Genomic DNA, 142824 nt, shown 5'->3' with positions numbered 1-142824 from the left:
CATGTAAATTTTATATAAAAGTAAATATTCATCCCATACTGTATATAATTTAGTTTGATCTTTTGAGGTTGACAGGTAATCATTTCTGAAATGTAAGCAACATTTCAAGCTATTTTATTGCAAAATATTTTTCTTTTTTGCACAGAATTTGTGAAAAGTGTCTGTTTTGTATTCATCAACAGTTCTTTCAATTCATTTATTCAAGTTCATTTATATTTTAAATGCCGAAAATTGTTTCCTGAGCAAGTACAATTTTCAGCCTGTTTGCAAATCTGTCTTCTAGTATTTCTGAAAGCCTATGATCAACAAATGATCTCATAAATAATCATGATGCAAAAAAACATGTATGCGTCAAGCTTGAAATTTCATACTGATCTTTTATCTGACTTCTTTTTTTTATTTCTTAACAATATTTACCGTCACTTTTGACCTATTTTGACCTATCTCTTGAGCAAGGCACCTTACCCCTACTTGCTCCCCGGGCGCTGCAGAGATAGCTGCCCACTGCTCCGGGTGTACGTGTGTTCACCACATGCTGTGAGTGTGTTCACTACTCTCTGGATGGGTTAAATGCAGAGGTCACATTTCGGGTATGGGTCACCATATCTGACTAATAGGTCACTTTCACTTTCACTTTCACTTTGAAGTTGTTTGATCTGACTCTCTGCATTCTCTGCACCGGCCTTATCACTACCCCCATTACTGACTAAACTGACTTTATGCCCATCTTTGATCTCTGACAGCACACAAGGGACATACAAATCCAGATTATTTTTATTTATTTGTTTTACTTTTTTACTTTTTCAGATCTTTGTGGAAGTTTTCATTTGTTGTCTTGGTGGGCTGATATGCGTTTTGACTAGTTTTAGAGAGTTCTTTAGATGTAAAGATGTGTATATAAACAAATGTATTAAAGTCTAAGGGATGTACACTTGACTGTCTAATCATTTTAAAAACTGTAGTCTCTATCAGATTTGGTTGTTTTGACGTCGGGTTGGTTAACTGCTTTTCTACCAATACCTGGTTTCTGGCCATGGCTGTCCTTCTTTCCAGACACAAACAGCTTTGCATTCTCTCACAGCAGCACTGAAATTCGCCCTGTTGTATTGTCTGTCTGCACTCCATTCAAAACAAGAAAAAAAGTTGAAAGAGTTTGTCTTTGTAACCTCTGGGCCCTTGGGAGAGCGACTCATTCTGCTTCGGACGAAACGTTCTCAGTACAGATGTAGGTCTTAGTGACAGACAATTTAACACTGCCTCACAATGCACACACACTAGCCTGATTTTATTACCACGTAAACACAAATTGTCTGTAAACAAGGCAAAGCTCGCATAAAAAAATGATAATCATTCTAATAGTGCCCGCTGGGCAAAGACAATATCAATTATGATGTTTCACTGATTGTTAACGTCTTCGATTATCATTAGAATAACATTTTAAATGGTGAACTGCTTTGAGTTCATAACCATCAATAGGAAAGAATCAGTTTCAATTGTTTGTCCTATAGGCAGCAATTAAATTAAAGATTTAATAGAGACTTGCTTCTTGTATTTGCCTCCTGAGAAAAATCTTACTACCGTCTCCTCTGGAGTTTCTACTTCATCAACTAAGATAAAGTATGCAGTCAAAAGTGAGAAATGAGAAATAAAATGATTGCAAACATTTCTTATCAGATTTCTTAAAAAATATATGATGCAATATACTGTATGTGCATATACAGGGTGTGTATATTAATGTTTTGCGAAAGCACCCATTGCACTTCATCAGCCGGGTTGTGCCCTCTGCGCTTTGTCTGTGAATTGCATGCCAGTATCAAAGCATTTCCAAAGGTTACGTTGTGCTAAACTAATTAGGATCTAGCCTTGGTAAAAGCCTGGAGTCAGTACAACCATTTGTTTGCCAACGACAGTCAAGTGATGAGTGTACAGGCCATGTCTGACGTTATGTAGACGTTGTGTTCAGAGTTGGATTGAGATGTCAACAGTCAGACGATGATAATAACAGACACGTACTGTACGCTGAGATCTGTATACTGACACACAGTTGAACTTCCACACATTCACTCCATTGATCCATTTTCTACACGAGTGGGCAAATCATCAAAGCAAACTTTCGTGCCACAAGGTGGGTGGTGGAGTCATGGCAGTTTTGTGTGTGTGCGTGTGTGTGTGTGTGCGTGCGTGTGCGTGCGTGCGTGCGTGCGTGTGTGCGTGCGTGTGTGTGTGTGTGCCCATAGGAAAGAAATAGCAAAATAGCGATTTCTTGGTTTTTCCTAGACAACATGGAAAGTCTTTGGAGAAACAAATATTCTCGCATGTGTCTCTTTTAGAGTGTTAAAGGCACAGTTTAACCACAAATTTAGTGGCATCTAGTGGTGAGGTTGCGAATTGCAACCAACGGCTCACTCCACCCCTTCTTTTCGAAGAATTACGGTGGCTGACACAGGACAAAGATGTCATCACGTTTCGCTTCTTTGCCAAATGAGATAACATATTTACGAAATGTAGAGCAGTTTGTCCATTTAGGGCTACTGCAGAAACAACATGGCAAATTCCATGCAAGGGTATCCCGTGGTGTATGTAGATAGAAATAGCTCATTCTAAAGTAATAAAAACATTATGCTTCATTATTTAAGGTCTTTATACCCCTCTGAAGACATAGTACAAAAAGTATACAATGGAGCTATAAGTCTCTGAGATTCAAACACTGTGGATGCTTGCATCCGTGTATTTGTTTCCACGGTAACACATTAAGGTACCCTATGTAAAGCATAAATGTGTTCATTAATGATTAATAAGTCGTTGACAAATGCATTATAAAGCAGTTATTACTGCATGAAGCAAAAAGGGAGATTCTAACGAAATACCTGCCAAATAATGAGCCATTTTAACTCACATGTTATAAATGCTTAATAAATGTATTTATTCATTATTTATTTTACTCGAAAGCAGATTCATTATTATCTTGATGTTGTTTGCAAAATAGGCTGTCAGACTGAAGAATGTAGGGTGTTAAGTTGGTTTTTCTTATTATTGTATATTTCATATCTTATGTCACTTTTCAAACTTTAGAGAAAAGTGGATGCCTGTGAAGTATTCAAAACACCTAACTTATAAATGTTAAGAGTTATAAATGTAAGCAAACCATGAAAGTGTGCCTTAATATAGTGGATTCATGTGAACCATTTATTCATGAGTTATGAACGTTAGTAACCTGTGAAAATGCACCTTAATGTAAAGTGATTACCTGTATACCATTTAATAATAAGTTATGAACGTTAGTAACCTGTGAAAATGAAATATACAATAATAATAATAAAAACCAACATAACACCCTACATTCTTCAGGCTGACAGCCTATTTTGCAAACAACATCAAGATAATAATGAATCTGCTTTCGAGTAAAATAAATAATGAACAAATACATTTATTAAGCATTTATAACATGAGAGTTAAAAATGGCTCATTATTTGGCAGGTATTTCGTTAGAATCTCCCTTTTTCTTGCAGTAATAACTGCTTTATAAAGCATTTGTCAACGACTTATTAATCATTAATGAACACATTTATAAATGCTTTATAAAGGGTACCTTCATTTAAAGAAGTACCGTTTCCACTTACGGATGTATGTGCGTGCAAGTAGTGTGTTTGAAAGCAAGCGTGTCCCTTCTCTATGAGGGGCATGTTCTGCCTGCACCCTTTCTCACACTATCCCCAATGGTGCGTGGCTCAGTGAGACTGCGCCTAGTCAAGCAAGCCGCCCATGCTCAGTGGCATTTCCTAAATGTGGCTCAGCTGGAGGTCTACTCTCTCGCCCATCTGAGTGGCACACACACACTCCTAGAGAGAGAGGAAGGGGCGAGAGACAACGACTGAGATGTGCGCGCATGATGGTTGATAGCGTTCTGCCCCTCATTCGCAATCACCGCTACTGCTATGGCTATTAGGCACCGCAGCGACGCATTTGATGCGCATTTCCTGTCACAGTGGTCTAGCTCAATTTCGAATGCGCACGAGTGCGTGCACCGCTTAATTTTCATCAGCCGACTGTGTGATGATCTTTCTTTTAAGTAATGTGGGTGTCTTTTTTAATGGTATTTCTGTCAAAAGTCTGTAAAGGTAATAGATGAAGCTTACGGGGTTTGATGTGGTAAGCGGGAGGGGCAGAGAGAGATAATTGACTTTCTGGAAAGCTTCTGAAATTAGGCTATCTACCGACTTCAATCATTAACGTGAACACATCTCATGTAATGTCTCTCAGGAAGCGCGTGTATGCATTCAAAAGAAAAGTTTTTTTTTTTGCAAAATAACCTTAACTTCCAATGACCGCAGCCATATATTTGTGGCTTTATATATATATATATATTTGGGGGGGGGGTATTTTCGTAGATAGCAAAGATAATAGATTTAATGTTGAATCAATGTTAACCTATATTGGTTATTCTCAACATTGGTTATTGATTCAATATTAAATCAATTATCTTGTTATATATTAATATTTTCTAAATTTAAACTTTGTTCTAAACTGAACTTATTAATACCCCTAATAGCACACATCTTGGAGACATCTAATGGCTGGAATACAGTACAAAATTTTTAAAGTCTGAAATGATTTTTTTTAAACTAGACATCTTGCAGACTTTTTGAAAGTTTCAGATAGAAACACACTAAGTGATCAAATCTGCAGACTGGCACAGACTTTCTGCAACAAGTCCAGACTGAAAATATGAGCAAAATATGAGCAAAAGTCTTGTAGTGTATTTTAGCCTTAAGATATTTATGATTTAGACTGTATGTAAAACTGAATTTTATTTTATTTTATTTATTAGATTAAGAAAGCACTAACCCTGATTGCACATCTATCTGGGAGATGTCTATTTGATATCTGCATTTACATCTGCAAGACATAGTTTGCGCATCTGCAATACGTCTCTGAGATGTCTCCTGTCAGATGTCACATAGACATTTAGAAGATGTCTTTAATATGTTTATTATTTAGAATACTATGTAAATTGTCTTTTCTAGGACGTTTATCAGATGTTTTACATAGCAGATTGTTTTCCAGATCTTTAGCAAACATCTTACAGACGTACCTGTGCTATCTGGGAAGATTATTAAGAAATCAAAAGCTTCTTGATATTTTGCATTGATGGACATGGTTATAGCAGGCCCGTGTGTGAATGCTTTATTCTTGATTTTAATGAATATTTAACGTAAGAGCGTTGCTAACCTCATAACACTATTTCATTATGGTCCTAACAATTTACCTTCAGGAAAAGAGATTAAAAAAGATTTTATTACAGAAATTGATCAATTGATCAGACACATTTATGACCTCAAACTGTATTTCTTATCACATTTTTAAACGTTTGGCTTATTCAGGCATTAATAGCAACAGCAACATCTCGTTATAGCATAGTATTCATATTCACTACTGGAAATAATAGAGCTGTCAAGCTAATTATTAGTCATCATTAAACTGTCCCTCAAAGATTTATTTTCAGCTCATATTCATTTTGTTTCTGACTTTGGAATCACAACTTTGGAAATAAAGACTCGCATGTAAATGCCTAAAGATTAACTTTGATAACCGCACAGGTAAATACTGTTTGGTAAATGAACACCTCTCTGAAACGGCCTTTGTTATCTAAATCGAAAAATTACGTTTTGTCATCTACTTTAAGCGTTAATTTGTCCTCGTTCGAACAATAGAGCCACCAGCGGAAACGCGCAAATTGGCGCGAAATTACAGCACACCTGTAACGGGTGACTCAAAACATTTCATTCCTTTTAAATTGCAGCAATTTAATTTAATTTTATTGTTGTACCAGGAAAAAGAAACTGAAAACGTTTAATCCCCAACACGTATTCTGCACTTTACGTAAAACAGTTTGAGTCATGTCTTTGAATTATCTGGCTCTAATGCATTTTTCATTAACTTGGCTTTTAAAGACCCTGCGTACTGGTGGGTGTTGTGTTGACCATGTCAGATTCAAGGGGAGAAAGAGAGCGAGGAACTAAAAAAAACTTTCTAGTGCCATTTTGTTTTGTGTGCACTGTAATTAACTTGCCAGCAGTCCCACATTAGCGTTGCATTAAGCTCTCAAGAGCTGAGCTCAGACTCTAGGTAAACAACAGGAGCTTGTGTCTGCCGTGACTTCTGTTGCTTTGGAGACCCTATGACCTCCATTAGCGAGATGCCCTCATCCTGGTGCCCACAAAGGCGGGCAGGGTTTAACGTGTCACCCCACCACCAGTGGGTAATGCCCACCATCATGGCCTGGTTAATTATTACTCATTTCTGACAAAGTTTCTTACTCATGTGGTGATTATGTTTAACTGACAGAAAAATGATTTTAGATTTCTAAAGAGGGTCGAATGTTTTAAACTTTCACTTTAAACTGAGAAATACATTCTCTCCAATTTTCATTCACTTTGAAATGCAATTACTAAAAAATTGGAAAAAAATTGAAGGCGTGTCTCCTTAAACTACAGTTTTTTACCTCAGCTCTTGCAAAAATTTGATGGGATTCTCAGTTGTTATATTTAAACATCAACTTAATATCAGGTGTTTCTCCTAAATCTGCTCTGGAGAACAAAAATGAGGAAAAAATAAGAAAATACATTAAGGGTATGGAGGTGTAAGATTAATGTAGATTATACTCGTGGATTTGGGCAAACTGGATGAGAGTTGTTTGAGTTTATATTAAAACTTTTTTGACTTGATTGCAGACTTAACAGACCTGAGCTCAGTTTGTGACATTCCTGAGATCTCTCCTGAACTTTAAGTGACACATATGTGAGGTTTCTCTTTTTTCAGGATAAGTATTTGAGACAGAGGAGACTTAAGTCGACCTCTCCATTTGATTTCCATTGAATCTCATTGATGTCTAATAATTGAGATAATAAAGAGATCTCATCTGTGATTTTTCTTTCGTGTAGATGGTGACCTTAGTTGACTTTCAATCATTTTCTTATTATGTCTTTTTTGCCATTTCATGTGATGAAGACAGGCAACAAGATCCAGATGTGTCGCTAGCTAGACTCGAACCTGCTCTTTAAGGTATTGTGTTGAAACTTGAACGCCAACATCACACCACATCCCCGGCTTATTACAATTTCCCAACATGCTTGTGGTTTGCTGAACATCTCTGCAGCTGTGACATTTCAAACCTTTCAGAATAGCCCTGAAACATTTTGACACCCTCCGTTCATCCATTCCTCTCAATATGCACTCATCCATCCATCGCTTGCGTCCATTACTCTTCCTCCATCGTGCGGCCGCTTCCTCAAATCTTTGGTTCACACCAGGCGTGTCACCCATGATGCGCAGTGGTAGCGGGCCCCCAGCAGCCGGGGCTCTGTTTGTCCTGTCAGGTTGCTGTATAACTTGTGTCAGGAACAATCTGTTACCGATTTGTACTTCTCCGGTGGTGTCCAGCCAAGCGGCAGGTCTGCGGCCTCTTTGACCTCAGGTGATGGGACCCACAGCCCTGTCGCATGATATTTGCACAGACCTGCGCGCCGTGTATCCATTCGCGAAAGCATGTGTCTGGATGTGCGTGTGAGACCTGTAGGCTGTTTGTACAGTAATTAGCTACAGTAGGACGGAGGTGGCAAAAGTAATTCGAACAGACAGGAGTTTTTACACTTGAAAGAGAGATCATACACACAAACACGGATCGGAAGCTCGGAGTTTGATGTTTGTGGGAGAAAATGACAAACTAATTTATACAAAAGAAAAAGATGTTTTTCAAAAGGTAACAACACTGATATATCATAAATAAAAGTTCAGATGTCCAAATGACGTTTAAAGTACACATTATGTTTGATGTCGGGTGACATAAATACTACGTTTGTAAAAATTGCATTGAAAATGCTTTAAAGGTCCAGTGTATGAAATGTTGCGAATTGTAACCAACGGCTCACTGCACCCCTCCCCCATCCCTGTCAAAGCACTACGGTGGCTGACACAGGACTAAGATGTCATCAAGTTTTTCGCTTCTTTGCCGATGGAGATAACGTATTTACGAAACACGCTCTGTAGAGCAGTTTGTCCATTTAGGGCTACTGTAGAAACAACATGGCGAATTGTAATGGAATATAACGTATATACTGTAACTAACGTAACTACTGTAACTAGCTAGAATGAGCTAGAAATAGCTCATTCTAAGGTAATAAAAACATAACACTTCATTATGTACAGTCTTTATAAACCTCTAAAGACATAGTTACAGTATATACGTTATATTCCATTTCTGTCAATAGAGCCTCCAAAAAATACATACTGCACCTTTAAAGAAGCAAAATAAAGGTTTTACTGCATAGTGATGTTTGTGCTAGACTGAACACGGACAAGAGACACATCCTCAGTCTGTCTCAAAGCATCGTGGGAAACATCACCATGCCCTGACAGAAAAGGCAGGCATGTCCACATTGACCCGACCTTGGATGTGTATGCGTGTAGATCTGAGGATTTGCGTGTAGTGGTCACTGTGGGGCATCCACAACAGCTGCGACCGCAGACTCAGGGGTGCGTGTCCTCGAGTGTGATGGCCAGTGAGGGGTTGCAGAAGGTGGATTGCCATAGTGTGGCAAAGTCGTCTGTTTGCTGAGGAGGTATACCAGCCGGGGGTATTGAAGAGGGCACAAATGTGCATGCTACATTTGAAGAGTCAAACAGGGACACCATACTGGACATTGGTGGCACAAAAAAACCCAGCAAATGACAGTTGCATTAGGATGCTATAGTGAACAAGATGAATGTAGATTTATGAAGTATATAGTTAACTCAAAAATGTTTTTTCAAATGATTTTTTTCCTCATTTACTCACTCTAATGCCATTTCATTTCTGTATGACAGATTTTCTTTAGCAGAACACAAAAGAAGATATTTTGAAGAATGCTGGTAACCAAACAACATTCAACCCCATTGACTTTCATTGTACACAAAACCACTGAGACAAAATATCTTCATTTGTGTTTCACAGAAGAAATCATGATAAGTAATGATAAGTGATGACAGAATTTTCATTTGAATGTGAACTGTCTCTTTAAGATGTATTTCTCAATTCCTTCTTCAAGACAATAATTGAAAACGAGTGCAAATTAAGGCTAATAAATGACAAATCAATTATTTTATATAAGCTTACATGTGAGTCTTATGACCACTTTTAACTTCTTAAATAACTTATGAGATCTCTTCCGAAACTTTTTAGGAGACATGCATTCAACATTACAGAACACAATCCGAAAAGCAAATTAATCTCAATGCCTTCTAAGCAAAATAAATGAGAAAATAGATCATCTTCACACAATAGACATGCCTATATAAACACATATTTACATTATGTGTGTGCAGGGAAGCGTCGCCCTCGTGTCTTTGATGTTGCAGGTGAGCCAGACCCAGAATCATCCGCCCCTTTGCATAAGACTAATGACAGCAGCCAGCACATGTAGATGAAGACGATTGGCTCTGATTGAGAGAACGCACTGAAGCCGAGTAGCCGCATGCTAATCATCTCAGCAGGGAGCTCCATCTGATTCAGTCCCATCATCCCGCATGTGTTCAACATCGGCCCATTTAAATGTCAGACCTTGATGGGCCACCCCAACTGCAGACAGGGGCGGGAGAGGAGATGTTTGGGGAAGGGGGGAGCGGTTGTGATCTGATGAGACGAAATTGCCTTTTAATTAGTCGACTCTTTAGACTTTTCATAATTGTTTTGGTCTTAACAACAAATGCGTGGCCTGTAATTTTAGAAAGCGTTTTTCAGGATGAAAAGCGCAGGCACTACGAGAGAGAATTTGAGAAGGAAAAAAGATTGAAAATTGTAGCAATGATTTAGTGTTCGAACATGAGATTAATGTTTATATGATGTGTTTTATATGCATCAAAATAAGAAATGCTAAATAGAAATAGAGGCACCTGGGGACGTATGTCTGAACATTTTAAAAGTTCATATATATCAAGACATCTAACGAAAACAAATCTACATTATACATTTTCATAAAGGTTACAAGACTGACCCAGTTTTGACCCGGCTTGTTTCTGTGACAGGACCTTTGACCTCTGCTTTGCTTGCCTGTCATGTTGGCTGTGTAACGTGTCCATTTTACTTTCACGTCTGAAGCATTGATTCTTTTTTTGATCAAACATTAACATTGCCAGTCTGTATCTGCCTTGCTTGGATCTACTTCATTATTTAACAGAAAAATGTTGTGATGTTTTAAAGAAGGTGTTAGAGAAACGTAATATGTGTTTGTGATAGAAAAGTGAATGCACCCTCTTATTCATAGTCTCTTGACCCCCAAGACACACACAATATGTGCCTGAAGAAACAAGTGACATTTATGTTTAATGTTCTGAATTTCTTCTCGCACGATGGATGGATGGATGGATGGATGATGGATGGAGACTGATAGACTGAAAGAAAGTTGGCAAAGCTCACATTCATGGAGTGCTGTTTCCCCCTAGTGTTCAGAATAATAAATACTACTGGATTTCATATCATATAATGTCTTTCTGCATGCCATTAAGTACACAGTAGAGAGTGGGATCCCTTCCTAAATGCATGTCAAGCACGTTACATTCAGCACTTTACCCTAAAGTCCTCGTGGCAAATTTGTAGTAGACTAAAACCGTGGTTCTGCTATAATACAACTATGGGTACGAAAAACACAGTTAGGGCCTACTACAACAATAACACCCAGGTAGGTCTGAGCGGTATGACGGAATATTCCGTTACCGCGGAATAAAATGTCAACTTGAAGAGATTTTTATATTCCGTACATTCCGCGGAATGTAAATAAGTAGGCGTGGTTAACTCGGCGCTCTGCAAATTTAGCGTTATTCTGAAAAAACAAGTGAATTAATCTACCCATAACAAATGAACGTATCAAATATTCTTTTGACCTTCTTTCAGTCTGTAGTTTTGTGATCCGCTCCCCGGCGCCTCTCTCACCCGCAGTGCTCGTGCAGGGATCTGCGCGAGCATATAAAAAAGCTCATACTCACAACGTAGGCCTATTTCAGAATTCAGATTGCTTTGTGAAGCTGTTAATAGTTTTAATAAAGTTTAACTTCGGGCGAGCCAAGTGAAACTTGTGTTGAAACGCGCGATGATTCTCGCGAGCGCGTGAGCGCTTTGACGAGACGCGCCGCTTTCCCCCGTTTTGGGAGACGCGTGGGAGTCACCAGAGACTCGCAGTGCAAACAAGCGCCAGAATAAACAAACCTAAAGACAGAGAGTCGCAAGTTCGCAACGCACTAAAAATCTAATAGAGAGTGAAGAGCAATAAAGACCTATAGTACAGACCCCATGAACACCAGTTTATAATGTACTCTCATTGTTTGTGCATATATTCATACTTCAATGTTATACATGTTTCCCTACTGTATACATATGATATAGCCAGAAGATAAATATGAATAAATAATAAATCTCATTATCAGAACTTGATCTGATATCTTCAGTACATTTTCAAAACTTGCCTACATTTTACTATGGTGAGCATTTAAATGAATTGTAATAAATAAATAAAGGAAATCAATCAAAGAAAAATGAGGTATAAGATAAAGAATTATAATGGGAGATTGTTACCGTGAAATAAAATGACTCATTCCGTGAAATAGATTTTTGGCCATTCCGCCCACCTCCTTAAATTTCCTAAGGCACATGCTATTAAGGTATTTATAAATACTTAACTGTTCAATTTAGTAATACGTTATGTTACGCAATTGGATGAAAAACAGAATCACCCAGCCATGAAAGCGTTTTCTGCAGTTTATTTGTTAATTTTGGGTATGTTTGTCATGACCTCTAGATGGAGCTATAGTCATAGAAAAACTCCTGAGAAGCGTCAGTCATTAGCACACATAAAGATATGCTTTGATACACTAGCCTACTGCGACAAAACAGCAACTTCGAATGTTTATGATGAGCGAACAGCAGTCACGTAAGCGCACAACCTGTAAGTATCACATTGAATATTAATACAAATTAATTATTTACAGTTTTTAGAATGTTTGCCACCACTAGGCATCCCAGTTGTGTGTGTGCGATCTTAACTATATTTTGGGGACACATTTGTACCCAAAAGTGAGCAAAACCTAACAAATCATTTTTTTGTTAGGGTTAGAGTGGGGTCAGGGTTAAGTTACAGTGTTTATAACTAGCTCTGTATAAAAACAATCATCTATAGAATGTCCTTATTCAATAGATAAGTAAACATACAGGTGATAATTGCTTGAAGGGATAGCATGACATTATACATTAAGAAAAAATGCATCGCCTGTTTCCGGAAAAGCCACTAGATGGAGCCAAAGCCCTCAAGACTGAGTTCATGAGATAACATGTCCGAGCAGTAAATATGCGCTATAGCAGGGGTTCTCAACGTTTTTGACTCCAAGGCCCCCCACTGTATTCAACAATATTTAAAGGCCTCCCTCCGGCTCACAGAACCTCAAAAAAGTCAGCTGGGGACCCCTTGTGGAACCACTGCGCTACTCATTACTCCTGAAATGTATTTACATATTTTGCTACAATGTCTTACTTAACAAGAGTCCAAGACTAAATTTTACAATAAAAAAATAACATATCAAAAGGTAGCTATTGTAAAATAAGCAGAAGCATTTACACATATGTAAATGTTGTATATGTATTTATCAGCACTATACATGCAGTTATGAATTAAACAACAGTGTTTGTTTTTATAGCCTATGTCAATTCTATCCTTTGACCATCCAGATGCAGATACAACCGGTTCGCATGATTTAATATGTGTATGGCTGTGACAAGATGATTTATTGACTTTACGTGCTTAGTTAGCCTATTGTATACTTACTATATTATATACTGTCAGGAATTGCTCTTTAGATTGTATCTAATTACCATATATACATCAGAAAATACTGCATGTTTATAAACTGTAAAGCATGTTGTGATGAATTATGCAACAATAATTGGTTTCTGCCCTTAGAGATGGATAGGATTAGGATTTTTTATCAGGATAAAGATTAGATTAGGATTGTTATTAGGATTAAGAAAGAAAAGAGGATGTGCTGAAACTGATGTCCTGGACTGTTTTTTTTATAAAGCATTTGAAGCACAGATCTCATGCGCTATATTGCTGTAGGGCTCCTGTAGTTCAGCTACCGTTAATAATTCCACACAAGTAGTCCAAAGTATACAGAGATTTCAGTATGATTTATTCATTTTGTTTACTCCCTCATTGATTTATTACACTCAGCTGAATATATGGAATTTGTCAGGTGGAAAACCTAATGTACTCCTCGGTGGGGCTGTTTTTCTCTCTGGCTCTGTGTTGACAGGGCACAATGCTTTGGCCTCATAGCATTAAGTGTCAACGTCAAAATGATTTGTAGACCAGCTCGCGGAAAGAAATGAAAAGACACAAGAAAACAGGCCAGCGTACCTCAGGGTTCACAAGAAATGAATGTATTCCAACGCGGAGCATTAAAATCGTTTTAATACAAGTACATTCAAATAAATTATGCCTTTGACTTTAGTTTAACAGTGGCTACTTTTATCCCTGGATTAAGTACTATTTACATTTGTAATTTATGAACTGCACTGCTTTTAACCCTGGGTTATAAAGCGCTACAATCCGAATGACCAAATGTATAATGTGATTTTTTTTTATGTAGGTTAACAATTAGGTTAAAAATTGCAAATGTCAAAAGCTCATTTCTGACTCATCAATATGACCCCATAAACCTCATCCATTATATATTGAAATGTCTCTCTGTTTCTAGAAATACTTCTAAAGGGAACGCTCTACCTTTTACTGCAGTGGTGCACAATGCCTAGCAACGTCCAATTGTGAACATTGAGCGAAAAGACATCAGGTCATGTGCATATAATGGATGGTCTCAAAGAAAAAGCACTCCAAAGCACAAGAAATTCCTGGAGACTTTCAAGAAGATATGGACGTTTTCCTACAGGGAAGGGTATGTGAAACCAAGCGCTGCATCAGATCTAAAGGGGTCCAATATGGCATTTTTCTGTGTCTTTGGTGTGTTATGGTAAGTTGCCCATGCATGTATTAGACACGTAAAATTGCAAAAATTAAATGGTTGGAACAAAAGATGCATTCTATCTTAAAGCGAATGCTCATCCAGACCTGCCTGAAACGCCTCGTGTAACCACACCCCCACAAATCTACATCAGTTCGGGGTATGATTTGACTAAGACCGCCCAAATGTATACGCAAGTAAGGCGGGCGTACCTGTCAGAACAATTGCTTGCTATGGTAAGAGGCGTTACATTTCCGTCACACGCTTGCAGTAAAATCTGAGCATTTCAGAGAGGCGGGGCAAAGAGGAGATACAAACATGCACGGTATGTGGAAAATACAGCGTTTTTAAACCTTAAATCGTGTATACACATTGCAATACATCTAAAGCAAACGAAAATATTCGTTTGAGCCCTGTCATATGACCCCTTTAAACCCGACCTTGAAAAGCTGACATGACACCATTCTGCATTTCCTTACCGTTTAGAGTTGGTCGACACTGTAGGATGTTGACTGATTGAACATCTTTGCGGGGTCAGAGTGAACAAACGCTCTATGAAGCCTGTGACATCCATTAGACAAGTACGCCAAGGCTGCGATGACAAATTTCCACGATCGATAGCATCTGACAGGATAACATGAGGTTAGGGCCATCTCTGTCAAAGCTATCTATTTATTTCCAGCTCTGACAGATGTAGGGTAATTAATGGGATTCATTAATCAATCAAGGCCGTTGCTGAACTCAGAAGTAACAAAATGCACAAGAATGTCTTATGTTTGCGGTGTTGGAACGGAATCAAGCTTTAAAATGATCAGTCGAGTAGTTTTGTTCAGCTTCTAATTAAAGTGTATTTTAAAGGCTAACACTGAACCCACGACGTTACAGTGCTATACACTACAGTTTGGGCAAATCTGTTAATTCTTTATTACTATTCTTTCACATTCCTGTTTTCATAGATTTTATGCATTAAAAAAAAAGATTTTTGATTTTACCTTAAAATAAAAATTCTGTCGTTATTTATTCACACTCGTGTTATTCGCCTTCAAAACTAGTATACAACTCTTTCTTTTTCAAGACACAAAGGGAGATATTTTGAAAAATCTCTCAGTAGAACAATGGACATATGCAGTGTCTTGCATAGGAACGAAATTCATACTGATTTGGGATGACATGAGGGTGAATATGTTTTTTTGGGTGAACTATAGGCTGCCTTTAAAATCATGATGAAGATGCATTTATTCGAGCGTGTTCATTTGACTGGTAGTGTATTTGGAAAAGACGAATGACATCGGATAAAAATCTTGCATTTTATTTGCATATAAACTTGGCTAAATGTCACGATGGATAAAAAAGTCACAAAACATAAAGAAAGCATGTACAAAGCAGAAATTACATGTTTTTTTTTCTTTTCTTTTTTTGAGCCAACTATGCATATCCACACAGTGCAATATACAACACGCACAGTAACACAATACAAGTAAAAATGGCAGTTACGTGGAAAAAAAAAGCAAAACCATTGGCTTCGAGTGTTATTTTATTTTCAGCTTCGAAACCAATGGAATAATACAGGTATAGCAAACCCAGGATAAGCGTTATTTGGTTCTTAACAGAACTTATCAGATTTACGGAATTTAGAAACTGTTTAAATATTTTCACATATATATTCAGGGATAAGACCAATCAGCCGGTCACATCGAGACAACTTGTCCTCTTTTAATATGATCAAGACTGCAAATTTAGCCTCGAGAACACAAACAGCGATAATGTAAAAAGTCCATTCGCAACAACCTCATATTAAAAGCCACAATAGCTTACATATTTTTTTACATACACTGTACCTCTCTGTTATATGCTGAGAGCACAAATGCATATGCTATGGTGTTTGATGGCATGTAAGACAAAGTTAAAGCGAATTAAAAATAAAGTCTGATTGATCATAAATATCAGACCTTTAGGATTGAAAATGATGTATGAATTTGCCCCGATACATCCAAAACACCACACAAGGTATTGAGTCCATGACCTTAAATAACGTTATAATAAATTTACAAAGCACAATTAATATTAAACCATAAGCATGGTCAGGTACTGCAGACACTTCAAGTACCTTTATAAATGCACTTTTATAATCCTGACCAAAATAAAGCAATTACAGAAGGCAACGGATGCAAACGAATTACAAAGAAGTCACAAGTTCTTCGCCCACCGATAGACATTCGAATGCCATGGGCTTCATTCCGACTGTAAAAAATATTCGATTTCCATGCATTTTTAAATACAAGCAGTACAAAAAGACCATTCATTTTAATGAAGCTGTCATGTAGAAAAAAGGGGGCGGGCTTTTGAGTCTCAGGAGTTTCCTGGGTTGGGCAGATCAAATACGATTGGTGGATTGGTGGGCTGGAAACTGACTGTACATGTGGAGGAGTTGATAAATGTTGTGTAGCCATCTGTCATTATGCCATACCCTGAGAGAGAGAGAGAGAGAGAGAGAGAGAGCGAGAGAGAGAGAGAGAGAATATGGGGTTAAAAACAAGGAAATTCAATTTATTTGCATTACCCATCTTTTGTTTTTACACTAAATCTCACCTTCATGGATTCCTCCATATGCGTGAAGTTTGGGTCGCACCCTCTTCTGTACAGTGTTGAGAAGCTCCACGCATCCGACTCTCTGGAGCTCTTTTGGAACCCAATCTCTGAACCCTGTGCCAAGTCCAACATCGCATCTTTAGTCATCATCGTATTTATGACAACTTTAAAACATAGCAATCCATCCGGAGACACCATCTGCCCCATACAAGCATCTACAGTTACGTTACCATTTCCACGCTTACCCAGAGGAGGCCCGTGTGTCATAAGAATATCTATATCTTCAGGGATCTGGTTCCACTTATCGAGTAGGGACTGGCCACGAGGTAAGTTAAAGCCCCATCCATTAAACCACGGGGTCCTGCGGGAACACAAAAAGCGTTTAGTGCACTTCATAAACGTCAAAATACTCGCAACGCACGCCCGCGCGCTGTTCTCCCAAGCAAAGGTTGACAATATCCAGATCGCTTTCTTCCTTTTTTTAAACAAACAAAAAAAATCCCAAAATGCCTCGGAGTATAGAAGTATCAGATGAGGCCCCGGCTATTCATTTCAGTCTCTGTCAGGGCGTTTGGTGGTTTACAGCGGAGCAGAGGTCATCTGTAGAGGAGGCAGATTGATCAAGCTGTCAACACCAATGAGCAGAAGCATGTTAATAAGAGTTTTATTTCCCTTCTGGGACAGGTCTGCTGACAGGCTACGGTAACCCGGGCCAGACCTTTATTTACCACTCTCAGACCCCGTCTGATAAGGGCCAAGCGTCTGGCCCCGACTAGACAAGGCTGCGCAAGGCCAGGGCTAAATGTAGGCCTTGGTAGAGGAGGCAGGAACTGACCCCTTGCTGATAAGCAGGGCAGGGTGATAGATGGAGACAGTGCAGACAAATGAGAACTGGAGAGCTCTGTGGAGAGCACAGTCTCCGGCGCTGCATCTGCAACCGCTCAACGGTGCTTACAAAACGGCAACAGAGCACATGATTTTAGTTGGCAATGTGAAAATGAACAAGAAGAACAAACAAAGATTTAGAAGAAGCCTTGTTTCTAGCCTTTAGTAACATTTAAATTTTCCCCACAGGAGCGCTAAAAATGTGAATTAAGGTTGCTTGTGCAAAAAGCTGGTGTAAATTAGTTCCATTTTCCACCCTCTCTCTGACCCAGAGAATTCATCTTCGTGCTACTGTACCTTTAAGACCTGATTATGTAAATGACCTGTTATAATTGGCTGGCCACCGCATACTAATGCTCACAATATCCACAGTCATTTATCAGTGTACTTGTAAGTATTTATTAAGAAAGTAGGGCTGCACGATATTGAAGAAAAATGTGATAACGTGATATGCGAAATAAACCGTTTTTAAAGGGATAGTTCACCAAAAAAATTGTCATTTACCCTTGTCATTTCAAACCTGTATGACTTTTTTATGCAGAACACAAACGATATTTCGAAGAATGTTGGTAACTGAACAACGGTGGTACCCATTCACTTCTATTGTATAGAGACAAAACTAAAGCAAGTCAATGGGTACCGCTGTTGTTTGGTTACCAACATTCTTTAAAATAGTGTCCATACAGGTCATAAATGACAAGACGATGAGTAAATGATGACCGCATTTTCATTTTGGGGTGAACCATCACTTTAATAATGTGACATGCAATGCAATAGATATGCAATATTTAAAAATACATTAAAGTTTGTAACATCAATTAAAATGATATAATACTGTAAAACCTATCCATTATACAAAAATATTCATATTTGAATTTATATCTCACCAGTCAACAAAACTTTTGATTATACACAAATCTGAAAGAATTAAAACCAAATCAAACCATTGTAATATGCACATATCATTTCAATATATCTTTTAACCCCATTAAAATGTTAATGTAGTTATTTGCCCTTTAAACTGGCTTACGGGTGAATATCAAAACAAGCACTGGGAAGGAGGTTATAAATACTAAGTAGATAAATAATAGCAGCTAATAGAATTAATGAGTCTTAAGTAGCCCGACACAGGCATGAATACAGTATGAGAACATATGGCCAGTTGTCCACGGGTCATTTTACAATGAGCACTTGACAAAGTCACAGCCTCTAAGAGGAGGTTAGGACCGAAGGGAAATAAGATTTTCACAGCATATTCCCCGAGACCCGAGGACCGAATCTTTTTCTTTGCTGAATTATGTTGAAACAGATGAGAAGAGCACAGAGACCGGAGCCCACTGAGTTGTACTCCCTCAGAATAACAATACAGTCCATAAGAGCCCTGGAGCAGAGCATTGAAAACCAATTACGAAGAGAACGAAAAAGCTTTTAGTGAGAAAAATGGAAAAGCTCTTGGTTTGTCGCTTTAAAATAGCTTCCAATTAAACTCGGAGACCCAATTAAACCCTGGTGCAAAGGAACAGAGTCCTTCAAATAACAAAACGGCAAAGTTCCACAAACATCAAGGTTGAGCTCAGGCGCGACACTGAAGTTTCCACTTCAGCAAAATTCTTTGTGCATCCTCAATGCGAAAAATGCCGCATGACAGCCGGAACATTTTGAATGACTGCATTTTTTTCGCATAATATTTTGGACCAATGATGAAACTGAGAAACAAGGCCACAGAAATACAAATCGAATCAAAAAACATCTCGTCGCGGCTGAATGAGACAGATATGTGTGGAAAGGTACGGCTTTAATTGCTGTAGTTGGCACACGGTGTAAAACTAGCAGTTAAACATTGACATTTATGCACTTTACAGACATTTGAAATTTCTGTTCGTTTATTCTTTGAAAAGCAAACCGCTTATTTTGGTGCTAATCGTGATTAACATGTTTATCACTTAATAAATTCAAACTTTCCTCACAAAGCAAACAAAGCTGCAAGCAAATATTGAAAAGGAAACTGTTGCCATGGCAACGCTCCCTCATTAACCAAACTAAATAGTCATTTATGGAGAAGACACTAAATGTCCATCATCGTGGCCTGACGGGCTGTCTCACAGACTTCCATAGACATTATCTACTATTTGTCAACCCATTAATGCTTCTACATAGATTGAGCCAAGAGTCCGGAGCTGATAGTGGATAAAATACAGCCTGAATAGAGGAAATGGCTTTCGAGGTCTCGGCATAAGTGTGTGTGTGTGTTTGCGAGCCAGGCTTGTCTGCAAGTGATTGATGGAAAGGCAAATAAAGGCGAGTGGCTGCTTTCGAGCATGTGCACTGGGCCGATACTCTTGGGTACAATCTCTCAAGCCCTGTTAGCTTTCCTGCGAGCGCACTTGGTGCGTCTGCTTTAACTCGCATATAAACGTCAGAGTCTGTGTCGGGTTTCCATCCTCGCATCGAGCCAGTCGTCAACGGACTGTCATTACATCCTGACACACATAAAAACAAATGGGGATCATAGATTGAAAAACAAATACAGGGAGGCAGTACAAATGAGCTCCCGAATGGTCTCTCTGCGAGCAGAAAAGCATAACTCTATTTTATCCTAGTCAAGGAAAAGACGATTTCTCCGTAGCTCACAAATGAAGTTGGTGACAAAGACGTGTAAGACTGCGAAGGCAACAAAGTTATATGACCTACATGAGCAGAGCAGAGAATGACGTTTTTCAATGCCAAATGCTGATATCTAAGGAGCAACCTATAGCCAATGGTGAAAGATATGCAATAGATGATATAGCCGCTGTCCTTCCGAAACCTCAGATGGCCAAATTTGCTGTTTTTCAGGAAATGTAAAAACAGTGTTTTTAAATGATTAAATACTGTGTTGATAAGCACTTTTAACACCTTTTATTGGTTTGGATACTTGCAAAACCCAGTGACAGACATAAAGGGTGACTAATAATAATGATTTATGGCAAAAAAATAAAAATCACCAAATATGGAGATACAAGGTTTCAGAAGGACAGCAGCGATATGTAATTTAATATTATAGCTACTTGAGGTGTAACGATACCAAAGTTTAACATGATACAAAAAACTAGGGATGTAATGATTCACTCAGCTCGCGATGCGATTCACGATACTGATCTCACAATACGATTGATATTATAAAATAATTTGAGACAAATTAGAAATGAACAACTGCCCTTTTATTATTTCTCAAATGCTGCACATTTCTTTGAAAAATAAAAATATATTTTGTGTCAAAACTAACATAACAAAACTACTAAAAATTTTAAAACAAATTCCAAATCAAATTTAAAAAAATGAATACAAAATTCCCTTTAAAATAAAGGAGGAGTTTTACTTCTGCATCAGACCGACACCGTAGGCAACTCGCCGATTTTCGTTTATACTTGTGCGCCGTTGTCTGCGTCGATAGGCAATGGTCACTAGGCGTCAGTGTCCACAGGCGTGTTGCTTGTGTAACCAAGCCAAGAGCCGAAGAAGAAGCGCTTTGTTGTGTACGCTGTTTGAGAAGCATTTAGCAGTGATAGCGGCAGTCACTTTTGCAGCTTGTGTTGTTGAGAAAAACACCTAATTTATTTACAGAATTTATTCGGAAATGCATATGAGTAAACGTGACGCTATCAGTTACCTGAAGGGAGGGGGTTCAAGCAGACCAATCACAGCGCTTGCGGTCCTCATCGCATTGACGCGCTGTTACATTTTTAGGAGGTGCGCGTCAGGCTACGGAGTAGGGTACGGCATAGGCACCACGTCTCTGCGTAGGTCCGACGCAAAAGTAAAAATCGCACTTAAGACTTTTACATTTAAGATATATCAGCATTTCCATGTTTTCCAAGTCTGCAGTAAACACATCGGCCCCTGCTGTTCAAAACATGTATTGCGATTCAAGTAACATTTCAACCGGCTTAAATCGCCACATATTACACGATGGATCGTTACATCCCTACAAAAACCTGATGTGCGATATGTATTGTAGAGCTATGACTTTGTACGATATGCCAGCACGTGACCTACGTCAACATTTATGTTTTGCTTTTGCCTTCTCACTTACGGTTTGGCTTTTTATATTTAGTTTCTTTTTTATTTTGCATACAAACAAGGTTCAATTAAACCTTGAATATTTTCAATTCTATAACAAGGTGTACTGTACGTACAACCAAAATGTTATTTAAAACAGTCAATGTTTAGGAAATATCGATGTTTACCACAAATATCGTGATATTATTGTATTGGAAACACAGTACTGTGTATTGTATTGGATCTTGAGCTGAGTGTATCATAACACCCCTACTAACCATATTTTGTGGAGCTTTGCTTGCCTGTGCAAAACTTCATTACAACTATGGAGTTTGCCTGACAATTCTTCCACAATTTCCCATGTCTCTGTGATATTCTGGGTCCTAGATATGCCTGGGGCCTCACACAGGGCCTCCGTACTGTACACTGTCAGTCAAAATACTCTATATCCTCGTGTCCTCTTTGATAGTCTGTTGCCAAAAGATGGCTGGGGCTCCCAGAGGCCTGCGCACATAGCCCCAAGTCAAATAAGCCCAGGCTCATTTCTTTACAATATTCTTATACCTATATACTTTATGCCTAGAGACATTGGGTTCAGATTCAAGTCTCCAATGAGAGTACATTTTTATACCAGTTTTAATGCCAGCTGGATAAAAGTAAAAAAAGAAAAGTACAAGTTACGTATCAAGTTTTGGGTGGAAAAATAACTGTGTGTGCAAAAACATTGATGTTTAATTACATAAATATAATATACAAATAAGAGAACATAACCGAAGAAATGAAAACTAGCTTATACACAGTATACAAGTTGAGAAAAATATGAAAAAGCTTGAAAGAACAAAAAACCCTTCTCAGAAACTGCTCTTTATCGAGACACACGTGTTTATTTGTGTCTGCTTTGGCTGTGTTTGTTATGGCTGCGTAAGCACTTTGTTTTGATGAACTCTAAGCGACCTGGACACAGCACACAGACACACACAGTGGCACACAGGAGCAGACGCCTGTGCCGCCACTGAAACACACCCCACCCCCCAAAACACACAGTCTCTGTGCTTACTTAAGAATCAGTGTGCCAATCTAATGCTCAGCACTGCCAGCCCTTCAGACACCTCACATTCAAAAAGGATTGCTGAAATATTTATCTGCCCCTGAAAGAGACTGGGATCAGAGACAGAGTGCTGTGATTCTGAAATGATAAGGTTGCCGAGGTCGGGAGAGAAGGGGAGAGAGATAGATGTGAGGCATAAAGAGAAAACGGAATAAGGGGGAGAAATGAGAGGACTTTGGGTCTGGTTTTGCCAAGGCACCAATCAGCTCGTGCTGCGAAAAACAAACAATGAGAACTATATCGACCTATCTTCCCAATTAAAGAAAGTGATGGATCTTCATAGTACAGCATGTAGTTTCAGACTCACTAGGATGATTTCAAGGCAGTTACCTTTTTCAGAATGCAGAGTTTCCTTTAACAGGACTCAAGTTTACTACGGCTTCAATAACTGAGTTTTGCTTTAACAGGCCATTACATTTGTCATTCAGCACTAAGGCTTATAAGGTTGCCGTTTTCAACAAAAAATAAAAACTGTGTTGTACCAACAGCTTATCAAAAAACTTCTAAAGTAGCCCCACGCAACCAAGTAGATTTAAAGGAACAATTCACCCAAAAATGAAAATTCTGCCTTCATTTACTCACCCTCGAGTTATTCCAAATCTGTTTCCAAAATAAATGTCTCTGTTCGGATGAACACAGAGAAAGATATTTGGAAGAATGCTTGTAACCAAACGGTTCTTGGCCACCATTGAATACCACTAACAGTAGGAAAAATTGCTTTAGAAATTTCGTTTTGTTTCACACAAAAGAAGATATTTTGAAGAATATAGGGAAGCAAACAGTTCTGGGGCACTGTTATTGTTATATTTTTCCTACTATATTAGTTAATGGTGGACCGTGGCCAAGCATTTGGTTACAAGCATTCTTTCAAATATCTTTCTCTCTGTTCATCAGAAAAAATAAACTACAGATTTGAAACAACTCGAGGGTGAGTAAATGATGACAGCATTTTTATTTTGGGATGAACAGTCCCTTTTAGCCAGTATCAAATGTTCATATCACGGTTATTGCTAGACATTTATTGCTGTATGCGATATTATTGCGCTATTGGTACCCTTAGTAACTAAAGTATCTTTATTTTTATTCTAACTTTTTGAACACCGATAAAACTGATATTTAAAAAAATAATTAAAAAGTATATTGAGCATTTAGATACTAGATCAACATTGAAATAATTTCACAAATAATTAAAATGATTAGCTTCTAATTAATGATATATAGTATTCTACATGTAACAGTGTAACATTAGCATATTTACATTTCTCTGAAATATGTAGTTATTCATACTATTTTGAATTGCCACGGAAACAATATTGCAGAAAATATCATCATAACCCTATTTTTTTAAAACCAGCACAAGTCTAGTTCACACAAAGGACAATAATTGTAAAGTTTTTAAAATCGTTATAAATGTATCAATCTAAATCTATCTTTCTTATCGTTCTAAATTACAGACAAACGATATCATTTTCAGACTCCTTTTTTCCAACTAATGAACAATACAACATTGACAACCAATCAAAATCCATTCAAATTTAAACGGCTCACACACTTAAAATGTGAAACTGCAGCATGCGAGCTTGGAATAAACAACGTTATCGTACATCTGGTGTGAATGCTACAAGTTATCGTTATAGTTATCTTTACAGTCATTTTTGATGTGAATAGACAATGGACTGGACAAAATCTGTTATGTCTGAACACCCCCTTCAAAGCACACTGAAAATAGCCTCATTAAATCCCACCGGGAGACGATAAAAACAAACGAGTCTACTGCTCCACTCTAAAGCTTTTTAAAGAAACACAAAACAAGAAATCTCCACATGGTCAACATCCCAGCCAGCGTATTTCTGCGCACCCATACTTTCTAACTACACCTGACCTCTTTCCAGTTGGTCCACTATACTTTCTCTTTTTGAACTCACAATGTCCCCCTCCCTTCACAAATCTGCCGGGCCTGGTACCAAATCCGCCGCCAGCCATCGGCTAGCCCAGCGGAGGAGATGTCAGCTGTTAATTACCCCTGACAAACGAGGGCACCTTCAAGCTAAGGGTCAGCTTACAATCAGTGACGTGTGCAGGTAGCCTGTCGTCAGATGCAGAAGACGATTGTTGATTCCGCAGAGGTCTCTCTGTTGATAGCCGAGAAGGCCGGACGGAGGAGGTCATTAAATTAACGGACTGTATGGAAGTCACTGTTTCTGGTTTTCTTCCGTGACAAAAGACAGTGGTTCTAAGGTCAATGAAGATTGAAAAATTGTTCCATAGCAAACACACTATCTTTAGAGCCGGGTAGTATCGGACAAAGCGTGTCTATATTTACCCAAACTGCTATACACACTGGCATGTCGGTTGGTTACAGACCCTGTCAACACGTCCTTACAGTCAATTAAATTTTAGACTAGTCAATTACTATTCATTAGCAAGCCTTCTGATGCCAGAGTAACGTTCAAGTTCATCACATTAACACACATTACGCTGAAGATGTTATTAACATGCCTGACAAATCTTACATCATGCTGTGAGCGCAGGTGGATTACAGCGTTTTCTGTTTTAGGAAAAGTGCTGATATTTATATTTTAGTAGTTTTAAGGATAGTCGTTGTTTATATAAATTTCATTATGCTATATCCTCTTTTTAAGGTCCAATGCTTAATTATTTGGCGGATCTATTGACAAAAAATGCAATATAATATACATAACTATGCCTTCAGACGTGTATAAAGACTTTACATAACGAACTGTTATGTTTTTATTATCTTAGAATTAGCTATTTTTATCTACATACACCGAGGGTAAACCGGTAAGCTTTTATAATAATGATTTATAATTTGAGCTGTTTGCTATGACTTCATGGGAAATGTCGGTTTGACGTCAATTGATTTGAAGCCACGTAAAGGAAAAGTAACCTGGAATGTTGTGTATCAGACAGAGATGCCGATACAGGCAAAGTTAAAGATTGCTTTAAAGAATACCAGCAATAGTATTTGCATCAATAGTAACCGAAAAAAAACAAAGATGATATAAAATGATGTTTCCACTTGACAAAAAGGACTTAAGGGATAGTTCACCCAAAAGTGAAACTTCTGTCATCATTTACTCACCCTCTTGTCATTTCAAACCTGTATGACTGTATGAACACAAAAGACGATATTTTGAAGAATGCCAGTAACCGAACAATGGCGGTACCCATTGACTTGCGTTGGTTGCACTTGTGTGAGTGAGTAAATGATGACAGAATTTAAATTTTTGGGTGAACTATCACTTTAAGGGCGTGAGTAATACTCGTATTACTCAAGGCTGCCACTACAATTCACACACGGTCCTTTGGTAGAACATCAGACCAGCCAGTTAGTCAATGACTGCAGCGTAATTGTCCATTATATTTGTCAATAGAAAGCATCACTGAAAGATGCGAGCACAACAACGTCACAGGGTTATCACAGCATGGCGAACATTCATAAATCACAACATTAAGTACATTGTACTCAAATCACAAATGTGTTGCATTTTCTGGATTTCTCATTCACGAGCGTATAATAAATCATACAACGTTGGCACAAGGGATAACGCTGCGATACAGTTTCTATGGCAGCGAAAGAGGTGCACCCCCACTATCTATTGTAGCCTTGCCTTTTAAACACTCACCCAAAATGAGCTAAGGTCACATGACTTTGTGTCTGCCTACCCTAAGAGGATTAAAAAGCCTTTGATTTTCAAAAGCCGAACCGCCATTAAGCACAACTAGCTCGCTCCTTAATCAAACTAATTACAGCTGCAAGCTGGAATATATGCTGCACGTATCTCTTAAGTAGGATTAGTGTTATCGGGATACGTAATGCAAGATGGCCCGACTCCTACTAGATGATCTGGTTAGGCACATGAAGGCATATTGAAGATCTGTCCAGAGAGAAATCAAGCCGTGGGCGACTCACAGTCAAGGTCAAAGTACTCCCTACAACGTAATGGAATACCGATAAATAAACATACGTAACAAAGTGGAGCTTATACCTCGGCCCAGATGGGAGTGCGGTCTGAGTCAGGCATGAGCAAGCTCTTTGTAAGGTAGATGAATAAAACCGTGTAAATGACCTCCTTGATAGCTGAGGCCCGGGTCAGGAAGGTCAGAGCGGCCCACTGCGAGCATGCCCTTGGAGGGGGTCCACCGGGACTGGTCTCACGTTTTGATCCCGGCTCCCAACAAAGCAAAAGGATGCGTCGGAACAAAAAACACTTCCTGCAGGAGAGGCTGGGAAAACCATGACCAAAGAAGACTCCCTCCCCCCGACCCATCACACGTCTGGCTTTCCTACTTATCAAAATTAGCATTCTAATTTTGGCTGGCTGAAAACCTGCCACAGTAGACTCGTGTTTGTTTTTTTATTTTTGCTTTATGTGAGAAATAATCACAATGTAGCTCTTTTCAGAACACATGCCTAAAAATTGCTTCAAATGCACCTGAAGTTATTGTTTAAAATGGAATTTATTACTCACAAAATGTAAACGTACATTTAAGAGATAATTACCTATTTCTGATTTTTTTGTTTGCTTCAACAGGAGAACAACTTGTCAAGCACGTAACCAGGTTATTTATCAACCCCAAATTAAAATAAATATGTTTTACTTAAAATTAAGCCTATTTCTGCTTTTATAAATATATAATATAAATATTGGCCCTCATGTCATTCCAAACCTGTATGACTTTCTTCCGCAAAACATAAAAGGTGATATTTTGAAGAACGCTGGTAACCAAACAGCATTTTTCTCAAAATATCTTATTTTGTGTTCTACAGAAGAAAAAGTCATATACAGGTTTTAAATAACATGAAGATAAATAAATGATGACAATTGTGATTTTTGATCTCTTTAAGTATAAGTATGTTGGGATTACGACATAATTTCAAAAGTGCATCTGTATGCAAACTCATATGTAACCTTCACATGTTTTCATGAGATGTGCTCAAACACATTAAGCCACCATCATCATTTTTCATTGACGACGCATCGCTTTCGTCTCCAGGTGACTAACTGTCGACCGTCGTTTCATATTGCCGCAACGCTCTCCATGCCAAACACTGCTAAGCATCTATCCACACCTGAAATCTAACACAGCCCTGTGGGCGTCCCGCGGGAGAGAGGAAGCCTGGTAGGTGAGGGGTTAACTGAGATAATGGCTTGGCTTATCAGACGGTCAGGACTTCACATAAGGATGCCAATGTGCAATGACGGGTGTGCGTATGTGTGTGCGCGCGAGTCGGACTAATAGAGAAACAATGATGGATGGAATGAGAGAGTGAATGTGTGTGTGTGTGTAACACTATCTGCAGCGAGTGAGAACATGTCTCATGTCCTGCAGAGCAGAAAGTACAACAGTCTCTAACATAACCCGGTCTACAGAGGTCTGTCTGTCCATGGCCAAAGTCAATCAGTCAATCTCACGGTACGGCCCAGCCATGAAAAATGATCATTACCCAATAAATCTTATTTGATTTCAATTAATCAGAGACAAAGAACAATGCGGGTCAATCAGCCATCTGTTACTGAACTAAAAGACCTGACATACGTTACGTGCGGTTTCAATATATACAACACTGATTGCAATTTATGGAGCTTTATCAAAACTTCATCACATGGCTACCGGTTCTACTTTGGCGATATATAAACAAAAGAAATAAAACACCAAACTATGGTATTTGTTTGATGTAGATATTTGGATAAATAAAGCATGACTAAGCCTTAGCTTCAAATGTCTGTTTGAAGTGTTTGTGATCGTCTTCCCAACTGCGTGGGATCATAAAACACAACCAACGCAAACCGGCAATGATTCACACAACTTGGGAATTATATTTGAAAAAAACTTACCAAGGAGTTCCATATATCCGGAAGCCTTTAATGGTGACCTCGGAGTCCTGTAAATACACACAGTTTGTAAGGAGGGACTGAACTTCGTCGAAATCCTCAGGCCTCAGTTTGGACACTGACGGGAAACGGTAGTAATCCTGCTTTATGAGTTCCGACATAAAGTCTTTATCGAACGTAAGTTCATGGTTTCCAGAGATAACAACTTTGTACTCAAAGGGAAGAGTGCCTGTAAGAGAAGACCGACAATGAGAGAAACACAATTTTGGAACCCTAAGTTTCTGTTGTATAGACGTTCAGCGGCAACAACATAAACAAAAGTTATATGGCCCAAACTTAACTTCCGGTAGACCTCCACATAGAATCAAAAACTGTTTTAATGTAATACAATTAATATACAATAAAATAATAATATGAATTAAATATAAAATAAATTGTTATATTATAACCAAACACCGAACCGGAAGTTAACTTCGGGCCAGGCAATAAAAGGCTAAAATGTGATTCTGAAATGAGTTGTTGTTTGAAATCACGTAGGACCAAATCTCTGACCCATTATGACAACATGGCTATTCTATTTATGTTATTCTGTATATTTTGTATGGCATTTAGGTCATCTAAAAATATCACAACATATAAAGAGGGTTTACATAACAAAGGCTTTGACAGTCCAAAGGCGAGCGTATAATTCAGCACAACACAAAGGCTACTATTTGAAGGCAGTGGCAGGACTTTGATTTCACTAGATAAACAATCTTTTTGACCCCGTAGCCCTAAAAGAACCTTCATGATTTTATCAAAGTGAATTGTTGCAGAGACCAACAAGGCGAGAGCGAAGATCAACTATTAAAGGCAACACCTGGGCATTTTTCAATTTCCAATTTGACCTCCTTCACCCCCCCGGTAACACTGCAGGCCTTTCTACTTGCCAGAAACAATGCTGATGAATTGTCCAGCGTGTATCCAGAGCAGCTTTATAGATTCGGTTAAAATCAGTTCTGACATCATACTAACAAAATATACTCCACTGACATAACTGTGATTCACGTAAGTTTAGAGTAATTGCACTGATTTGCAATTGTCATTTGCAATTGTCTAATGGGAAAATTTGCCATTTAAAATCTTTTTACAGATTCTGACAGTTTTAGTCACTTAAACACTTGACAGGAAAGGAAGTGATTGTCAGCAATTGTGACAGGACTGGACAGGACAAACTTACCTAACCAGTCATTAAACTTCTTCACTTCAGACGGGAGGCCAAGCTCAGTGAAGTCACCTGTGTGAAGCAACACATCACCAAAAGGCATCTGGATATTATCTGTCCTCGAGTGAGTGTCAGAGACGCAGACGAATCGTGTGTGACCCACGGGTTTTGGCGCATCGTAGGGAAGTGGCTCTACCCTGTGGAGATAGTGAGAAAGTGTTTGTATTAGAAATGTATTTGTACACATTTCTTTTTTTAACATACTGCCAGCTTCTATAGCTTTGTTCAATGAACCATGTTTATTTATTTAAAAACAATAAAACTAAAGATGTTTTTTCTCCAACTATATTTGGATTATATATGACTTTATTACAAACCTTTTTTAAACGTTTCAAAAACATAAAACAACTTCCTTTGTTCACAATTCATTAAAATGTCTATCACATTTCTGATCATTTTCATCAAATTACACTTTTAAGTTAAGTGTACATTTAATGTATTTTTGTGTACGCTAATTTGGTTTAAAGCATAAATACTCACATACAGATACCATGTTTCTATGTTTTACACACACACGTTCACTTACAGTTCTGTAATCAAACCACATTCAACTGACAAAAACAAGCTCAGAAATATTCTCTAGCATCTACTAGATCCATAAAAAATACATAACCCAATCCTGTTGCCTTACAAGTGAAGTTCCAGTGTAAATTGGAAGTGGACCGGCGAGAGAAACAAAACAAAGCAGTAAATCAATGCTTCTGTAAGCCTCATAACACTTATGCTGATGTTAAAGGCTATTTATGTACCTTGTCTGTCCTCCTCTATCGAGCTTTCTATGTGCAAAATTATATCGCCGTCTACCTACAAATGTTTCCTCTGCATTGTTACCACACTGATAAATAAAGCTCCGGCATACATTTGTTGGAAAAAGTGCTTTGCTGCAGGCAGATAATGGAGTAAAATGGCAAATGGCTGTTTTTCCACACTTAGGCTAAAAGCAATTCAATGGCACATGCATCCCGGTCGATTCTCTTTGCTTAACTTCATGTGCCTTAATTGCACAGTACCAATGAGGCAGCAATGGCTTGGCTAATCAGCGTGGTGCATTTTCCAATATCCACACTGCTCCTCATTACGCCATCATCAGCATCGGTCAATAGTTAGATTTCTATAGAGGTGAGCCCTGACCCGGAGGTCAAAGAGCTATTGTTAAAGAGCTAATCAAGTCAACTAACCTTTGACCTCCCTCTGGTTAATAAGTACAAGAACATGAGGGGCAAGCCACTGTATTTGTCCAAACATCTCTATTATGATTACACAGGATCTCGTGCATAAAAATAACAAAACGACAGCTGCACTGATTTTTATGCATGAATGATCTACATCACTGAGATGTGTCTTAGGTCTTAAACTGCATTTAGATATCGATAAATATTCAAACTAACTCAATCCCACAATGCACTTTAAATGACTCATTCATTGTGCATCTGCTAATCCAAAATCATCCAATGATCATCCAAGATTAGGATGGATTGGACAACAAAGTTGTCAACCAAATCACAAATTTAGACAAATGGGTTAGAATTTGAAAATCTACAGGCACCATTTATGGTTAGAATAAAACCGTATTTGAAGAATTTAAATGAGATTTATGCAGTGCCAAAAAAAAACACTCATTATCTCAGACATGAAAGCATTATTAAACCTTGTTATTCCCGAAAAAATATCATTAAGATGCTAAATCTTCCAAAATCAAGTTAAAAAGGTCAATTTAATTCATTACAACAGAAGCGAAACCGCAGGAGTTCCTGGTCACCTGGTGGGTGAGATGAGACAAAGGCGACCAGATGTCCTTTCTGTCAACATTCTCCTCTTTCCTGAATCAATCAATTAAATCAATGTTTCAGTTACAGCAGGACTGTACACACACACACAGACTCACATGTGAACATGTGGGGGCTGAAAACGGCTTTGGTTGATGTTGTAATGGGTAAAGGCCTGGGTCGGGTTGGAGCTGTACTCATCCACGGAGATGGTGACCTTCCCCTGAGAAGAAATTCTGCGAGCCATGGCACCTCTGGTTGGGACATGAGCGGGTCACAGAGGAACAGAGCTGATCCGGTGAGCTAGCATCTTTCAAGTCAACACGCAAAGCTTTGATCTGAGTCACCACCACCTATGAGGACACCAACGTTGTTTCTATAAAACAAAAAGCAATACAATAAAAAGGGGAAAAGTATTAATACATTTATGCATTTGGCAAATGCTTCTATACAAAGTGACTTACAATTTAATGTATAAATTTGAGTTTCTGTGTTCCCTGGGAATCGAGGCCATTACCTTTGCACAGCTAACTCAATGCTCTACCAATTGAGCTAGAGGAAAAATAGTATTAACTATATTCCAAATACAAGACCAGTTCCATCTTTATATTTTAGCTGACAATTTGCATATTTTTGAAAAACAAAAAATGCCTATTTCCAGTCATGAAAAAATTTAGTTTGTGTATATATCCAACCTCAACTACAGTATTTGTCATTTTTATTTATTGTTTGTTTGTTCCCACAGGCAACACATATTTTCTAGCTTCATGTACATGCCCACTTAAATCAAATATTTTACAGCCATCTGCTTATAATAGCAGGATAAACGTCTAAATGATCATTAAAAAAGTGCATATGTGGTGATTTTTAAATCACATCAAAACGTTTTGTTGCCTAACCTTACCAGTCAAATACATGCACAAAATGGTTTGCTCAGGTCGTACAATTCTTCGTTTATTTCGTTCAGCTGCACTATCTCTACGGTCTCTGGCGAGCTAACCTTTCGCCGTAAACTTGAACTTTGGTCACCTTCCCTAGACGACCTTAGACCGGGCACATTAATAACGCTTGTGGCCAACAGCTCTCGTGTAACACGGTGAGCTGGCAGCCCTTGACTCCTTCATTACCTGTCAACAAAAGCCAAGCTTCGAAACTGGCACGGAAAAGTCTGTATTTTTGTTTAATTCTACCGGTTTTTCAAAATCAGGTCGGATTACTATAAGCATGCTGCTTTTGATAGTAAAACGTAAAAAACTCTCACTCAAAAACCACAAATAACCAAAAGACCTCGTTTTTGCGTGGCGTATTTGCAAGGCAAGAACGATCTAAAGCGCATGAAAGCCATGCGATCAAATATTTCCGCTTTACACATAATTCCTTTATTCAGACGCCGAGCCAGTCTGAAACATGAAAGAAACTTGACCGCGGGAAAATGTTACAATGTATCCACTGCGCCGATGCAAAACAATGTTGCAAAATATCCGCCGCGCTGTTCTAAAAACGCTACAACGCATCGCTGGAAACGTTCTGATCTCTTTCCCTCGAACATGACAAGCAGCCACCTCTAACCCATTACCGCTTTGTGCCTCGCTGTTTTTCCCCTAGCGATCTTCTTCTCGAAAAGCGACTTGTATGTACCTTCTCTTCTGGCCCAAAATCGCTCGGGGGTCGTCCGCTGAACTGTCATAGACGACGGTCATCGGATATTTAGGAAGCCGCGAAAGGTTGAGGTCGTGTCGGGCAGGGCAGAACCTTCGACCCCCAGGGTCTTTCTACACCAGCACTCCCAGTGAAATGCGACAGACGAAGAAGGAGGGAGGTAGGAGGCAGAGCAGCGTCGATGGGGGAAGAGGGGGAGCCCGAGAGATACGAGTGCAATGAGCTCTAGCTGCCACTGGGGTCAGAGAGCACAACGGTAGAGCGCCACTGTCACGTCTGGGGTAAAAAAAAAAAACGGCCGCCATTGGACAGTACCTTAAACCGGAAACGTACGCAGCAGGGCAGACAGCCAATGATTTTGACCGTTTTTAAACCGCAGGTATTTTACAATAAAAACAGAGGTCAGGGAGGAAGGATTTTTGCATTTGGATTGGTTTTGTACTGTTTTGTATTTTGTAAGTGCTTCGAAGGCCGGTTTGGCTTTGTGGTCTATCACACTTGATTCTCATCTGGCTCATGATCTTACAAGGACAACCTGTGTTATTAAAGTAAGAGAAAATGAACTAAAGTTTTATTATAACCAACTCCACATGCCGATTACCTAATATGATTGCATGTTAAATATTAAAGAATGGTCATTTTGTAAATCTACAAGGATATTAGATGTGTGGTTTTTTTAGTCTAATACAGATATTGTACTAGAATTGGACATTTAAAGGTTCATATGAAGAGTTGAAATGAGATAACTCGATTTTCAAAAATCATGTTTTTATTGTGTTAGTTAGCTGTATTTTTTTAGTTATTATGGCTTAAATCAAAACAAACTAACTTCAGTTTGATCGATATTAACTGGAATGCACAATAAAAAACCTGATTTTTGAAAAAAAAAAACGGAGTTCTCTTCATATGTTTATTTATTTTGCTATCATTCCTAATATTCCTAATTCCTGCTATCATTACAATTATTATCTGCATTCAGGACCGACCTGTGAGCCAGCTGAGAACTGCTCTAGTGAGGTTACTTGTGATCACGTACCACTAAATGAATTATCACTAATAAATGTGCCTCATATGCATCAATGCATTAATTAAAGACCTATTCATAAACAATAATTAGCAGCACAGAGGTCATGGGTTCAATAAGGAATACACATACTTATGAAAAAATGTGGATAAAAGGGTCTACCAAAGCGCATAAATGAAAAAAAAACTAAATTACCAAGGTAAGTACAATATATGCAATTACTGAATTAATGCAGTTACACTACTGAGACAACGAGACCGAATGAAACCCTGATTTTTCCTCTTCTTCAGGCACGCACAAACATGCATAGGTACTAAACCCTTATTTTTGTCCTTGCATGTACATGGTTGTCATTGAGGTTTATGTGAGTGAGAGTGAAAGAACAGGCATTCTTTGAAGAACAGAGGCTGAGGGAGGCAGGCAAATGCAAGCTGAAAGGGAATTTTACTTCCATGGCAACCAAGCTGTTCTGGCTTCCGTGCCTTCTGTCATCCAGTTATATTTTGACAGAGGCGAGCATCACCCGTGCTGCTCTTCTGTTTGCACATGTTGTTTACAGCACAGTGCCGTGTCGTATTGGTGTATGTGGGATTGTGGATGTTTGTAGGTGGGTATTTTGGATGGTTCTATAGCGGTCTTTGCTAAACATGTTTATCCTTGGGCATTTTTCTGAATGAAGTATGTGATGAATGTGTTCTTAAAGGATGGATGAGATTAAATCTTATAAGGACAATTCTCCTTCAGGAGATGCATCTGATACAGCACATAATCCGAGTGATGTTTTATTGGACTCTGTGTCATGCTCAAAATAGCTTTAAAGGGTTTATGTAAATAGAAAAGGGAGAATATTTAAATTGGCCTTAAGAATAAAAATGAAGAAATTATTTGATATGAATAATATAATGCGTACATGCGAACAGTCAACATAAAACCAGAACGAATTCCTTCAAGCATTTCTATGAGAACTTTAACTATGTTATACCAAATAAAACAATATTTGTCTTTGAATAAATGATTGTCTTTACTTATAGGCTGACATCACCAAACCTTATATTTGAGCCCCTCCCCTCAAGAAAGTAATCATGTTGCATTTTAAGAAACAGTTCATGCTTGCTCCAAATGTCTCAGATAGTAGGGTAATACACTTAAAAGCAAAAAACTTGTGCTAATGATACAAAGTACTAATCCTTTTTTAAAAGTCGACCACTAACTGACCTCCAAAGTAATAATTAAGGGCACAAATCCATAATCTAGAGAGGATGAATCAATACACACTAATTCCCCATAATGCAATAGGGTTTGGGTCTTCAGCAGTGGTCACTGGGCATTTGCCATCCCCTGTGGAGTCCTGACAATTGCAGCAGCTTGCGAGGAGCCCGCCCTTATAAAAAGAATTGACTCAGTGGAGGCTGGGATAATTAGTAAAGGGGGACGTGGGACCGCACCTCCCTGAACCATCTTTTCAAATAGTGACATTCAGTTCAGTATAATAACATACAGATTTAACCAAGCCAATATTTCCGCCATGCATTGTGAATATTTGTCTCTTGGGTTCAAAATCACAAAATAGAATAATTTCCAACAGACCTGATTATTTCTCCCTAAAGACCTCAAATTTAAACCAAACGTTTGCAGATACTGTTAAAAATGTGTGCTTTTTATGTGGATTCATACAACTAATGCGGCATATAAATATGACTGAATATGACTACTGTGGAGTTTAATATTGATTGTGAAACTCTCAGCTAACCCGGTTTATGTGTCTTTCATGAACATGAATATTTGTCAATATGTCAAAGGTTACACGACACCATGACACTATCATTTCCCGTACCTTTAGAACTCCGGCATGCAGTTGAAGCCCCTTGGAGAAGGAAGGCCGGATGCCCTTTGACCTTTTCAATAATTACAGGAGCTTCTGGAATGAGGTAATGGGACAGTGCTTTTCCAATGAATAAGAACAGAGGGGGGGCGGCGTGCTCTGGCGCAGCTGTCAAACATTGCAAATGACATGTAGTCAATATTAAATGTGCAATTTCAGCATATAAGCCAAAACAACAGTGTACTGTATTATCAAGGGTGCAGGACATGAATACTGAGGGCTTGAATAACTACAGTGATCACAATAAACTAACCTTGGGAAAGGTTAATCAAATACATACACAGATCGGTGAAGAGGTCAATAAGTTTCAATCATAAATCCCACTTGGTTTGCAAAACCGCAGGTTACATATTTTAGAGTTTTTATGAGTAGTGGTGTTTAATGCGCATACTTTGGTATTAAACTGTGGTGCATAATTCAAACTGTGCTATGGAAAGATACCTCAAATCATAGAGAATTTTTGAGGAGAGTGCTGTTATCATTTTCAGTGACTGGACATAGTCTTCCATGTGGACCTTAACAACCAGGCATAACCAAGAAGCACCTTTAACATGTTTTTCAGACAAAAAAAACAGAACGAACTAATTGTTAACACATAGGAACAAGTAAAATGTAATAGTCTGAAACTGCATGTACAGGTTACAAATCTGACACTATACACAGAGGACCATTCACTGAAGATGGAAACAAAAACATAATGGGTCAACATCTTACATTAAGAATGACACACATTAGAGACCTTCTTCGATCCTTCGAGCAATTAGCCAAGCATCTTTTATGTGGATTACAGCTGATGTTCTTCCCCAAAGAGATATTGTTCGCTGAGATGTTAAAACTGAGTTAAAACATATACAGGGCTTGACCTCACAAAATGTGTCTTGACTTATAATGGGCTCAGGCCCTAGCCAACATTCATCACATCTTGGGAAAATTAAAGGTCTTAAGTGAAGTTTTTCACAGATTCTGATCCCCCCTCTTTTTCCACTACATCTGATGGGTTTGATATGGCAACGGAAAGTGCATCTTGCCCGGCAAATGAAGTATTGATTTGTGTCTCCGTGGCCTTGCAATCACCTTGTCCCTGATGCTGTGATACACTGACTTGCTTCTCTGGGCTAAAGAGAGAGCGAGCGAGTGAGTTAGAGACCGCAAGTCATGTGTCTCTGTAAAAAGCTTATTTAGACCTTAACCTTGTTCTCTCCCTTCCTGTCATCTCAGGACCTCGGTCTCGCTCAACCTCTGATTCAATTAATTCTACTGTTCTCAATCATTGATGTTGCCAAAGTGGGTTTATCAAAGACAGAAGGTTACAGGTCTTAAGGTATAGACTTACAGCCTACCATAAAGCATGCTAGGACTCACAGCTGACTTAAAGATGTAAACTATTTGCTAAAATGTATGTGCCACTAGCAACACCGAACATAAATGTAACCCAACTTGGCCATACAGAACAACAACTGATAAACCAATCGTGCGAGTTTAGGACAGGGCTATATTTTTGCCTGATCAATGGCAGATGGAGGGAGTGTTTGAAACGTGTTTGGAAATAATATATTTTGTAATTATTTTTCAAAATTTAACAGGCTCCATACCACCCCCCGTCATCTATTGATTAGATCAAACAAATAACCCCATCCCCAAAATCACGGTTTAAAGGTATAAATGAAATATATACACATTTGGAATAACTCGAAGGTGAGTAAATGATGACAGAATTTTCATTTTTGGGTGAAGTATCCCTTTAAACAATGATGCTCTGTGTGCTGGTTCAGTTGTTTACCTGGCCAGGGTCCCCTGACAGAATGTGATTTAAACCAGCTGTCAATGGACAAAGACGCTTGGGGCTATGCAGCAGGGGCTAAATGGATCATGCTAAAAGTCAAACCATGACAACCACCACAGATACACACATTGAGGCAACATTAAGTGTCAGTGGCGCCGCCATATTGGGAAGGGCAATGCTCCCCTGCCAACACATGACACGCTCAAAACGGTGAGCAACGTTTTGCTACAGTTTCCGGATTGAACGACACGTTTCCTGGAAACGGTGCAGCTCGGTATACGCAACAATTGAAGATATTAGAAGACATGTATTTTGCAGTATTCAACTCGTATTTATACCAATTTCATCAGGCTCCGAATATTCTTCAAAAGAACACAAAGAATGGCCTTCTCATCTGCCATAGTTCAACTCTTGAGTCATCACAACAGGGTGTTCAACCGCACCGCAGTTTCCGTAAAAAAAAAAAACACCGTTTCCGTTTAAAAAACGTTTTGCAACGTTTTGTCAGGGCTGAAAGCAGCCCAGGTGAACAGTTTTTGTAATTCCTTATGACAAAAAAATTGAATAAATAAGTAAATATATAGAGACTGAACCTTTTGTACTCCTTGTAAATATAAACCATTAAAATAAGGTGAAATATAAACGTTATTGTAGATTTATTTAGAAAATGTTCATGTGACAGTCTTTCCCTCTCTAACATGGCGGCGCAGTTGACGTAAGATTCAGCGGTCATTGCGGCATCTATATGTGTGACCACAGAGGCTTTTTTAAAGGAATTGAAATGGCTTACCTAAAAATTACATACATTTTACAATAACTTTTTATATAGTTATATATTTTCATTTAAAAATAACATTTTTAACAATTGTGACCCTGGATCACAAAACCAGTCTTAAGTAGCACGGGAACATTTTTAGTAAAAGCCAAAAATACATTGTGTGGGTCAAAATGATAGATTTTTCTTTTATAACAAAAATCATTAGGATATTAAGCAATTAAGATCATGTTCCATGAAGATATTTTGTAAATTTCCAACCTTAAATATATAAAAACTTTATTTTTGTGAGTGGATGGTCTGCCACAACAGTGCCCCTGATTAACAACTTCAAAGGCAATTTTCTCAATATTTTGATTTTTTTGCGCTCTCAGATTCCAGAGTTTTAAACGGTTGTATCTCAGCCAGATATTGTCCTATTCTAACAACTCATATATCTATAGAAAGTTTATTTATTCAGCTTTCAGATTATGTAAAAATCTCAATTTCGAAAAATTGACCCATAAGACTGGTTTTGTTGTCCAGGGTCACAATTATTATATATTAAGCTGCAATAGGAGTGTTTGAACAAACACTTTAAAGACAGTTCTTGCATTTCTATTCCTCTGTCTATATCTCCCCCATGAAAGACTAGCTTTGTATGTGTGTCAGGAATGTAAATACCTCCCCAGACCGCATGCATTTAGGAACTGAGGACCTTCATGAATTTTAATAGCTCACTTCTAATATGTGTTTCAAGAGCTTGCAAAGCAGCAGAGATTAACGCAATGATATGCATCTCTTCGCATTATAAATTTCCGTGTGGCGCTGACAACTGCTCGTGATATTATGTGCTCGCGGATGAACTTCGTCGTTCCGACACAGTGACGGAGCTCTGTTTGAGGAATTATGGTATTCAATTTCGCATCAGTGACAAACTCTCCTCCTGTGTCATAAAAACAACGATAACGGGACAGATTTTATTGCCGTCTCCCTCTAAGACCGTCGCTCAAAATGGCCTCATGAATTTGGATGAATTGAAACGGTGCGCGGGATGCTGCGTTGCGGCCTGTGAATGAAGAATGTTTTGTGGTGGTCATATACTTGGGTTGTGCTTCAGTCCATGACAAATTATTCATCGCTTTTGTGATTCTGCTCTAGGGTTTTGTGCACGTTTGCTAAAATCATAAAGCGCATTCAAATTGTGTCCTGGCTGTTTGTTTCATCATTCTGCCCTGATGAGTAATTATGTCGTCTAATTTTATTGAAGTTGTTACGTAATCAAATACAAAAATGAAAAATTCTGTCATTAGAATAAATAATATTTTTTAGAATTAAATTTACATTTCGATGAAGTCTTAAAATCCAGAGTTTTGGCAGCATGATGTCATTTCTCTCTATGATTACCTTCCTCCTCACTATTCCATTATTCTGTTAACACCAATCGAGGGGAATAGTGTTGGATGGGCAGTCCATCAGGAACTACATCTGACCTGTCCTGTCTTATATACATGAGTGAGCAGAACAGCGACTACTTCGACTCTTCTGCATACAAATCAGTCTTTCTCTCACTGTGCTGTGAACAAAGTGATGCCAATATATAAATACATTGATTTGTGTTGATGTATGATAACCCCAATACTATAAAGCATTTGTATGTAATGACAAAGATGACAATATTCATTACCGTTGAATTTCGCCATCTCGCCACACTTAGACTAATTATGAGGGTTCAGTTTTGATCTGAGGAATCACGTTCAAGATCACAAATGATAGATTTTCCGAAACCCACAAGTAAACATGACACCTCCTCTCTGTCCTCATGTTGTAATCCATGAATTAAACCTTTAATCAGAGTGACGATGACCCAAATCCCGACATCAGCCCTGAGAGCGGCTGTCACTGACTTAATTAAAAATAAAGTTTACTCAGTTCACACTGACTAATTAATTCAATAATGACAGGAGATTACTGTGTGTAATATTATAAATTCTGTATTATAGAGATTTTTATTCAATGAATAATTTTCACAGCCTACTATTTTCATTGTTTCAATTGATTTAATGTTTTGATTGATATACATTTATTAATTGATTTTTTTGTATTATGATTCTGTCTCAATGTGTATGTATATTAAGTTCAGTTAGTCAATTTTTTTTTTTATTAACATGTCGTGACCAGTGTTGGGTAAGTTACTCTGAAAAAGTAATTAATTACTAGTTACTAATTACATATTCAATAGTGTAATTAGATTACTGTACAAATTACTCTCTTCAAAAAGTATTTAGTTACTTATTACTAATTACTTTCTATGTCCTATATCAACCTTGATTAGTTAAGTGATTGAAGGATAGACATGAAAGGGCTTATTTAATTCATTCAAATAAATAATATTAAACTGCATAAAGAAGTTTTAACTGACCAAAGTATTACAAATGTGAGAATTATACATAAAAGCAGGGATTTTAAAGTTAGACTTTGAATTTTGATGTCAATTCCACCATTGCACACACATGTATTACACAGAGTATTTAGTTTAATTACATCAAAAGTAACTGTAATTAAATTACAGAAAAATAAGAGTAATCCCTTACTTTACTTTTCCAAGGGAAAAGTAATTAAATTACAGTAACTAATTACTTAGTAACTAGTTACACCCAACACTGGTCGTGACTGCTTCAATCCTGCCAAAGCTCATCGTAGTAATTTATAGAAAATAAACAAACATAGCCTAACAGAAGCTATTTGTTTACCTGTTTATTTATTATACATCAGGCTTTCGACAGTGGAATTGAATTAAAAAGGCAAACGGATTTGTGCCGACATAAGTACATCCGATTTTTTTATTTAAGTTTTTACGTCTTGTTTCTTCCAGATTCCAGTTTGTGTATAGCTCTCTGGCACCTCCTGCTGTTAAAATGTGAACAGGATTTACTGTTTTGATGTGCACGTGAAAAGGTGAGAAGCTGAAAATCTAGTACTACTGAATAAACACAAAGGCCTGGTTTCACAGACATGGTTTAGCTTAAGCCAGGACTAAGCCTTAGTTGAATTAAGATATTTATGTCGCTTTTATACAAATGCCTTAGAAGAATACATTACTGTTGTGCATCTTGAGACAAAACAATGGCACTGATATTTTTTAAGAAATTTCTGGACAAGTTATAATGAGTTAAGACAGGTCACACATTCATTTTAGTCTGGGAATACCCTTAAGCCTCGTCTGTGAAACCGGGCCTAAGGGGCGGTTTCCCAGACAGGGTTTAAACCTAGTCTCAGACTAACTTAAATGTGAGAGATGCCTTGATCGAAAACAACATGCACTGACATATCTTAAAATATATCACTGTTTTTTGTAAAGTATGTTTTTTAAAACAACTTAATTATCCTAATTTAACTAAGGCCTAGTCCTGGTTTAAGCTAATCCTTGTCTGGGAAACCGCCCCTATAAACAGTAAACCAATAAAATAAAAATGAAATAAAGTAACGTTTTTATGTGAGCTGAAAATAAAATTGCGGGTGAATGCATGGAATAAATGTGGGCTAATACAATAAATAAGTCTACTGCGCATTAGCACAGTAATGCATCTTTAGTGCGTATAAGAGTGTTGATGATTATAATCATATAATCAGCATTTCATCTCTACATTGTGGAGTGTAATGCATATCAGGTCAGTGGTTAGGACAGGGCTGGCCCCTCTAGGGGGCATACAAATCCACTATGAAAGAAGTTCCCATGGAAACGAAAAACGCTGCGGAAAAACCTCTTTTGCGCTGGTGGAAGATCATTCGGGGTGGAGCTGGGGGCGTGTGTGGGGGAGGGGCGGGGTGTAGGGGCATGACGTCATAAACAATGCCGGTGCTCGGCGTGCAGGACGCTGAAGAGTTGTGCTGTTTTGTTTTCCTAAATCAAATATAATACATCATGCTAAGGTAATTGTTTGTTTATTTGTTTTGTGTATTTGAAGTGTTGATTGATGTACGGTATTGTGAGGGAGTTTATCATTTACAACTGCCCTGACAATTTATTATTAGTACGTAACGCAATTGCTATCATGAATTCACAACGGATGACTTGAATTTAGTGCTAATCTCTCCAGGAGTACTTTTGTAATTAGTGCAATTGAAACATTTTGATTTAAAATCCACAAAGAGCCTCGAAACTTTATTTTGAATCTGAAGCAGTCCATTTTGTTGTTCTGAGATGTTGCACTCAGGGCTGTTAAGATGTACAGACAGTGAACCAGTTTCTGACACTTGTACTTTTTCTTTTTCCCTTTCTCCCCACCACACTTCACACAACTCATGCATGACTCTATGTGGCAGAGGATTTCCAGTATGACAGCTCCATGGCTGATATGAAACGTGACTTGAGTAGCTCACTCACGCATCACTGGAGACCTGAACCTCCCCCAGCAAATTAAATTAACATCACCTAACTTGGGACCATCATCCGAAGATGCCTGCGATTTCTCCAGCCATGGTTCTGATGGAGAAATCCACTGAACAGCTAAACAGCAAAGTAGAGGTTGATTGCAATGTTCACATTTTCCTTGTAGCGTCAATTACCAAAATTAATGTCTGATCTGGAGGATCAAGGGATATCTTGGCCTCAGAAGAATCTCGAGTCAAGAGTACAGATTTGGTCGGGGGACCTAGGTTACTGGTGTGATGGAGGTACGTTCAGAGACAGGCCAACAACTCTGTCCACATCATCACCAACTTCAGCAGCAGAAGAGATCGACTGTCGCCCATGCTCTTGATGACCAGAAAAAAGTAAGATATTCTTTATTTTTATGGTTTAAAAATAGTACTAGATATACTATTGTCACAATATATTGGTATTGTCAATAACCGTGATATTAAGAACCACAATTGTCTATATTGTGTTAATTCACACATATCGTAGTATTGCAACTTATTCAGCACCTATTGAAACGTTTGCTTTAAGAGTAACAATGAGACCCCAAACCTTCTTTTTCTACCTGGAATTGTATTTTAAGTATGATTCGTTGACAAAACACAAAATAAGCTCAATTAAAGATGAAAGATTTTAGTTACCTCGATAACTAAATTCTTTCAGACACGATAAACACAATAGTGAAAATCTGATATTGTGACATCCCTAGTAAGAATGTGTACAAAGTGTAAAAATGTTTTATTTTGTTATATATATTCAAAGATTCCGTTAAAGTCACAATCCTCTAATTCTCCTTTCTCTTACTCTAAATGTTAAGACGAGCAGAATGTGCATTCAATACATTTTTAATACTAAATATACATAATACATTTTTAACGAGCATGCGTTTTATGTCTTTGAATTTTTAAACATACATGTTCTAAGAATAAATTAAAGCAACTGTTAAGGTAGTATGAAATCCACACAGTCTTGTTTTGTATCAAAGTGTGGCGTGTTCCTATCGACACTGATGCCCCAGATGCCCGCATGTGCACAGCTGGGGCACCTGCTCTTAATTCGGTGAAGCCACATTCAGCGTTACCTGTCAAAGACATTAGTTAATTTGCCGTAGTAAGTGAGAGTGATTAGGTCTAATGACTTGTTGGGTGTCAGATGGACCTTGAGGATGTAGGATCCACATCATAAAGAATCGACCTCAAATCATTCCTGACTTATGCTAGGGTAATGTTCTGGAAGCACTTGGCTTATGATTGACTAAAGCGTTCACAGTAAAGTTAATGTGTAATCTTGAAAATCATATAGATATGATTGGGAGATGAGGCGTTTGTGTGGTTTTCTTTAAAAATACATGCACACAGTGGCCCTAAAAAAGTGTTTATTTATTTATTTGAAGAAAAAAGGCAGTTTTGTTATCACATATTAGAGGCACTTGTCTATAGGTAGTGAGATCAACTACACTTTAGGTTTCACCTCTACGAGTCACGTTCTAGAACTAAAGGTGATTCATGACCTTTGGATCAGTTGGTTCAAAGTAATTGTTTGTTTTGGGAAATGACTTGCGTCATTTACTGTGAATGCCATGTCATTGTATTGTGTATATATATATACTGTACACGTATTGCAAATGTTTTTAGTGTGGCTTAATGCACAAAAAGTCTATTGGTGGACGTTCTTGCCTCGTATGTCAGTTTTTCCTTTTACAGTAAAACATTTCTCCGAAACATCTAACATAAGGCTTTCACTTCTTCTGTAGCCAATAAAAAGTGTTTGTTTAGTTCACCTGCAGTCCAGCTGCACATTCATTATGATTATAAGGGTGTCATGGCCTGACAGGTCAACAAAGAACAGGTTGTTCTTCCCAACCCTTGGCGTGCCCCGTTTCTCTGAATTAAGACGAGATGTTGATTTTATTCATGCAGGTTTCTTTCAACAACCCAATCTGCCCATCTGTGCGACTGCATATGTGCGCATGTGGTTGTCCAGCGAAATTTCCATTTTCGAGGTCTACTGAATAAATCCAGATTAAAACATTGTGCCCCCTCCGATCTCCTTCGGCTGAATGCCTCGGTTTCATGGGCCGAGTTCAGGTTCTGTGTTAATTCACTGTTTTCGCTGTCATCGCCATTAACTGGTTCCACTGACACGGAATCTAATCACTTTATAGGGGCCGTGAGGAACGGAGAATTGTCCATAGTCTTCCTTCTCAATAAAGTCGAGCTTGCCATTCGACATTAGGGTCTCTGCGTCCGACTGTCTAGCGCTGTTAAAGTTCCTCTTGCTGAACTTGCAGTGGATGTGTTAGTCAGATGTGTATCAGGGAACTCTTCTGATTTCACTTTGTATTCCAGGAACTCGCCCAACTAGATCCCTTATGCTGCAGGTCAAGATTTTGAAGTTCGAGGTTTTCTTGTGTTGGTTCACCTGCGCTTAGAAAAAGTAAATGTGCACTGTTGTAGATGACCTCATGTTTAATGTTGATTTGTTTCTAGAGTTAATCATTGGCAGTGACAAAACCGTCAAGTTAAATGATTTCCAGTGGCCTTATTGAACCCAAGAACATTGGTTGTTAACGTGCAAAAATGGTGGTTTGCATAATTGGATTAAGGTTTTAAAGGGATAGGTAACCCAAAAATGAAAATTCTTTCAGCATTTACTCACCGTCATGTCATTTCAAACCTGTATGAGTTTCTTTCTTCTGCAGAACACAAGAAAATATGTTTTGAAGAATGTTGATGCCCCAAAAACATTTGGCTCCATTGACTTCCATTGTATGGACACAAAACCACTGAGAAATTTCTCAAAATATCACATTTTGTGTTCCACAGAACAAAGACATTTACAAAGCAACTTTATATGGTCAAGAACTGTTTGGTGACAAGCATTATTCCAAATCGTTCTCTGTGTTCAACAGAACAAAGAAGTATATACAGATTTGAAACAACTTGAGGGCGAGTAAATAAAGACATTCATTTTCATTTTTGGGTGAACTGTCCCTTTAAAAATCTTTGTTCTGTAGTTTCTCTGCTGAGATATAAGACACTTCACATAATTATGACATAAACTGCATGATGTATTTTTCAGTATATCCTTAATAAGTCACTTTTTTTTACAAAACCATCCTTTTTTGCTAGTATCAGTTTGTTTTATTACACATTACTATGACACCTGATTCGATCTGAAATTCTGTAATTGACTTTATGGTCAAAAGGTTGGGAATTTGTCTTTTTGGACGTAATAAGGTGTATATACTGTAGGTTATATATAATACAGTCTAGTCTACGAAGATTTATACGTATTGTCATTTTAAGTCTTTGCTTCCTATGTCTTTAACAGTCCATAGATCAGTATGATATATGTGGGTCAGTAGGTAAGACCTTGAAGCCTTAGAAAGGTCAGCTCTCAGCTAAAGATTAATTATGTGTGACTGCGGATTGACCTTCTAGTGTGACATCATTCCCAATACTTAGTGCTGTTTCTGTTTAACTTGTAAACCAGTCCATAACAGCTGTTTGTGTGACATTCTTAGAGATTTCTTAAAGGGGCAGCGCAATGCAAAATTAAACGTTTGTCATCATTTACTCACCTTCATGTTATCCTCAACCCACATGACTGACTTCCTTCTGTGAAATGCGAACAGTGATGTTTGGCCGAATGTTGTGTTACTGACAGCTTCAGTTCCCATTCACTTTCATAAAAAATGCAAAATGTCAGCATACCTCTGAATATTTCCTGTGTTTCTCTTGGGTCTCTTTTAGTGTACAGTTGTAACCATCTCAAAGCACAGATGACCTCATCATGTGAAAAAAGCTGGTGATGTTAGTGGAAATTATTCATGAGATAACCTCATTAATATTCAGATGACCTTTTTTAGTGTGTCTGATGTTTGAAGCTTGAAAACATTATTTATTCATACTATATGTATTATTGGTCAATGTAAAGGAATCATTGGTGTGTATTTCCTTCTGAATGATGTTGATTTAGGAGTCAGGACCCCGGCAGAGGCCTCATAAAGACACCCCTTGACCTTCCTAATGTATTGGAATCAAATTATGTGGAAGAAGGTTAGACTTCATGATGTGTTTGTGCGTGTTTGGCTATGTGTGCAGTAGATATTTATTTAAAGGTGCAGTGAACTAGGACCACAATTTTAACCCGAGCTTTTGTTATATAAGAGGGAATCGTATTCAAGCGAACCTCCTGTAAGTGTCAGACCTGAAAACGCCATTGTTACTGAAATAACAACTGTTATTGACACGAGGCTCAGCGAACGGCAGGTCCTGGAATGCCCCTATCTTAGGTTGAACACCGCCTCCACAGAAGAATATCAACGCCTACTTCTCGAGCCCCACCCAATGGTTCGCGCATGACAGTACTGAACACAAGCTGCACGGAACCAGATAGAGCGAGTGTAAGCATCATGCCGTTAAAGATCGCAAAATATTGTGCAGTGCCTGGTTGTGGAAGAACACAGTCGCTGCTTAACCTTCCTTCGGATTCCGACAGTAGGAATGCATGGCTGAAGTTCATTTTTAAAGATGTTCCAGCTCACGTGGGGAAAACATGGGGCGTTTGTTCGCTTCATTTCAACGCGGATTCCTTGAACAAGTCTTTGCGGAGAGACTAAAATTAAAAAGCAGTGCTGTGCCGTCAATATTGGATCCGATAGGAATGGCGCAGCAATCTTATGTGAGTAAACATATTTGTACTATGCGTCACTATTGCTTTGTTAGAGATCGCTTGATATGCCCTGATAGTGTTACCTGGGGACCTCTAGTCAATTCTAATAATTGTAATCGGCATCTCTGTGATTTGGCGGGCTCATGTATCATTTTTCAAGGTTTTATCCACCGTTTGCGAATAATGGAGGCTGTTTTGAAGTGTTTTGATATTATTTCTGGTGCTGGGTCATTTTGGCCGGGAGTCTACGGTTTGTTTATTTATCATGAAAACTATAACATTTGAGACCCGCGATCGCGGTGATCTTCTGTCCGGTTCGCGGGTCTTAAATGCTGACATGTACGGTCATATATCACTAAACACCATACAACTATAGGCTATACAAACTATACGCAAAGCCTTGCCATCACATCCGGGAAATAAGTCCGTAAATTTGAGTAAAATCACGTTACGTAACGTTACGTGTCTAACCAAATTCACAGAAGGCTCCAACTAAGTCAACTACGCAAGCTGCTATCCAATCACAGCAGTGGGAGTTTACATCGCCCTTAAAAAACCGAGCGTTTCTCCAGCCGGCCTCAAAACCAGGGTAGAAAATAGCCTATTACTTATTGATTTTAATGTTTCCGAATGTAAAAACCACGCGAACGTCATAAGTAGACACCAGACAATAGTATAAAACAATAAAAACGGCCAGTTCACTGCACCTTTAACATTTCTTGCATTGCACAAAAGTTAAGACTGGTAAAGAGCTGATAAAAGCAGTTAAAATGGCTTTGCCATTACTACGCCATACTTTGGACAAGTCCAAGCTCACCCCGCATCTCCACACACCAGAGACCCAAACCGAGGAGATATGCATCCTTTGCCCTTATAGCTGAGGGTGTGTCATTTTGCTCTTTCAGATTCTTTATTCAGAAGAAGCCACTGGTATTGTCCCACTGTCAAGACTGAGGAGCGCTGATGTTTGCTTTGAGCAGAGACTTGGTCTCCAGGGTCATGCATAAGCATTTATTATAAGATGCTACATTCATCATTGATTTTCCGCACAATGGATGGTCAGATGGTTTTTGTTCATGCTTGAATCCAAACCCAAGCATCAGATGGATTTAATATCATGAGTATCTTTGCATCTTATGATATTTTGGTGTTTGTGGTTTTGTTGTTACAACATAATTTGTTAGAGTTTTAGAGGTTGCTTCTTTCTAAGTTATAATTTAAAATGCATATACTTCAGATACTAATGTTTGAGGTTTTGGAGTTTTGTAAGCCCAAAAGTACCTGCTGTGTCTTTAGATAAAACGCCCTCTGCTTGATTCCTTTGTGATTATTTTCCCGTTGTCATGCTAATTCACAAAATGATTCTTCTCTTTGTAACTGCAGTTTGTGTTAAATTAGGTGAAGAAACAGCTGTGCTGCGTAGTGGGAATCTTAAAGTTATTGTTGTGGTACTTAAGGGTGCCATGGATGAACATCACAGGGCAGTCATTTCAGTACCGTGGTATTACCATATTTTGCCATTAATGTAACGCTGTACCACCCCAGTTCTGTTTTTTGGTGGTTGTAATAACCACAGAGTTTCTTTTTAGGAAGAGATGAATTATAACAGTAATCTTTCATATTTGAACTCTAATCTTTTTTTGATCTGTGACATAGACAGACATATTCTGTCTATGTTGGATTGAGTTTTAACTTGCCATGAAAACATTTTTTGATAAGGAAATTCCAAGTCTTTCTTTAGGAGATCCTTTTTCTTTGACTTGTAAGCTCAGTGACACAGTGTGCTGTATGTGGCTCTGCTGATGTGATGGGAGGTGACTTGTGTTCAGATTCGGGCAGCAGAGGTTCAAGAGCTTTGCCTCTGGATTACCTTTATTCATGAAGGGTTCTTAGCCTGGTTACTTTCTTGCTGTTGGATATATGTGTAAATGTCTAACATTTTTCCATGTTATGCAAACTAAATAAAATCTGAAGTCAGTATTTTTTTGTTGTGCTTATAGTAAAAATATTGGAGCCAAACTTCTAGGATATTTTTCAGAGACTATACTTTACTCTTTTTTTGTTACTTTTCTCACATGTCTGGCAATTGTAAGTATATTTATCTAGAATTATATTTTTTGTATTATTGTTATTCCTGATTTCTAATAACTTAATATATTACAGAATTAATTTTAAGAAATTAAGATGTATTTCAGCAAACCATTTTAATAATGCACTTTAAAAAAATCTGTAAAAAAACAGGGCACAATATACTAAATTAATATGAAGGAATTTTCTGTATTCATTTTTTACATTTGTTTTACCTGTATTTTACATTTCGCATGCATTAAATTACATTTTTGCATTAATGGAAATGTCCGTAAAATAAAGGGAAAATGTACTGGTAATTTTCTGCCAGTACTTTATCCGGAATTTCTTCAGTGTGTATAATAATACCAATGGTCATGCTGTTATGTTTTATAATAATTAATAGCAATGATTTGCAAAAATAAACAAAGGGTTGCCACTTGTCCACTGAATGTATTTTATGCCAATATAAAATTTGGGTAATGAATCAAAAACCCCTCATCATTTTTTCAACCATTTATCTGTCCTCTATTTTGTTGAGAAAATGAGAACAAGCTTTTTAGTAAGTGAGTGAGTGTAACCAGTGGTGTGAAGACCTCATGGCAGTGGTGGGTTTTCAAAGGGCAAACCTCCCCCATCCATGGCTTTGCTTCAATAAATAATTGATGAACCCTTAGAAATGCCTCACAATCAGAATAAGGGGGGCTGGAGAGCACAGGCCTCAAAGACCCCCTGATGGAATGGTATTAAATAGTTTTCAGTATAGTTCACCTACACATTCAATGAGAGTCTCTATTATCACAATTTAATTAATTGTAGATATTAAAACATGAATAAACAGATTATCAATTTGAACCAATATGTTCTCCTGAATGTTGAGTCCAGCAAAAAAAGATGATGCCTAATTCTAAAGTATATTTCCTTGCGAAAGTGTAAAATCTTGGTACCCTGAACTCCGCAAATCATAATCTTGTAGTATAATATGATGTTTGAATGAATATATATTTAATGAATATTACAAGAGCATGTTATGGACGTTATACTTCCCTTTGTTGTTATGTGACTTCTCTGCCAATAGGTGGCAGCACTGCTGCAGATTGCTATTACAGAAAACCTCAGATTGATTTATGAATCTCAATGCATGTAGTGTTCATGTTCAAGATCTTTAATTTGCTTCATCACTGACACAATGTAAATCAAGCTGTACTATTTTCACACACTACATAAATTAAGATTATAATTAAGCATAACGTTTTTACAGTTTTGCTTAAAATTGATTGTTGAGAATTTTTTAGAAATTACCAGCACTTTTAAACTATTTTTTAGAACCTTTTGGAGTTGTAGGCACATTATTACACTAACACACCTCACAAAAGCTTATACATTTACTTCCAAAAGTAACTCCTGACTTCATTTCTCCCAGTGGTTGCATGTAGGCTGGTATATTCTGGTCGATTTTGCCATGAGGTAAGAAGTTCTTGATTGACAACACGCATACATCTACGTTTTTGAGGGTTTTGTGTGTTTCCTGCAATTAGCATAAAGCTGGACTGCTGTGTGTAGTAGTGCATGTACATTTAACCAAATATCAAAGCCATGAGGATTTGGCAACTAAGGAGTCTACAATTGCACAGCCCAAGAAATGACATTAATCGGATGGTTTGTTTTTATTTCTGAGCTTTTTCTGGCTCTGTTGCCAATTGATTTTACATGTGTGCTTTTAAGTGTTCTTCATTTTCCACTTATGCAATCCTTTAATGAGACATCAACTTGCTCGCCGGATTTAGTTTTTAGAGGCGTATTCATTTCAAAGTTTGCATAAATGAAAATGGTCATGATTACTCACCCTTGCGCTCCATGTTATACTAAACCTGTATGACTGTCTTTATACTAGGAACGGAGCTGTCAAGTTCTTTATTACAAGCCAGAATGACTCATGCATTCATCTTCCAAATCTTCTGAAGCCGTACGTGCACGGAAAGAGATTGAAGTTCAATTGTCTCATTTGTAAATTAATGATTTGGTTTTTAATCTGTTTTTTTCTCAGTGAATCGATTGAACAAGTTTACTTGAATTTCTGTCTGTTTCTCCAACAAATTCAGGAGACATAGACACAAAACTATTACTTGACACTTTCAGATTTCACCATTGTGTAAAAACTGGGATTGCCTCCACCATAAATCACTTTGGAAGAAAAGTGTCCAGTAACTGGCCAGCAGCTTTACATCCCATTGCAGCGCACTGATATGATACCTTATCTGTGTGATGTGGAGGAGAGGAGCGTAATCTCAGGTCCCTCGTGTCTAATCTCTTTGGCAGAGGCATTGTTCCATGTATGTGTTCCTGTGTGGTGGGTTTTCGCACGTTTACTTCCTCCAGGGCAGCTGTGTCTCGCGTGCCACTGCAGGCTGTATCTCCTCCTATCTCCTCCTATTTATATCGCTATCAACTGTTCTTTCTTTCCTGTACAAGCAGCCCTGACTTGCCTTTGACCTCCTTACCAAGAAAGAAATGCTATCTAGGATGCACCAGGGTGTCCTACCTTAGACCATAGACTTGTTCTTGTTCTTGTTGCATACAAGTTATATACACTCTTACATTCTTTGGGGATAAAAGCGTCTGCTAAATGACTAAATGTAAATGTAAAAATAAAGGTGCTTAAAAGGTTCTTCACAGCGATGCCATATACAAACCGTTTTTGGTTACACAAAGAACCATTCTGTCAAAGGTTCTTTAAAGAACCATCTCTTTCTTACTTTTTTTATAATCCAAAGAACTTTTTTGACAAAATAAATCTGTAAACACAATATACAGTTGTGGTTGAAGATATGTAGTCTACTTTCTGCTTACTGCATTAAACAAAACTTTGTCCAAATGTATTCAAAAACAGGTACTTGTTCTTTTTTCAAACACCGGTTGGCAGATTACAACTGCCTGATTTTACTAGGTTTTGGTCTTTAAATGGTTTAAGAAGTAGGCTAACATTAACACAAAAAATCGGAATGAAAAAAAAACTAAAAATGACTACTAGTTACTAAAGTTTTAAACCTTTTTCGTTTTACAGATTCAGAACAGCAGATCATTTACTAGAATACTGCATTTTTGTCAATTTTTTGAATGTTTCGAATTGACAGTCTTTGTTTGCTCAGTGCCAACTGCGTTAATTTATTCGATTATTATTAAATCAATAACTTTATTAAATAACTTTAACTTGCTTGGAATTGCGTTTTTAAGTTCCAGTTAGTTTTAAACATCATTGCATCAAACACATTCGACCTCCAGCTAGTTTCAGGTTTACATGTTAACAGCCTGACTAGCATTAGGCTAAGATGCTAATCTTGTGTGAATAGTCAGTAAACCCCTTATGCTAGAAACGGTTTGTGAATGTTTCTTATCACTGAAATCCCCTACTAACCTAACCTTACAGCCTGAGGAGCAGGTATGGTTGTGGTAATAGGATTCAGGAACAGGTGGTGTTTGGTATGGCCTGTACTCTGTGTTTATTTCTGATGCTTCTTTGTTTATGAGCTTTGCTTCTTATTTTTGATGTGTTTCACTGTTCGGATCCTCGTTGTTCCTTCTGTGTAGATGTGAAATGTTATATCAATGCAGAGTGGATGAAAAGGTAATCTGTTGTTTAAATCAACATATTTTGAGGGGCTTGTGCTGAAGCAAAGTATGCATTTGTGAAGGGTTATTTAAGGAAGTGTTTAAGAAAAGGTTTCATCAGTGGTGCTGATGTTTGACTTGAATTGTAGCATATTTGAACGTGATCTTTAGCGAGGTCTTATTGTGCACATGATCAGGATCTTCTGACCCCGTTGGAGACAGCGAGGCATCTAGTCTGTAATGAGATTGTTTGCTGACTGGGCATACAAATTGTAATCTAATCCTTGGCTTGGAAAGTGGAATAAACCACGGTGCCAAGTCACCGTCTGCTGTCTTGCAAAGCTTGTGAAAGGAAGCGTTTGGCGGTGGGCTTCATCCATGACCCATGACTTTACTAGGTCATTAAGTTTTGCCTTCACTTTGCTAATTTAAAGGGGTATCGAGAAAAAGTCTGGATGTTAAAGTCCACAAGTTCAGGAAAATATACAGAATCGGGCCTCTCGACATCAGCTATTCAGCTGATTGTACATCACTATCTTTGTGTCTGCATCCTGAATTTAATTCAACTAATGTTTTATATAAAACTAACAATTCATTTTCTGGACTTTTTCTGGACTTTTTCTGGACCTTTAGGATTGTAAGAGCTCAAAGTGCCTAGTTGTGGATCAGGGTGTGATCGTGTTTAGCTGATAGTTCTGAGGTGATGATCCCTTGTCACCGCCCAGCAGTGCTTTGTTAAAGTGGAGGTTCTGTTTCACATCCTGGCGCACGTTTGTCTGATATGGTCCACCGATGACCTGTACATCCCGGTTCTAGTTTCAAGCTGGTGGCATGAATGGGTATTGTAAGGATTGTGTAGGATTGTAACATTGAAAACGTTGCTCCATCTTTTTCTTTCGGTTGAAAAATTCATCATTATTTCAATCATTAGGTTCTTACTTAGAACATTATAATCAATATGAAATCTGAGTCAACCGTATTTACTTAATACATGTTCTTGATTTTGTTTGGCAACCATTCATTGGTGTTATTTCAGTTTTTTTGTGCTCATCAGTTTCTAGTTAAGATCTACTTCTACCCTAGATTTTCATTTATTTATATATATTCTGTTTGGTTCAATCATGTCATAAGTAATATAGTTGTGAATGCCATTTCATTTTGACCTTAAGGACAGTTATATTGATTTAAAAATCACTTTATCTGAGTGTGCAAGGACAAACTGAATATTTCTCGATGAGCAAGTATATTGTTAACAACCTGAAGTGTATCGAGGTTGATTTACAGGACGTTTAGTCATGCAAAGTCTTTGACCTTCAAACAAGGTTTAACATATTTCCACAGAAACTGCTGTGAAAATACATATAGCTTTCCATTTTCCATTAAGGAGACATGTGTCATATGCTAATACTAAACGTAATGGGTTCAACAGGTTCGTTGTTTGTTTCAGACCGGTGTGATGTTTAGCTGTCATTACTGTTTAAGATAAACCGTGAACTAGAGAGCAACATGTTAGGAATGAGCGGGGCAGATGTCTACAAACGACAAGTGGCCATATGGAACAAGCTTATCTTCTAGAGCCAGGTGTAAAGGCTAATTCTTGGAAAGAATTGTTAATGGAAAGAAAAGCCTGGTTTAGATGACCCCAAGCTGTGTTCGTGGACTTTCTCTGTTCTTTATAATGTTTGATGCTTACATGTAATGTATAGTTGCAAATTCTGAAAAAAAAACATTAGAAATATACGATATAAATGACCTTGCACAGTCATACCAGGTTCATTTATATGGGTAAAATGGGTTATTAAATGGGATGGTACGGTTGGCCACGCACAGCTGGATATCTGCTGCTGTGGCTACGTCGGATTGTAAACCACCATCCAAAATGAGTTTGCCTTCGAGGGGTATTCTTGTGGTTTCAATGATCACATCAAGTTTAACAACATGGATCTGTAAAATTGAATCCATGCTGTGTGTTGTGGTCGCACATGTGTGTTTACCAAAGCCTCAGCTTAGCAACCTGTACCTACCACCCACCGTTACTGCGGTCGTGCGCTAGGTTTTTATTACGATGCCCATTACTTGATTCTCGGTGCTGTTTAGGTGTTTAGTTTTCTTGTTAATGTGGGCTAGAGAAAACATTAATGTAACATGACTTTCTCCTATCACGCTACAGCTTTAATATGCAGAGACAACTACTGCATAAGTTGGTCATGTGTTGGAGAAAAAATTAAACTTAAATCTTAAAGGGATAGTTCACACAAAAATAGAAATTCTGTGATGGCATTTAAAACCTATACGTGACTCTTTTCTGTGGCACAGACATGAAGATATTTTGAGAGAGGTGGTTTTGTGTCCATACAATGGAAGTCAATGGGGACCAATATTGTTTGGTTACCATTTGGTTACCAACATTCTTCAAAATATCTTATTTTGTGTTCTGCAGAAGAAAGAAAGTCTTACAGGTATGAAATGACATTAGGGTGTGTAAATAATGAAAGAATTGTCATTTTTGGGTGAACTATTCCTTTAAACTTTGCTTCCTTTTGCACCTGTTGAGGGGGACTTGAAAGCAGCTTAAGATATGATTCACTTCTCCATTAGACATTACCATCTCCAGTTTTGCAAATTCAACAGTTTTAGTGTTGGAAGACACAAGTCTCTAAAGAACAATGCGTCGGTGCGCTTTGATGGGCTGCAGAGAGGCGGTGGGTTTCATTTCCCCCCACAGGGATTATTGAGTTCATTCTGCAGACGCACAGAAATGCTGTCCTGACAAAACTTCATCATCCCCAGCCTCCGCTCGGGCTGCGTGAATAACCAAACGCTCTCTCTCTGCATGTCTCTGCATATCTCTCTATAAATGCGACCGGGCATGGGACTCCACTGACTTCCGAAAATCAGAGTGAGCTAGCCTTACGGTTTCAGTCATGGTAAAACCGCACACATCATTTTGATTTCTAGTAAAAGTGCTTTCAGGCCATTTTTGTTCTTTCACTGAATTTAATAATGTGGATGTTTAATAGATGTTGCTTGCGGTGGGTAAATTGCTTTGTTGAGATGACAACAACAGCAAACAATTCTTAAAGTCCAGTGTAGGAAATATAGAGGCATCTAGTGGCGAGGTTGCAAATTGCAACCAGCGGCCCACTCCACCCCTCCCTTTCAAAGCACTTCGGTGGCTGACACAGGACTAAGATGTCATCACGTTTGCGCTTCTTTGCCGAAGGAGATAACGTATTTATAAAATGCTCTGTAGAGCAGTTTGTCCATTTAGGGCTACTGTAGAAACAACATGGTGAATTCCATGTAAGAGACCCGCGGTGTATGTAGATAGAAATAGCTCATTCTAAGGTACAGTAATGAATACATAACACTTCATTATGTTAGATCTTTATACACCTCTGAAGACATAGTAATGTATATTAAATTGCATTTCTGTAAATAGATTCCCCAAAAAATGACACATTGGACCTTTAATGGGATAGTGAACCAAAAATAAGAATTCTATCATCTTTTACAGTACCTGCCCTTTGAATCACTTAAAGCTGAATCGCTCCCACTCTTCTGTGTAAGAGTATACATTTGATCTATTCATCATATTATATTAATGAATATACTGGCTGGGTCACCATTCACTTTTAGCGTTTCTTTTCAATATAATGAAAGTGAATGGTGACTGAGGCTAGCAATCTGCTTTTTTTTTGTTCTACAAAATAATTCTAAGGATATGATGATAGAATTCTATTTAAACATTTTAATTTTACCATTTTTTTGTGATGTCCTTCGATATTAGTGGTACTAGTTAGTTATGATATGTTTAATAATGTCAGTGTAGGTTTCCTATAAGCGTAATTTCAAGAATCCGAAAGAAAGGAAGTCTAAGGCAAGACGTTTCTTTTCACAGTTGTTCTCTTCTTTGCTTGCTCTTGTATTGTAATGATAGGGCAGATTGTGCATTGCAGAGCAGGGCATCATTACGGCTGATTAGGCTGTCATCCAGGAGTGTTAGTCTTGAATTTTCCCATAGGACACATCTGCTACCCCGCTAAACGTTTCTAATCCCTCTCAAATCTGGTTCATGCCGTGCTGCCGTTGCATCTGGAGGCCGGTTAGACATCTATGTGTGTAAGTTCTCTTACGCTGACAACAAATTGCATCCCGCCTTCCCTCTTATCAGTGACTTCTGCCTGCCACAGCATGCCGACTTTTTTCTCAACAGCGGCTGTGCTGGGCTATATTGGGCTGTGTGGACTAGGAGCAGGTGGCGGGTGGAGCCCGGATCTCGAGTCACATATTAAGCAGAGGTTCACCAGACGAGAAAAGCCCCGAAGATGCTGATGACGGAGAATATGTGGCTGATCTTCATGGGAAAGTCATGTTATTAATAGGTTTAGCGAGTGTGCGTAGACATCCCTGTGATGCTGTGCCTTCCAGCACCGCATGAACGCGGGTTCGTGGACGCATTTCCCAACACTTTTCTCCAGCTGTTAAGTCAGCGTGTGCGGTTGCTCTGCAACCAGACGTGCCAAGACGCTCGTGTGCACGCTGCAGTTTTGCAAAAGTGGTTGGACTGAAAAGCATGAGAACATGCCTGCTATTCTAGTTGCCTCCAAGATGAAGTCGGGATCGCCCAAACCCGTGCATGGCACGGCTCTGCCAATTCCAGCCAGGGTAGCGGCATACCAGAACGGACCCCTGAAGCCCGTGCATTCCAGCCTTATTCCTCTCAAGTCAACCGTCTATAGGCAGCAAAGTCAAGGCTTAGCAAACGTACAGAAAAAGAACCAGACAACTAAAGGAACATCAGGAGATCCTCAGGTTGGGAGATGGATGCATTGTTTGTTTGTTTGTTGTCTGACTGCATTGATTTTTTTTTGTTGGCTGCTGGTTGATTTTTATTTTATTGAAGGTCCTTTATAAGCATGATATTTAATTACACGTATGTATACAGTACGTAAAGAAACGTTAGCCGCATAATTTAAAAGATAAAAGATTAGACTTGTGCATTTACCACTAAGTGTTTCGAAATTATAGGTTATTAATAATTTGTTCATTGCTTTCTGTTTTATAAAGCATAACCACTTTATGGTTTACCACAAGCTTTAATGCACTGTGTATAATGTGTATTTAAACATCTTGGTAACATCTTTTTTTTGTGCTATTTATGTAGCAACTTTCAACTTTTTTATTTATGACAGTTTAGAGCAGGTGATCTGGTCACAAGGTGCAATTTGCCTTTCTGCAATATTAATTGACTATATTTTATATATATGCTATGAGTATTATTTTTAGATAATAGATTCTATTTCATTTTCCCCTTGCAGTCTAAGTTGCAAAAAATGTTGATTCTCATGTTGTTTGTCCATCGCTCCTCCATATTTCCCGTAATTTCCAAATGTTGCGGCATAACCGCTATGCCACAATACATGTGTCTGTTATACGTCTTTGAAACGGTTTATCTTGGCCGCATTGCCACCATTGTGACTTCTGTTTCTACATCTTCCGGGCCGAAAGCTCTTGTGTTTATACATTTATACGTTAAAAATATTATGATTTTTAAGAATAGCTCCTGCTGCCCTGGTCAGAGTAAATTGTCTGTGAAAAGTAACAACGTTCTGCCTCTGGTGTGCAAGTTTACAGTACATCTATGTGGGTATGTGTGCACTTGTTTATATAGCTTTGTACGTTCAAGAGAGGTTTTGAAGGGAGAGTAGAGCCAAGTTCTTCATGTGGTGAAGTTGAATGAATAGCTCAGCCTGTCGGTCTGTAATTACGGCACACGTACACATACGATCGCATAGACACGGTCGTGGAGGTTTTACTATAGTGCTCTATTAGTAGTGGTGAGCCGCACTGCAGGTGGGCATTTGGCCATATGGACAACACACACACCAATTCTAAGGGCCAGCTGTGGGATTCCTTCAGCAAACACTGGTACTAATATACTACTGTACTTCTGTCTCACTTTGTTCTGGCCGGGGGGATGGAAAATGCCGCACTTTCAATGAGTGTTTTCTTGTAAAGAGCTGGTGTGAGGATAAGGTTGCCATTGTAAAACAATGCGAGGGTTGTTACTCGCGTGTTAAATATCTCCTTTAATCTTTCATTTGGAAAATGTGGAAATGACTGAAAAAGCAAAGGGATGGAAAGTACGTTTTATAACTTCAGAGGCGTTTGATTTCTAATAAACGGAGAATGCTAGTTTGGTGCTAGTTGACCTGCATGAAGGTAAAGCTGGTTTGCCAAAAAAGTCTTGCTCTAAAAGGTATAGTTCACCCAAAAATGAAAATTCTTTCATCGCTTGCACATCCTCATGTCATTGTTTAATTTTTTAATTTGCAGAACAAAAAAAAAGTTATTATATTTTGAAGAACGTTGGTAAACAACACTAACCCCCATTGACTTCCATTGTATGGACACAAAACCTCCGAGACATTTAAAAAAATATCTTTTTATAACCTGTAAATAAAGAATTATTTACAGGTTCACGGCGGCATGAGGGTGAATAGATAACAGAAGTTTTATTTTTGGGTGAACTTATCCCTTTAAGCTAGTTTAAAAGCCTTGTGGTGGACACCAGCATGTTGTGTAGACGTGTGCTGGGTACCAGTGATTATTCTTAAGTTTAAACTTGGAAAAGCAGTGTGGTTTTGCGTAGTATTTGTTCTAGGGTCATTGCAATAACTGTTAATGTATACGCTAAACGGGTCGGTTACAGTATTGTTAACAGAATGTACATCTTTCCATATGTTTATATTATTGGAGGTTATTTTTTCACATGCTGTCCACTGCTGCCTGAAGCTGTTTACATTGAATGGGTAGAACGGTGCTCAGGGCCCCCCACAGAACTCACACAGAGACTCTGTATTAAAACCAGGAGTGAATCCAGATTTAAACTGTGATTTATGAGTTTCACTGAAAGGCTTGTAATGTGGATTTACAAAATATGACCCTTTATTTTGACCTGGAGTTGTTGTAACAATGAAGCCAGTTAAAATGAAGCTGCCTCCTAGTGCTCACTTGGTGTAATTGCATTAAGATGGCATACTTTATTACTCATACATATTTTCAAGTATACTGTGCACACTGCACTGTATCAAAATACTCTCTATGTATGGGTTAACAAGTTGATATAATAATGTTATTAAGTAATACATTTTCAGGAAATGTTTGTGCACCCTCGTCGTGTTCTAGACCATTTTGACATCCTGCTTAGATTAAATTTACGTGATGGACCACAGTGTGGGATTTGTCTTTCATCCATGAGAGATCTGTACCGTGTTAGACGTTAAATGTCTCTTTCTGTTTTTCTTTGGATAAATAGATTTACACAGACTGGGCCAACCACTACCTAGCCAAGTCTGGACACAAGCGACTGATTAAAGACCTTCAACAGGATGTTACCGACGGCGTTTTGTTGGCGGAAATAATTCAGGTTGTAGGTAAGATTAAACGCACAAAAACTCATTTTCCATAGTTGAACCAAATCCCTCATTTTTTCTTGGACAACAAAACCTACAATTTTGCTCCACTGTAAGGGTCATAATGAGAATGTAGAAGGGGAAGAAATGGGCATACAAGTATCAAGTTTGGCCGTCACCTTTATTATTTTGGATGGGTCTCAATCTGTTTAGCTCTGACGTTGACGAAATTTGATTGGTTTATGAGAAGGGGTAATTTGTGGATAGTTTATGAGCCTAAAAAAGCAAGTTGTGAACATTTTTATTAAGAAAAAAAGCCCAAAATCAAAACACTTATTCTGGACGAGATGACACATTCCCGTCATTTCTATTATAAAATGTACGGACGACACTCGGTGGACACGGGACGGCTATACATGATACGTGATTGACGGTAAAACCAACTTCTTTATTGTTATCTCGTTGCAGCTAATGAGAAGATCGGAGCTATCAATGGATTTCCTCAGAGTCAATCACAAATGGTATGTCAAAAAAACAAAGCTAAGTCTCCAGGAACCACATAACGTAACATATCAATCAAAACAAAGAAATATAAGAATATTCAAGCAATCGAAACAAGCTAACTATTATATAGATTAGCATTCATGTAGAATTATATTGCCTTGAAGTGCAGCTTGACTGTTAACATCTTTGACATCTTATGTTTGAGTGTGGAAGAGTTTGCACATCAGCAAAAATAGCATTGGTTCTATATGTCAAACTTTTTCTTTCTGTGACAGATCGAAAATATTGATGCCTGTCTAGGATTTCTGGCTGCTAAAGGATTGAATATAAAAGGCGTTTGTGCTGAAGGTGAGCAGAAACAAATGCATTTGGGTTTATATGTCATTGGGTGACCCTTAAAGGGATAGTTCCTCCAAAAATGAAAATTCTGTCATCATTTACTCAGGCTCATTTAATTTCATACCTGCGTAAATTACTTTGTTCCGATGAACACAAAGAAAGATATTTGGAAGAATGTTAATCATTTTCAGTTCCGGGACATCATTGACTACCATAGTAGGAAGAATTAAATGGTGCCCGAGAACTGAAATCTTCAAAATATCTCATTATGTGTTCAACAGAACAAAAAAATACAATATTTTTTTCCTACTATGGTAGTGGAAGATGTCCCAGAACTGAAAATTGCTAACATTCTTCCAAATATCTTTCTCTGTGTTCACTGGAACAAAGCATTTTTTACAAGTTTGAAACAACCTGAGGGTGAGTAAATGATGACAGATTTTTCATTTTTGGATGAACTATACCTTTAAGGGAAGCTCTCTCACTATAGGCCAGACCTACTGAAATAGTTTCTTTGTCTTTTCTAATTCAGAGATCCGCAGTGGCAATCTCAAAGCCATTTTAGGCCTGTTCTTTAGTTTGTCTCGCTACAAGCAGCAGCAACAGACTTTTAAACAGCCGTCCGGCAATGCTCAGAATCTCCAAAACAACCAGGCCCACCGATGCGCCAGTCCTGCCCTTCCTCCATACACCTCTACTGGACAATCTCCTTACAACTCTACCTGCCCCTCTCCTATCCACCAAAACTTCATTTCACCTCCATGTTTGCAAAAACCTTTGACAGACCTACAGTCCAGGTATTGTATTAATTCATTTAAAAAGCCTTAAAAAAGATGTTTCTAAAACAAATATCATTCATTTGACCTGTTTGTGTAATTTCAACTCCTCAGACATCAATGGCAAAATTTAAAAGCAATTATAATCCAAAATCAGTATTAAGTATATGAACATTTTTTTCATCTGAATTGTTATCAGAGAATTTGGTATTGTTTCTGTTGTGCTTTAGTTGATTTTTTCCTGAATATTTAAAACTTTAGCATTTATTTGCATTACACTTTATGTGAATAAGCTCTTAGTTAGACAGTGCCAACATTTACACTACAAAAAATGATTGTAAACTGATGAAAGTAAGAGACCATTCCAAATTTGAATATATTCAGCATTTCTAGATGTATTGTGGCCATTCCAGTCCAGCATCTGTTGAATTTAAACAAAATCAAACCTCAGGAGTGACATAGGGCATTTTCCAAACGGAAGTGAGCATCCCTATGCCCTACTCCCTTCGAAGGGCTGAGCCCTTGAAGTTAACTCTTTGAAGGGTGTAGGGCATTAGTGTCTCTCATGTATGTGTATGGAACTCCCTTCACAAAGGGAATGACTGGCCAAATGTTAGCTTGACAATGCCGCACGAGCACTCTGAATCCAGCGCTCGTTTGTTGAAAATAAAAACATTTTTAATACTTCTTGTCAAATATTGTGTAATTATGTCTTATTTCACTTTGTATTTTCACTCCACTTGATATTAATAAAGGGAATATATAAACATATAAACACGTAGCTATTTTTAAACATATTAAACATACTTTCCTATAAACTAAATGATCTTTTTACTATATTTTAACTATGTTAAATCATATGTATCACTGACAAAAATAATATAAAACAAATGCAAACTAAATGATTGTACTTGCATTTGTAGGTAACATCAAAATCACGCATCATATTTGCTTCAAAATGCGTTGCGAGAACTCATAATCCAAGATCACACGATCACAAACAGAACTCACTTCCTTGGCATTTGCCCTTCGCTAACGGACATCTGAAAGGGCCCTTCGCGAAGGGATTCAGGTGTTCACTTTCGTTTGGAACGCCCCTACAAATGGGGCATAAATGCTGTTTGGAAAATGCCCATAAAGTCATCCAACAGCCAAGTGAAAGACTGACAGCATGACAATTTTTTAACTTTTCCTAAATACAAATATTACTTTTGTGAATATAAACTTGTTATCTTTGCAGTATTTAAGAGCTTAAAAAAAATACAGCCAATTTTTTTCTGTTGTTTTGACCTGTTTCTTCAGTTATTGTTTTCTGCAAATAAATACAAACAGAAACAATATTTTTATTTGAAATGTGGGCAAAATATTGTCAGTAGTTCACAGAATTAAACAAAAATTATAATTATACCTAAACACATACATACACATAGTCAGTTCAGAAAAACTGAAAATTATTTTGAAATGATCTCTTTATTTTTTCTGCTGCTGTTTATGCTAACAACATCTCTAACATCCTATACAATTTCCAACTTAATATAACTACAGTTGTCTATTCTGTGCTTTAAAACATCTCTTTTCCATCTTCGTTTGTTATTTTCTCTCTTGCATTTCTCTTTATTATGAAGTCATGCATCCAAAGGCTCCAATCAGAAAAAAGCTGTCAAGCTCACAGTTGCTCAGAAAAAGAACTCTAGGTTGGCTTTCCACATTTCTACACCCCCCCCCCAAACATAACACCTCAAAGATTTACCTCTCCTCATCCACTCTAATGTATGGGTGTCATGCAAGATTGCACGTCACCTTTTGTGACGAGACTAGAGCACCATCTACTGGTCATGTTGTGATACCGCAAAGCCTTATGTCCTCAGGGCCAAACAAGCATGTGAATCCCATTCAATAGTCACTGTTCTCTTTCATATGATCACGTATTGACTTCAATATTATAAGGTCACTGTTCATTTATATAATGTGTCTTTGTAGCATGAATAAATTTCATTTCAAGGGACTGGATGAATGAGTTTTGTTATTTCTAACTTTATTTCAGGCTTCCAAGCCCCTCGGTGAGGGCGACTGGGGTGGGCGGAGAGTGTAAACCTCGAACCTGTAACCCCAACAGACGCAGCCAGAGTTTCAACCAGTGCGACCGAACGATACCTTCAATCTCTGTGGGTCCTCACGAAAGAGGTGAGTTATCGTGCAAGACATCATTTTTATCACGCGTCTTGCATTGTATTTTGAGAGAGTGTGTGTTTTAACATATTGCACAGTGACTTGCCCCATATGCTGTGTACAAGCATTGTAAGTGTATTAGTCTATCATTTTGCCTGTTTTTACAAACTAACGGACCTAAATTGCTTTCTGTAACCTACAGCATGTCACAGATGCTGTCAATTGAACTTGTATTGAACCTGAACATTCCTTTAAGTGCCTAAGTATTGAAATAGTGTCTGTGTTTGTTTTACAGTCTGTGTGCAGCTATAGGAACAGCTGTGTGTGGTAGGAATGTTATTAATCTGTTTAGACGGTTTGGAGATACGACTATAAATTTGTTAACAGACAAACTGCATCTGTAGTTTTTCCGCTTTCCCACACACATAACATATGCACATTGTTTTTTTACACTACATTAGTGAGGATATCTTGTCGAACCCCATTGATTTTATAAAGCTTATACAATATACTGTTAAAGATTTAAAGGGATGGTTCACCAAGTTTTTATTTACTCACTTTTGTCTCGTTTTAAATCTTCTTGACTTTCTTTCTTCTGCAAAACACGAAATATATTTGGAGAAATGTTGGTAAACAAACGACCTTGGCCCCCATTGACTTCCATTGTATGGAGTATGAACACAAAACTACGGAGATATTTTTCAAAATATCTTCTCTTTTCTATCACAGATAAGAGTGTCATAGATTTTGAAATGGATGAGGCTTCATAAATTATGACAACATTTCCATTTTTGGGCGAACTTTCCCTTTAAAGAAAATCGTATGGGGGCCTTTTCAGAATGAACTCGAAGGCTATCTAAACCATTCATCTTCACTTAAGTCTATGTCTGAGTTGGATAAGTGCTCATAATTTACACATTTTTATGGTTCTGTAATTGCATACTGTGTTCTGACACATTTTTGGCATGTTTTCATGTAATTATGGCAGGCGTGATTTACACACTATTCCGTTATGTACTGTAGGAGTTCTCGTGTCTTTAGTTTGTTATTTACTGAATCTCAGCTAATGGTTGTTTAAAATTTGGCATTTTGTGCAATATTATTTATTGTTTTAAATCACTACAGAGATATTTGCTTTGTAGACTGCATAGCGCAGTGTGTGTGGCCCTGCTGAAGCTTCACAAAATAAGAATTCACCTTTATTGGAAGCGAGTCACCTCTCAATGGGTCTTAATCATGAAACATGAATAATTTCTGAATCTATTCAGCTGAAGTTGTCACGTTGAATCAAACGGGACATTTTACATGAGATTAGTTTCATGAATCGTGGCTCAAATTCGTTCAGCTCATGTTTCATGATTAGGCCAAAGTGGTGAAATGTGGCAATAAATAATATTTCCCAGTTTTCCCTCAAGGATGCCTATAAACAATATTTCCTGTTTGCGCATACATGTTTGATTTACATAAACGTGCGTATGCATGCAGACGTGTGTGTGTGTGTGTGTGTGTGTGTGTGTGTGTGTGTGTGTGTGTGTGTGTGTGTGCGTGTGTGCGTGTGTGCGTGTGTGCGTGCGTGTGTGCGTGTGTGCGTGTGTGTGTGTGTGAGCACTGCTAGCTCTGGTATGCCGGTGATGAGGCGTTTACTGCACACTGATTCAACACTAATTAGTGCACTCGTGGAACTGCCAGCACAAGAGACAGAGAAAGAGAGAGAGAGATTAAGCCAGAGGAGGGTGAAAGTGCTGAATTTAAAATAAAAACGTTAGTTTGTAAGTATACAGGCTGAGAAGGAAATTGACATTCATTTTACTCTGAACTTTGGGCTGTATATAAAAACCACACAGAATTGCTCCATCTGTAAGGTAAGCAGCGCTAAACTTTTCATGAAGCGGATCGGTCAGTGATGTCATCTGCAGTGCCAGTTAGCACAGGGTCATTTGCATTTGTTTTCCAAATCCGGTCACTTGAAAAAGGAAATGAACTAACTTTTCTCATTTTTACTGGGCAGGGTTGTGCAAAGGTCCGGTTTAAAAATTCTCTCTTTTTAATTGAGGAGTTCAGGCAATGAGCCATAGGATGTTAAATCTCTTTTTTCTGCTCTACAGAAGTACAAAGTATTATACAGGGCTTTCTGAAACGACTTTATGATCACTAAGCACATTGAAAACACATGACTGTTGTTTTGCGATGAATACTGGCTGTAAATGTCATAATCTATTACTAAATAAAGGTCATACTTGTAAGCTTAAAAGGAGAGTTTACCCAAAAATGAAAATTCTGTCATCATTTACTCACCTTCAAGTAGTTCCAAACCTGTATAAATTACTTTGTTCTGTTGAACACAAAAGAAGATATTTTGAAGAATGTGGGAAACCAAACCGATTTGGGGCACCATTGACTACCATATTAGCTTTTTACTTTCTTTTGGTTCTTCCAAATACCTTTCTCTGTGTTGAGCAGAACAAAGAAATGTTTACATGTTTGGAACATCTTGAGGGTGCGTAAATGAAGACAGAATTAGCATTTTTAGGTAAACTATCTCTTAGCATTGGATGTAATTAATACATCACTTTTCATTCTTTATGCGATCTTTCTCAGCACTTTGTCTTATACCCTTCTGTAGTTCTGGATGCCAATGGCATCACACTTGTTCATGTCTGTGTGTGACGGCTCTGACCCACTTTCTCAGAGGCAAAGTGGCCTCCTATTTGGAAGGTTGCCCGTTACAGTAGCTGAATGTGTGAAAAACAGTAAAAACAAGGCACAAATCAATGTATTTATTTCTTTAACAGCATATACTGTTAAATTTGTCACTTATAATTATAATAACTTTCAATGTTATATATATTTTATACTGTACGTGTGCATTAAAGCATGCTGTGAACAAACTGTGTATTTAATTCATTAAATTATATCAAAAATAAATAATAATGACAGTTGTTTATTAAAGAAACAATTTGAAATGCACATTGTGCAGCGGAACAGACTGTGACCACAAAACCAGTCATAAGGCTTCATTTTTGGAAATTGAGATTTATACAACATCTGAAAGCTGAATAAATAACCTTTCCATTAATTTATGGTTTCTTAGGATATGACAATATTTGGTCAAGATACAACTATTTGAAAATCTTGAAAAATTGAGAAAATCGAATTAAAGTTGTCCATCAGAGGCACTGTAGCTGCTAAGAAGAAACAGGTTTGTTTTTAACACACTCTATGGGCTTACCGCTGTAATGGTGGTGTGGAGAGTAAATGAACCCACCCAATTGGGGTAATTCCCAAAGAGCGGACAGCAGTGAGTTTGTAGGCATGTTTCTGGTCATTTTTGTTCGCGATTTTGCTTCATCCACTCACAAAAATAAAGTTTTGATATATTTACGGTAGGAGATTTACAAAATGTCTTCTTGGAACATGATCTTTACTTATTATCTTTACTAATATCCTAATCATTTATGGCATAAAAGAAAAATCAATATTCTTGACCCATACAATGTATTGTTGGCTTTTTATATAATGTTATGTATATTATTTCTTGCATGCACAGAGAAAACAACCCCATCACCCATAATGGTTGAACATGGACCAGTCAGCTCTTTGATTCCGCCGCCCAGCTGCGCCGCCAGCAGCAGCGCAACATCTTCCACATCTAAACCCTGGAGAAGCAAGTCGCTCAGCGCTAAACACACTGCCACATCCTCAATGGTGACGGTTAAACAGCCAACTCCAGCTTCTCTTGAGGTTCCTCCCAAAGTCATCGCCCAGAAGTCCATGCTGGAAAAGCTCAAGCTCTTCAACAGCAAACCAGGTTCCCGAACCTCCAAGGCAGGAGATCCGGATGCTCTAGAACCGGAAGAAGGCCAGGTTCAGGTCTGCCCCATCCACCCCGAAGCCCATCCTGGAAACCAGCGGCCCGTCACTCCCAGCAGTTCCAGGAGCTCCAGTCCCAAGCTAGCTCTCAAAGGCATTGCACAACTGACACTCGGCAGGGCTTTGGCACCCAGAATAGCGTCCGAAAAAGTGAAAGACAAGTCAAAACTTAAAGAGAAAACCAAGTTTGGCAAACAACTTCCTGTTGCAGAAACTGAGCATCCTACACCTGTTGCACCCGACTCTAAGAAGTCCATTCCCAAAGCAAATAAAAACAGCAATATTGCCAAGAAAGATATTTCTAAAGCAGCTGTGAGTGGCATACCCAAACCAAGCCAGGGAGGCAGAGGTTCAGCTGCAAATAAGGTGTTAGTGTCGCCCCCGTGTGGTGTGGATGTAGACTGGCCACGGAATGGAAAGTTAGGAGGTTTGTCTGTGCATAAGGGACACAAAGACATTAAAAGCTCAGACTCTTCTTCAAGCTTAGTGTCAGAGGGGAAGAGTAGCCAAGACTTTGCGATTGGTGCTCAGACTCACTCAATTGCCAGCAACACAGTCAGCGTGCAACTTCCACAACAACAATACAACCATCCCAACACAGCAACTGTCGCTCCATTCATGTACAGGTGAGGTTCTTGTATGTCTTTGTATTAGTTTCTCAGTTTGTGGGACTTCTATTCAGGGTTTTATACAAAGCAATTTAAAGTGCATGTGAAGTATATATTTGATCATTCTCGGGGGAGTTGAACCCTTGACCCTGACATTGCTAGTGTAATGTTCCACCTGTTAAGCTAAAGGAACATGTTTTTTACTGTAATACAGTAATTGTGGCACTGAATTTGCTGTATGTAGGTCTCAAACAGAGATTGATAAAACCGGGCTGACGGCGGGAGCAGAGGAACGGAGTGAGAAAACAGGCTTATGCAGTAAATCCATTCATACTTCTCTAGAGAACCTGACAGGTATGAATCCGTGAACATAATGAGTCTAGCTTTAAGTTTGTGGGTGTTTAACAGGGTGGGTTGCCAAAAAATGAAAATACTGTCATCATTTACTCACCTAATGTCAGATATTTTGAACATTGTTGTTCACAAAACAATGCTGGCCCCCATTGTCATTCATTTTATGGACACAAAACCACAAAAACATTTCTCAAAATATATTCGTTTGTGTTGTGCAAATGAAAGAAAGACCTACAGGATTCGAATGACCCGTGGGTAAATACTTTATTTTGGCGTGTACTATCCCTTTAATTCGCTAGAATGGTTACACAATGTACTTACAAGGCTGGATGTGATAAAGCATCAAGAAATAAGTCTATTGCATGTTACAATATTTTGACAGCCAACCGTCACGATGAAGTTTGCATCATGCTTATTAGCCCCACCCACAACTATATTTCATTGGTCAAACTGTCAAAGATTTTGCTCCACATGCAGTAGCTGTGATTGGTTGTAAGTTTGCCATTCGTTTTTAATTCATTGCGGACATATGAATTGACATTTTATTGCATTTGTAAAATTGGTCAGTTGGTTTTAATTGTGCCGTGTAAGTGAATCGAGATTGTGTTATACAGGGTGTCCGCGGATCCTTAAAATGTCTTAAAAAGTCTTAAATTCCATAATGTCAAAATAAGGCCTTAATTAGAATTAAAATGTCTTAAATCCACGTTTCCAAGGTCTTAGAAATGCAGTCGAACCGACACCGTAAAGAAGATTTTATTTTCATTTTAAAATCATGTACGTCTATTTGTCATGCAGAACAAAATAGGCGGTACCAACTAACAAATAACACGTTCGCGGGGGGTTCGTTAGGTGAGTGGACTGGACATGACCACATGGAGAAAAGTTGAAGCTTTAGCCGTGGGGAAGTGCAAATTTGTTGCTATGAAATTGGTCTTAAATTTCATTCTGCACGGTTTTAAAAAGGTCTTAAAAAGTCTTAAATCTAACTCTCAGAAACCTGCAGATACCCTGGTTATAAACTCGGAACTCGTTAAAAAGTGGTAAAGTATACAATGGCATATATGTAAACAGTGTGTTTTTTTTAGTATAAAATGGTACTAATAATTTATGAATTAATGAGCTGTATTTTCCAAGGCCAGCGTCGAGCCAGTCTGAATACCTCTCATCTGCATGTAAAAGGCTATAGATGTCAAGGAGCTGCCAAGGCCTACAAGCATGTGCGTGTGTGTGTGCGTGTGTGTGAGGGCAGATCTATTCTCTGTGTGGCAGAGCTCAGCGCGGAGAGAAAAACTCACCACGGGGTTGTTCGCTGGACTGGTGTAGACATGAGAGCTATATTCCAACTTCCCCTCTCTCTTTTCCATGAAGGAAAGGAAAAAGCAGGACGCCCTTTACAAGAGCTTCTTTCATGAATCAATCAGCACATTCTCTTGACAAAACAAGAGCATTTATTCGTCTTAAAAAAGGTGTACAGAAGTCAGAGTCATAGAGACTGAAAGAAAACAAAAGAGAACGTGTAGGGAGAGACAGTTCTTCTCAGTACAAGTGACTGGACGAGACTTTACTATCTAAATGGACCAAACAGAAAGTCGATTAGCACCCTCTGTCCGAACCAAAAAAACAAGACTTGGTTCTCCTGAGGACACCTTAGTTGAACGTTCTGATCTCAGGAGTAAGCTTGAGGGGCTAGACATCTCTAGAGGACCTTTACCATCACCTGCAGGAGTCGCTGAAAGGGTTTTGAATGTAGAGGAGGGGACCACGTTCAGCCGCGTGTATCAGGTGCATTTGACTCAACACACGTGTGTGTGGGATGGCATTGCACGGGTTAATGAGGAGATCCTTCTAACTATGTTGGATATTTTTGAGAAGCATAAAAGTAAGTGCATGTGGATGTGTTTAACTTTTTTGGCAAGTAACAGCTTTTTCAACTTTTTTACCTTTTTCAGAAATGCACTTTTAACTGTATTGTTGGTGCTTTTTATTAATAAAGATAGTTTGTTTCTCCTAAAATTACTCCTGTGAGTGGAGCTGTAAATTAATGTGTATTGTGTATGTAAAATAATTTGAAATGGGGAAAATTGAAGAAATATGTAATCGATAATTATATTGAGTGAGGTATATTTGACACACAGGAGACTTAAAGGGACAGTTCACGCAAAAATGAAAATTCTGTCGTCATTTACTGTATCCTTGAGTTGTTCCAAATCTGTTTAAATGTCTTTTTTCTGAGGAACACAGAGAAAGATATTTGGAAGAATGCTTGTAACCAAACAGTTCTCGGCCACCATTGACTACCATAGTAGGAAAAATGACAATGCTAGTCAAAAGTGCCTCAGAACTGTTTGCTTTCCTACATTCTTCAAAATATCTTCTTTTGTATTCAACAGAACAAAGAAATGTATACAGCTATTTTTCCTACTATGGTTGTCAATGGTGGCCAAGAACTGTTTGGTTACAAGCATTCTTCCAAATATCTTTCTCTGTGTTCGTCAAAACAAAGAAATTTATACAGATTTGGAACAACTCAAGGATACAGTAAATGATGACAGAATTTTCATTTTCGGGTGAACTGTCCCTTTTAGCAAAAGTTTACATTTGCTCTTCATTAAATTTCGTGGAGAAATAATGGTAATATTAAAGAAATCCCATCTGTGATTTTTCTTTCTTCTAAGCATGGTTCTGGCAAGTGTGTTCTTCACAACAATAAGTCGTATGTTTCGGCCTCAGCGATGCAAAAAATTATGTTCCATGTCTTGGCAAACATTTCTAAAAGAGGTTTATTCTTTCCTCATACAGCCTTTAGGAATGTAATGTACCACGGCGCTCATATTCATACACGTTGTACATCATGTGTGAGTGTTTGTATGGCTCTGTGTTTGTGAGAGGCTGCTCTGTACCTCCTGAGCTTCTTGTGGACCCCTCATGATCGGTAAACAGCCCTTAATCCAACCGACCAAATCCTCTCTCACCTCTAGCATACACTGCGTGTTTATTTTTAAGCAGCGCTTGGGTAACGTACGTTGGAAATGCTTCACGAAAACAAAAAGCTCTTTTACAGAAGGTTAGGAGATGTTCCGTAATGAGCAAAAGGGGGAAGTCGGAGCTGAAACGCTAATGCAGAACTCTGAGGTAGTTCATTCACACCGCATCCCATGATTCTCTGGGTCTAGGTGCATTTTTAAAAAGTTTACGTTTATGTGGATGTGTGTGTTTGGACATGCCTCAAAGTTACGGTAGCAGCTGTTTGGAGTTGTGCTGAGGTTTGTGATGAAGAGTCTGTTTTCTTCAGGTGAGGACTTGGAGAGCAAGAGACTACGTACTGTGAAGAACATAGCTGATCTGCGACAAAACCTTGAAGAAACCATGTCCAGCCTGCGGGGGACGAATCATATTAGTCACAGGTAGGATCTGTGTGCGCAAGAGTTTCAAAATGATATGGGCAGTTTTAGCATTACTGTATAGATGTGACATTTGCAGTCAGAACTTGAAATATAAACTGAGAATGTATGTATTACCAATTTATTCAACGTCTGTTTTTAAACTGGTGTACCGTTATGGATGTAATTCTGAAGAATTGAAAATTTGATTTCAAAAATGGTTTCGAAACTTTGAGACCTCATATGGGTACTTACACCACCAAATATTGAGATCTGACCTATCAGTATGACTTGGAGTAGTTCACCTCAAAATAAGACCCCATTGACTTTACATAGTCGGAATAAAATTACTATGGAAAGTCAGTGGTTGCTGATTTTGAAGTGAACTACTCCTTTACAAGTTCTGTGACAAATTAAATATACTGTACTATGTCTTTAGAGGTGTATAAAGACCTTACATAATGAATGAAGCGTTATGTTTTTATTACCTTAGAATGAGCTGTTCCTATCTACATACACCGCGGGTCGCCTACATAGAATTCACCATGTTGTTTCTACAGTACCCCGAAACGGACAAACTGCTCTACAGAATGCGTTTTGTAAATATGTTATCTCCTTGGGCAAAGAAAGCGAAAACGAGGGGAAATCTTAGCACCGTAGTGCTTCGAAAGGGAGCGGTGGAGTGAGCCGTTGGTTGCAATATGCAATCTCATCGCTAGATGCCGCTAAAGTTCATACACTGGACCTGTAATATTTCTATCTACAAAATATGCGATGGTAAAAACGGAATGCATAATACATACACCTTAGCATGTCACATTGTAAGACAGCTTTTTCTTTTTAAATTGTATTCTTTTTCTGTTTCTCTCTGTTGAAAGTGTACATGTGACATGTAGTATTATACTGTTAGGGCGTCTGTGTTACTTATAAGAATTGTTAATTCATAGTTATTTTTATAATTATGTAATGTGTTATTGGAAGCAAATGTGCACGAAGCGTATTAGCTCATTTTTCTCTGTAAACTTTGTAATAAGTGACAAAAACGGTTACTATTGTGTTAAACCAGGCGATAATCTTTGGCAAATGTTTGGTTTCATAGTTCTGTGCACAATCTGTTAGACTAGCTTTTAGATTATCAGATTAATTCTAGTATATTTCTAGTAGTATTATAACGTGGTCCCTCTAGTGGTAGTTACCTCTTACTGCATTTTACTCATCTCAGTTCATGATGAGCCTGTAAATGAGTTCAGTTCAGAAGGGCTGACGTAGGACATGACATTAATTATGAGTGAGCACAGAGATCACAGCAGAGCTCAGAATGCTCCCCATTGTCCCCGACTTTGTGAATTCTTTTATCTGTGAGAGTTTGTTAACAGGAAAAGTCTCTAACCGGCTTTGAGAAAGACAGTTTGATTGGCATTAGGAGCTGTTTCGGGGGTGCCAGGGTTTTCCCCTGGCCGTGATTGGTTTGATGTTCCTCTCCGTCTTTCAGAGTACAAAAGCTAACCGTGAAATCGTCCGGGGGCCACCTACTGCCTGTTAATGCTGGATAAAAACTTGCTTCAATATCCCAGACAGGATGTAGAATTGTGCCAGAAACGCAATTGCTTTTCATTAGTGTTTCATTAAAAGAGGAATTTAAACGATATTTTCTAGGGACAGTTCACTCAAGAATAAAAAAGTCAGATGTGTGTGTTGTCATATGTCAGCATCACAGCTGCATGTTTATATCACTTAAATCTAAATGTGTTCTGTCTTCCCATCACCTGACAGCACCTTGGAGACGACCTTTGACAGCACAGTAACCACGGAGATTAACGGGAGGGCCTTGCTTTCACTTAATCCCCGCCCTGCCTCTGCATTGCCATGGCGACTGGGCTCATCCAGCCCTCGTCTACAAGCCGGCGATGCCCCTTCATCAGGGAACGGGTTCGTACACCATGGTGGAGATTGTGGACGCCACGTGCGTCATCATCAAACAAGCGCACGCAAAGGAGCCGTCCGTGGCCTTGATTTCTCAGACAATGTGGAGGAGCTGGAGGGTGTTGCCATGGAAACACCAGGGTACATGAGTGATGGAGATCTCCTGGGCAAAAGCGTGAGGGTGGACAGTGTCGCTAGTGGGTAAGTTTGGGTTGCGTTTGCACATTGTGTGTGTTGTTTTGGTGTGATCTAGGACATGTATATGATATAAAGTTTTACAAATCTGAGAAGTGTTCCAGGTGACATGCAGATAAGAAGTGTTTTCCTGCATCTGCCTCTGGGGGACACTATTTAGTTTATTGTTGTTTAACTCACTGGTGCAAAAATGATCTTTCTTTCTTTCTTTCTTTCTTTCTTTCTTTCTTCCTTTCTTCCTTCCTTCCATCTGAAGGAAATACTAATAAGGAAATTGAGTTCTGATTTAATTTTTGTTAATAAAATTATTAAAAATGTTTTATATTTTGTATTATATGTTTATATTATACATTTGTATAATTATATTTATATATTTTTTATATTGAAACTTTTTATACTATTTTATATATTTATTATTATTATTATTAAGTTATTATTAAGTACTTTTTTTGTCAACTAAAATTTCATAATTTCATACATTATTATTGTTTTTAAATGCAGTTCAAAATGTACTTTGTAGCCTTTGTGTATCTTTTCTTTAAGCTATCTGTGCATGTCTGTTATCAGCTGTTCATTTCACTGTCTGTCAGTAGGATATGAAAACCTTCCGCACGCAACGTGTAGCCTGTGATAGCAGAGCGGGAGTCAAGGGTCATGGGAAATATTCATAGCTGGATCAAGATACGAATAAATGAATATTTGGGGCATAGAGAGAAAAACAGAGAGAGAGCACATTTAGGTTTAGAATTTACCTCGCAGAGATACATTTAGCTGACTTCATGGAAAATCGTGACCTTCCAACCCCGCAAAAGAGATATGAGGTTGCGTCCAAATTTGGAAATACAGGTCATGCGACAATATATGCCCTGGAGTCATGCAGAATCTTTTACCGGTCTTGTTCAAACAGGAATCGGGCAGACAGCGTTTATTGGAATCTCGTATTCCTTGCACTTCTTGACGAATCTCAGTGATTCTTTCACCACAAAAAAATCTTAGCAAGACATTTGATCATAGTTGGAAAGATTTCAAGCCCAATTACTTTGACCATATAGGGATTGGTTTTGAAATCGAGTCAACATTGGGTATTTAAAGCCATTTCTGTTTCTTAAACTTAATGCCTTGGAATAGATTACCAGCTTTTTACTTGCACATCTTTTGAGAACCACACAAAATGCATTTATCTGAGTAAAACTAATTAATCTAAGAGGACAATGAAACTTGATTTATCACCTTGATTACATTTACATTTACATTTATGCATTTGGCAGATGCTTAAAAGCGACTTACATTGCATTATCTTATACATTTGTTTCAAAGTATGTGCAATCCCCTGGGATCGAACCCACGACCTTGGTGTTGTTAGCACCATGCTTTTACCACTGAGCTACAGGAAAGCTAGATTATTTATTTATTATTTTAAAGCAGCAGTGTGAACATTTTAGCGGCATCTAGCGGTAAGGTTGAGAATTGCAACCAATGGCTTCCTCCGGTTGCCCCTCCCTGTCGGAGCACTATGGTGGCTGACACAGAACTAAGATGTCGAAACGAAATTTCTGTCAATAGATCCTCCAAAAAATGATACACTGGACCTTTAAATATTAAATTTTTACATTTTGCGCAATAACTCAAACATGAATTAAAAAGACAGTTTTGGTTTTATGTTTTCATTAACATGGTAAAGTGCTGATGTTTTTACCTCGGGTCTGTATGTCCATGCACACATCTGCTAAATGACTTACATCGGGGTCTCTAGGTCAGGACAAATACATCACCTGCTTGGACCACAATGATTTACTGGTGAAACCAATGTTAACAAGCCGTTGTTGCACAGTAACCAATGTTAAACAAGAGCCATTGCCCCAGATCTGCCTGTTGTACAGATGTATAATATAAAAATGCAAACAGCGATAAATCCCCCCTTTAAATAAAACAAAAACGTGAGAAGTAATAGAGTAAAAAAGTAACAAACAAATTATATGAACACCAAATCTGAAATATGCACAACTATCATCTTTGAAACTCGCTGAATTTTAATAGACAGGATGAGAAGTATAATAAATCTTATGATGGTGCAATTCATATTGACAGACTCGCATCTCTCTGATATGAATCATATCTGATGATTCATGATTCGTTCCCTGTAGCAAAATGGAAACTCATAAATTGTCAAAGTGACATTTGGAGTCGCGCCTGAATTGCATTTACCTGAAATGTCCCACGCGCCCGACTGGTTAGTCAGCGGCGCGGATGATGAAACAGCCATCGCCTCACAGCAGGAAATGAGAGATTAAGATAAGGATGTGTGTAGGATGCGTGTCTATTAAGATTTCACAGGCACAACCAGCAGCTCTTTCTACGAATCTAGTTTTGTGATGTCACTAAGTTGAATGAGAGTTTTTTCATTTATGCATGTGGTAGACGCCTTTATCCAAAATGACTTTTGAGTGCATTCAGGGTGTGTACGGTAAAAGATGCATTTACCTGACACGACGTGAAATAGTCAGACTTTTTTGGTATTGGAGAGACATGGTAGCTTTAAAGCTATTGAAAACAACACTATGTCCTCTTTTTGTGTCTCATTAAAAAATGACATGGGTTTGGAACATGAGAGTAAGTAAAGTGCTTTAGCCTCCAGTAGGATTTTGTTGTTATCATTGCAGTTGCTGGTCTCTCAAGCAGTACTCTCAAGCATTTGATACTCACATTGTTGGTCCCCAAAGGGCAAATGACTGTCCTATTGAGAACCTGTTTAGAACATCCACTTAACTACTCAGCAGAGCAAACACCATTCAGCTATTGCCTTGGGATAAAACACGGTCTCACAGAGCTCAACTGTCCTCGTCTGCATGCAGTCCAACCCACCAACCTCCCCATCTCTCTCTCTCTCTCTCTCTCTCTCTCTCTGTCTCTCTCTCTCTCTCTCTCCTCTTTTCTCATTGCAATTTGTCCTTAGGGATGTTAGCAACACATAGATACTCGCACTAGAATCGCAAACACGCACACCTTAACAGTCAACAGCCAGTCATGTGAATCCATCTGATAGTAATGGATTTCTTTACTTGATAGTAACAGTCCTGGTTTGTGACCTTTAGTGAGGTGAGTGGATGTTGTTGCTTGCTGGTAAAAATATGGTTACATTTAATGTGTGGTTAGTTTGAAGAGGAATGTTTAAGTGACATCTGTGTGATGACCAGTACCTTTACAGCATTTATTAATTTTCATAGCTGTTTCAGTATTTATTAATACATTAAAAAAACGGTTAACATTATGCTCGGAGAGCTAACATGAAGAATTGTATTGACATTAACATTAACAAAGATGAATAAATTACAAAAACTATATTCACGGTAAAAAAAAAACGTATTTTAGGAAAATCATATTGGGTAAATAGATTTGACAAAATATTCATGTATTTTGGAAAAGTGGTAAAAAATGTCAAATTACAGAAATGGACTGCAAATTTACAAGTTTGGTATAAAATAACATGAAAAACATTTTAGTAAAAAAAATATTTACATTTTTTTTCTGGCACCCAGCTGCCGGATTATTAAAGTTTTTTTCAGGTATTTTTTACAGCGTTGCTCATTGTTGGTTCAGATTAGCTAAAGCATTTACAAATGTTAACAAATACAAATTATTTAAAGTATTGAAGACATTTGTAATCATGTTCATTTTAAAAATTATATTGCAGTATATATGTGAGGTTAAATCTAGAATTCTTCAAAGTTCAAGTATATATTTTTTTTCCTTGGAGGTTCCCTGTATCTTATAGTCCTTTAGATAGTAGCTTTATTTGAATCATTTGAGGTTTCTAAAGTACTTCTTGTTTGAAAATATAGTTTGTTTTTGAGTTTACTCCAACATGTTAAAAGGGCAAACATAAATATTAACTCTTGTCTGTGGCCATAACATAGGCTTCAATGCTTTGAAGAAGATACGTTTTGTAGTGTACGTACTGCAAATCGTGCATGCTATTGTCAAAACATACAATGTGTAGTCAACATAAACCGTAAACCCATTGACAGACTTCAAAGATGAACTGCAGACAGAAACTGCTTTTCATCCTTAAACAATACACGACGATCTATATTTGTTTTACAAGTGCTGATAGATGAACACATTACTTTTAATTAACTCCTGAAGAAGACTCAACTACTTTGAGTTTGACACCTTTAACAGTTTGCTAGAATATATCGTGTCACTTAATATTAAAGATAAGGTTTCTGTAGGAGTTTGTATAATGTAGCAGTTCTGGTGAAGCCAAGGACACACAAAAACACTTCGCTATAGCACTTCTCTATTTAAGTTTTACCCCTTAACGTAGTGAAACTGGTTTTTCCTGTGGGCTGAATTTACGAGACATTGACAGACGTTCTTTTTTTACACTGTTTGTGGAGCGATTATCGAGTGCATTTGTTATGAACGTGAACACCGAGACACAAAAAATGTTGTTGTTATCTCGCATGGAAACATTGTTAAGCATAGCGTTACACTAGACATCTTCATGCTCCATTTACAGCTAAAGCACAATATTAGACCTAATGAATTTCTATTGCTTCATGTGGTCGAATGTGCTCCAGTAAACATTTGATTGACTATACAAAAAATGACAACACCTTGTTTGTTTTTTTGCAGCTACATGACTGATGGAGGGCTGAACAAGTACACCCGCGGGGTTAACCGAGTCTCGGATGGAATGAGCTCTGTAAGAGGGCCCCTACACCACTTCAATCCTAAAAGTCAAGATGACACCGATAGGTAGGACTTAACCTTTGAACACTGCACTTTTGGTTACCCACACAAACTTACACTTGCCCCTTTTCGCTGAAAACACGATGGCTATGAATGATATTTATTTTTATCATTTCTCATGACCCAAAATTGTGACCAGCTTATAAGGGGAAAAAGCTGCGTGTTTTCTAAATTAAAATGAATGGCTGCTGATTTTCATGAATTGTATTTGCCAAACTTTTGATTTAATGATTTATGGCAAAAAAAGGAAAATCATGAAATATGGAGATACAAGGTTTCAGAAGGACAGCGGCAATATTTTCTCATGAGGTTTGCAGGTCCCGTGACTGAATCCCAGCACTTATTTTGTGCAAAAGCGAAGCTGTAGACCTTCTTGATTCTTCTGTTTGTTCTATACACCTGTACATAAACCCCCATTGTATGGTCAATAGTTAAACTGCAGCGTTTTAGTTCAGTAACACTGTTGCCTTTGTTCGCTTACAAAGGAGAGAGGAGCGATTGTCTTCCCCAGTGCCAAAGGCAACAGTTAATGGATGGGTATAGACATTTATCCCCATGCACACACAGACCAGTGCAAACACTTCTTTATGCATTGTTTTCTTAGTCAAATGCAATGGGTCTGCCAAATGGTGCATTAATGTATGTGTGCGTGCGCTTGCGTTTGGTGTGTCTGTTTACTGACCTGCAGGCCCTAAGGCTATTGAACATCCCACATCTTGTGTTGTTTCTGTGGTGCGCCTGCTCGAAAAAACAACAGTGTGAGTGAACATGGAAAAACGATCTGTGTTTTTACTAACACGTGCCGAAACTGACAAAACCTTATTTGATATGTTATCTGTTTGATGAATCAATGATGCATGAGTTAAGAGTGAAGAAGCAGGTGAAGATGCAAACAAGCAGAGTTTCTTTTTCTGCGTGGAAAAATGTAGCGTTTTAAAACCAGCAGATGTTTAAGATGAAAGAGATGATTTTTGAGAAGGAACGAGTGAAGAAATGAAAGTGAAAAGCAGTAGGTGGGGAGGTAAGCAGACGTTACAAGAATGTGTAACAGGTTTCTTTTGAAAAGAAAGATTGACGTGATGGTGAAAGAGAAATCGGATTCACTAAAAACACCGTACTTAAAGGGATAGTTCACGCCAAAATGAAAATTCATTCATCATTTACTCACCGTCATGTCATTCCAAACCTGGATATTTTGAAAAAAAAAAGACGTTGTTAACCAAACAGCATTGACCCCCATTGACTTCCATTGTACCTTTTCGAGGCATTTCGAAAAATGTCTTCTTTTTTGTTCCACGGAAGAAAGAGTCGTATGCAGGTTTTGAATGACATGAGGATGAATAAATGATGCATCAAGATACACGTTGTTGGCAAAATGTTGGCCCTCTTCTGTCCTATTGAACATTCTCAGAATCGGCCGTAGGGTGGACCAGACTTGATGTTGATGGTGTTAAGTCTATCACTGCAAGACTAAGCCTGCCATGAAGTCAACACGCATCTCTCTGATGGAATGGCAGTAGTTAAAAATCTTTCAGACCTTGGCAAAAAATGAGAAAAGCCAGACTGATGACCTACAGACAAGCATTGTTAGATCCATTGTGGCCCATATATGGTCATTTTCTGTAAGCTCAACCAGGTGTTCTCGGGGCATTCTGTGCCCAGTACCTGTCAAGATATCAACTTGATGCCCAGATTGATACAGGTGAAAGAGGGATGATCTAAGACCTCATGAAATGTTGCTGGGGGGGTGAGAATTCAGCAGGAATTTCTTTTTTCCATTTTTACTAGAAATGCTTGATGTCATGTATAATTTGTGGAGTTTTTCTCCAACACCCGGTGCAAGTACGCATTAGATCTTTTGTTATTTTGCCTTGCTTTGTCATTAAATCTGCCAAAATATAAGTCCCAGATCGGTGGAGAAAGATCTAACTCCGTTGATATATCATTGTGAAGGTTACGATGGGAGCCGTGTTGGTTTTGGAGTTAGATGATGAGAATTCTGTTGAAGATTCATGTTTAGATTTATTTACGTTGGACTGTAAATTCAGTCATTGCTCAGGTGTGCAGGTGTTTAACGCTTAGACAAGTTTGTTGTGACTGGCGTAGGTCAATCAAAATTATCCGCCAGACATCTGCATTTACAAAAAATGGAATAGTCTGGTATGAGAAATCCTCAGTGTGATCGTACGGGTCCTCATTTAGACTTGAAAGTGGGCAGTTGCACTGTGTTCACATTGTTATTTCACAATAGCGTGAGAACGTGTCTGCTTGTGTTGAGCGTGTATCTTGAGTTTCAGGTGCGCGATCACAAACTGGTTTGTTCCCAGTGATCGCTCTGAGATAATTGAAATGGATTAACTTAGTCAAATGGCATGTGGGTTAGTAAGTTATGAGGCAATATTCATACTTAGAGGATGTATTTGGGTAGTTGACAGACAAATATGCAAATTTTGGTGTGACGGCAAAAATATAGAAAATTAAGATAGATGAAGATAAATATCTCTTATGCTTTTTTATATAATAAACATAAATGTTATTAATATAAAACAATGTAATATTAACCGGTTTTTTTTATTTTGCTATAGGACGCATACGACTTATTCGTCAACTACCCATTTACACTTACAGAAAATGGATGAAATCAGTGTCTTTCAGTTACCAGAAGTAAAGTAGACATGTTACACTGAAGTTTGGTAACTGAAACCATCCAAATACATTTTATTTTGGTTTTTAACACCATATCTGTGGGGTTGCCAGGTCTTTTTAAATTTAGCGTTCATTGTTTTTCTACCTAATGACATAGTGAATAGAGTGGGGAGTTGCGGGTGATTGTAAGCAAAATATTTATAATTATTTCAAAACAAAACTTGAATTATTTCTGTTAGTTTTTAGCTTTTTCCATTTTTAAGATCTGGCAACACTGCATATCTGTATCATAAATGCATATCTTCAAAAGAAAGGCCACCCAGTTTAATATTTTTATATACAGTATCAGTGTGACTAGACGGTTTCTTCAGATGCACACTCCTAGCCCGAAGTTAACTTCAGGTCTGTGTTTGGTTATAACATAACAATTTACTTTATATGTAATTTATTCATATTAATTTATTTTATTTATAATGTATTCAGTATTAATATTTTATTGTATGTTCATTGTATTAAATTAAATTAAAACTGTTGGAGCCTGTGTGGACAGCGCTCCAGACGTGTGGCTCAACTGTGCCCTGGGAGACCCGAGTTTGAGTCCCGGCTTTCCCGATCCTGCTCCCTTTTCTCCTCCCAATAACTTCCTGTCTCTCTACACTGTCCTATAATTAATAAAGACAAAAAGGCCAAAAATATATTTAAAAAAAAAAAACTTAAATTAAAACTACTCAACGGTTGTAGTTTCTTTGCGCAGGTCAACAGGAAGTTAAGTTTGGGCCACATAACGTTTGTTAATGTTGTTGCGCTGAAACGGTCTATATCGTGACCTGTGTGTGTTTAAAAGAAAACAAGGCCTCCGTCCTTTTATATACTTTCACGTACTCAAACACGCCCTCAAAAATGACAGTCGTCTGAAACATGTGGTGTCTTAATCCCCGTGTAGTTTCCTGCCAGCTCACTGATGTTCATTTTAAGTTGCGTGATGATTACTACATTGTGTTGGACTGTGTAATTTGGTCGAGGCGGTTCAAACACAGAGCTGAAATACGATCAGGGCGTCTCGCCCGGCAAAGGGGCTTGGGGATGTCCAGGCTGAAAGGAGAGATCTGGTCAAATCCACACCCACACACAGAGGAAATGTTTGGCTTCTGTGCAGTGTTGAGGTGGTTGGGTGACTTCTGGTTGCATAGCACAAGGTTTGATTGGAGGAAAACAAAGGTTGTAATTTAAGTAAAGGTTTCTTGGATCAAGAAAAGTTGTGATTTAGTTTTACATGTCCACTTTCTTGTGACCCGTGTAATTAAATGGTATGTTTTTGCTACTGTTCCTTTAAATGCTGGTTTCAACATTTCAAACAAATTTAATTTAGGTTGTAGAATGTTGGCAAACTTGACTGCAATTGTCATTCCCCATTAACAAACACCAACATGGTGTTTTTTGGTATTTGTTAGGGGCAGTGTGAACTAGCCTTAAAGGGACAGTTCACTCAAAAATAAACACACTGTCATTTATTCACCCTCATGTTATTCAGAACCTTTATCACTTTCTTTTCTTAACACAAAAGAAGATATTTTGAGAAATGTCTAAGGGGTTTTGTCCATACAATAGAAGTCAAAGGGGACCAATGTTGCGTTCTTCAAAATATCTTTCAAATAATCACTGGTCTGGAATTTGTCTACCAGAATAGTTTTGAATATAGAATGTGGCAATATGTAAATATAGGCAGTCATACACCAAAACCATGTTACCTCCTAAATTATATTTTTGTAATAATAGCATGGAAATGGTGCTTTGCTTTGAAAACATTAGATTATGAGTACATGTGTTTTTTCTCAACAAAAAAAAGGAAAATAGTTCTCCAAAGACATTTTACATGGAATTTAATACTCCTTTTCCTCATGTTTTGACTTAAAATGTGAATCATGCTGATTTTTCCTCTAAGAAACGTTTTATTTTATTTGTCTGTCAGTGCTAATAAAAGTAATGCTGATATAGACCAAAGCCTGTAGGGGTGCAAGACCATCCACCTACACAAATTTGTTATCCAACAAGACCTTGACCAGAGCAAAACAGTGAGCCGAATAACCTTGACCAGAGCAAAACAGTGAGCCGAATAGAGAGAAAGAACCTGGCGTCCTGCCAAACAAGCATTAGTATTCATGATAGCCTAGCAGGTACAGTCGTCAAGTACATGAGAGAGCTGCTAAAAAATTCTCTGCTTTGACACTTCTGTTGGACCCCTAGGCCCCTCACCACGCACACACACACACACACACACACACACACACACACACACACACACGCACACACACACACACACACACTGCAGTAGGAGCACAGTTGTGCTGATGTTATGGATGAAAATGATTGGGATCTTTGGTGTGTCTGTTTGGAGGATCTGATGCAGAGAGAGATGTGTGTAAACGCTATATTTTTATGTACTTCATATTTTTACTTTTTTTATGTACCTAATTGATCACCTCAAACTTTTCAAATGCTTATTGGATTTTTTTTTTCATTTCTATATGTATTTTACATGCATTTCACAAAATACGTAAATATTTCAGTGTCTTTATCATGTTTAAAATACTGCATTTTTTTAAATTACCCATCGTTACTTGGAAATCTATTATCGTTCGACCGAAACCCAGACAGGCAAAAAAGACAGCACAAAGAGAGACGCAGCCGCGGTCTATTGTCATCAGTTACGCTGAAGTCAAAACTCCAGTGCCAATAATGCCGAGAGTGTAAATCTGGTTCTTTTACTCTTAAGCCCTCAGGACAGGCTCGGTGACTGCGTACGGTACATTCTTTAACCCTAAGCTGCATTAGTCGCCAACCGTGCAATAATTTTTTTATTGTCATGTCGAGACTGAACTTTTAGGGAACTTGATCTTTTGGGAAAATACAAAAGGGATGTTTTGAAAATAAGTAAAATGGGAGGATATTGCGGTCGATTGGTTAGAATTCGGTATACAAAAGCGCGTCCATCCGTTTGTCCTTGAGGAGTCTGGTATTGATGGAGTAAGCGATACAAAGACAGAGAGAGAAAGCTCCATGTGGCTCTGAGGGGGGCTTAGCGATCACAGCGGAGTTCCCACTACAAACACTTGAATGGATGGGACGAGAGAGGAAGCGGGAGAGCGTTTATCTTTCATCTGTGAGAGGAAATAGTCTTTTCCCTTTACTACAAGTCTATACTTATAGTTGGGTTAGGAAAGTCTGTGGGGTTCAAAAGTACACTTTGAAGTGTCATTTTATACACTTTCTCTGTTTATCCTCTTGAAAAGGTGCATTTTATTTACATTTACGCATTAAGCAGATGCTTTTATCCAAAACTTACAAACATGAAATTTCTATGAATTTCTTTTCATTTCAAGTTTCTATAAAAGTGGTCGTTTTGACCCCCCATATCAATAAATATGTGAATTTCTAGATGGTGTCTTTATGGAATTTAAAATATATTTTTTGACTTGTATTCTTGTTTGGTTGTCTATAGAGAGTTAGACTTTTATGTACTCCAAATAAGAAAGTTCAGTCCAGATGTTGAGCTCCAAGGAGTCTCGCTAGATTCAAACCTACGTGTAAAAGTTTTTGTATGGACCCAGCGATTGTGCTTGTGTAGGAGAATCACACCCTCTGTGTTAATTGGATGGTTGAAACAATGATCTTGATCATTCAGCACGGCCGTCACACCCTGCGGTCCATTCACATGCAAATGCAGCCGGAGAACAGGAAGTAAGAGATGGAAGGACAGAGAAACTGAATAAAAGACCAGGGGAAGGGGATATCCATCAACACATGACTATGTGACCCCACCCCCACACCACAATGTGTGAGAGAGAGAGAGAGAGAGAGAGAGAGAGAGAGAGAGAGAGAGAAAGAGAGGGGAAAAACAGGAGAGAAATGGTTTGTGTATGCAGTGTTAGGGGAAACGCACACTAAAAATAGCAACACCATTAACTTAAAGGGAGAGGTCACCCAAAAATAAAAGATCTTTCATTAATTACTCAACCCCGTGTCATTCCTAACCTGTACGACTTTCTTTTTTCTGCAGAACACAAAAGAAGATATTTTGAAGAATGTTGGTAACCAAACAACATCGGCCCCCTATGACTTCCATTGTATGGACACAAAACCACTTCAAAACCAGTTTTTTTATGTGCTCCAAAGAGTCATATACAGGTTTTGAATGACATAGTAGTGAATAAATAATGTCAGAATTAGATTTTTGGGGGTAAACTTCCCCTTTAACAAAATTTTATTAGTAGTGCGACAGTAGCAAGGAATAAGGAAATTTTGTTTGACACTTTGATTTCTTGTTAACTTGCACTGATAGAATGTTTCTACATTAACTTGGGAATGGAATGTTAAACCATTTTTCCAAACTCCAAAACTATGCAAATCATGTTGTAAGACCCAAAATAAGGGACCAGAGTGCCAACAACGATGAGTGAGACCCGTAAAAGTGCCTAAAAAGTCATACTTTTATATTTAAGTCATGTTGAAGTAGACGAGACAGGAACAAAATTCAAACGAGGGATGGAGAAAGGAGCTCCTCCAAATTCCTCATGCTCACTTGCAGCTCTGTCATTACACACGTCTGGCGGCAGAAGGTTTGGGCACGAGAGCTGGAATCTCTGTCTTTCCCTCTCTCTCTCTCTCTCTCTCTCTCTCTCTGTCTGTCTTTGTGTTATTATACACAGTAACACACTCATAACCTCTTTATGAGGACAGAAACATCTCATCACACTTTCAGGCTTTTGGGTTTGTTTGCATTTGCCATGTCTTCTGCTTGTATTGAACGCAATCCTCTATTTTTATGCATTTGCATACACGACCGTTGCATATTGGGCCTCTCCAAGTTTTGGCCACAAAGTTTTGTTTCAGCGTTCCAAAATGTTGTTTACTGTTTTGAAACACTTTGAGGGAATTGCATCTCTTGCCGCTGTTGGTTAGTCTATTCCTCCACCAAGGATTAGTAAAGATTGACCTTTAACTATGGGATGTGACCCTGATAAAACCTCTTTAAACAACGGGCCATGAGAACACAAAGAACTGTGGAATGAGCTAATTGGGCAGGTTTGGTGAAGACCATGGTTTAGTCACTTATTGACCTTAGACACAAGCACACTTAACTCCAGACAGACAGATGTAAACCTAAAATGGATTTTCACACTCTGTATTATAGTGCACTATGCTTCCAAGCTGTGAAACACACGTAGCACACTTAGCACACTAACTGTTCACAAATGTTAGTGCACTTAAGATGATTACTACACACACACACACGTTACACACACACCTTTCATGTAGCAACCTGCCTTGCCTCAAACCTGTGGGGTCACCTGGCATTTACGACGTAAGGCAGATGTCTAGAGTTTTAACTTATTTGATGACATTGACTGTCAAACAGAACCCGCAAGTAGGGGAAACTGCATTCATAAATTTGAGCAATGTTATTTCTGTCATTAATTTGTAACGTGTAATATATCAGCATATTATTGGCTATTGAAAGCCCGTAATTGTTCAGCAGCCTTTCTAAAGCATAGTCATAAATTGTAATGATTTTTCGTTTCATACAAAAAGCTTTATTTACGATTATTATTTGTTATCATACAAGTCATTACTATACATCGTAATTGTAAGTTTTTATATACAGTTATTAATCGTAATCATATAAATTGTAATAATTTTTTGTAATTGTATAACACTTTATATGATTATTAATAGCTATCATATAAATTGAGACTATTAATTGTAATTGAACAAAGTTTTTATATATTTGATTATTAATCATAAGTCGTTTTTGTCATTTTATAAAACTTTATATTTTAATATTAATCATAATCCAAAAAGTTTTTATACACAATTATCAATTCTAATCATTAATTAATCACTATTATAAATCGTTAGTATTGTATGGTACGTAATCGTACGTTGTGTAATCAAATATTTTTATATGGGTATATAAATCATAATAGTGCAAAGCTTTATACACTTATTAAATCTAATCATATAAAGCTTTATATATTATTATTATTATTTATCATCATATCGTTGCTTACAAAACCTCAGGTGTCCAAAATTGCTGTTTTTCAGGAACCGAAAAAATACTGTGCTTTTTAAATAATTAAATACTGTGTTGTCAAAGTTGACAAGCACTTTTTATTGGTTAGATATTTGCCAACCCCCAGTGACGAACATAAAGGGTAATTAATAATAATAATGTTTTATGACAAAAAATAAAAATCACAAAATATGGAGATACGAGGTTTCAGAAGGACAGCAGCAATATAAAAATTCCTGTTGTTATTTTATTTCATTTTATTTATTTACATATTTGATGCGCACTCAGAATAACCACTGCGCACTGAAATACCTGGACTGATTTTCAAGCTTTTTCACTGTATTTAATCATAATTGTATAAAGTTTTTATAAATGATTATTAATCATAATAAATCGAATATAATGTACTTGATGTGCACTATAAGAGCAACCACTGGGCACTGAAATATATCTCTATGAACTGAGTTCAGGCCTTTTCTCTGTATTATTTACTCTGTGTATAATAAACATTTCGTATTAGAAACAGGTTTGGCGACCACTCGAATTTGCCTTTAAGCTTTGGCACATTACGCATGAATAACTCGACTTAATTAACATCTTAACGTTTCTTTCTAAACCAGCTCTGTTCTGAGACCAGCTTATGGAGTAAATACCCATCTCCTTTTGAAGTCCTGCTGTGCTTAAAACTGCTTTGTGATCAGATTACCATTCCTTCTGCTGGTGAAGCCGCTCCCCTCCGCCTGTGGTTGGCTGTGGGTTGTTTGAGTGTACGTGTGTGTAAAGGTCTCTCTCTCTCAGTCAGAGCACTGTAAAGCTGAGAGGGGGAAGTAGTGTAGTGGAGATGCACATGAAGCTCCCTGCCACCCAGTTAAACTTTAGCAGCCTCACACCGGCTGCTCCAGGATCAGGCTCCTGCAAGGGAATTCGGCAGCCCGACACTCGGAGGTAGAGAGGAGGAATTTTCTTTGTTTGAGGATTTATGGGGTGGAAAGTTGCTTTGCCACGTGGGACTGTTTTTGTGTGTGAGAGTCACAGAGGGAGAGTGAGTATGTGGGGTGATGACAGCCTCTTATTTAGCCAATTCTTGATCTCAGATCAAATTAAGAAATCTTGTTTTAAAAAGTGGCAAAAATGGTTGTTTGGAAACATGCCTGAAGGCTTTTCTAAAACAATCGTGCTGTGGAATGGGAAAAAGAAAAAGAAAACACTTTTGTTACCTCGTGATTTACCTGAGAAGCGTAATTGGTGAAAGGTTGAGATAATTGTTTATTGGAAAAATAAAGATGTTGATTATAAGACGTTTGCAGAGAAGTAAGTAGGGCTTTTTTACACAGTATACATAGAAATCCTGTTGTTATGTATGGGGCCATGTGTTATGATGTTTTTTGCTTTATGGTGATAATGTTATTGTGTACTTGACACTTTATGGTTACAGTTCAAGGCTGTTTTGATTATTCTCAGTTTTGCATGCGTCTCAAAACTAATATTAACAAATATTTGGTTTACACAATGTAGCAATATTTTGGAAAGGTAAAACCATAGCACCCAGCACCACAACATTTAAGCATGCTTGACCTTCTTAAAGAACCAGTAACGACAATTTAAAAACGACAATTCAAACCTCCTTGACTTTCTTTCTTGTGCCAAACACAAACGATATTTTGAAGAACGTTTGTAACCAAACAACATTGGTCCCCATTGACTTCCATTGTATGGACACAAAACCACTCAGACGTTCCTCAAAATATCTTCTTTTGTGTTCCACAGAAGAAAGATTCATACAGGTTTCATAAGGGTTGAATACATGACGACAACATTTTGGGTGAACTATCTCTTTAAAACAACACACCAGTTAATGATCTATTTATGTTTCTTAAAACCAAGACTTTTCTGGTTAAAGTACACTTCCTGATCTCCCGCGATGCCCGGCAACAGTGCTGGGTCACTGCAATGATGGCTATTCTTGCAGAACTAACAGACAGACCAAACAAAGCAAACGGGGCTGTGTGTGCAGTCTGGCTGTAGTTAGCAACTCCACGCCGATCCTCTCATAACAGGTCTTTAGAAACAAAACCAATTTCCTGTGCTGTGGATCATTCCCCCCATATGCTTTTACTTCTTTGGGGCTTTGCGCTAATCTAATGCCTCAGACATGGCAGGAGATGGGGGCTGGGTTTTTTTGCATGTGTGTTTGTTTATGCTGGGGGTAGATGACAGGTTGTTATGTGTATATGTATGCTCAGCCGTGTCCACATATAGTGTCCGTGTAGTTGCTCTGCACACCTGCGTCTTCAAATTATATATGTAGATACGTGAATTATGGTTTAATATTATTTTGTAAATGTTGCTTTTATGTTGGTGGTGACAGATTTTAAGAAGTAGGAAGGATGGAGATAGAGTTGACGCTCTACATACAAATGCTTACTGTTTTTATTCAAAGCATCTGGGACAACTGTCAATGTCTCTATATGGAGATTTGCCTATAGGATTTGCCTATATAATATCTCTTTCTCTACACAGTGACGAGGCTTTTTTACAATCTCACATATACAATATATGTAGTTTCAGGAAACACTCCATTGTTTCAGTGTACCCAGATTTGCCAAGATAACAAAGTCGGCAGTCAAAGTCAGAGACCTTTCTCCTCAAATTCTCTTTTATCTAAGATCAGATTATATGAACTACATTTAACTATACTGCTTAAAATAGACAAAAATAATAAAGTCAGTTCTCATTCATTCCAACAAGATAATAAATAAGCGACCTCCGAGTAACATTTCCCTCTTGGCGTGTACAGTCACCCCTCAGCAACAATTATAAAAGCTAAAATTCTGCGAACATTAGAAAAAATTTGTTTTATTAGACCAACAAATTAGACAAAAAATACAATTTTTTAAGTTATATTCCATCTCTATAATTTTCCATAAATGTATAATTTAAAGAATAGATTTATTTATATTGTATAATTTAAAATTTCATTTTTTAATGTGATAGTTCGCCTCAAAATGAAAATTCTGTCATCATTTTAAGCCTGAATGACTGTTTTCTTCTGTAAAACACAAAAGAAGATATTGTGAAGAATGTATCCAAAAACATTGGCCGCCATTAATATGGTAAGGACACAAAACCAATGCAAGTCAATGGGGACCATCGGTTTTCTGTTACCAACATTCTTCAAAATATCTTCTTTTGTTGTCTACAGAAGAAAAATGCCATGCGGGTTTGACATGACACGGGGGTGAGTAAATGATGACAGAATTTTCATTTCGGAGTGAATTATCCCTTTAACATACATACTAATATAGACAGCATAAAATTAAACCACTGTAATTGGCTTTGGAAAAATCTCTGTTAAATGCATAAATGTAACGTAAACTTCTTAGTACTACACTAGCATAATCAAGCCCCAGTGTAGACTGACAAGAAGCCACAGCAGATCGGTTTTAGATTTCATATGGTATTAAAAAGGAATAAGTGACTCATTACAACCATTTATGTATGTTTTTTGGTCGTGGGGGCTTTTTGCCTGTCAGTGATTGCATTTACTCTCTATAGCATCTGACAGCATACGCCACATGATGAATGAACTCGATCATTTAACCAGAGACACGCAACACACACAAACACATCAGCACAAATGTGTGCGAGTGCTTTTAATGACAAATAGTCCCACCGGGACTGAATTTCTCACAGCTCATTAATACAGGAACCACAGACGTCTCTCCACGCCACAGTTGTTGAGTATTAGTTATGTGGAGCGCGCTGTGACAGACGTGAACTATGGGGACTATCAAAACAAATATCTATTCACCTCTGTCGCAGGGCTTCAGAACTCCCCTGGAGATAAATAATGATTGAACACACCTTTTGATACTTGACTGCCTGTGAATGTGATTGTGAGCTGGTTTGTTTGCCTGAATGATCCTGAGAGATGGGAGGGATTAGCTGGGCTTTAAGTGTTGATGGGAAGTTTTGTTGCTAAAGTAGTTTCTCTAGCATTGCTCGAGCTTGGGGTGGGCTACACTGGAGACTTGTGGGTGTTTGGGCAGGCGTTGTTTGGGTTTAGCAGCTAGCATTGAAGAACTTCCTGTATACAGTACACACCCAGAGTGATACACGTATCAGTGAATGTTCTATGCCTCTAGGATTATGTCACCTAAAGCCGTAACGTTATCAGTTATCAGAGACGGTAATGAGATAATAAATAAGAGACATTTTGAAGTGTACTTCAGGCTTTACTCGGACCTTTTTTGCAACATAAAACTTTGAAATATGTCCTGATTTCTCTTTTTCACGAAATTATAATGAATGGGAGAATGTAGGTTTTAAGCTTCAAATAGGATGCAAAAAAGTAGTTCATACGATTGAGCCTTATCCTCCTTATTTTTTTCTGAAAATATACATTTTTTAAATCTTAGTAATTGTTCATTCAATAGTTCATCCAGGGCTGTCACGATATTACATTTGTCATTGCAAGATTTATGCACTGCAAAAATATTTATTGTTATCATTATCGTGATATACATTGTCTTTACGTAAATGTTTTCGTATCATTTTGTTCATGCTATCAAATTTCATTATCTGTTTTTTGGTCAATAAATCACTCTCAAAAACATACAAGTGTAAGGAGGCAGAGAAATGTTATAACCATTGTGCCTCATAACTCAACTCAACTCAACTAAACTTTATTTATATAGCGCTTTTTACAGTTTTCATTGTTACAAAGCAGCTGTACAGAAGACATATTGACTATAAGCAAAACAATTAAAGTTGCACAGAAGACACAGAAGACAGACATACCCACAGACAAAACACTCCACACACACAATATTCACACGTACTAACACACATAGACAAAGACACACACACACGGATGCGCACGAACACACCCACGTACACAGACAAGTACGCACACACACGCGACGCGCACACACACGCACAGTGAGAGCACACATTTAATATAAAGGAGAGAGAAGCACGGGTTAAATATAACACTATAAATTCCTATATGCAGTATTAAGTAAAACTTTAAAATTCTAATTCTAAAGCAGCCCCCCCAGCCAGGCAAATAGTGCAAAAAACAGTATGCAAACAGTGGCGAGGAACCCAAAACTCTAATCGAGAAAAAAAACCTCAGGAGAACCCAGGCCCAACCAGGGGATTCCAGTTCCCCTCTGGCAAAAGCTGCTGCCTCTGCACAAGCTCCACAGAGCTTGCACAACAAGGCTAAATAAAAATAAATAAACTTACTAATAAGGTCAATTATAGTTTTAAGATTATCATTAATAATCTAATAGCATTTGAAATCATAAGGCAACATTTTAAATGGGTGATGAATAGTTTATGGTATTATGATACTATACGATAGTGTTGTTTTTAATGTCATGGTTATTGTCGGGACGGTATATTGTGGCACCACTAATCCAAATATGAAAATCCTCTTAATTTCTTCAACCTCGTGCCATCCCAGATGTATATGACTTCTTTTTAGCTGAAATCTAAACTATACTGTATGTATGTGTGTGAATGAAAACGTTCAATAACCTAATAATAACTTCTTTAGCAATGCTGAAACCAAAACAAACACGTACTTGCTCTAAATTCAAATATATCAATGATTTCAAATATCGTTGGTTTTTGTTTCTCATGACAAAATATCATACGACTAGTCATGAACTATAATGTAGTGATGTTATAATGTATATAATTGAATGTATGTATATATAAATAGTAAAGTGTGGCTCTTCGACCTCCACCATGATCACACACACACCATACTCATCTCAGGTTTTCCCTCGGAGCAGAGGCAGTTTAGTTCCATATAATTTTGGTCAGGCCCTGCTGAGCATCCTAATGGCAGGAGCGCTGTGGGAAACTGGGACAGCAAGGCATTGAGAATTTGAGGCACAGAGCTAATTAAAACAAGTTTTGAAGAGCAGAGAGACGAGCCTTATGTCTCGAGCATGATGGGAATGCAGGTTTTTACGCTCGGGTCATCACTTTATGCAGTCTGTGGAGATTTCATGACTTCTCACAGATGTTCTTTGCAATAGCCTCTTATTCTGATGGATGTTCTGCTTTCATGTGTCCTTTCCTACGTTTGCTACATTGCGTGCTAACTTATCCTTATGGTGACGTGCGTACATTTTCAGAATGAATGAACTCTTTTTCTTTTCAGTTGGGACGACAGCAGTTCAGTCAGCAGTGGCATCAGTGATACCTTGGATACAGATGACCTCAACACCAGCTCATCCCTTAGCTCCTACATCAACACCCCATCAGTCCCACACCGGGACGTAGAGGAACAGGTCAGTCATTGATACCAGTTGTAACTTCAAAGCGTCTCTCAGTCAACGGAATGAGAAACATCTGCAGAACTTCACATGGGGAACAGTAGATGACTGACAGAATATACAATTGATGCATTTACTATATAAAGGCATAGTTCAACCAATCGTTTATTCACCCACATGTTGTTCAAAACCTGCTGTATATGACTCATTTTAATTCCCTGTGGAACACAAAAGAAGATTATTGGAGAAATTTTGAGAAGTTTTGGGTCCATACAAGTCAATGGGGGTCAATGTTGTTTGGTTACCAACGTTCTTCACAACATGTTGGTCTAATATATTGGTGGTATAGTTGCTTTAATGTACTGCTGATTCTTATAAATATTGTTAGGTCATTATCAAACTGTTGCCTGTGTTTGCTTGCTGTGTTTGTCTTTGTTAGCGTGAATCAGCAAGCTGACTCAACTCTCCCCAATGATAGATCATCTCTATAAGCACCAAACAGGTTTATATATGCTGAGCAAATGGGCCAGTACAGTGAAACTGAGTAACTGTGTCTGTCTAACCTGTTCTTACAAGATGACCTCTTTGGCAAATAACCTAGAGAGCCACGTCTGGATTCAACGATCTTGCCCACACATGTGGCGTATTGGTGTCTGTTTATCATCTGGGTTTTAATACAGAATGGCGTTTGCAACCCCTTAACATAAAAGCTTGACAAAGTTAAACCTATAATCTTGCTCCCCTCATATATCTCTAACCTTTCACATGTAACAATCTCCACCCAGCTGGGAAATCCATCTTGAACCGCTTGTTTTTTGGGATATGGTTGCTGGTCAGCCAACTAAAAAAAATCAGCTATCGTATTCCAAAACATAGCCGGGATTTCCCAATAGGGTATGACTTTATATTCATGGTTTCACTTGTTCGCTTGTTTTTGATCACGGCACCACACGCATCTCAGATGTGGTTTCCATTACCAGCAAATGATTTTATATTCAGAAAGAGTCAAAAACTAGAAGCCAAATATTCCTTAACTTCCACACCCTTAAACCTTTTTCCTTATGTAATCTCACCATTCTTCAGGCCCGAGTGGAGCAACGATTTATTGTATTAGCGTAGAGATAACAATGTTTTGGAATTGGCCCGATAACAACTGGAGGCTATTAACATTCCTTCCTTGGCAATAATTTTTATGAGGATTTTCAGTAGCGGCTGAACAATGAACTTTTCTGAAAGAGGGTGACGTCATCTTGGCTAGATTTGTGAAAGGTCATGTAATAAATGGGTTGGATTCAACTCTGTGCCACATAAACTTTGTCTTCGTGATGGCCGTTGATAATGTGGGTGAATAATTGAGACCCAAATCTCAATCGTTACAGACATTACGCAGTATGTTTTTATATTCGGTGTGGTAACCGCAAACCATTTGGGCTGGTCAGAATTTGCAAAGAAACATTGACAGCAGGCGCCTATTCCTGTTTTAATTTTTTTTTCAGCAGCTCCAGACGGATGCACAGAAGCATTCGGCCGTGAAACAAACCTCCAACTGGTCCCACGACCTCAAACGTTCAGAAAGGGGCTCTGACGGGGACATCAAAATGGAAACCACGTCCAGGTGGAACCATAGGACCTCAGATTTTTCAGATGAATCTGAACGGAGCTCAACAGGACGCAAGACTCCCATTATCTCTCAAACTGGCTCTTGGAGACGAGGCATGACCGCCCAGATGGCTGTCAGTTCCCCAAGGACCAAAACAACAACACCTACAAACTGTAGCTCGCTCAAGTCACATGGTAAGTGTTCAGATGCAACTTACCTTTAAAAATGAAAGAAACTGTGTTCTATTTTATGGACATGACTCTGCTTCATGTGTAATCTAAGGCCGACGTGAGTCAACCTTTGAGATTTTATCTGTTATCGCAGAACACATCATTGTACCCAAACACATCTCCATTGTTTTATGACTGATGTGCTGCACACCTTTAAACACAGAAGGGTTACGTTCAGACGAGTTCTGACATGGACCACGCTATATTCAAAGCTGTTAACAACATGATTCAATTTTCTGCTTGACAGTCCGTGTCCTCCAACCTCCCACAGGTAAGACCGATGATGCCAAGGTGTCGGAGAAAGGACGTCTCTCCCCTCGCTCCAACACGGTTCCCCATTCCCAGTCGGAACGTCAAACAACCGTCCACGAGACTAAGAAACCTTCCAACTCAACCACACGCACCCCGACCAGTACTTTCGGTTTCAAGAAGCCTTTGGGTTCCATGGCGACCATAACGGCAAGCGGTGCCGTGGTAACTAGAGGCTCCGCCACAGTCGGAAAGATACCTAAATCGATTGCCTTTTCCGGGAGCCGGCTTTCCGGCTGTCGACAGGCCAGCGTGGATGATGGATATTTCCCCCCAAGAGCTCGGACAACTCTTCAGTATCGCAGTTTACCTAGACCCAGTCGTGGAAGCAACGGTAGTGCCGCCGTACGCTCGTCACACCGTTCCAACATCGCTACCCTTGATGCTAGTCTTTGCAACAAGGGTACGGCTACGCTTCCCAATCCGAAAAGTCGCAAATCCCTGGTAGGCACTATAAACCAGACGGACCGAGAAAAGGGTATATACTCAGATGTTGAGAGCCAGGTGCTTAAAGCTGGAGGGGTTACCCAGACAGAGATGCCAACCCAGTGCCAAGCTGGAAGGCAAGCAGGGGGAAAGTATTCAGAAATGTCCTCGCCAACACTGCGTAGGTAAGTTCTCATTTAAAGAGAATCCTTGTTTTTGCCAAAGTTGAGCTTTTGCAGCACCAAAGGTTGAAAAATGTATTTGTGAGTAAAAATGTTGTTACACGTTTGAGTTATTTTTATGTGTTTGGATGAAAGTGCAGATTTAGGTCTTTTAAATATTTATACAGCGGTTCTCAGCGGTGCTGTGTGAACTTCAGAATATTCTCCTTTGGTGTTGGACAGTGTTCACAGAGCTTATGTGTTTATATGGGTGATTTGATGTTAGTTGAGATTATACGTTTTGAACGACCTCGACTGGCAAATACAGCAAGTGTCTTTTCTTCTGTGGCGTTTTTGACATGGCACAGATCATGACGCTAATGTGTGTTCTAGCTGATTAGCTTTTTGGTTTTGACTGAGCGCTCTCTTTAAGTTAGGTGAACCAGATTGGAGATAGACTGATGGTATCTGAGCAGTCAGTCCATGAAGTAATGAGAAAAATCAAAAATACGTCCCTTATCTTACGTTTTTTGGTTTGCATGATGGGTGAAAATGTTTGTCTCACGTATCTTTTTTCCCCATTGCAGGCTTTTTGGTGGCAAATCTGGCAACAAGCAAGTTCCAGTCACCACCGTGGAGAACATGAAGAACTCCACCGTCATCTCCAATCCCCATGCTACTTCCCTCCAGCAGGGAAATGGAGATCTAGACACCCAATCTGTCTCCAATGGAAGCAGTAGTTCACTTTATAGTGACAGTCTGACAGTGACCTCTCGAGGGAGTGGAGAACAGGGGCTTTCCTCCGTTGGTACCAGCCCTGGATCAGCTTTCTCATCTTGGGGAGGCCGGGATGGAGTGAGCTGTCTTTCTCAAAGCCCCAAGCACACTTATAGTGACTCAACGGATGTTTCCATGGGAAAGGAAGACTTTTGTTTGAATCGAACCAGCAGTGCTCGAACTGGTCTCTCAGACAGGTGAGAAATTAAGTTGGAGTCGCATACTGTATTTCACATTTGTTTATGTCTGTATTGCTCAGTAGGAAATATAGTTGCAGTATTTGTTGACTAGCATAACCATTAAAGGCATAGTTCAGCCAAAAACATTCCAAACCTGAATGACTTTCTTCTGTGAAACACAAATGATGTTTTGAAGAATGTTTGTAACCAAAACAACATTGGCTCCTATTGACTTCCATTGTATGACCACAAAACCACTGAGATGTTTCTCAAAATATCATCATTTGTGTTTCTCCAATAGTCATGCAGGTTATGAATGACATGATGTGCAAATGATGACCGAAACTTTATTTTTGAGTGAACTGTTCCTTTAACTGAAGGGACTACAAAACAGTGATGAGAGAAAATGACAAAATTTTGGTCTCTTAAGTGCTCCAATTCTCCAACCTGGATTATTTAACACAAACCTTTTCATCCAAAGCTATATAGACACATTTTCATCTGTCTCTTTATTGAATTTGCCAGCATCATGTTAGAAATGAGTGGCTCTTTCAGCTGTTTGTGACTTGAAAGTAGGATTCATATCACTGATGATCTCTTTCTTCCATTTACTCTCTTTAATCATATACCTTATCTGCCCTTTTTTCTCTTCATCTTTGATTTTGTCTGCCCCTTTACCCACCTATAAAACCATATGCCTTCACCCTCCGCTAGTCCTAAATTTACCCACAATACATTGCCATGGAAACAGGACAGGTAAAGACTTTTGTCTTTCATAAGTGTATTATGCAAGTTTTCTAAAACAAACTTTTTTTGTCAGCTGAACCCCTTTGACCTAAATTATTTACCCCCTGAGATTAAGTAAATGTTTTAATAATTTAATAGCACAGGTACATGTTTAACTTAAAAACAGATAAAAGAATCAATGTTTTTGAAGTTTCTATCGGTCGTATTTTACATAACTATTGATAATATTGAACCTGTAACATTTCTTTGCAATTTAAGTGTAATCAAAGCAGTGTTGGGTAAGTTACTCTGAAAAAGTAATTAATTACTAGTTACTAATTACATATTCAATAGTGTAAATAGATTACTGTACAAATTACTCTCTCCAAAAAGTATTTAGTTACTTATTACTAATTACTTTCTATATCCTACATCAACCTTGATTAGTTAAGTGATTCAAGGATAGGCATGAAACGGCTCTTTTAATTCATTCAAATAAATAATATTAAACTTCATAAAGTACTCTTATTAACTGACCAAAGTATTACAAATGTGAGAATTATACATTAAAGCACAGATTTTAAAGTTAGACTCTGAATTTTGATGTCAATTCCACTATTACACACACATATATTACACAAAGTATTTAGTTTAATTACATCAAAAGTAACTAATTAAATTACAGAAAAAATAAGAGTAATCCCTTACTTTACTTTTTCAAGGGAAAAGTAATTAAATTACAGTAACTAATTACTTAGTAACTAGTTACACCCAACACTGAATCAAAGTAACGGAAGCAACTTGTCTGTACACTGGTAGACATAAAGTATATCAACTCACGAACCCCCTTCAATTCCATTACGAACCACCAGGGGTTCGCGAACCCCTGTTTGGTAACCCCTTTCTTCATTGTTATACTTAAAGTTTGTAATCTGTGCAATTTGCATCACCAAACTGATTTGTTAAAATAATGATTGTTTTCCTACCTCTGTCTGCCATTGGTTGGACATACAGAACCACCATAAATAGTTGTTAATTTTACGTAAATAATTGCCAATTTTGCTGTATTGAGCACTGAGCAGGATGAAATACTAAAACGGAGCAAACTTTTGATGCCACCACCAAGCTGCATATGAAACTGGCCTAAGAGAAAATATTGAAACATTGTAAAAATTACTTTTATATTGCATTAAATACTGTACACTACTGTATTTCTTTTTGTAGTTTATCTTGTTTTATTTCCAGCTGACCTGGTTAAATATTACGCAGTATGTAAGTAAATATGGTCATTCGAAGCGACTGTGCTTATCTTGGCGTTGTGGCATTTTTCTTGGAGTTGTTTTCATGAGAACCTACATACTGATTCGAGTGCTCTGTCCTGTCCCCTCAAGTACGCTTGTTCAAATCTGCAGGTATGCCCATGTGGCCCAGATCAGAGGTCATGATGAGGCCCGTGATTGGCTACGTTCTCCCTCTGCTGTTGGACTCCCAGACTCGGCAGGCTCCTCCCCTTTTCCCCCGGCCTCCGCACTCAGCTCGCCCTCCGGCACACGCTTCAACTTTAACATACTTGGTAAACACAAGCAAACACTCACTTACTAACACTTATTCATAAACCTTGGGGGGGTTACGTGTAAAACAGCTGTTTATATAATCTGTTAGGTTTTCACTTCTAGGGTATTGTGTGTTTTTTTTTATGCGCTTTTGCTGTTACCGTCTATGACAAATTCAAGTCTGCTCTTTATGCATTACTGTGAACGCATTACTGTGAACTTAAAATGCATGAATTAGACTCAATCGTGCTGTTTGTTGACTTCGACCCTTTGTTGACACTCCAGGCAGTCCCACCACGGCTTCTCAGATCCACCTTGCAAACCTACGCAGCACCAGCGGTCAGGGCAACCACGACGGCCCGTACGACCCCTGCGGTGACGCACGTCTTCGTAATTCCTCTGTGAGCCTAGAAGAAAAGGTCCGCACCATGAGCGGCTCTGGATCGTTCAGGGAGGGCTTGGAAGAAGGTAGAACTTTGTCTAAAACCATTCAGTCTAGCTTTTTACATTTATTTGACATCACAACTCATAACATCATGTTTTTAGAAAAGAACAAATAGACCTGCATTGTTCAATTTGGCTAATCACTAAATGATAGGTTGTTATTAATGTTAAGGATTTTAACAACATCGGGCTATAGCGCGTGTCCTTACGTGCGCCAAAGCATAAACAAACAAAGAACGGCTTTGTTGGCCTTGCAGTCTTACGCAGCAGTTAAACTTGATTTGATGATTAACTCGCCCGTATTGGCTCTACACGACTTGTCCCCGAGCTCTTTTCGCTCGCTTTATGATTCATGTCTTTCGAAGGTGGTGATGGTGTTGATTTCAGTGCCCATGAGCTCAAGCTGGAGTTATAGTTTCTGGTGTTCAGACTTGTAAAAAGAACAAAATTGGTGATCGCTATGATTTGTTTCCTCATTCTAACGTTGGCGCAAAAGCGTTTTTCTGTCATGTTTTTGCCCAACTCTTTTTGTTCGTAGTAGCTAGGTGTGTTGGCTTAAAGTAAATCATCTTCTGTGAAGTTTTAAGTCATTTCCTTAAAATTACTCTCCTTTGTTGTCTTCATCTTTACGCACCCTCGTGTCACTTAAAAGTTTTCTTGTCATTAATAATAAAATGAGTACTAAATGTTTTTTCTTTGATTGCATCTTATCTTGCCAAATGGTACCAAATGGGTCAGGACAGGAAAAATATGTGCATATCACTACTTGAGATTTCTGCATCATTTACAGTTTCCATGTCATACAAATCACCTTCTAACAGAAATGTAGGTTCTAGGTAAATTGCTGCGTACTGGACTATTTGCTTTTAATGGTAAAAAAACAAGTTCACAAAGTTTAGAGAGCCTTTATAGTTTAAACTTCCCTTTAAGCAGCTTGCTTGAACTGTGAGAAAATCATTTTGTTTCTTGTGATTTGTCATTTTTTTGTAACTAAGTGTTGCAACCTTAAAATAATTTTAGTTGCATACCACTTGACACAGTTATTTCTTCATTTAGGAATGACAAAGCGGGAAGGACAGACACCTATAATTCTTAGCAAATTTGCTAATTTTTATCTCTACAGCTAGTTAATGCCCTTTCATCCACATATGATTTTCACAGTACGTTTGTTTTGGCATGCTATTGTCCTTTGTTCCTGCTGGGCTTTTTGGTTGGCCGATAACACATCAAGAAAAAATAAACGCATATACATTTTCACCATTAATCTTCCAGAAGTTGTTTAAAGTTGTATTGTTTAATAAACAACACCCTACTCAAATATGATAAGCACGGCATGTGCTTAACCTATTTGTGCAAACTAAAATAATTGATAGAAAAGTTTTTAAACAGCCTTTTCATCCACAGTTCATGGTTCCTCTTTATCTTTGGTCTCCAACACGTCTTCAGTTTATTCTACGGTAAGTCAATGTTTTCGATAGCTAGATATTTTTATATTTTTACAAATGTGTAGCATGTGTGTTCAAAATACTTTATTTAAACCATTTATCCTCTTTTTCTGTTTTCCGTCCATAGCCAGAAGAAAAGGCTCAGACCGAGGTGAGAGCACCATCCCTCTATTCATTGTTGAGTTGCACATTGGAAAGTGTAAACAACCCCAGCACTGTTTTTCTTATACACTTTGTCATTTTAAACACACTTTGATGTAACTATGTTTAAAGTCTTGAAAGTTTCCCCCGTTTGTCACGATCCTCTTGGTAGTTATTGTCCTTGCTATTCTTTAATCTCTGTGTTTTATGTCTGTAGCCAAAATTTCCCCCATGCTGATCAAGGGCTTATCTCTCCTAACCAAATTATTATTTACGAAACCATAAACTGGATTGGCATTGGCATCGAGTGTCAGCTTCTAGCAACATGACTTGTGTTTGAAGTTCTTTTAATGTGTGTTTAGATCCGTAAGCTGCGCAGGGAACTGGATGCCTCCCAGGAGAAGGTTTCGGCTCTTACCACGCAACTCAGTGCCAATGTGAGTAGAAAAGTATTAACTTTTTATTTAAATATATTTTTGAAGTTTTTGTATTTTTGCAACTCGGTGCCAATGTGAGTACATACTTGATCATTTCAATTAAACACCTAGCCAGTACTTTTTTCCAAAGCTTTTACATACTGCACCCAATTTCTTTTTTTAAGTTGGTCTTAGTAGTATACATGAGCTATCAGGAAAGTTTTTTGTTTGTTTTTTTATTACTTTTTATGCTACGCATACAACACACAGTAGTGGCCAAAAGTGATGTCTTAATTTTGGAAAATTTTGGAAAAGTATTAGCTTTTTATTTAAATATATTTGTGAAGATTTTGTATTATTGTTGTGTAGTTGTGTTTAGAGTGTGAACTAAAGCTCATTTTTGATCGATTTAAGGAGACTTGGCAAAAAATGATGACCAACACATGCACAAACTCAACAAATAATAATTCAAAAAAAGTTGAATAAATAATAAACACGAAACAAATGTCAGTGTATGCTTTATTTTGTGTAAGCTTTTTTCCTGTGCATATTTTTTGTATAGAGCTCCTGAGGTTGACGTCACGCAATCCGAACTCGAACTCTTGATATACTTGATATAACAGTTGTCCAATAAATAGTGTTTTGTTCAATTTGTACAATACACCTCATATTTAATAAAAAAATTAAGGGACACAAAGCAAAAATTTTACATATATTTACCTCTGGACATCACTTTTGGCCACTACTGTATTTCGTGTACTAGCGTTATCTTAAATTTAGTACAAACTTTTGTGGTTTGAAACTAGATTTGTGTGGCTATGTGTGAGATACCTTTAAGAAGAATCATTTGCACAATGCGGACAAACATGACAGCCAGCATCTAGCCAACTCCAGCTAATGAATCTTTACTTCCACAAGCCCCTATCCATCTGTAAGCTCACATACAGGCTCCATAAGCCCCTCTTGATATATGCATCACGCACACGCAGACACACCTATTGCTGTAAATACCACCTTGTTCCTTCGTAAACTCTTTGAGGTCGCTTCATTGAGGGTTTTTACAGTTTGAAACACCACATGCCCAAACACAAACCTCTGACTCCTAAAGGAAGTCATCCAGATCTCAGCTTCTCTGATTATCGGCTCATGTTGCCGAGTTTACGATACGCTTGTTGTGTTCTGTGCGAGTGGGTTGCGCAGTCCTGAAGTAGAAATCTGAACACGACGTCCTGTCTCATTCTGCTATTACCGTTCATCACACAACAACAGAGATGTTGACAGGCAATGCTAACCTCACTCACCTCGGTCAAGTGCTTTGGCAGCCTCTTAACCAGTACCCATCTCTGAGACGGGTTTGTGAGAAGAGTAAATCCAAGCCTTTCAGACGCAAGTGCCGCGTTACCCGCTCACAAAACAAGAGCAGATGGAGAAGGCGTGAAGTTAGTGAGGTGGGCCAAATATTTTGGTCGGATCCTGCTGCTGTGTAACGATCATATATGCAGATTGTTTAGTCGTTTGTATTGTTCAATGTTACACTTAGGACATTTGTGCTACTTCAGAGAAAGCTATCAGCTAAGTATTTTTTGGTTTGGGTTCTTAAAACGTGTCTTCTGTTGTTGTATGAACTGGTTGTGACTCCGATAGTGAGGCTTTTAAGAATGTGCATACTCCTTAAACTTAGCCAAATAGCCTGTAGGGTGTGTTTTGAATTTGCTTTGTATTGCTGTGATTAAAGGGATACTTCACCCAAAACTGAAAATCCTGTCATCATTTACTCACCTTCGAGTTGTTCCAAATCTGTATACATTTCTTTGTTCTGATGAATGCAGAGAAAGAAATTTAGAAGAATGCATATAACAGACAGATTTTGCCCCCCCTTGACTACCGTAGTAGGAAAAAATACTTTTTTTTTGTTCTGTTGAACACAAAAGAAGACATTTTGAAGAATGTAGGACAGCAAACAGTTCTGGGGCACTTGACTACCATTGTATTTTTTCCCACTATATGGTAGTCAATGGGGGTCAAAATCTGTCCGGTTACAAGCATTCTTCTAAATATCTTTCTCTGTGTTCATCAGAACAAAGGTATTTATACAGATTTGGAACAACTCGAAGGTGAGTAAATGATGACAGAATATTCATTTTTGGGTGAAGTGTCCCTTTAATATCTTGAAGAAAGTTTTGTGTTGTATTACTTCCTCCCATTTTATTTTAACATTGAATGTGTATGTATTTGACTTGTATAATGTATATGTAAAGTATAAATAATGATTGTACTGGCTTCTTTATACTTCTGATGTTGCATTTCATGCCACAACACGTTATCAGACAGCCTGGTCGCACAGACATAGTTGGCACTCTGGGATACATTACTGACAAGCTGCGACCCATATCATTTTTTTTTTAAATATGATCATACTTTAGTTGACTGCTCAACATCTGGTTTAATTCTAAAGCTGCTTTGGGTCCTTGTCCATTTAAGGTAATCCTAAGTGTTGCTTCTTAAAATAAAAGTGATTTATTTTGAGTGAAGTCATTTTATGTGTGTGTCTCCAGGCTCACCTTGTGGCGGCCTTTGAGCAGAGCTTAGGAAACATGACCATCCGGCTGCAGAGTCTGAGCAACACAGCTGAACAGAAGGTGTGTGTGTGTGTGTGTGTGTGTGTGTGTGTGTGTGTGTGTGTGTGTGTGTGTGTGTGTGTGTGTGTGTGTGCGTGTGTGTGTGCGTGCGTGTGTGCGTGCGTGCGTGTGTGCGTGCGTGCGTGTGTGCGTGCGTGCGTGCGTGCGTGCGTGCGTGCGTGCGTGCGTGCGTGCGTGCGTGCGTGCGTGTGTGTGTGCGCGCGTTGGGGGGGCTGTAACTTTTAAAACCTCCCTTTGGAAACGTCAACAGAAGGAGTGATTCATACATAAAACAGCAAAACAAAATGTTTTCGTTTAAGGGTGGGTTAGGGTTGGTACACAGTAGAGCTGTCATAATATCAAAATTCACAACAAGATTATCATGGTCAAAAGGATTCACAATGACAATATTATTGCAATATCGATTGCTTTTTCATTTAGTTTATCATGTGTGTTGTTTAATTGGTCAGTGAATCTCACTCAGAATGGGGTATATGCACACGGAGCAATGACGTACATGCGCTAAAATCTCACCCAGCTCTGTTACATCCGACGCATGAAGCGTCCATATGGAACAATGGCGTTTTTCACTTGGTCGCTTTAAGACATAGGATTACGGTCAACGATGTGTGTCAAGTTATTCAAACACTACGTCATGCATCGACAACCAAAAAGGAGAAGCGCTTCAGGCTATCCGTTTCAAGCTACATTCACAAATGTGAGAAAAGCTAAGGAAAAATTTGCACTTACTCGAGGCTTAATCACAGAGACACATACTGTAGCAATGCTCAGCCGTAGTGCTGTCGGTTCGTTGAAATTTGAATGTTTTCTTTACTAAACACATCGTTATCGCTTGGTGAAAAATGACCTCAGCATTACGAGAGCGGAAGTGGCTCAGCTGGCTGAGATTTTAGTGGAGGTAGGTCATCGCCCGTGTGCATATACCCCATACAAGTGTAAGGAAGCAGAGAGAGAGTTTGTTCAACATTTTGCTTTAAAGTAATAGTTCACCCATAAATGACAATTCTGTCATCATTTACTCACCCTCTTGTCATTTCAAACCTGTATGACTTTCTTCTGCAAAACGTAAAAGAAGATATTTTGAAGAAAGTGGGTAACCAAACAGCAGCAGCAACCATTTCTATTTTCTACGTATATTGTACGGACACAAAACCAATGCAAGTGAATGGGGGCCATTTAACAACATTCTTTAAAATGACAGGAGAAAGAAAGTCATACAGGTTTGAAATGACAAGAGGGTGATTAAATGATGACAGAATTTTCGTTTTTGGGTGAACTATCCCTTTAAGAGCCACAATGTTTTTTTTACATGAAATTGTTATTTGACAGTTTCTTTTTCAATAACACAAAAAATAATTTGTGCAATTTGTTTGTATATTATATACATTTCTAAAAAATACCAAAGCAAACATTTAGAGGGCAGTCCCCACAAATGTGTGTACAATGTGATCGGTAACATCTCTATGATCTCCTGCAGGACACAGAGCTGAATGATTTGAGAAAGACCATCGAGCTCCTCAAGAAACAGAACACAGTTACTCAAGCCACCATCAATGGAGTCATGAACACACCAGACCCCAACCGCAAAGGTGAGAAAATAGAGCATATGTTACAGGTATATATTGCAACGTGAATTATAGCATACCATTACTTTAGAGATAGAGACAAGCTCTATAATACTTTTGATGTAAATATGTGCAAAACCCACAGACAAACATGAAGGATGACCAATAGTTTTTATGATTTATTTAAAAAAAAATCCTGCAAACAGCGATATTACAGTTAAGCATTACAGCATACATTGCAGTTATGTATTACAGCATATATAACTCAGCCATATATTACTGTAATGCCTCCTCTCTGGTTCCTCCAAGTTTTTTCCTCCACCGCCCGCTGTAGCATCTTTCAGAGCTGTTCTTTAACATTGTTGCCGATTACATGCTCACTGGGATCTTTAATACATGCAGGAATGATTTTAAAGCGGCCTTTTGTCTAAAGCCGTTTTACAAACATTATGGAACATTCAAAAGCACTGTACTACAAATAAAATGACCTGGATTTTCTCTTTCACTCCGTCAGTGTCTGTAGATTCAGTCAACGGGTCGCCTCAGTCCCAGCGAGACATGCAGATCCACAGGCAGCCGTCCTCAGACAGCGTCTCCAGCATGACCAGTGCCACCAGTCACTCCAGCATCGGCAGCAGTCTGGAGCTGGATGCCAAGAACAAGAAAAAGAAGAAAAACTGGGTAAGAATGAGCCATTTCTCTACAATACTTTCTTTTCTCAGAAGCATTCATGTTTTCAAAGACCTACTGTGCGTCGGTTTAACTGGTCTCCCAGTCTGGCCTAGCTGTGAGATCTACAGAGACCAGCAATTTCACCAAACTGTCTTTATCTGGTTATTTGTTCACCCTTTTAAAGCTTGACAATGTTTCATTTTTCGTTTGTTGATGTTTTATGTCACCAGTCTCCGTGTGCAGGAGGAAAGGTGAATAGTTCATTAAAGACAATGTGTCATTTTGTTAGCACATGTGTCAGTGTAGTGTCAGCTTTTTCTGTTTCTGCATGTGACGAGCAGTCTAAAAACAATGTACATTTCTAAAATACACGTGGCCTAAAACGACACTTTGCAGCCAAAGAACTCTGGGCTTGTGATATGCAGTAAACAGCGTGTAATGAAACCATTTGAGTCTGGTTTTGTTTATAGTGTGAAATAAATGTTGTTTATTCAACAATCCTCAATTTTTTGTGCCCTTCTGCACTCAGACTGTGTCATGTGTTGGAGGGAAAGCACAAGATAAATATGTATGCTAACCTTGTCGTGGTGTTGACGTTTTGGTTGTAGGATAGTGTAAAGATGTTGACAGTCACTAGTGTGTAGGTCATGTGATCTGAAGCTGCTGTGGCTCATACAATAACTGAGGAATTGTCTTGTTTAGATATGAATTATTATTATCATAGATTACATAAAGTTATTTATCTTATTGTCTTATTATTTATGTGGTGGAGCAGATTATACTGACCAGATGATACTGTTAGATCCCCTTTAGCTGTTGGCTATGTCCCTTCTCTCTAAATTGTCAGCCATATATGTACTGTATATAAATAATAATAATTATATACTACCATGAACCTCTTCTTACACTTAGCAGATTATGGTTTTAAATGTGTCTTTTCTGGTTTTTCCTTGTGCTTCCATGTCATGGTACAGGTATATGAGGTAAGATAAAAAATAAGTCTGCATAATTGTTCTGTTTTGCCATATTAGATTTTAAAGACTAACACAGGACAGGACAAACACACACAGACTGAAAGGCTAAAATCTTGGGGTGTTCGATATCTTTTGGAGAACATACTAAATATAGCATAAATGTCCAGTTCTTGTAAGGTGCATGTATAGAAAGCAAGCTAGAAAGCAAGTCACTGGCAGCGGCAGCTTACTAACTAACTTTATCTTCTTCGCAGCTACGGAGCTCCTTTAAACAGGCCTTCGGTAAGAAAAAGTCTCCCAAATCGGCTTCTTCTCACTCGGACATAGAGGAGATGACTGACTCTTCTCTGCCATCTTCACCCAAACTCAATTATAACGGCTCGACGGCCTCCTCGCCCATGATACGCAACTCTCACTCCAACTCACTGTAAGCTCCTCCCACTTTCACTCTCTCCTACTTAAACTTACGAGGTTCTGCACATATAATGATATAAAGATATTTTAAAGAAAGTTGGTAACCGAACAGCGACGGCACCCATTACCTTCTATTGTATGGACACAAAACCAATGCATGTGAATGGGTGCTGGTTAGCAACATGTCTCCAAATATCTTTTTGTGTTCTGCGGAAGAAAGTCATACAGGTTTGAAATGACAAAGGTGAGTAAATGATGTTTTAGGGTGAACTATCACTTTAGGTATTTAGTTTTGTGAAGTTTCTGAGCTTTTTCTTGGATCGAACATAAATTTGTAAAAGACAAGCATCATACAATGTGATTTAATCTAGGAGGAGGAGGTTTAGGAAAACCTAAACTCACCCTCATAAAACTCTGCCGTTACCAAGTAACGCTCATTGTTATGCCACTTTTGGATAAAGCACATCTAAAATCATCCAAAGCAACATGGATGGTTCATATTTGTGTATGTTCATAGTCCTCAGTTATCCTCTCTGCCGTACGGGCACGGCTGGGGCTGTAGCAGCAGGTCCACGAGGTCTGCCTCTCTAGCACGGTAAAAGAGAACGGTGCAAACCTTACTGTACCAATATTCCACAATCTCTGATGATCAGAACCCAATACAAGAGCAGATTTTCAATCAACGAATTCGATTCCACTACAAAACCTAAAACCTGATTCATAAATAATTGTGGTCATTTATCAATGACGTGACAGATTTTCCTTCCACAGATCATTGATGGACATTTCACATTTACCACTAATCATTATATCTTTTTCTAACACAGAAATGAGGAAAATTAAATAATGAACTAAAAGCATTTTGTTTTTCTTAGCTTTATATGAAAATATAATTTATATTGTGGCCCGGTTTCACAGACAAGGCTTAAGGCTAGTCCCAGACTAAAATGAATGTTTGACCAGTCTTAACTGAATATAACTAGCCAAGAAATGTCTTAAAATATATCAGTGCCATTGTTTTGTCTCAAGATGCACACCAGTAATGTATTCTTCCAAGGCATTTTCATAAAGCGACATAAATATCTTAATTTAACTAAGGCGTAGTCCTGGTTTAAGCTAAGCCGCGTCTGTGAAACCGGGCCGAAATGTATTTCTATTGTTCAAATGTAAACTGCAAAATAATATATGTTTAAATATAATTGAAACAAAATATAATTGAAGCCTTTTTGCATTGCTGCAAATTATTGACACATTCTCATGTCACAGGATCTCTGAGTGTACGGACAGCGATGCAGAAACAGTCATGCAGTTACGCAGCGAACTCCGAGAGAAAGAGATGAAACTGACCGACATCAGGTTAGAGGCTCTCAGCTCCGCCCACCAGCTGGACCAGCTGCGAGAGTCCATGAACCGCATGCAGGTGAGCATCTGCTTCAACAAAATAACTTGTCTTTCATAGAATGCGTTTAATATCAAGATTTTGTTATGGATTATGTCGCTAAATGTATTTTATACAAACAGATTGAGATGGAACGGCTAAAATTGGAGAACGAGCGGTTGAAAATGGATAGCCGGGGCAGCAGTAGCAGAGCTCCGTCTCAGGTGTCCATCTCTCCATCATCTGTGGTCTTGTCTTCTCAACTGAGTCTTACCGAATCCACCAGCCTGGGTATGAAGGACTTCTGTTCATTAGTGCATTTACTTTTTTCAAGGATTTTGCAAATCTTTTTTTAACCATTATAATTTTTTGCTGGCTTTTAGATATGTTGTTGGAGGACAGTGGAGATGGAACGTCCTGGAAAGAGGGACAGCATGTCAAAGTTGTGGTTTGTCTGGAGAAATATCCCGAGTTGAAGGAGGTAAGACTCTAGGCCCCGGTTTCACAGACAAGGCTTAAGGCTAGTCCCAGACTAAAAGGAATTTTGAGCTGTCTTAACTGAAAATATCTCGCCCTGACATATCTTAAAATATCTCAGTGCCATTGTTTCGTCTCAAGATGCACATCGGTAATGTTGTTTCTAAGGCATTTTAATAAAAGTGACTTAAATAGCCTAAATTAACTAAGGCATAGTCCTGACTTAGGCTAAGCCTTGTCTATGAAACCGGGTCTAGATGTTTTTCACTATTACTTGTTTGAAATTGTAAAAATAATCAAAAAATTGTATTAGTGTTGCATCAAGAACTTCTCTGCTGTTTTTTGGCAGGAGTGCAGATCATGCCAGTATCTCCTGGGCTGCATTGGTGTCAGTGGAAAAACGAAATGGGATGTCCTTGATGGTGTTGTAAGACGCCTCTTTAAGGTAAAAATCACTTTATATATATCGCTTTATATTTGCCGAGACAGTTGATTTGTTGTCTTATAAAAGGCTTCTTCAGAATGTTAAATATTTGTCGTGTTGTACTTGTATCATCTCAATAGGAATACATAATGTATGTGGATCCTGTGACTCAGCTGGGTTTGAACACCGACAGCGTGATGGGGTATAGCATCGGAGATATTAATCGCACTAGTGATGCAGAGACACCAGAACTCTTGCCGTGTGGTTATCTTGTGGGAGAAAGTGATACTATCTCTGTTAAGTTAAAAGGTACTTTTTTTTGCTTTTTTTGGAAAAGAACGTACTGTGTTATTGTCTGCTGTCTGTTGCCTCCTATTGCTTTTTCCTACGGTTTTAAAATTCTGTTATGCTCTGTTTGATCATAAAGAAACAGTTTACCCCCCCAAAAAATGTATTTATTCATCCTCATATTGCTTGAAGCCTGTATGACTTTTTTCATTATGTCGAAAATGATTTAAAAACAGATTTTGGTGTGTTGACTTGAAAAGACAACACATTTATGATAATTTATTATGGCGTTTTCATGTCCCCATTAAGTTTCATTATTTGAAAAAAAAAACGTCTAAAATTGTCTTTAAAGGTCCAATGTGTCATTTTTTGGAGAATCTATTGGCAGAAACGCAGCATAATATACATAAATTTGTGTTCAGAGGTGTATAATGATCTTATATAATGAAGCGTTATGTTTTACATACACTGCGGGTCCCCTCACATGGAATTCGTCATGTTGTTTCTACAGTAGCCCTAAACGGACAAACTGCTCTACAGAGCGCATTTCGTAAATACGTCATCTCCTTCAGCAAAGAAGCGAAAACGTGATGACATCTTTGTCTGTAGTGCTCCGAAAGAGAGTGGTGGAGCGAGCTGAGCTGTTGGTTGCAATTTGCAACCTCGCCGCTAGATGCCGCTAAAATCACATTACTTCTTAAAAAATTAACCTTTGGTGTTCATTGCAGAAAGGCACAAGTTGGATTTGGCTAACATGAGGGTGAATAAAAGATTTTATTTTGGGGTCGACTGTTACTTTAAATCAAAATATTATGAAAGAAATGACTTTAAAATGCAACCAATGGCCTGAAAGCAATTGTTCCCATTTGCAGACTTTTCTCTTGACAGTCAGGACAGTTTGGCATTTGAGACGCTTATTCCAAAGCCCGTTCTGCAGCGATACATATCTCAGCTTGAGGAGCACAGACGAATCATCCTCTCAGGACCCTCCGGAACTGGAAAGAGCTTTCTGGCTAGCAGACTGGCCGAGTACATGGTGCTAAAAGAGGGAAAGCAACTAGAACACCAGGCCATCACCACCTTCAATGTTGATAACAAAACAACAAAGGTCTGTAACTATTTAACTCATTGACATAGTATTTATAAACAATGAAATGTGTTTTAAAAACGTTTTTAAAATGACCACCAGGAATTCATAAACAGTATATTTCATTTATTCAATAATTTACAGTTCAGTTTGTGTTTTATTCAGTCAAATGCATGTTTTTTTAATACAGGAGCTGAAGCAGTACTTGTCTAACCTGGCTGAACTATGTAAAAGCAGTGGACAGCTTGGGGGCGTGCCTGTAGTTCTCATTCTGGACAACCTGCACCAAGTCGGTTCTTTGGGAGAGATTTTCAGTGGCCTTCTCCAATGCAAGCACCATCAGTGGTGAGCAAACTCATTTCACAAATCAACCCCATATTTCTGTCATTTTGCTTTAAACCTTTGTGTTTCAAGGTAACTTCAACTCATAAATATTTTGAACATTCTCTCACAGTCCGTACATCATTGGGACCATGAATCAAACTCCCTCACCCACTCCAAACCTACAGCTTCATCAGAATTTCAGGTACCATCCCATTCAGTTTACATTTGAAAAATAAAGTTTTGTTTCTTAACAACTATTAAACAACTGCCATAAATGGTGATTGCTATGCTATCAGTCTCCACTAGAGGGCCCATCCGTATCACATCATGCATTTCTTAAGTCTATGGTTAGAACTGGTTTCATGTTTGGTCTGTTTATGTTTCAGATGGATTTTATGTGCCAATCATACCGAGCCTGTGAAAGGCTTTCTGGGTCGTTTCCTACGCCGGAAGCTTCTGGAGACAGAGATCAGCAGTCGAGTAAGGAACGGGGAGCTGGTAAAAATGATTGAGTGGATGCCGTCTGTTTGGCATCATCTCAACCGCTTCCTGGAAACGCACAGTTCTTCTGATGTCACGATTGGTGAGGTCACAAACAAACATATAAGAGCATGCCTTCCCAAAGAAGTATATTTGATAAAAACTTTATTTTTTACCTTACTAATATCATTTATATATTATTTCATATATGAAATAACTCTAGCTTGTCCATCACAGGGCCGCGGCTCTTTCTGTCCTGCCCAATGGATGTTGAGGGTTCAAGGGTGTGGTTCACTGACCTGTGGAACTACTCCATCATTCCCTACATGCTAGAGGCTGTCAGAGAAGGGTTACAAGTACGAGCATCTTCGTAACTGTTATGTGTTACTAAGAAAACGTGCTAAAGTGAACAAATGAATGCTGCATTGTAGTGAACTTGTCCCCTGTGTTTTCTGCAGATGTATGGGCGTAAAGCAGCGTGGGAAGATCCGGCGAAATGGGTCATTGAAAGTTTTCCCTGGGCATCCAGCCCGCAACAGCACGAGTGGCATTCACTGCTGCGACTCCGGCCGGAGGACGTGGGGTTCGACGGCTTCTCTCTGTCACAAGAGGGCAGTCCAGGCAAACAACCCACTCAGAGTAAATCAGAGGAAGACCCTTTGGTACGATTTCATCCATACCGTATTACATTATAGAGTTAACAAATTCCATATTTACCATAATTATTGTGATTTGCATAGTTAGGAATTAAATTACTGTGTAATAACCTTGACACTTATTTCTGTGATCACAGATGAACATGTTAATGAGACTGAAGGAGACGGCCCACTGCACAGGCACAGAGAGTTATGACAGCGATTCCACCAGCAATAGTCACCAAGATGATGTGTTGGACTCTTCATTAGAATCTACACTGTGAACAATAATTACAATTACGTTTATGCGTTTGGCAAACGTGTACATTCATCAGTATGTGTGTTCCCTGGGTACCAAACCCATGATCTTGGGTGTTTCTTGCACCTTGCGCTACAATTACAGTTGGGACCAGGGCTCATTTTTAATATTGAGTTTTGTTTTAAGCAATTCCAGGGTGCTGGAAACCCTGGACATTCATGGAAATCAAGGTGCTGGTAAGCCTAAAAATCATCATTCTACAGTAAGGTACACAAACCCTGATTGCACATCCACTGGAATGAAACCCCTCCGATGATATAAAATCAGTATTTTATAGACACAAAACGTCAGAGCCAGTGGTTTCATTTTCTGAAATGGACTGTAGATGGCAGTATAGCTTTGCGTTTTACTTCTGAGGAGGCACCTCCTTGTTGCACACCACCCCATGAAGCAACATTCTTGGAAATTCTTGGATTATCATTATAGAATTCTTGCTAAACATTTTTAACTGGATCTCATTTTGGGTGATTTTAATGCACTAGTGAATATCTTTGGTGTTTTATAATAATGCCTTTATGTCAGTCCAACTATTATGAGGTGCTAACTGACGTATGTGTTACAGATTTGTAACTTTATACAAAACCAAGACATTATAGGTTTCAAATGGTGCGCTGTATGTGATCTAATAGTGATAGTTGAACTATATTGTAGTTGCTTTTTTGGCAACAATAGACTTGTGTTGTTTGGAGAAGTAGTGAAAATATCAAAGCTATCAAGATCTTCTGGGAATTTATTTCATTTTATGTTCAGAGATTTATGTGTGCCTCTTTTTATGTCACAAACATTAGTTAACAGGACACCTGTTTACATAAACGTTAACCTCTATGCAATATTGTTATATTTAAAGAATTTTTACTATTCATTTGACTGGTAAACTTTAGTCAGCTGGACTAGATTATGTTGGTAAATAATCTACCAAACATATCAGACATCTATCAGAACCATCTGAAGAACCTCAAGCCACACTGTCGGCTGTCATTTTGTTATCAGTTTCTGCAAGATGTCCTTTAGTTTTGAACTACTTGAAAAAGAGGGTGCCTGAATATCCTTTTTAAGTACTTAAAGGAAACTCGAAAGGAAAATTTATAGAAGGTTCAAATTGTAAGTCTTTTAATATTAACAGTGGTAGCACTTTTGTAATAACTTGCATTTTGGTTGCTAATAAGATTTTTACATTGCAATGATTTTACAATTAGGAAGACCTATGGACAAAACTGACTATGCTTTTGTAAATTCTTATGCTTTCCAAATAATTGTAATTCTACAGCTTTCGGGCAAGGACAAATGAGAGTCCTCTATGTAAGAGTGTGTTTATCCAAAATACTTGTTGAGAGAAGAAAGGTCCTTCTTTTGTGCATATCATTGAGGACTACACACTAAAGATCTTTGGGGGTAGTTATACATACATTCAAAAATAGTCTGGCCCATGGGTGCGTGTGATGTGCTTTACTCTGAATTGAGGGTTAGCTGTCTTAGTGGCCCCCTCAGGAGCATTAACGTGGCCCACATTTGCATGCGGTCCAAATAGATTATACAGAGGGTAACTTTATTTGGGTGACTGCATGTTATTTTAAACACAAAATTAAGTGCTTTAGGTTATCTCTCCTATGATTTTCAAAAATATGGTTGGAACAAATTTTGGGTAGTTTTTGCAAATTTTCCTAGACACTGCCAATAATCTAGCTGGGTCTCAAGTACTGCCGATTTAGCATACTGTACACGTGGAAAAGTTTGTCAATATAATAATATGAGAGTTTAAATGAAAATCATAAAGCACAAGAACAGTATTTACTTTCCCATGAATTTCCTGGTATACGTTTAGAAATAAGACTGAATTTTGAGTTTGTTTTTGTATATTTTCAGTTGTACTATATTTTTTGTAAATATTTTGCCTCAAATCTTAGTCTTCAGATAAAGTTTTTTGTAAAGTTGTTATCTGTTGAGTTAATTTTAAATTTTAGTGCTCCCATGTGACACTTTTTAAAATAAATGTGATTTTCTTATCCAACTTTGTTTTTGTCAGTTATTCATAGCAAACTGCATGTGAACATTGTTTGTGTTTCAAGAAGTTAAGAAAAGAAACCTCAGGGTTGTTGATCTAAATTAAGCATAGAGTGTAAGCATGAAGTGAAACTATGAGATGATCAAAACAAATTCAAACAAGTTTTTCATTCTTTACTTTCTAATAATTTATATAAAAATGTCTAAAATAAAGGCATTTAATAAAAAAGTGCATCTCCAATGTTTTGTTTTAAATAATGATCGAGCCTTAAAGTTGAATGCAAATTCAGATCAGAACCTCAGAAACAAAAATGTCTTGTAACCTACTCCCAGTTAAAAAACATAATAGAAAATCTATAGCCTTTTGAGCAATATGATCTTAAATTGTAGGTTTAATCACGTAAATGGCATACCTTTAACACGCAAATAAAATGAAGGCAAGCAAATGAAATTTTGCAATTTTAATGTGTAAAATATTTTTCAAGTCTATATACAATACATCTTTACAAAGACAAACACCAGTATACAAAATAATATAATAATAATAACTTTTAAGTTAGAAATGTGCCTTCTACGCATTTAAGATTACAAAAAAAAATCCCGGAGAAATAGTAAAATAATCTTGGTATAAAAATTCAATACAAAATATTCATACAAAAAAGACTTTACAAGCTGGCAAAAACGCAGCAGTAACATAATAAAATGATAAAATGTAGTCTTTTCAACGGAAATGTTCGCAAGTCAAAGAAATGCGGTGATTTTTCCAGTTGTTTATAAACTACGCACAGTCTTCTTATGTGATTATGACACATTTATTTCCTCGTCTTCCGATTCTGAGAAATCTGAGTGCTTGCTCGAGACGGAAGATGGCGTGAAATGTAAATCTGAGTCGCGGATGAGCTCGTGATCTCCGCGGGACTGGCAGAAAGGCGCGCGCGGGCTTTCTCCTCCCATAGCAGCGTCGCTATCAAACTTCTTCGCGACGTCGCTCAAGTCAGGGTTGGGATTCATTTTCGTCGGTAACGTTTGTTCCCTGCATCCACCTGACGAAAGAAGCTCTCTTTCCTTGGAATTGCGCCATTTCATCCTTCGGTTCTGGAACCAGATTTTTACCTGAGGAGAAAGAGTTGATAGCGAAACGTGAGCACACATCAGTGTATCTCAGACTTTCACCAAGGCTATAAATGTGTAGACCATGGGCATCGTCACCCTACCTGAGAGTCTTTGAGGGCAAGTTTCGTTGCCAGTTTCTTTCTGTCTGGTTTGCTGATATACTTTTGTTTCTGAAACATCTTTTCCAGGGCTTTCCGCTGAACGTCAGAGAAGACGGCCCGTCGAAGCATTCCTCTTCTCGGCTTCCCTCTGGCTGTGAGCGGCCATGCGAAAGTTCCGGGAATAGGCACGGGTGAAGACGATGCTGTAAAAAGAGGCAAATTTAATACTATGAGATTTACTTCAAAATATGCTAGGGTCTGGCGTAACGCGTCTTTTTCAAGAACAGGAAGTAGTACCTATCGGGCTTGGAATGAAAGTTGAGCTTTAATGTTTTTTTTAAGCTGCCCGTTTGAGTGATAAGGAACGAGGAAGCTAATTAGCACATTGCTTGGTTCCCAAAAGCATTGGTATGGTAACAAGGGCGAGCAGTCATTCAGAGCGCTCCCGTGAAAGATAGAGGTGCTAATGAAGCGTGGACGGTAATTGTGTAGTAATGAACTGGCTGAAAAAGGCTTAGGGCAGGCCTCTAAAGCCATATATTACGGCCACAAAAGAGATTTACACTTTAAAACTAAACACAACGGCATGCCAGGGACATTTTAAGAATACTGATGGCGGGGGACTATGTTTGCCCCCAAATATTTTCATTAAATGGACACGAAAAGCCATTCATACTGCTCAAGTTGTTTTGTTGACGTATTCACACTGCCGTGAATGGAATCAGTCTATTATCGTTGGTCTGAATGAGTGCACGATCCGCACAACGTTTTATAAGCCAATTTCAAAGACTATGTGTAGCACGCATTCATTGGGGTGATGGACATGAAGCTTAACGCAAAAAGGCCCGCTTTTTATTGGTTTTATTTGAGCATGCCCAATATATTTAAAGTGATCCAACACTCGTCCTTATCCTTGAATTATTGAGAGCCATTCTTATTTTTCAATTATATAATTAATTGAAATTGCTTGAGAATGCAGTAATTAAGACTAGAACACCATGTTAGGCAATTTTCATGCTGCTGCATGAAACCGAAATTTTGGCTAGGACGTCCCGTGAAGACTCTCCCACACGCTATGTGGTCTTGTGAGAATATTGAAACACTGAATGGAAGCTAATAGGGGAATTAGTCCATGACTGGTAAATGCCCATCAGCAGCATGCTTAAGTCAACGACGGGTCTGTGTGTGGCTACCCAGAGGGAGCTGACCAATTGGTCATGGTGCTGAAAGCATTGTTGCCAATCAGTAACTAAGTACACTGGCTCGGTGGGAAAGGCAGCGATGAAGAGACGCCAACAGTTTGCTTGTGAGAGCGGACCCGCCTTAAATTGGGACCATGACAATTCCGGCTAATTTGTGGATTAGGGTAAGCAGTGCAAAATGTCAGCAGTCACTGCGTTTGCTAAATAGGGCATCAAATTAGCGAGACTGATTCCACAATGTCCTACAAATTCCAGCATTGGACGCAGGTTCTAGGACCCATCAGTTTTACCAAATTAAGAAATGACACAGCGACTTTTATTAATTGCCATATACGAGGACTTAGATGACCCACCTGGGAAATATGATGTTCTGATGAATGGGTGGAATGAGCCGTCAAAACAAGGAAACGGAAATGTTTTTGCCGTCAAACTCTGTACTGATGGTGGCAGTGAAGCTGTGACACAAAATAAACACAATCAAATGATATGCAATTACATTAATGGTTCTTCGTTATGACAAATATAGGGTGCCTTCTCGGATCCTTAATCTATAGGCATATAATAATAATAATAATACATTAAGTAATGTAGGCCTATTTCATGCATTCACACGCATGTAGGCTATGTATGAAATAAAATGTACATTAAGAGAAACCTACCGTTGCGTGTTGTTGACGAGAGAATTGCATTCACTCCAAATTTCAAGTAATTTGGATCGTTATTGGTAAGTGATGTTTGTGGCGAGCTTGGTCTTTTTGGCAAAGATGTAAACCTGGCGACGTGGACCTCAGAAGAGTTATTCAAAGTTGTGGCTCCTGTGGCCGGAAGAGATGCGCTTGGAGACGGAATGCTCCTGTGCATGATGGTGGCAGGTCTGCTGATCCTCAACAGGTCTTCCACCAGAAAGCTCGAGTGCGCGGTAAACGCCGAGTGTAAACTGGGTGGCAAGGAAAGAGCCGACGAGGGCCGCAAAAAGTTCGGATACATAGCTGGTGGCGCAATAACACTTGGCAACATCATTGCACCGTTTTCGTCGGAAAGCGCAGAATTCACGTGTCGCTGCTGTCTCTCTCTGCGGAGGCGTGCGTAGTTAGAGTCCAAGAGGGCAGACTGAAGGAGCTCTTGCCCGTCCCTCTCTTTTCCAGGGGTTTTATAGTGGACCGCTGGATAAGCCTTTGCTGGGGTGACAGCTCTAACAATGAAGTTCAACCAAATTCTCCCCATGAGTTCCGTTTACTCGAGACTCTGCGCGCCCTGATTGGACAGAAAAAACAACAATTTCAGATTGGATAAGACTTCACAAGTAAACCATAGAAAAAAGTTTCTTTACAAAAAAAGTGTAATGAGGGACACTGAAATAGTTAACCAGCATCATCATATGCCCTTACAAAGACGGCAATTCAAATCGGTTTTGCCACCGAACGGCCGAATTTGCGGGGAAATTGTCTTACAGATCTACACCTTAAAACAAATAGACCTAATAGGCAAAACTAAAGGAAAGAAGTAAATGTTAGATTAAAGATTAATTCATTTTGTAATTATTTTTTAAGTAAGTAGCCCCATGCTAAACAAGACCAATAATAAAAAACTAAAATGACAAAATAGTTGCTGGACCAACATTGTATTATTGTTAAACAAAAAAGCCAATGCAGTTTAGTTAAGTTATTATTTCTTCTAAAACTTGTTTCATATTTCTAACAAAACATTCTGATGTTTGCGCACAGAGTTAATATTTATTTTGGTGCCTGAGAAACAAGTGACATTTTTATATAGACAGATGGATAGATGGTGCAGATGGATACATCTAAATACACATCTAAAGAATATTATTGTCCTACACGGCTGACTGAATTTGGCCTCACAGGTCACACACATTTTCTTCCATTGACTTACAGAGGGTAAAAAGAGGAATTTCATTGTGAGAGGAGTTGGGTCAGAGAACATGCTGTGCCACACGTGGATAAGGTTTAATGTGCTATGGCAAAGCACAACCTTTCAAGTATTGCTGCTTAACCGCAGGGGTAAAATGGCCAACGCCTACCGATAAAATATATTATTAAACGAAAAAAGCGAGAACAAAAGGATTTCTCCTTGGAGGGTTTTATTGAAACAGACGCGCTCTTCTGTCAGATGCACCAAAAGAGGTGAATCCCTAGGCCTGTGGGCTAAGACCTGTGACTAATGGCGTTTGACCGCTGCTCTGTCAGGATTTGTCCCACTAACCATTCTTTCTCCTGCAGTTACCTTCACATTTATCTCCGCGGAGTCAACTCGTGTGCTTTGATTTGGATAAAAAAGAAGTGGGGAAGACATAGACCGCGTGAGCGATGACACGGCGACTAACTCTCCATGAAATTATGCGCCAGGCGTTGCTTCATTTGCACGAATGGGTTGTAATACTGATCTTTAGGCAATATTTTAGAACTTTTTTCAACGGGATCAGGTGAAAAGCCTTCTTAGCCCAACTTAAGAAGTCTTAGCAACCATCTTAGTAAAAGAAGAGAAATCTTTGTGGGGGGCATCCCTGTAGAGTGTTGCGATGCTGCGGGACAAGTGTACTCCCAATACACTTCCAATACGACCCAGTATCGTGGGCAACAAAGAGTAGGACTCTAAACGTTTAACAGTCAAAGTAGCTTTATTATGTTAATTCCATTATGCAAAACCGATCTGAAGTGAAAAAAGCTAATTTCATATTTTTATCCAATTATAGCCTAGTAATATTTTCTTGGTTAATTAAATGGCTCAGTTAAATTATTTTCATTTTTGGCTATATTTATTATGTTTTTCTGCATACTGCTTTAACAAGTAAAGTACATTTATCGACATGCCAAAATCAAAACCATATGTGATTACCATGTAATTATTCCCTTTTTAACAAAATAATAGGACCGTTAGATTTGCATCACGTTTTTATCGCCGCCCGGGGCAGTCGTATTAAGACACCTCACCACCTTCAGAAAACCAAGAGGTCTGCTGCACGTTCAAAGCACTTTATTCTTTCTCTTGCACTTGAAAATCCTTCTTTTGTACCTATCAAGCAGATGGTTTGCAGGAAATATAGCTTAGCCTCGGTGACCGAAACTAATTTCTGCTTGCTTTCCAAGGCGGGCACGATTGTTTTTTCTTTACCAAATAAAGGGAGTGCAGCTGGTCGGGCGCTGAATTAAGCCCATTAAAGACACATTTCTAAGATATTATATCCACATAAATGTGCCTTCCATCCTCCAGACATAAACTAACGGGCGTGACTTTGCCTGACAGATTGTGTTGAGAGACAATATCTTTTTACCCATATATGGTCAGTTTAACAGCTAGCATAAATCGAACATTATTTGGTGTATTTCCACATTTTAAAATATTATAACGTATTAAACACTACTATTAAAGCGAGTAATAATAATAATAAAATCAATAATAATAACAATAACAATGATTTATTATTATGATAATTATTATTGTTATAATAATAATAATTATTAGGCATATTATTATTTAATTAAAAGAATAATACTTACAACTTTTTGTTTGTATTATTATTGATATTATGTGATATTTTAACATTGCATTTGAGTCTGGCTTTTAACATCTTAAGCCGCGCTCTTTCTAGCGGACCCCTTTAATGCAGGCCCAGCATCTGTTTCTCTAGATCCGAAGACGGCAGAACATTGAGGAGATTAACCAAGTGCCAAAATACAGAATAGCATTGACAGGCATTAAATTGATATTAACTCTGCATTAAACATAACGCCAACACTTAGACGGAGCAAATTCAAGTCTCAGAACAAAGCGTTTAGATGTGCGCCAGACACCTGTTCTGTCGGTTAGACAGCATTAGCAACTCTAATGTCTGCGCTAAATTACAATGAATACAGTTTTTAACTATAAAACCAGTGTAAGTTAATTTCACTTTTGGATATTTATTTGATTTACAAAACAAAGAAAATAATCTGTAAATAAAACAACAAAATAAAGGTTACAAAAACAAATGTTTATGAACGTAATTTATACTTTGTACTGTATCTTAAATTGTGCAACAAATTAAAGTGCTTTGCACTAAATGTATTACACCTATAGAAAACATTTACCACAAACAATTATACTTACGCTGTAAAAACGATTATAAACTAATAGTTTCTGCAACAAGGAAGGACAAAATGTATTTTATTTCGATTAATTGCTAAAATAGCCAACAGTGTAATTTTCAGAAAATTCCCAAACTCTTCCTAAAACCTTAATTAAAAAATAAAAACGATTTTTTAATTTAACATATTATCATGACATCAATTTCCTATGAATAATATATTTTCACATCTTTTTATGTCATTCCCTTTATTCTGTCTTAAACACAAAATATTTTCTAAAACTGTATTTTATGATCCTTAGATTAGCTTTAAAAATCTTATCAAATCTAAATTGATCATGGGGGCTGAGACAACATTAATGTGGCAAAAGTATTTTATCTCCAGTTTAATCTCATAAAAGTTTCACAGTTACAGCAAATCTCTTCAGAGTCCTCAGCACCTGGCAGGTTTTTGGAAAAAGCTTGTAAATAGCTCTCAAATACTGTTCTGGGGACGCCCAAGCGTCGCCATGCAGCTTATAAAAAAGGAACAATCCTTGTGGTTGTCAAGACCACTTTAAATTAAATTCGTGTTGCTAACAAGCAATCACTGCTGCAGAAAAAATGACCCTCGGTCATGCTAACCTGTGCCATTTTTCTTGATGGTAATAAAGAAGCACATTAGAAAGCCACTCAAAGAGCTTTAAGATGAGACAAGAAAAAATCTGAGACCATGAAGGGGGGCTCTTTATTTGAAGCTAAATGCTTGTATGGGGCTGTAAGGCGGTTTGGAGAGTATGAGGCCATCAGCACAATCTTTAGCTTTGTTTTAGACCCATACTCGGAGAGCAGGGGAAAGAACCTTGTCGAAAGGGTTCTATTGAGCATGCCTGATAAGTTGAACATGGGGCAAAGCAGACGTGGCCGAGGCGCTTGTGTACTGAGGAGGAGCCAGGGTTGTTCACTGGCCGTTTGAATGGGGGACGCCAGCGCCCGTTGGCTGGCTGGTATTGATGTGGTTTAGCCGAGTAATCGGATTGAAAGTGAGCCACGGTATTTGTGTCAGTTCACATTTCGTCAAATGCATAATATGCATGGCCTTGGCGTGGGGATTTTGTATTGAGACTTTGGCGTGCAATTCAGTGTTATGAAAAGGCCAAGCCTCATTTAATTCAAATATAACTCTCACTCACAGCATTTACAGATTGCTATATTTGCATAACAGCAAAGAACTTTTGCCTTTTCAAGATCTGTGTATGTGTGTGTGTGCTGCGCTTCTCCCTGGCCAGGCCTTAAAAGGGTAAAAATGAACGCAAACGTGCGAAATAAACGTGTACACTGTGAAGGAGTGGGTTTTCTCACAGGGATAAGCAAACAGGGGTAAGGTTGAGAAAAAGTTAGTATGACATTTAGCTTTTTCCCACTGCTGGTGCAATATGTCGCACCAGACAACAAAGCAAATGTGCTGTGGTGGTGTAATTCGCCTTAAGTGACGTGAACTCTCACATGGTGGCACTTCCAAATGGGATTTCATTGTGGGCTTTGTTGTCATGTTTTAGCTTTTAAATCTCTCTTTTGTTTGCTACAGTATGTTGAGCCCTTTTTTAACTAATTGTGTATTCTCTGGATTATATTAGCATTTATTTTCTTTAGCAGTAATACAGTTTTATTACTCATTTTAAATAATTGCTCTCCTTTGGTGAAAAGATATGTTAAAACAAATATGATGCCACATGTATTATAGGATAGACAATGTTTCTGTTATAATTAGTTAAATATGTAATTCATTAGACATATTTAGCAGTTTAGAAGTCTTCCCTTTCTGGGATGGCAGACTCAGTGGACAGGTGTTGTTCTATCAATATAATAAAAGAAAACGGTGCTAGAAACAACCTACCACCAGAACTACCTTAAAAACCACTTGCAACCAATGACAAAAGCTGTGATCCCACCAAATATTGGTTTGATTTAGTTCATAAATAAAGTCTATTCATGACAAGATGAAAACATCTATCTATATGTACTGTATGTGTACTGTACTGTATATGTCAACATTATAACAATCTACAATTCAATACCACCTTAAGTATTCACAGCTATGCAAGCAGAGAGTAGACACAAACTAGACATAACTTTTTTTATATTCTCATGACTGGAAAACCAGGCCTTTGAACCTGTCTTCATTCTCTGGGCCTAATCCATGTCTTACACTATCATTTGATCAACCAGCCTTGATTCAACCACCTCCAGAAACAGATGCGGCGGTACTGCTTCCTCCTGTAAAGACGGAAGGTTGAAGGGTAGATGGTGTTAATATCTGCATGTTGGACCTGAGATTAATCTTAATCTCCTCTCTGTGTGTCGCAGGGCGCGAGTTCGAAAGGCATGGGGAAGTACCAGCAGGGGTGCTCTGGTTCTGGATCTCCTGTCCAGAGAGAATAATGCCAGCGGCTGAGCCTGCTGGTCCTATGGAATCCAGTCGGAATCCCCACTGCTCCGTGCTTTCACCGCACACTTCCTGAAGAGGTGGCTTCCTACCTCTCTAGCCCAAAGAAAGCCTCCGCTGTACCCCAAAAGCCATGTTTCTGGCGTACATCAAAGTTAATGCCACTTCTTCAGACAGTTTGGAAATGTATGCAGGACAGATGAATGCTAATCTCCACAACGAACAGTTCCTAATGAGGATAAAGCATCAGCTACAGGTGTTTACATAGCTTGAATCTCTCCTGTGTGGTTAGCACTGCCATCTTGGTTTAGTTTACAAAAATACAATCACTTCAGACAGGTTAGTTTATAAATCCAAGCATCCTCAAAAGACACCTTGAATCTTTAAAGCCGTAGAACATGTAAAACTTTTTTAAATTCCCTTTTCCATGTTTCTAATGCATACAATCCTCTCCAAAAAGCTAAAAAGATCTATCCTCAATGTGTCCCTCCAAATTGCGGTGAATGAGGACAGAGGCTGAGAGAAACACAATGCTTTAAAAGTGGAGGTAGAGAAAGAAAAGAAAAAAGGCCAAAGAGGGACTTCAATTCTTTTTTGAGGGACTTCATAAAGTGAACAGCCACTCTAGACTTAGTGTTACTTTCTGCTGCCTGCTAATGGTCAAGACTGATGGCATCAAGGATCTATACATTCCAGCGAAACCTTTGACCTCCTATACATTCTAAAGACCCTCTTTCAAGACTGGCATTTGTTCAAACCCCTGGCAGTGTGTTGCTGAAAACGCATAAAGAATCAACCCTGAAGGCTACAAAACTGTCTCGAAAATTAATACAACTGTATATTGGCTGCAGTGTAAAGCCATATGGAAGAACTGGGCAGTATTAACGCCCCACAAGACACATTTATTGTCTTTTTGCCTGAAAGTAGAAGCGCTAGAGGCCTCTACTCAAGCTTCACACAAAAACCCATCCATGAGTAAAAAGGCAAGCTGAACACTTGGCCTGCCCAGCTGCCTTGAAGTGAATGGAGTTTCTTTTTGAGGCCATTGAATGCTTTCTGTCTCTCTGCATACAATGTAGGTGTTACTGCTCAGAGACAGAGAGAGAGAGAGTCAGGAAAAGAGTCACTTGAAAACTGAGGCTGTTCCTCATTCTCAGTCAGTCATGAAATCATTCCTTCTTCAGATGAGGAGGGGGCCTGCTCACAAAGGGCCAGGGTACTCTCAATGGCCGTCCTAACATTTTTATGGGGCCCTTTCTTATCCTAGATAATAAATCTGATTTTAAATAAAACATGGATCCTCCTGTATATTTTTATATGGTAAGCACAGCCTTTGAGCTAGACTTGGCCTAATAACTTGTGCGATCAAATGAGTATTCATTAGAAAAACGAACTCAAGAACAGTAATAATCATACACTTCTCTTTCCTATAAACATGCCTTCCTTTTTAACTACATGCAATTTCCATAATCGATTTTTAATTTTTTTTTATTTTATTGACTACTTTTGCCCTTTTCTTACCTTTCTCAGTGCTGAAGACAAAAGGGAGTCTTTCAGCAGTCTATAACCCTCGCTGGGTCAAAGCGCAATCTAAAGACTGTTAAGGCCAAAGAGAGAACAAAGGACTGGTGGGGGAAGTTGTGAAAACGGACGGCCACCATTCGGCTTCAGTCGAACGTGATGCAGAGTTCGAAAGTTTCGACGCAGGTTTTGCCGTATTCATGGAGGTCGATGACTGAATGGGAATCCGCTGGGTGTCCACAACGGTGCAGGAGACTTTTATTCTCTGCGGCCTCTTAGAGCACAGTCTGACTTGCACTCGAAAGGGCGGCCCTCAACCAGAGGTGGCGAATGGTGCAGGCACGCGATCCTGTCTTCTGGCAGGGGGCTGATAATCAACACCCTGGGCCGACTGTCGGGCCCGACTTCAAGAGGCTGCCTTCTAAGAGGCCAGAAAGTCTCTTCCCCTCCCCACTGTTGTTTTGAGTCGAGATGGATAGACTTTTTGTGCAGCTGCCTGTGAAGCTGAGCATAGGCTGTGGGTAGAGAAATGTCTGTGTTTAATACTTTATGTAGGCTAGCATAGAAAAAAAGTGACATTCAGTTTGATGGCACAGCGAAGTTACACTACCGGTCAAAAGTTTAGGATTACTTTCTCATTCTTTAGTATTATTTATTTTAGAAAATTAGTAAACTCATCAAACATCAGAACTAACACAAATGGAACTTCTGGAAATCCCATTCACTAGGTTTCACTCTATATTCTTTTTACGCAATATTAAAAGATGCTGGGCTCTTGTAGGCAGCTTTTCGTCATTATTTGATCTGTCAGCCATTAAAATAACAAAAAATTAACAAATTACAAAACTATTATTTTTGTGGACAAAACCATTTCAAACATTTAAGCATTCAGTGTGAGAAACTTTTAGGTAAAGTGTTCCTAGGTGTCTAGTTTGGGTTACATTAAGGGTACTGAGCTTTTCTGTTCCCAATTAGGTTTATTTGTTTCCTGTAATAAGATAACCCTTACAGAAAAGACACATGAATTTCACATGTTTTTTTACATGTTTTTCGCATGTGATCACATGTATACAACATGTGTTTAACATGTGCAAAAAACACATGTGATCACATGTGAAATGTGTGTTTTTGGAACATTTTGGTGTGAATTCCATGTGAATTCCCACGTGAAACCCATGGGATAACATGTAAAAACCCATGGGATGACATGTGCAACATGTGGTGACGTGAAGAACATGTGATCACATGTGGAGACATGTCGCATATGTTATCCCATGGGTTTTTACATGTTATCCCATGGGTTTCACGTGGGAATTCACTGGAATTCACACCAAAATGTTCCAAAAACACACATTTCACATGTGATCACACGTGTTTTTTGCACATGTGAATTTCGTGTGTCTTTTCTGTAAGGGAGCGCAACAATGTTTGTGTTTCGGGGTTTGTCTTTTGTTTTTTCTCGGAGATAGATGCCCGTGACGCGCTGTTGTGGTGTGGCTGCTTGTCGGGCTGGCTACTTGTGCCGAAAAAATGTCAAACACACATTTCACATGTGATACATGTGTTTTTTGCACATGTGATTTCGTGTGTCTTTTCTGTAAGGAATGTTTTTTACAAAATAAAGAGTTTTTAATGTTGTTTAACTATCAAATGATTCAAAACACTAAGCATATAAATTTGTTAATCTCAGTATTATACTTGAATAAATAAATGAATAGGATTTCTTTATATATATATATATAATTTATGACTTAAATGACATGTAAATGCCTTTGCACCACTCAGATATACAGTATACTGCAAATTCAATGGAATTATTCATATATATATATATATATATATATAATAAAACTAAATTGGGAACTGAAGAACTGAGTGATGCTTGCCAGGGCAAAACTCAGATGTTAACATCAAAATCAAGCCATTAACATGCGTTATTTTACTTACTTTTTCAAACCTTTAAAATGTGATCAATCATTTATCTCATACTTATGCAAACGCTTGGCTTTCCTCTATGGGGTAAAACAAAAATGGCTGAAACTTTTTAAAGACGTTTAATTTCTTGTTGTGTATTTGCCCTGTTTATTAAGAGCTTTAAAATTCGTCGAAGTAATTGTCCAACATCTCAGACAAAACAAGGCAAGAAAAATCATTTTCTGCAAGAAATTATCACATGCATCTTTTGCTCTCAGTCTGAAAGCCGTGTCATGTTCACTATACTCTCTCTAAGATTATAACACACGCTCAACCTGCTTTCCTTGTAGTCAGGGCCCCAAATCAGATTTCTCAAGGGTTGCCGTCACACACACACCCACACACACTGAAATAAAAAGCAAAGAGGAACTGGCGGCTATTCCCAAGCAATGCCTGCTCTCCGCATATTAGCCCCTGTTGAAAAGGGGTCTCGGCGAATGAAAGCATTCACCAGTCATTCATCTCCCATTGGCTGGTAGGGCCTACTGGTTCGCCAAAATGCGCCATATCTGTAACACTTGAAGAAGTCCAAAGGTTAGGCGAGAGTGAAAGCCGGCACTTGATGCGCTCAGTGTCTCAGTGGTTATGGGGTTTGCTCCCTTTTTGTACCTTCCCAGCAGGAAGCCTGTTGTCAAGTCACATTCACGTGCCATCGGCGCACACTGGAGGCCTTCACCTGTTAGAGAGCCACCACACAGACTTTTAACGCCAGAATATCTCCTTTTGTGCTTTGCCTGTTCGACCTTTTCACAGAACAGACTGTAATTTCATCAGTTTTTCATGGCTTTAGTTCGCATGAATGCTTTACACTTCCATGTCTAAACATCAACAATGAGGGAATTTCATGGACTGCACTGGCAAGATTCTGTTGCCTCCAGCTTTAAAGCCCAGAAAACTCTAAAAAAGGAACACGTTTTTTGATTATCATCAAACCCTGAAAATATCAGTCTGTTCATTTATTCTCACACAGATCTTATTAAACATTTGTTGGCCATAATTTGGTCTTGTCATTGAAATCGGATTGTTGAAGCCAGCAAAAACAAGGCATGTTTTTTAGCCGTTTTTCTCACTACACACAAACTTCCTAGAGAACAGATGCATGTCATGCATTCGTCTCCCTGGATTACGTTTAAGACAAAAAATATGCTTTCGGTTACAGTTTTAAGAAGGTTTCACTAAAGCAGGACTTTATCTGCTTCAAGATAATGACTTAATTTTATCCTTAAGAGGCCGTCAGTCTTTGTTAACTACTTGTTGTGTGAGAGGAGATCTGGGCATCAAGTGCCCGAATCTGTTGGATGGGACACTCTTCACAAAAGTGTATCCAGCGGTACAGACAGACGGCATTACCCCCTCCTAACGCTATGCTTTTGCATTTGAATGCATCAGCGATCTCCTTCTCTGGCTGAGGGCTGCGCCACTAACATCTCTAATCCCTAAAATATTGTCAGACCCCATGAATGCTGGCAATCCAGGCATATGTGTAATTATTCTGTAATTCCCCCACAAATGTGATTCCTCTCGTATGCGTTACGGGTTGACACCCCCCACCCTTTTGTCATCCAAATAATTGTTTCTCTCCTTTTTTGATAAATCTGAGGAGGGTACGGGTGGCTCAATAGATAAAGCAACACGAGCAGGTCTCATATGACCGTGCAATTTACATACTGATGGTCTCTCCCATCTCTTGATTCGAACAAAGGGGGCAGTTTGAAAAGATGAGCGAAAATGAGTTTGAATTCAGGGCGTCATCTCAAAGAGAAAAGTATTCATACTGGTTTTCAGAGCCAACTCGCATAGAAAGTGTTGGACTGCTTTAGATTATAAGGTTCTTTTTCAGATAAACAGAAAATAACTAATATTACATATTATTTTGGTTGCAAAATAAGGTGGCCATCTAAAAAAAGTAAATAAATATAAAAAGAAAATATAAAGAAAACTTTATCAGGCAAATGTGAATCAATATGTGAAAGATAATAGAACTGCTCAATGTCATTGAGATTCATCTTCTAGATATCATAAATTTTGCTAAGATAAACCTAAAAAGATAACTGCAAAAAAAACAGTCAATGATCTTAATATGTACTCAAAACATTTCTACTGAACTCTTCCAAAATTAACAAATTATCTTTTTAGCTCCACACTTTTATGGAATGTCAACACATATCACAGTAATAAGTACAAATAATTATAATTTTGTAATAATTTTTACTCCCCATGTAAAAAAGTGCGCTATAATACAGTTAAATATACTTAAAGTGCTCTATTTTCACACACTAATTTATATACAAAAAATAGTTTTAGCACTTCTTAAGATAAACACAAGAAGATCTAAGTGTACTCAACTTAACTATTTTGAGACACCATGAATAGAATCACAAAAAAAAGTTATTAGTATATTAAGTAAAATTGATGTTTAGCAGTAGAGCACTTTAAGTACATTTACTTTAAAGGGACAGTTGATCCAAAAATAACAATTCTGTCATCATTTACTCACCTTCGAGTTGTTCCAAATCTGTTTAATTTTATTTAAGTTTATAAAGAAATGTTCCTACAATGGTAGTCAATGGTGCAAGAACTGTTTGGTAACGAGCATTCTTCCAAATATCTTTCTCTGTGTTCATCAGAACAAATAAATGTATACAGGTTTGGAACAACTCGAAGGTGAGTAAATGAAGAAAGAATTTTTATTTTTGGGTGAACAGCTACCTTGACTATTACATTCGGCATCACTACATCTCCTGAGCAATTAGAGACATCTGAGCAATACCATTTTCAAAACATTTGTTCTCTGCAGTCCTGAGGTCTGTTCATTGATTCAGTAAACAATTGCTAAATTTTCAAAAAGGCTGTAAAGTTTTCTTGAGAAATGAAACCGTAATTAAATCACATCAATCGAAATAAAAAGAGAACCCAGAGAACCGCCATGCAACAAACCGAAATACGCATCCACGCCGATGCGCTTTACAAAAGAAAAACTGTTAATTACCAACAAGGGTTATTTGAAGGAGGACTTTGAAGATGCTGTATTCATCTCCCATTCAAATCCTCATATTGGAAATAATGAGAGTGGATGACATGGGCCATGGAGGGGCCTCGTCGGTTTTAATTTGGAAACCTCTCCAAGTCATTGTATCTATTAAGACCTTATACTGGCAGCAGCAAACAAGCTTAACTTAAAGTCCAACTTCACACTTCTCTGTGGCTTCTTTCGGGGCGTAAGAAAGAAATCCCAAATAAGCTGAGCCTGCTTGTGATTCTCTGCCTTAATTAAGACACTTGTGGCCAACTATAGAGCTTTCTTTCCCATAGTGCTGCTCACGAGTGTGTGTGTAAAACAAGAGTGAAAGGAGAGAGAAACTACAGAAGTGTTTGGAGAGAAAAACAGAGATTAATTAATGGACAACTTCACTTGGAAAAAGACGGGGTGCGATCTCTAATTCCTCTGTCCAGATGGACCGATGTGGGTGAAAAGAATTCTTTACCAAACTTTTCTCTTTTTGCGCTATACAGAAAAAAGGGATATGAAAGCAACAACAAAACATATCAACATTGTAACAGCATTTTCTCATTAAATCGAGTTGATGTCTTTAATTAAATCCAGAAAAGATGTTTATTTCGCAGTTGTTGCTTTTTCAGAGCTCAGGAGATTTCTCATGTGTGTTTGGTCTGGCAATTTGATGATGAATGTTTGAATTACACTTCTTATAAATTCAGCACAGTTAAGAAATTGTTGAGATCTTATCTGAAGCATACAAACTATACTTATTTTTATCAGAAGAGAACATCATCTGAGATGCGTAAGATTTATGAGATTTTTCTTTTATTGCAATCTAGGAGCAAATTAGGAACTATTCATACATTTTTGATTTGCGTTTTTTTTCCTATGGAAACAACATGAACAGATTTCAACTCCAAAAACCTGTTTAAAAATGAATCCCACTCCGAGAGGCTTGGTTTTGTGCATACATTTAATTATGCTTTCCTTTTTGTCACCCCTCTTCTTTCTCCCTCCTTTAATATTTTCCTTGATCTAAGCTTATAGTTTCTCAGTGCTGAGAAGACTCATGGGGTCAAGGCCAACAACAAAAGGCATGAAAAGCTGCTCTCTCATATTTATTTGAGAACTGTTTTAATCTTCTACGTCAACCCTGAGTGACTCACCGATAAGTCAGATTGTGAACAGTGGCATTAAAGGACAGAGACCCTGGTTTCAAGGGATTTGGCCACTGCTTGGGGTGTCCAGGTCTATGATGTCACCTCTCAGACTGTCACTCATTGCTATACGAGGCTCAGTGTGGACCTCTGTGTCAATTCAGTGATGGATCATGGAAGAAGTTCATTCATGTGCAGATTGTACACGCTGCCATGGAGGTGTTGCATTAAGGTGTGTATGTGTCCGATTAAAGCAGAGCATATTATGTCTTTGGCGAAAATGAGTCACACAAATGGTGTTTGCATGTAAAAATGCCAGCAAACTAAAAAGATGATAAAAGACACTAAAGTTAAAAATATATGAATAATATATTATTATGTTATATAATAGTTCCTCAGACAATTATTATAGTTCATTTACTAACCTCTTGTCATTTTGAATCTGTATCGACTTTCTTTCTTTTGAAGAACACAAGAGAAGATATTTTGAAAAATGTCAATAAAAGAAAACCGTCGGTCTCTATTGACTTGCATTGGTTTTGTGTTTAATAGAAGTCAATGGGGACCAATGGTTTCCATCTTATTTAGTGTTTTGCAGAATAAAGAAAAGTCATACAGGTTCAAAATGACAAGGGGGTGAGTAATTGATGACAGAATTTTCATTTTGGGGTGAACTATATCATCACTGTCTTTCCGAAACCTCGGATTTCCAAATGAGGGATAAAAATGGGAAAAAAACACACTGCTGTTTAAATGATTAAAAACTGTGTTGGCAAAGTTAACAAGCACTTTTTGATTTTTTTAATGGTTAGATCCAAGACCCAGTGACAAACAAAAAGGGTGACTAATAATAATAATTAATGCTAAAAATCATAAAATATGGAGATACAAGGTTTGAGAAGGACAGAAGTGACATGCGTATTTAGGATTTAAACATGGTTATTAATGGTTATCAAACTTTATAAGAAAACTATTTTATCTCAACTGACAGAAAATTGAAAACGTAAGAACAGAAACAATTTGAGCAACATCAATAATCTATTCTATATTTTAACAAATTACACAGGATACACAATGTCAGTTTTCAAACTATTTTTTTAGATACTTGACAAATATTTATAAATCTGCAAATTTACAAAACTAATTTAACATTATGTGTTCAATGTGTTGCACTTGGCCTTAGATCAACATTCAGACATTGGTTAATGGAAACCAGTGTGCATCCTGCATGAGAAAGCAGCTAGTGTCCAAATAATGGCCAGATTAGTTTGAACAGATGGAGGGGGTCACAGTCCAACAGCTAAACACAGAGCACATAAAGACAATGTTTAAGCAGAGTCTATTCTCGCTCAAAGACAATGTCAATCAAACCCGCAAATTTCTAATGGACATTTTACATCGTTCCTTAAACAGGTGTGTGTTAAATGGAGCTGAGAGACCAAGCCATAAGGCCTTCTGGATTGCTTTTTACTGCTTTGCTTCCTTTAAATGTAGAGATTTGACATATTTGGGTTAGTCTTAATCCGGTCACGTTAGGTGTGTGTTACTGTTTTAAAGCTTCCAAAGCACAGTTTAGTCTAGATGAAGCCAATAACAGCATGCTTGGTGCCTAGTCATGAACATTATTCTTGACTTCTGGTAATTAGCTTCAGAAAGGGACTCCGATCTCTTTCTGGATAAATCAATCAAGAAAGTAACCTATTATTAAACTGTTGTTCTTTTACATAAGATTCTCTGTAATGACATGAATTGAATCTTTTGATGTAATCTGTAAAAAGTGTGTTTGTCGGCATCTTTTTTGTCTCGTTATTCTTAAGAGCTTTTGACATAGAGGTAATAGTTAACATGTATTTAAAGTAGCCAGACCAAAGCCCAGCATGTTTCGCTGTCCGTTTCGTCTCATTAACAAGAGAAGAACAATCCACAGGAAGGAAACAAGACAGTCAAGATGGACAGACTTGTCTTCTCTATCGAGGACAGGGACCAACAATCCCTCATTGTAGAGCTTCTTATTTGTATAGGTCTAGTCTGAGCTAATTGAATTTAAAATGAGATCTTCGCTCGAGGTTCATTCATTTGCAGAGTTCCAGAGAAAGGACAATAGTTGTGTTTTCAACAACCAATGGCCTCCATTCTTAAGGAGCCATGGCAATTTCAGATATTTGCTTACAATGCCACCCAGACTCAGAAATAGAGTTATTTCCATTTTAAGGGAGCCTATGCTATGCGGTTGAACACACTGTACCTGAAGTGCTATAAACAAGAAAGATGGTTTGCTCTTCATCGGGCAGGCGCTGGATCCGATGCGCCCTCGCCTTTTGTGCGTGTGCACAGAGGGGTGGGCCCGTCGGGCTTTGATTCTCAAACAGACACCCTTTCAGACACTTTCCCCGGCCTGGCTGTGAGCTCCTCTGCTCACATCCTCGGAAAATTCGGGAGGAGAAAAAGTTTATGGAAGCGAGCAGCAGTTTATTCACCAGCCCGCCAAAGCCTTTCACAGGCCTGAAAGTGAGAGTCTATAAGAAGGCAATCAAGCATGTGCTGGGAATAAGCTCTGTTGCCTTCCTACCTGTGACGGCCCCCCTCAAGTGCGGCTAAGAGACTCTGTGAATGGAGAGAGGAACAATAGGCGATAGGAACAAACAATTCAGAGGAGTCTATCATTCTGTATGCTGTTATCTTAGGCACTGAATAAAAGCAGTCCCCCCCCCTTCTGCCAGATAGTCAGCACTATTTTTAGTGAGCGGCAGTGGTCCTCAGGTCCCTTTCAGAAGATCTCAACAGGTTCACGGGGGCAAGAAGTGCAGTATATTAAAAAAACGTGAACTAGTAACTTCACTTGACTGGAGGCACAGAGACTCTGAAGTGAGCAGGCAGAGGTGGCAAAATCAAAGCTTTTGTTTGACTTTTGTCTTCGAAATGAATGTAAAACACTGTAAATAGAACAAAATAACCAACATTTATTAATAAGTAAACATAAATTCATGTTCTGTTTGGGGTCTTCGAGAACCTGAACCCATTTTAATGGATCAAAAAAGTTAACATCCGGCTCATACCTTTATTTAATCTTAAAATGAAAAAGTTAAAACTTGTCCCCACTAAAAAAAAAAACTCTCTTTTGGGTCTCATAAAATGTAACTGCAATGTTTATTCTCCATAGTTTAATATATGTATTGTATGACGATGTTTTATTGCATTTAGTAGAAAATGTAGTAAAAATGTTACTAAAATGGACATCAATCACTTTTTCTGAAAGTGCAAGAAAAGTGCTACTTGATGATAAAACAGGAATCAATATTTAACAATATTTTTCTTTTTGATTAGATAAAATAAAAAATATAAGTAATTTGAAAGCACATTTTCAAATTTTTGTATTTACATAAACATCACTGGGGTCTTCGGGACCCTAAACATAAAAACAGTAAACTCAACCATAACAGAATAATTTGAAGTTCTTAAAAGAAACTACTGCAATGCTTTACTGCAGAAATCTCTGTCAAATCTGTTGTAGTTGCGGTAAAATGAAAAAAAAATCACATCTCAATCATTCTCAATTACATCCCAATGTCTCTTTCTTTCTTCGCCCATTTAAACAAAAACCCCTCATGCCTAAGTAATGCCACCCAAAACCGTAAGCTCTATTTCTCCCGCCCTATGTGTGGAGTCATAAAGCGAAGCTTCCTGACCACCACAACTCAACCTCACAGATGCACTGGCCCCTGCCTGTGGGAAAAGGGAAACCATGACTTATCTGAACATATGGTTTCCCAATTCAAGTCAAAATGTCTGAGCCCTGTTGCATCTGGTGCCATTTTGGTTGGTTAAAAATGCCACACAGGACTGTGACGAAAGGAGAATAAATGGAGAAAAATACAGTTATTACACACCCATGGGCTCATTTTCTCAGCTCATTAGCCACTGGTCTCCATGACCAATTAGGCTTTGTCACCATCGCCGGGGTCATTACGCTCACATCTTCCTGCATGCTCATTCAGCTGTCTTTAGGGAGAAAATAAAGGCAGGAGAAAGAGAACTCATTGATGGAAGCAGGAAAAGGCAAACCCTTATAAATTGATTGAAAATTAAAGAGACAGTCACAATGAGATCGTTTTGCAGCTGATGCTTCCTGCGCTTGTCTCTTTAACAGCAAGAATCTGTGAGGTTTACAAGTGATACCTCACCATTAGGCCACTTGATTCTTATAAAACATTTAAAGACCTGCAAACCCTCCACATCAAAGTTAAATTACACTCAATCCAACAAAGTGACTAATCAAACGTAGAAATGATAAAAAGCACACCTGAAGTCATAATTTAATCCCTGCTTAAAAACTCTCAGCATGCATCCCAAAGCTAAAGCCAGTTGAGAGATTGTTAAATGCGTTACCTCCCAGTGCAGGTCAGTTACTGGCCAGTATGTGTAAATAGGGTCCATGGTGAGAGGGTAGAGCCGATGTCAATCACAAAGTTAGCGAGTACAAAAGGCCATAATTGGCGTGGGTCCACCTCATCCCTGCATCCAAGAGCACTGTTGGCCCCGTGGGGCCTTGTGAACCCCCCACCACCCCCAGACTGACCACAATCCATTTATCAGAGATGGGGGCAACTTGGCAGGCCCTAGACACACTCGCGCACAAATACACACACATACGACCCAAACAAATATGCTGCGGGGACCGTGGAAGACGCACCATGTTGCAACAAATTTACAACAGGCGCACCATGGAAATGGCCGCGTCAATATGATGACTAATGGTGTAACACGGTGTAGATGACAGAAGTGTGTGACATCAGATTACGTGTTTAGTTGATGAGAGCATCGTCGAAAGACGGCAGACGCATGCTGGGCGAAGGGGAATTTTTTTTTACATAATGATAATAGAGTCCAGACATCAGAAAAACATCAGTCTATGCATGAGTTTTCTATTTTAAAAGAGGTAATAATTTATGCGTTATGGATGTGACAAAAACGGACGCAGGTTTTTAAAGAAACAACATACTTTGTAGGATTTCTGTGAATTAAAATGTGCAAACCAGACGCAATAATACCCAACAAATGGAGAAGGGATGGTTTTTCATACCACAAAAAGTTATTTTATTTTGATTTTTCAAAAATTTCCAAATGGATCGTTATGGATGTGACAATTCTGTTATGGATGTGAAAATTCTACCTGACTATGGAAAAATATGCCTAACTTAAAATATGAAAAACTTTGAAACATCACATTTTAAACCACCAAATATTGACATTTGAACTATCAATATGGTAAAAACCTTTAATAAAACGTGATTTTTTAAAGGTTGCAATTTGCATGGAATTGTCCATGCCAATTCCCATTTAAAATCCGCAAATTCACAGTTTTAAAAAGTTTTTAAATCAGGAATTGTAACTTATTTTTAGCTGTTTGTTAAGTGGCCATATATGCCAGATGTCTGCAGCATAGTCCCAGCAGGCCATGTGTTCACCCTCTCTTTAAATGAATGGGAAACCAGGCTGCTAACAGCAGGCTGAACAGTAGGCTAATTCCCTGTGTTTAATACAAAAGGACCAATTATATGCTAATCAGCACATCTCAGCACTGCTGCAGCTCCTCATCCTTCAACGGCAGCACAAAATAACATGCTTCTTTATAGGGGCACTGACTTTCTGACTTGCTGGTCTGTAGCTCAATTAAATGCCACTTGTGGACCAATTTGTCTTCTGAAGGTGTTCCTGTGGCTCAATTTGTTGCGCATGGTGACACAGATAGTACTGGCTGTACTGTCATGGAGTCATTTTTACTTTGGCCACATTTCTTAGAGCAAAATGTATTGTATTCTGACACTTTCTGGTTGTCAAAAGTTTGTAAAATATGTCTGCAGGGAAATGACATCAGGGCTGTTAAACAATTAATCATGATTAATCGCATCCAGAATAAAAGTTTGTGTTTACATACTATATGTTTGTGAACTGTGCATAGAAATGTTGCATTTATGAACACATGATACACATACATGTATTTAATCAAAAAATATAAAAATGAATAAATGTTTACATATAATTAAAATTATATATAAGTATTAATATATACATGTATGTGTACGTGTTTATAAATACAAAATAAATATGCACAGTGCAAATACGTATATTATGTAAACACAAAACTTTTATTCTGGATGCAAACAGTGTTGGTTAAGTTACTCTGAAAAAGTAATTAATTACTAGTTACCAATTACATATTCAGTTGAGTAATTAGATTACTGTACAAATTACTCTCTCCAAAAAGTGTATAATTACTTATTACTAATTACTTTCTATATCTTATATTAACCTTGATTAGTTAAGTGATTCAAGGATAGACACAAAACGACTCTTAATTCATTCAAATAAATAATATAAAATTATTATTATTTATAATACATAAATTACTCTTATTAACTGACTTGTATTACAAATGTGAGAGATACATTATTGCATGCATTTTAAAGTTAGACTTTGAATTTTAATGTCAATTCTACAATACACAGTATTTAGTTCCATTTCATCTGAAGTAACTGTAATTAAATTACAGAAAAATAAGAGTAATCCCTTTACTTTTTAAAGGGAAAAGTAATTAAATTACAGTAACAAATTACTTAGTAACTAGTTACACCCAACACTGGATGCCAATTTTCACGATTAGGCCTACTCATTGATCAGCCCTACATCATGCATCCACTAAGGTATTACCTTTTCTTTAAAACCTTTAGAAAACGTTAAGGAGCTATATACTGTATTTCTATAAAATATAAAACAGGATGCTCTGAATAAGTTTCTAGAACATTTGTTTGATGCCAGCTGCTATCGCAATGCAATCCAAACAATGACATGTTTGTATTTTTCAAGAATTATTATGATAAACACGACTGGTGTTATGCTGCCAGTGGCCCGAAATGCTGAAATGGGCTCCAAACCAGGGCTCTACATTTACGACTGGAAATTTGTCTGTGCGATCGTGAAAAAAATTACGTGACATTATGCACTGCGATCGGCTGCATTTCACGCTAGTCAACTGAGCGGCGTTTCCCGTTCTGAGAAAGTAAAATACGCTTAGGGGATTAACATTTCGCGTCAACCGCGCAGAAAACGCGAGCCGCGCTCATTTCTCATGCGGTGCGCGTGCGGCATTCTCAAAAGTTGAACTATTTTCATCTCGATGAGGCGCCGACGTGCCGAGAAAAATGGGAGCGTCGCACCACATGCGCATCGCGACCGCGTCTCGCTATTTTCACGCACTTTCAAATTCAAATGTTATTAATTAGGCATATGCATATTTAATATACACTGAACAAAATTATAAACGCAACACTTTTGTTTTGCCCCCATTTTTCATGAGCTGAACTCAAAGATCTAAGACTTTTTCTATGTACATAAAAGGCCTATTTCTCTCAAATATTGTTCACAAATCTGTTTAAATCTGTTAGTGAGCACTTCTCCTTTGCCGAGATAATCCATCCACCTCACAGGTGTGGCATATCAAGATGCTGATTAGACAGCATGATTATTGCACAGGTGTGCCTTAGGCTGGCCACAATAAAAGGCCACTCTAAAATGTGCAGTTTTACTGTATTGGGGGGGTCCGGGGGGTCAGAAATTTTGAGCTGAACTCAAATTATGCACAGGTGTGCCTTAGGCTGGCCACAATAAAAGGCCACTCTAAAATGTGCAGTTTTACTGTATTGGGGGGATCCGGGGGGTCCGAAAACCAGTAAGTATCTGGTGTGACCACCATTTGCCTCACGCAGTGCAACACATCTCCTTTGCATAGAGTTGATCAGGTTGTTGATTGTGGCCTGTGGAATGTTGGTCCACTCCTCCTCAATGGCTGTGTTAGGGCATGGCTCACCCACACGACGCCATACACGCTGTCTGCCATCTGCCCTGTACAGTGAAAACCGGGATTCATCCGTGAAGAGAACACCTCTCCAAAGTGCCAGACGCCATCGAATGTGAGCATTTGCCCACTCAAGTTGGTTACGATGACGAACTGCAGTCAGGTCGAGACCCCGATGAGGACGACGAGCATGCAAATGAGCTTCCCTGAGACGGTTTCTGACATTTTGTGCAGAAATTCATTGGTTATGCAAACCGATTGTTGCAGCAGCTGTCCGGGTGGCTGGTCTCAGACGATCTTGGAGGTGAAGATGCTGGATGTGGAGGTCCTGGGCTGGTGTGGTTACACGTGGTCTGCGGTTGTGAGGCTGGTTGGATGTACTGCCAAATTCTCTGAAACGCCTGTGGAGACAGCTCATGGTAGAGAAATGAACAATCAATTCACGGGCAACAGCTCTGGTGGACATTCCTGCAGTCAGCATGCCAATTGCACGCTCCCTCAAAACTTGCGACATCTGTGGCATTGTGCTATGTGATAAAACTGCACATTTTAGAGTGCCCTTTTATTGTGGCCAGCCTAAGGCACACCTGTGCAATAATCATGCTGTCTAATCAGCATCTTGATATGCCACACCTGTGAGGTGGATGGATTATCTCAGCAAAGGAGAAGTGCTCGCTAACATAGATTTAGACAGATTTGTGAACAATATTTGAGAGAAATGGGCCTTTTGTGTACATAGAAAAAGTCTTAGATCTTTGAGTTCAGCTCATGAAAAATGGGGCAAAAACAAAAGCGTTGCGTTTATAATTTTGTTCAGTGTATTTTAATGATTCCCTGCATGTTTCGGTTTGTCTGTATTCTGTGGTGGACAGTAGGCTACAGTATAATAACGTTATTCAGTTAAACTTGGCACAGTGATATGAAACTGTAATGTGGTTGACAGATCTGGAACTACTGAAAAACAATGCACACCCTTAGAATGTTCGCCAGCCAATCACAATGAGGCATTCAACAGCCCCCTTGGTATAATCAATAATAACCAATAAGCTTAGTTGCTCATTTTTGTGCATGCTATACAGTGCCAAATTAATGTGTCTTTAACAAAACTTCAGTTTTCTGTGTGCCTAAATTTTTGACTGTGCTCCTTAATTTTTAAATTCACAAGTGCTCCTAAAAAAATACTAAGGCAAACTAACTTTATAAGATACAGAAGAAATTGCAACGGTTCACAAAAAATTACAATAAATAAAATGAATGTTAAAACATCTCCGAGGCTGGTCTCACTTTCCACATAAACCTCAATTTTCCCCCTTTCATGCATGTCAGTCAGACCCGCCAATCACGTTCCAGCACCGAAAAAGCACCCACAGCTCGCAGAGGAAGTGAGTTGACCGCATCTTAGCTAATCATTAGTTTACTTTTGTTTTTTTGCTAAATCAAACAGCATGTCCTACCTTCTTTCATCAGCCTTATTCAGCTGAGGACTCAATTGTTTTAATATGAACTTCCTCGAGTGTTCTCATTAGGAGTAAACTAGCCCCCTGCTATCCAACTAGCCTCACCCCCTCAAAATATCTCCACCCCCAGAGACCC

At 38.3% G+C, this 142824-nt stretch overlaps 3 protein-coding genes across 7 annotated transcripts; 1 reads left to right on the top strand and 2 right to left on the bottom strand.

Moving 5' to 3' along the window:
* Window positions 1-15330: 15330 nt before the first annotated feature.
* mpped2 (metallophosphoesterase domain containing 2b) lies at window positions 15331-33795 on the bottom strand. The gene is made up of 7 exons (XM_057330014.1): window positions 33184-33795; window positions 31665-31921; window positions 29735-29916; window positions 28519-28744; window positions 16872-16987; window positions 16627-16740; window positions 15331-16505 (listed from the first exon to the last, which is right to left on the bottom strand). Exons 2-7 carry the CDS (start codon window positions 31790-31792, stop codon window positions 16387-16389), a joined length of 885 nt encoding a protein of 294 aa, XP_057185997.1. The 5' UTR covers window positions 31793-31921; window positions 33184-33795; the 3' UTR covers window positions 15331-16386.
* Window positions 33796-42482: 8687 nt separating this feature from the next.
* nav2b (neuron navigator 2b) lies at window positions 42483-116805 on the top strand. 5 transcript variants are annotated; one of them, XM_057329490.1, is made up of 37 exons: window positions 42483-42580; window positions 42974-43423; window positions 60742-60859; window positions 61307-61359; window positions 61618-61690; window positions 62214-62478; window positions 64502-64641; window positions 68174-69122; window positions 69349-69458; window positions 72754-72865; window positions 74615-74965; window positions 79595-79717; window positions 94606-94735; window positions 96217-96514; window positions 96798-97470; window positions 98034-98420; window positions 100541-100701; window positions 100967-101149; window positions 102530-102582; window positions 102698-102721; window positions 103074-103148; window positions 105683-105766; window positions 107244-107355; window positions 107846-108012; window positions 109232-109404; window positions 110658-110811; window positions 110913-111060; window positions 111153-111250; window positions 111596-111691; window positions 111811-111979; window positions 112831-113066; window positions 113236-113390; window positions 113500-113571; window positions 113756-113952; window positions 114087-114205; window positions 114308-114511; window positions 114643-116805. In XM_057329490.1, exons 2-37 carry the CDS (start codon window positions 43319-43321, stop codon window positions 114766-114768), a joined length of 6693 nt encoding a protein of 2230 aa, XP_057185473.1. In that variant the 5' UTR covers window positions 42483-42580; window positions 42974-43318; the 3' UTR covers window positions 114769-116805. The 5 variants fall into 5 exon arrangements, with proteins under 5 accessions (XP_057185473.1, XP_057185471.1, XP_057185469.1 ...); XM_057329488.1 differs by lacking the exons at window positions 42483-42580; window positions 42974-43423 and adding an exon at window positions 57996-58235 and having other exon boundaries at window positions 96220-96514; window positions 96822-97470; XM_057329486.1 differs by lacking the exons at window positions 42483-42580; window positions 42974-43423 and adding an exon at window positions 57996-58235 and having other exon boundaries at window positions 96220-96514.
* A 605-nt stretch (window positions 116806-117410) lies between these two features.
* dbx1b (developing brain homeobox 1b) lies at window positions 117411-120325 on the bottom strand. The gene is made up of 4 exons (XM_057329957.1): window positions 119880-120325; window positions 119574-119675; window positions 118019-118221; window positions 117411-117917 (listed from the first exon to the last, which is right to left on the bottom strand). Exons 1-4 carry the CDS (start codon window positions 120238-120240, stop codon window positions 117606-117608), a joined length of 978 nt encoding a protein of 325 aa, XP_057185940.1. The 5' UTR covers window positions 120241-120325; the 3' UTR covers window positions 117411-117605.
* Between the last annotated feature and the right edge of the window lie 22499 nt (window positions 120326-142824).

Source organism: Triplophysa rosa, linkage group LG3, assembly GCF_024868665.1.
Source record: "Triplophysa rosa linkage group LG3, Trosa_1v2, whole genome shotgun sequence".
Taxonomy (NCBI): Eukaryota; Metazoa; Chordata; class Actinopteri; order Cypriniformes; family Nemacheilidae; genus Triplophysa; species Triplophysa rosa.
Note: the sequence above shows the minus strand (reverse complement) of the source record. Positions and strands in the feature narration are given on the sequence as shown.

Excerpts from the sequence above, each read along its gene's own strand:
- mpped2 (XM_057330014.1), bottom strand. The coding sequence starts at position 31,792 with ATGGCTCGCAGAATTTCTTCTCAGGGGAAGGTCACCATCTCCGTGGAT. Across the intron at positions 29,917-31,664 it reads CAGCCCCCACATGTTCACAT|GGTAGAGCCACTTCCCTACG; the intron begins GTGAGTCTGTGT and ends CTATCTCCACAG. Across the intron at positions 16,741-16,871 it reads GACACACGGGCCTCCTCTGG|GGTTCAGAGATTGGGTTCCA; the intron begins GTAAGCGTGGAA and ends GACTTGGCACAG.
- nav2b (XM_057329485.1), top strand. The coding sequence starts at position 58,005 with ATGCCTGCTATTCTAGTTGCCTCCAAGATGAAGTCGGGATCGCCCAAA. Across the intron at positions 58,236-60,741 it reads GAACATCAGGAGATCCTCAG|ATTTACACAGACTGGGCCAA; the intron begins GTTGGGAGATGG and ends TTGGATAAATAG. Across the intron at positions 97,471-98,033 it reads TCCTCGCCAACACTGCGTAG|GCTTTTTGGTGGCAAATCTG; the intron begins GTAAGTTCTCAT and ends TCCCCATTGCAG.
- dbx1b (XM_057329957.1), bottom strand. The coding sequence starts at position 120,240 with ATGATGTTGCCAAGTGTTATTGCGCCACCAGCTATGTATCCGAACTTT. Across the intron at positions 118,222-119,573 it reads CAGAACATCATATTTCCCAG|CATCGTCTTCACCCGTGCCT; the intron begins GTGGGTCATCTA and ends CTCTTTTTACAG. Across the intron at positions 117,918-118,018 it reads TTGCCCTCAAAGACTCTCAG|GTAAAAATCTGGTTCCAGAA; the intron begins GTAGGGTGACGA and ends CTTTCTCCTCAG.